The sequence below is a fragment of the Ursus maritimus genome, unplaced genomic scaffold, assembly GCF_017311325.1.
Source record: "Ursus maritimus isolate PB19 unplaced genomic scaffold, ASM1731132v1 scaffold_28, whole genome shotgun sequence".
In the NCBI taxonomy this organism is placed as follows: domain Eukaryota; kingdom Metazoa; phylum Chordata; class Mammalia; order Carnivora; family Ursidae; genus Ursus; species Ursus maritimus.
The window spans coordinates 5573880-5701849 of record NW_024425341.1 but is presented as its reverse complement, the minus strand read 5'-3'; the positions used below and the strand labels follow the sequence as shown (position 1 = coordinate 5701849).

At 43.9% G+C, this 127970-nt stretch overlaps 1 protein-coding gene across 7 annotated transcripts; it reads left to right on the top strand.

Moving 5' to 3' along the window:
• The first annotated feature begins 8435 nt into the window (after window positions 1-8435).
• Window positions 8436-94312, top strand: TACC1 (transforming acidic coiled-coil containing protein 1). Of its 7 annotated transcripts, none has more exons than XM_040643238.1 (14): window positions 8436-8604; window positions 39657-39772; window positions 64576-65674; window positions 69250-69310; window positions 71624-71744; window positions 74290-74342; window positions 79480-79605; window positions 81176-81252; window positions 82877-82920; window positions 84483-84643; window positions 85596-85702; window positions 88346-88466; window positions 89549-89865; window positions 93586-94312. In XM_040643238.1, the coding sequence occupies exons 1-13, from the start codon at window positions 8528-8530 to the stop codon at window positions 89615-89617; spliced, it is 2232 nt and encodes a 743-aa protein (XP_040499172.1). In that variant the 5' UTR covers window positions 8436-8527; the 3' UTR covers window positions 89618-89865; window positions 93586-94312. The 7 variants fall into 7 exon arrangements, with proteins under 7 accessions (XP_040499172.1, XP_040499171.1, XP_040499174.1 ...); XM_040643237.1 differs by having other exon boundaries at window positions 8439-8604; window positions 71624-71831; XM_008686615.2 differs by lacking the exon at window positions 8436-8604 and adding an exon at window positions 38156-38696.
• Window positions 94313-127970: the final 33658 nt, after the last annotated feature.

Here is a 127970-nt window from a genome sequence, read left to right as displayed (position 1 = left end):
TAAAATAAAATAAAATAAAATAAAATAAAATAAAATAATAGTACTCAATCCAACCATATCAATAATTACATTAAATGTTAATAACCTAAACACTCCAATCAAAAGACTAAAATTGATGATGATGATTATTATTTTTTAAAAATATTTTATTTATTTATTCGACAGAGACAGAGACAGCCAGCGAGAGAGGGAACACAAGCAGGGGGAGTGGGAGAGGAAGAAGCAGGCTCATAGCGGAGGAGCCTGATGTGGGGCTCGATCCCAGAACACCGGGATCACACCCTGAGCCGAAAGCAGATGCTTAACCACCGTGCCACCCAGGCGCCCCGCGCTGATGATTATTTTTAAATGGATTAGAAAAGCCGAATATAACACTTCAGTGAAAAAGTTATATAGATGGCAAATACACATATGAAAGCTGTGCCACATCATATGTCATCAGGAGTCTACAAATTAAAACAAGGAGATACCGCTGCACACCTAGTGGGATGGCAAAGATTTAGAACACTGGTGACGCTAAATACTGGTGAGGATGTGGATCAGCGGGAACTCTCATCCATTGCTGGTAGGAGTGCAAAATGGTATAGTCCCTTTGGAAGATAGTTTGGTGGTTTCTTACAAATAAACCATATGATCCAGCAATTATATTCCTTGGTATTTACCCAAATTAGTTAAAAGCTTTTGTGCAAGCAAAAATCTTCCCATGATGTTTACAGCAGCTTTATTCATAATTGCCAAAAATACCCCAAGTAACCAAGATGTCCTTTAGTAGGGGAAGGGATAAACTGTGGTACATCCAGACAAGGAATATTATTCAAGGCTGAAAAGAATTGAGTTATCAAGCCACCAAAAAGACATGGAAGAACCTTAAATGCATATTACTAAATGAGACAAGCCAGTCTGAAAGGCTATATACTATTGATTCTATTATGACATTCTGGAAAAGGCAAAACTACAAAAACAGTAAAAATATCTGATTGCCAGGGAATTGGGGCCGGGGGAGGATGAGTAGGCAGAACACAGCAGGTTTTTAGAGGAGTGAAACTATTCTGTATGCTAGTGCAATGGTGGATACATGTTATTATATGTTTGTTAAAACTCACAGAATCTACAATACCAAGTGTGAATCCAGTGTAAACTATGGACTTTGGGTGACGGTGATGTCAGTGTTGGTTGTAACATATGCACCACTCTGGTGTGGGATGTTGATATTGGGGAGGGTGTGTGTGTTTGGGGGCGGGGGGTACGTGGGAACTCTCTATACTTTCTGCTCAGTGTAACTGTGGACCTAAAACTGCTCTAAAAAATAAAGTCTGTTTAAAAAAACCAATAGACATACTTTAAATATAAAGACAGAGATAGATCAAAAATGGATGGTTAGAAAATGATATATCGGGGCGCCTGGGTGGGACAGCGGTTAAGCGTCTGCCTTCGGCTCAGGGCGTGATCCTGGCATTCTGGGATCGAGCCCCACATCAGGCTCCTCCGCTATGAGCCTGCTTCTTCCTCTCCCACTCCCCCTGCTTATGTTCCCTCTCTCGCTGGCTGTCTCTCTCTCTGTCAAATAAATAAATAAAATCTTTAAAAAAAAAAAAAGAAAATGATATATCATGTAAATAGTAAGCACAAGAAGGCTGGAGTGGCTATATTAGTATCAAACAAAATAGATTTCTAAACAAAATGTATTATCAAAGATAAAGAAGGGCACTTCAGAATAATAAAAGTTTTAATTAGTCAAGGTGACATAAAAGCTCAATAACAGCTTCAAAATATATGATGCAAAAATTGACAGAATTAAAGGAAGAAATATGTAATCATAACTAGAGATTATAATCTCTCCCAGAAATTGATAGAGTAAACAAACAAAAATCAGCAAAGAAAGAAAATGTTAACAATACTATCAACCACCTTGACCTAATTGATATTTATAGAACACCTCACCCAACGACAGCAAAATGCACATTCTTTTCAAGTGTACAATATGTTTACCAGGATAGACCATATTCTAGACCATAAACTAGTCTCAGTAGATTTTGAATTTGTTCTCTGACCACAATGAAATTAAATTAGAAACTAAGAACAGTAAGATAACTAGGAAAATCATAACTATTTGGAAACTAAACACTTTATTCAGTAGGTTGAAGAAGAAATTACAAGAGATTAGAAAATATTTTGTACTGAATGATAATAAAAATGCAACATATCAAAATTTGTGGGATATGCTAATTAGCACCTAGAGGGAAATAAGTTATAGCTTTGAATGCCTAGAAGACAAAAGAAGAAAGCTCTCAAATCAATTTTTCACCTTTCCACCTAAATTTCCACCTTTAAAAACTAGAAAAAGGAACAAATTAAACCCAAAGCAATCAGAAGGAAGGAAATAATAAAGATAAGACAGAAGTCAATGAAATAGAGAACAGAAAAAAAATTAAAAAAGCAAAAATTAATAAAACCCAAAGCTGGTCATTTGAAAAAACTAATAAAATTGATAAATCTCAATCCCAACTGATCAAGGAAAAAAGGAAAGAAAGAAATTGCCATATCAGTAATGAAAGAGAGGACTCCATTACAGATCCTTCAGACATTAAAAGAACACCCCATTATTATTTTAAAAAATTTTTTAAAGATTTATTTATTTATTTATTTATTTGAGAGAGCAGAAGAGTGGGGGGAGGGGCAAAGGGAGAGAATCTTCACACAGACTCCCTGCTGAGCTTGGAGTCTGACTCTGGGTTGGATCTTACCACTCATGAGATCATGACCTGAGCCAAAACCTGATGCCCAACCAATTGAGGTGACACCCAGGTGCCCCAAATACTCCATTATTATTAGGATGAGCATCTTTATGCCATTAAAGGTGATCATTGAGGTGAAATGGACACATTCTGGGAAAGACAAACTACAAAGCTGACTCAAGAAGAAACAGAATGCTTGAACAAACTTATGACAAAGAAATGAAATTTGGAATTTATAAACATTCTAACAAAGAAAACTTCTGGCTCAGATGGCTTCACTGGTGAAGTCTATCAAACATTTAAAGAAGAAATAATACCAATCCTACAAAAATTCTTCCAGAAAATAAAGGAGTAGGAAACACTTTTCAACTCATTTTATTATGCCAGTATTATCCTGATACCAAAACCAGATGAAAACATCATAAGAAGGAAAACTACAGATCAATATCCCTCATGAATATAGATACAAAAATCCTCAACAACATATTATCGAATCAAATCTAGCAGCATATAAAAAGATTATATGCCATAATCAAGGGGCAATGCAAGTCTGGCTTGACATCTGAAAATCAATCAATGTAATTCAACAAATTAATGAATATAAGAGGAAAGTAATATGATCATTTTAATAAGTACAGAAATAGCATTTTTGAAATTCAATACCCTTTTATCATTTTAAAAAAAACCTCAGCGAATTATGAATAAAAGCAAACTTCCCAACTTAAGGCAATCTACAAAAGATGACAGCTAATGTCATGCTACAACATGAAGGATTCAATGCTTGCCACCTAAGATCAGGGAAAAGGCTAAGATGTTAGCTCTAACCACTTTCATTTAATATTGTAGTGCCTAGACAATGGAATACCTGTGCTAGGCACTGGTATACAGAGTATAAAGGAAGAAGTAAAATTGTCTTTATTTGCAAGTGACATACAGAAAACCTTAAGGAATCCACAAAAAAAACTATTAGAAGTAATAATAAACTTAGTAAGTTTGCAGGATACAACATACAATAATCAATTTTATTTCTTTATCTAAAATAGCATAAAGGGGCTCCTGGGTGGCTCAGTTAAGCATCTGCCTTCAGCTCAGGTCATGATCCCAGGGTTCTGGAATCAAGCCCCAAATGGGGCTCCCTGCTCAGCAGGGATTTTGTTTCTTCCTCTCCCTCTGCTCCTCCCCACCACTCGTGCTCTCTCTTTATCTCAAATGAATAAATAGAATCTGTAAAAAATATTTTAAAATAGCATAAAAACATTTAGGAATAAATTTAGCAAAAGATGTGCAAGACCTATAGGCTGAAGACTATAAAACCTTATGGGAAATTCAAGACTTCCATAAATAGAGCTATACCATGTTCATAGATCAGAAGTCTCAATGTTGTTAAACTAGCAGTCCTCCTTAAGTTAGTCAGTAGATTCAGTGTAATCCCCGTGGAAATCCAGAAAAGGTTTTTTTTTTTAAAGAAATTTACAAATTTATTTTAAACTTTATATGAGAAGACAAGAACCAAGAATAGCTAAAACTATTTAGAAAAAGGAGAACAATGTTGGAGCACTTATACTACCTAATTTCAAGAAAAACATGTGGCTCTTGCAGTAACAATATGTGGCCCTTACTAACAATATGTGGTAAACCTAATTTTATTCTTTTGGCTTTTAAATTGGCATTTCAGTAACTTCCAAAAAAGGAAAGGTGGTGCAGCTCTGAGATAAGCATGTAATTTCCCAAGATGGCTACTATGATGGGTAATGCTCATTTGGCATGATTGCTGGGGAGAAAAATCCATGCTGAACATAAGCTTTGTGATCAAGACAGAACTGGGTTTAAATACTGGATACACCACTTACCTCTCTAAACCTCATTTTCTGGGCACCTGGGTGGCTCAGTCAATTAAGCGTCTGCCTTCAGCTCAGGTCATGATCCCGGCGTCCTGGGATCGAGCCCTGCATCAGGCTCCCTGTTCAGCAGGGAGTCTGCTTGTCCCTCTTCCCCTGCCCCTTCCCCCCTGCTCGCATTTTCTCTCGCTCATGCTGTCTCTCTCCCTCTCTCAAATAAATACATAAAATCTTTAAAAAAAAAGTAAACCTTAGTTTCTTCATCTTAAAATGGGGTGCACAGTGTAAAAATTAAGGAAATACAGCACAGAGTTTTAACACATGGCTGTGTTATAACTCTGGCGCTAACCTGGATTCTATTCCTATCTCTGCCATTTTGTAGCTGTGTGGGCTTGGGAATGTTGAGCCTTTCCATGCTTCACTTTACTCATTTGTAAATCGAGGATACTAAAGTGCCTATAAACATTGTAATGGACATTAAATGAATTAATAAATCTAAAGCACTTAGAACAGTCTGGCATATAAAAAGTCCTCAAAAAACTGTTACTTCCTGTTATCATTTCCTTGTGTTATAAGGAAGAAATGTGGTTACTTTCATCAACCACCAGTATCCACTAAATGCTAGCTCCCATCCTTCTGCGGGGCCTAAGTAGCATTCTAGGGGTAGGGTTTGACACTGACGAGCGTATTTTGTGATATAGGGGGCAATGATAAATTTCCATTTCGTAAATTTTCTTTCTTGACTATTCCTTCAGTGTTTAAAAAATGCCTACTGACAGAATTGTAACACAAAATGGAAACCTTAACACCGGATATCGAATACCACCCCTCCAAGACTCCATCACAGGCCATATATCTGCTTTGATCCCAGCTGGCCGTCATGGTAAGCAGCCCGTTGCCCAGGGACTGCAAAATGCCGGCTGCCTCCCTCCTCCCCTCTTCCCTTTCTTCTCCTTTGGTCGCTTTAGGCAGAAGCTACAGGACACCATAAAACAGCCAGAAGGTTCTGTTCTCCCTTTATTCCGTATCAAATGCAATAGCAAGCGGTGTCCAGCTGTTACCCTTCTGCCCTCCCCTTGAAGGACAACTCCTCGGCTGCGTGAATAGTTCTGAGCCCCAGAACTGGCATTCCTTGCTCGGTCAATGGGTCAGATGACAGCAGGGTCATCCACACCTTAGAGCTGGCCTTTGAGCGCACAACCTCAGAACCACACTGAGGGAGAGGAAGTGCTTCCATTTCTTTAATAATTTTCCTCAGAGAAGGACTCATGATTGCATGGTAACAACTCTGTATTTTCATTAGGGTTGCTGAGCTTTTAAGTGTTGCGTTCTCATTGAAATATAAAAAGCCAGAAGGATTTTAAACCAAGAGACATTAAGCAGAGGATTTGTAGATATCTCAGAGCCTATCCCTTTGTTGGAGATCTGCAGCCCGTCTCTGAGATGGGGAAACAGAACTTGGCTCTGCTTCTAGGTGAAGGGCCAATCATTACATGTTGCGGGGAAGAGGGCTGTTTGGGTCTCTCAGGTCTATCCTGGGCATTTTCCCTGAAAAGCCCTCAAACGTTTACTTCCCAAAGACAAGACTTCCCTTTCACTGTCTTCACTCCCCTGGGTCTGCAGCCCCAGCTGCCCAAGTCTCTGTACCAGCGAAGGCAGCAAAACCAGTAAAAACAAGCATCTGTGCAGAGATGCTCTTTGGCCCCCTATAGCCAAACTTTCTCACTATTTTGCAGACTCTTCTTCTCCTCATTGGTTTCTCTGCATCACAATGGGGTGAGGGCTTCACTCTTTTCCTTTTGTTTCAAACAATGTTAGTGATGTTACTCTGTGCCTTTCTCCACTAATAATAATAAAACTTTCCCCAACAGCCCATCTTGTCTACCCAGTAGAAAGAAAACTTTCCCCTCCTTCCCCTCCTCTCCTGTTGTTTCCCCTCCCATTTTTCCCTTGGAGTGATCCACTGGGAATAAAGACCTTTCTCGCTAGGAGAGGCTGAGTGTTCCTCTGAAAGGGACCGCAGCTCTGACAGGGTTATGTTTGCGTTATCAATGGCACTTCAATCACATTGCCGAAGTATTCCAGACAGAATGTGTGAAGAATGTGAGCTTTTTAAAAAATCATCGGCCAAGAGTCAACTTTTCTTCAGCTGTTTGAAATCCTTCCCACACAATATCAATTCCCAGTCTCACTACACTTGTACTAATTAATATTTATTTTCCCATGCCCAAATACTCCGCCTGTCTATGCCTACAATGTGGAAGCATCCTGAACCCTAGGAACTCTCTGGCTAGGGTACAGAGAAGATAATGTATAAACAGGAAGTCAAAATTTGACATAAAAAAAGATCTGTTGTAAATACAAGTCTCCATTATGAGTTTTCCCTCCCTTTCTGGAAACATTAAAATGTAGGCACGTATATCTTTATTGCCTAAAGCTTCGAGTCAGGAACGAAGTTAATGCTGAACACCATTCTGTGTGCTTTGCCACAGTCTCATTCATTCATTCATTCATTCAGCAAATACTTATGATATATAAGGCAGGATACAGGCACTGTGCCAGGAACCAAGCTTGCATACACAGGTAACAAAGCATTCTTTTCATTATAGAACTCATATTCTAGTGGAAAGACAGACAAGTAAAGAAATGGTTACAAAATAAGATCGTAAGTGCTGTGTTAGAGGAATTAACACATGGTGTAGGAACACTGGGGAGGGAAACGATAACATGCATGTATCGACCATTATGTGTCCACTATGCACCAGGCAGTGTTGGGGGACCAGGGAAAACAAAACAATTCCCTGTCTTCGCCGAGTTTACACTCCAATGAAAGAGACAGGCAATAACAAAAAAGATGTACCACCAGGACGCAGAATAGTGTTACAAAAGGGAGGTCTGAGTTGGTCTGGAAGGACAAATAGGTGATAGCAGAAAAGGGCATTCCAATCTTTGTTTAAAAACAAAACAAAACAGGGGGATGGAGAAGAGATGGCTGGAGAGGAGGGATGTAGGAGATGGGAATGGGTGAGAAAGGGCATACCTGTTCTAAAAAAGGGAGTTCTTAGGTGTATCATTACGTGGATCACAGGTGCAATGGGAGGGATAGGGTGCATTTTTCCCTAAGACAGAGTTTGGAAGAGAACTCATTCCAAACTGAATATCAGAACCAGAAGGGACATTAGAGGTAAAAATGAACATACTCCCTCATTTTACAGACGAAGAAAACAAGACTCGCAGAGGGTGACGTAATTTGTCCCAAGTCGGGGGCAGAACCGGGATACACGCGTTGTTCTCCACAGCTCAGCCCTGGCCTCGCTTTCAGGCGAAGCTATGGTGGGGAGGCCGTTAGGAAATGCAGCCTCGGTCTTGGGATACACACACACACACACACACACACACACACACACACACACACACACATACACACACACACACGCCCCCTTCCGGTGCTTCCCTGCAGAGCCGCTCCCCTTCTAGCCTGCAGCAGGGACTCCCCAGGCGCCGCCGACCGCCCCGGGCCGGGCGGGCAGACGGCGACGGCTCCCCGTCCGCGGGGCCCCCGGGGTGCGTCCAGGCCTCCCGCCCACTCCACCTGTTTTCGTTCGCGGCCAAGGGACTTCCCGGCTGGGAGTGCGGCCCCCGCGGCCCGGTCCCCCCGGCAGTGTCGCGGGGCCCCGGCGGGAGCCGAGCGCTCAGCATCTCCCGGGGCGGGAGCCCCGGCCGCGGCGCAGGCCGAGCCCTGCAATTGGCGGCGAAGTTGGCGGCGTCTCGAGCAACGCCCTTCAGCCGGCTTTCCCGGCGGCCGGGACCCTGAGGCAGGGCTCCCCTCCATCGCCCGCCCCTCCGCCCCACCCTTCCTCCCCCGCCCCGCCGCCTCCTCCCCGCCCAGGGTCCGGGTCGAGCCGGCGCGCCGCGGAGCACGGGCGGGCGCAGCGAGGCGCCAAGCTCCGAGCCATGGGAGGCTCGCACTCTCTGAGCCCGCGGGGCCGGGAGCCGGCCGGGGACAGGCCCCCGACAGCCCGAGAGAGCGCGTGAGTCCCGAGCCCTCCCCGGGGCCGCCGTTCGGGGGTTTGCGTGCCAGCCCGGGATGCGAGCGCACGGCGCCGGTCCCGCAGGGGCTGGGAAGGTGGGGCTCCCGCCCGCGCCCGCGGGGGGCCGGGGGCTCCGGGGTGGGCCTGGTGGGACGTCCCGCCCCGAGCTTGATCCCGCGGGGTCCTGGGGCGCCCGGCCACGACCCCCCCGCGACAGAGTCGCGCCCAGGAGGGGCCGCTGCCCTGCGCCTGTCCACGCTGCGCGGGTGGAAGGGGACCCCGAGTTTTCCCGAACTCGTCCAAGCAGGAAAACACACGTGTCCTAAAGGGCTCTGAAGTATTCGCGAGACAGCTATATGCAGGGAGGTGTAGATCGTAGAAAGGAGCTCGAGTCTCCGGTAATTTGGCTCGTGTTGGCCTTCGGAGTGCAGGAATTTGGATGCAGTGCTTGTTGCGCCTAAGAACTCCCTCTCTTGTTTGCTCCGAGGGCTTCATGATGATCTCAGAAAAAGGGCTGTATTGTAGCAGCAGCAATTGGGCTTTTGTTCTGGGACAACAACAATTGGGGACACCAAGTAACTGAAATGCAAGCTGCGAAGGAACATTTTTAGAGAACGCGATTTAGAGCAAGTTAGTTGCACGGTCCTCACCAGAGAGGATGCGTTGATAACTACTTGAGAACCCAAACAATCGTTAAGCTTTTAATTTAAAATAATTTGAGAGCGTGTGTGTATCTTGGAGGTGAGGTCATGTTGAGGAATCCACACTGTATTTTAATTCAGCCCATGATAAACTTATTTGAGAAAGATACACTTAGGCTTCACATATAGCGGCTTGGGCCCTTCGAGGGCTTTTTGGTCGTCTTTTCGAGGCACAGTAGCTCGAAATTTCCAAATGATAGACGTGTTAGTTACGCCTCCTGCTGCTTATGATCACTAAACTTAGTTCAGGAAGCTTATTAATCATAGGGATAGCTGAGAATTATCCAGCATCTAAAATGTGCAACACACTTAAATACTCTGTCATTTAATCCCCGAGAACATGGAGTTAGTTTCTATCATTGTCCTCATTTTACTGATGAGACAACTGAAGGACAGAGAGATTAAGTGACTTGTCCAAGGTCACACAGCTAGAACGGGATGGACTCAGGTTCTCTGACTCCAGAACTCTTGAAGCTACCTCCCACTGGAGAGTTGGGGCTATCTTAGGAAGCCAACTTTTGCCTGGGCTGGCAGAATACATCTCGCTTTTTTTTCTCTAATTCTTCCTGAATAAGGGAGAAATCTGAATTAGCAATGCTTAGTACCTACTCAGAGGAAATTGCCGAAAGTCAATTTAACCTTTTAAAAAGCAAACACAAGCGGCAGTGTAACATTGAGATGAAGTTAAGAGTTTTGGAAGCACAGTGCCCTTGGTTTGATTCCAGGCTCTGCTCCTTAACAGCTGGAGCTCTTTTATCTGTTCCTTAACCTCTCTGTGTCTATTTCCTTATTTGTAAAATGGGAGTGAAAACAATGTCCACTTCACAGGCTGTTCTGAAGAGGACATAAGATCATGTATATATGAAAAGCAAGTTATAGTTTTATCTCTGAGCAAGATTTTGTTTTCGCAAAGGATAAAAGTTGACTGTTTAATCTTTCTGAACATGTGGCAGGGTTTACCGTGTAATTTGAAAGTAAATATTGGACTCATTCACTGGGAGCATGCTGAACTCAGCGTGCTGAACCTGTAAGGTTCGGTGGTTAGGGTGAGGAATTTGAGTCCCCATTGTTAGATCATTCAATGCCTTGGCAATAGAGAGAGGATCTGTCTTTCAGTGAGGTTCTTACATGTACCTTCGATATTTAGCAAGCTGGCCTAAATATGATCACATAAAAGCCCATCTTTGATCTTCACCTGGGATGTGGGAATGCAGCCCAGAGATGCCCTTCTGCACTCCGTTGCATGCATGAAGAAGCACGTAAACTCAGGTAGGCAGTGATAGGATTATTTGGTCTCAGAGCGTGCAGACTCTGCTTAAGGAGTGAACCCTACAAAGCACTTGGCGTGCACCAGGTCAAAGACGAGAAATATGAGATTCCGTGCCTGTAGTATAAAAAGCTAAAAGTATGCCCTTTATCCAAGCCCTGCCTTATTTAGATGTAGAAACCACAAGTCTCTCCAGGGTCTAAGAAAGTGGGGGATTCATTGTTAATGTCACGTGGCCGCAGATTTCCTGCCGGACGTATGGCTGTTGTGGATAACGCTGACCTCAAGGAAGTTCTCCTACTCAAGCCTTTTCAGTTGCATTTTCAAAATCTATTGTTCCTTTAAAAAAAATAAACAAATACATGAGAATCTCACGAGGAAAGCATTACTACTGGCATTTGTCTTTTGAGGGAGAAATTATGTTTCAGGATGTTCACAATTTATATTTCAGAATAATGTAATCAAGTGCTAAAATTAACCAGATAAATCTCTCATAGCAGAGCTCTATTGTGAAATATAAAGGAATATGGATGTACATGAAAAGAAATGTCTGGGGGGTTTTTTGGTTGTTTTTTTTTTTTTTTTTTTTTTTTTTTTTTTCGCAGTCTCTGTGCACAGTCTGGGTGAAGAAATGTCCGATTTTAAGATAATGCTCATTATTATTAAAAATTGTAGCTGTCTACCTCCCCCAAACCCAAGGATACAAAATTGCTAGCTTTGGTAGAAAGTAGGGGAAATTTCACTCATTTATTCAGGGAAGCTGCACAATATGGTGATTAGGAACAGAAGCTGCAGAGCGAGGCCGACCTGGGTTAGAACTCCAGCTAGATAGCTTACTAGCTTGGTTCGGGAAGCTGTGGAAAATAGTCACTTAATTCTTCTGTTGGGCAAAATTTCTACGTCTTTAAAATGGCAATAATTGTGAGGTACCTGGGTGACTCAGTCGGTGGAGCGGCCACTCTTGATTTTGGCTCAGGTGGTGATCTCAGGGTTGTGAGATCAAGCCCAGAGTCCGCTTGAGATTCCCTCCCTCTGCAACAGCACACCCCCCTCCCCCACTTTGGAGCACGCATGCGTGCTCAAATAAATCTTTAAAAAATAAATAAAATGACAGTAGTCATAACTACTTTTTGAAGTGGTTTGTATGTTAGTGTAGGGCCTTGCACTTGCTGACAGCACAATACCTGAGTTATTGTAATGCTTGTATGTAAATGAACCCATAAACCAGATACTGTGCTGGGTTCCTTGGGATGTATATTTTTGAAGAAGGCAGGGTCTTTTCTGAAGGGAAGGTCGACTTGTGCCCTAATTCAGCAAGGCCTCTTAGAGACGAAGCAAGGCAATAACTTTTTTGAGTTAATTTTTTCCCCTCAGTTAATTTACATTTTCCAGAAAGATGCACGATCAAGAGGATGGGCGTGTGTTTGGGAATACGCAGTTTGGTGAAATGTTTGACATCGCTGGTTCCTTAAGTGGTTAGTTTTGGCAGTGTGGCCAGGGTGGGTTTTCTAAGAGCAATAAATAATTTGGGGAGAGATTTGAAGAATGACATAAACAGAGCCTATTATTCATTAGGGAAGATGGTGTGTAACTAATTCATCCGCAACTTGTTGAGCTTGTCTGCCTGGAATGCAAGATACGCACCTGCCGTCATTCTTACTAAGTTTTTAGACCAATCTTTGGATTCAGAGTACATCATAATGGAACAGGACGGTGGCAGCGTCAGGAGGATTTTCTGAAGTCTGGAGTGGTTTTGCCGTGCACCTTTTTTTTTTTCTTTTTAAGATTTTATGTATTTATTCAACAGATAGAGACAGCCAGCGAGAGAGGGAACACAAGCAGGGGGAGTGGGAGAGGAAGAAGCAGGCCCATAGTGGAAGAGCCTGATGCGGGGCTCGATCCCATAACGCTGGGATCACGCCCTGAGCCGAAGGCAGACGCTTAACCGCTGTGCCACCCAGGCGTCCCATGCCGTGCACCTTTCTATCATGTGAATTAGATGCAGCTTCTACAAGGTTCTAGTGAACTGCAAAATCAGCAACAATTAAACTCAAGGGCTTCTTGACGGGCAAGTCACTGTGGGACAGATGTCCCTGACCTGAAAAGGAAGCGCTGGCTTTGAGGTTTTAGATACAGGACAACATGACTCAAAATAAGTAAATTTGGGGAATAATATTTCTGGAACCCATTGCAATTTTTATTGTCATTAAAAACATTTAAGTTCCCAATTGCTATAGAAATTTTTAAAATACCCGTGTTTAAATGGCTCCATCTTCGGTGAAGCCAGCACAAAAGGAAATGGTGCGAACTGGAAGACAAGGGGGTTATTGGTGTGTATATGATGAGTATAGTGGTCACAACTTCTAGACCGTTAGGGTAGTTCAGACGGTAAAAAGGTTAACAAGGGAAGAAAAGTCCCTCTCTGAAAATCATGAAAAGGTAAAGCAGTTGCTCTACCAAGGATTGAAACTCTAAGGAAGTTCAGGTATGGTTTTGTTCCATGATTTCTTCCCTCTTTTCGACTCAGTGCCCCACCCCCACTTCTACTCTATAGCTTCTCCCAGCTGGTACATGTTTCAGTATTAAAAATCAAGAAGAGAAGGGGCGCCTGGGTGGCTCAGTTGGTTAGGTGTCCAACTCTTGCTTTTGGCTCAGCTTGTGATCTTGGGGATTCAGCCCTGAGTTGGGCTCTGAGCTCAGCCTGGAGTTTGTTTGAAGATTCTCTCCCTCTGCCCCTCCTCCCTCGCCCATGCACTCTCTCGCATTTGCGCTCTGTCTCTCTAAAATAAAATAAATAAATCTTTAAAAATCAAGAAGAGAAAAGGAAAAAAGGCAGAGCATGGCTGCTGGTGTCCTGAGCTAGCAAAGTCGATTATGTAATATTTGAGTTGGTTTGTATGCAGAGAGGGCTAAAAGGTGCATGAATTTGCTAACCCAAGATCAGGAAGTGAACTGGTCACATCCCAACGGCCACGGAACGTGGAGGCCCATCTTCTGAGGATGCTCGCTCAGGCTACTGTGGGATGTTTTTTCTTTTTGTCTTGTGGGAAAATACACATAACATAAAATTCACCACTTAAATCATTTTTAAGTGTGCACTTAAAATGAAGTGGCATTAAGAACATTCACAGTGTTGTGTGACCATCACAGATACCCATTTCCAGGACTTTGTTGGCATCCCAAACAGAAACTCTGAGCTCGTGAAGCAGTAACTCCTCATCCTCCCCCCGCCCCCCCAGCCGCCAGTAACCTTTATTCTGCTTTCCGTCTCTGCCTGTTCTGGGTCGCTCCTGTAAGTGGAAGCATACAGTACTTGTTCTTTGGTGTCTGGCTTACTTTATTCAGCATCATGTCCCCCAGGTCCACCGCTGTTTTAGCATGTGTCGGAATTTCATTCCTCTCTACGGCTGGGTATTACTGCAGCGTACGTATACACCCCATTCTGTTTATCCATTCGGCTGTTGATGCACACTTGGGGTGCCTCCGCCTTTTGGCCATTGTGAGTAATTCTGCTGTGCAGGTTGGTGTCTGTTCAAGTCTCTACTTTCAGTTCTTTGGGGTATACGCCCAGGAGCGGAATTGCTGGGTCATATGGTAACTCTGTGTTTAACTTTTTGAGGAACCACCAAATGGTTTTCCCTAGGACTTCATTTTACATTCTCACCAGCAATGCATGAGGGTTCCAGTTTCTCCATATCCTTCTAACACATTTTTTTTTTTTGCTTCTTTTTAAACTAATATCTAGCCTAATGGGTGTGAAGTGGCATCTCGTTTTGTTTTGATTTGCATTTCCCTGGTGATTAGTGATGTTGATTGTCCTTTCATGTGCTTATCGACCATTTGTATATCTCCTTTGGAGAAGCGTCTATTCAAGTCCTTTGCCCAGTTTTGAATTAGGTTGTTTGTTTTGTTGTTAAGTTATAGGTGTTCTTCAGATATCCTGGATATTTTTTTTTTTTAAAGAATATATCCCCTGGAATTTGATGGTCTTTTTTTTTTTTTTAAGATTTTATTTATTTATTCGACAGAGATAGAGACAGCCAGCGAGAGAGGGAACACAGGCAGGGGGAGTGGGAGAGGAAGAAGCAGGCTCATAACAGAAGAGCCTGATGTGGGGCTCGATCCCATAATGCCGGGATCACGCCCTGAGCCGAAGGCAGACGCTTAACCGCTGTGCCACCCAGGCGCCCCGAGATATCCTGGATATTAATCCCTTATCAGATTTGTGGTTTCAAATATTTTCTCCCGTTCTGTGGGTTGCCTTTTCACTATGTTGATGGCATCCTTTGATGCACAAAAGTTCTTAATTTTGATGAAGTCCAGTTTATCTACTCTGTTGTGTTGCCTGTGGTTTTAGTGTCATAGCCAAGAAATTACTGCAAGACCCAATGAAGATTTTGCCCTATGTCTTATTCTAGGAGTTTTCTAGTTTTAGCTCTTAAGTTTCGGTCTTGTATCCATTTTGAGAGTAAGTTTTGCATCTGGCATAAGGTAAGGGCTCCCTCATTCTTTTGCATGTGGGTTCAGTTTTTCTGGCACCATTTGTTGAAAAGATTATCCTTTCCCCACTGAATGGTTTTGGTACCCTTGTTGAAAATCAACTGACCATATATGTGAGGTTTTATTTCTGGGCTCTCTATTCTGTTTGATTCATCTTTATGTCTCTTCTTATGGTAGTACCACACTGTTGAGATTACTGTAACTTTGCTGTAAGTTTGAAATTAGGAAGTATGAATCCTTCAGATTTTTTTTTTTTTTGTGTTAATCTTTCTCTGTCTCTCTGTGTGTGTGTCTCTCTGTTGCTTTTTCTTCTTGACTGGTGACAGTCAGCCAGCCTTGCATGAGAGAATGCTAGACTGCCTTCAAGTGGCAGTATGCCCCAGAAATTCTCCTCTGCCCTCCCTGCTTCCCCACCTGCAACCAGGCTTTACACCCCAAGATATCTGCTGGGAACCTGCCCTGGCCAGACACTCAGGTACCGAGTATCCAGAGAGGACCTAGATGTGGACAAGAGCCCCTGAGATGCAGGCAGGAGAGTGGAACCACTGTGAGGGTCCGAGGTCCTGAGAGATGAGCATCAGGAAGTCCACCTGTTCCCAGAGAAGAAACTGAGTCTGGAAGGAGTCCTGAAGGAGGAGTGAGTTGCCAGGTGAGGGGGTCAGGGAAGGGCAGTCCAGATGAAAGGAAAGCCTGTGTGAAGCATGGCCCCGTGGTGTCAGGGGCTTGCCTTATCTGCGGAGTGGTGAGGGTTTGGGAGTAAGGTGGATGCGGAATGGACTGGTGGGATTGAGAAGCAGTGACTTTGGAGAAATGGATAAAGTCTGGGTGATGAGGTCTTTGTGGCTGTGTGGCTATGAGGTCTTTGTGGCTATGTGGCTTCGGACTTAATTTCAGGAACCATAGATGGAAATTTTCAGCTGAGGGGTTGGCCAAACCACCATGGTAGCCCTGGACAAAACTGGGGAGAAGTATTCTTGCAGAGTAGCTCAACCAAATGGTGGGGGGTCCAGTAAACCATAGCTTCCTATGATTCTCCCCAGCACCTCACCTCCTACCCCGGGAAGCACATCCAGGGGGACTAGAGTTTCCTTTTTCAGTGTCCCTTACCTTGTCTTCATTTCTGTTTATTAGCTATTCAGTAGCATATATAAACATTTCCATTTTTCTGATTATCCAGATTTTCTTTTTTTATTAAAATTCAATTAGCCAACATATAGTATATCATTAGTTTTTGATATAATGTTCAATGATTCATTAATTGTGTATAACACTCAGAGCTCATCATATCACGTGCCCTCCTTAATACCCATCACCCCGTTACCCCATCACCCCCACCCCTGATTTTCCAAATTTTCTATGAGAAGCATATATTCCTTTTACAATCATGAAGTATATAAAAAATTTGAAAATTTAGAAAACCCAGAAAACTATAAAGAAAAAATAGATTTATTTTTATAAATTTTATAAAATTTTATAAATTTTATTTTCATCATCTCATTACCCAGCAATGACTATTAATATCTTGGTACATTTTTTTGCTATCTCTTTTTTTCCAGTAAATATATTTTTCTTTTTTTAATTTTCCTTTTTATTATGATATGTTGGTCACCATACGGTACATCGTTAGTTTTTGATGTAGGGTTCCATGATTCATTGTTTGCGTATAACACCCAGTGCTCCATGCAATACAAAAGTGGGGTTATACTATGTTGTACATTCTGATTTTTTGACTTAATGTTATTAACATTTCTCTGAATCATTATACTGATTATACATTATCTACACGTACCGTAGGTTATTCAGTTTTTTCCTACATGGTTGACATTTAGGTTGGTAACTGTTCTTGCTCCTGTAAATAACACAGTTAATAAATATCCTTATAATTCTTTGTACATCTCTGCTTAATAACTTAGGATACTTTCCTAGAAGTTTAATTACAGGATCAAAGAATGTGAACATTCTGAATGTTTTGTTATATATTATATATTATATATTATATATTATATATTATATATTATATATAATATATTATATATTATATATTATATATTATATATTATATATTATATATTATATATTATATATTATATATTATATATTATATATTATATATTATATATTATATATTATATATTATATATTATATATTATATATTATATATTATATATTATATATTATGCCAGTTTGGTAAGAAAAAAATATATAATCTTGATTTAATTTTTGTGTCTATCATCGGTGAGAGTAAACTTTTTTCCATATGTTATTAGCCAACTGTAATTTTTAATATATTTCTGCTGGCCGATTTATAGTGAAATACTAATTTTTTCATATTTGTTTGTGAGGGTTCTTTATATGATGAGGTCAGCTAACATCCACTGAGCACTTGCTATGTGCTAGGAAAATGTTAACGTCTTACATACATTAACGTACATGATTCTCAAAGATAGCCCTAGAAAGTAGGTACGATTTTAAATTCCTATTTTATACATGAGGAAACGGGCATAGAGAGATGGAACAACTTGCCCAAGGTCTCACAGCTAATGAGTGACAAAATTGAGATTTAAGCCTAGACAGCCTGAATCCAGAGACCTAAATGCCTCGCTGTTGTGTCGTACAAATCTAATAACCCTTGTCCACTATTTTTTTGTTGTTTTGACAGGGGGGTATTTTTTAAAGATTTGTTTATTTATTTGAGAGAGAGCGAGAGAGCATGCTCTTGCCCGTGGGGGTGAGGGAGGGGCAGAGAGAGAAACAGAATCTCAAGCAGACTCCCTGCTGAGCCCAGAGCCCAATGCAGGCCTGGTTCTCAGGACCCTGAGATCATGACCTGGGCCGAAACCAAGAGTCTAATGCTCAACGAACTGAGCCACCCAGGCACCCCAAGGGGGAGGTATTTTCTAAATTTTTATCTTAGAACAGTTTTAGATTTACAGAAAAATTCAGCAGACTTGCAGAGTTCCTGCAGATGCCACACACAGTCTCCCTATTATCACCATCTCATATTAGTATAGTGCATTTCTTGTGTTTTTTTTTAAAGATTTTATTTACTCATTTGCCAGAGAGAGAGAAAGCACAATCAGGGGGAGCAGCAGGCAGAGAGAGAGAGGGAGAAGCAGGCTCCCGCTGAGCATGGAGCCCAGATGAGGGACTCAATCCCAGGACCCCGGGATCATGACCTGAGCCAAAGGCAGGTGCTTAACTGACCGATCCATGCAGGCGTCCCAGTATAGTACATTTTTTACAATTCATGAAACCATCACTGATATATTAACTAAAGGCTGTACTTTATTCAGATTTATGTAGTTTTTATCTGATATCCTTTTTCTTTTTTTATATAAATTATTTTTATTGTGTGAAAATGTCATAATTCATGATGATTAAGAATAAAAATGCAGCATATAACAAAATAGGCATCTACTTACTAAAAGCAACCTTGGGGTCGACTGGGTGGCTCAGTCGGTTAAGCGTCTGCCTTCAGCTCAGGTCATGATCCCAGGGTCCTGGGATTGAGTCCTGTGTCAGGCTCCTTGCTCAGCGGGGAGCCTGCTTCTCCCTTTGCCTGCCATTCCCCCTGCTTGTGTGCTCTCTCTCTCTCTGACAAATAAATAAAATCTTTTAAATAAATAAATAAAGCAACCTGGACTTATGCCTTTTTCTGTTACAGAATCCTATCCAGAATACCACATTGCATTTAGTAGTCCTGTTACTTTTTAATATAAATAAACCTATCATGTTTTCCTCTAGGGTTTCTTCCTCTGCTTTTATGCTTAGTGAGTTCTTCCCTATCCCAAGACGAGATAACTTTTTTCTTCTAGTTGTTTTATGACTTCCTTTTATGATAAACCACCTACTGTATCTGAAATGTCTAGAAACAGTAGTGTAAGATAAGGCACTAACTTTTTTTTTTTCTTCCAAAAAAGCTAGCCAAGTTACCCCAATACTAGTCTTAAGTACAGACAGTCCCTGATTTACTAGGGTTTGATTTAGGATTTTTCAGCTTGGGGATGGTGTGAAAGCCACACACATCCAGTAGAAACCATACTTCGAGTTTTGGGTTTGGTCCTTTCGTGGGCTAGCCGGAGGCAGGACGATGCTCTCTGGCGATGCTGGGTGGTGGCAGGGAGCCGCAGGCCTCGGTCAGCCACGCGATCTCGGAGTTACACTGACAGCCGTTCTGTTTCTGTCAGTACAGTGTTCCATCAGTCACAGGAGACATTCGACGCTTTATTATGAAATAGGCTTTGCGTTCGGTGATTTTGCCCAACTGCAGGCTAGTGTAAGTGTGCTGTGCACGTCTAAGGTCGGCAAGGCTAGGCTATGGTGTTTGGTAGTTAGGCGTATTAATGCATTTTTGACTTATGATATTTTCAACTTATAGTGGGTTTATCAGGACGTAACCCCACTGTAAATTGAGGCAAACCTGCATTAAATAATCCCCGTCTTCCCACAGATTGTAATACCATTTTAAAAACTGAGTATTATAACCTCTCTTTCCTTCTGTTTAACACTTCTTGTTTTTTCTCTTTCCATTCAACAAATATTAACTGATTGCCTTCTTGTGTTCAGGCCCTGTGAATATTATTTATTATTTAGGTAGGAATTTACATGAGCAGAGAAAAGCATTTTTAAATGCTTTTAAATCTGAGTATTCATTTATAATTTGGGGGGGGGAGGCAAGACATTTGCCAGAGAGTCAGACAAGTGGAGGTGACTTTGGGAATGGAGGGGGATATGTGGAGCTTGGGAAAAAAGAATATTCATAATCAAGATTTTTTCATAGATTTTACACTGACATAGGTCAATCTGCGGTACCTTTGAAGGTTTCATTTTAAACAGTTTAACTTCCCCTATGGAAACAGTGGTGCCTTCAAACTCTTAGGTCATTTACATGCTCTGTCATGCTTACACTTTCCTTGGACAGTCTAGACTCTATTTTTCACGGTAATATGGTATAAAGTCGTTGCGGATTTCTCTAAGGAATGGCAAATGCTTAACCACTATTCTCTATCTTCCTTCATCTGCCAGCTCGTCTACCTGCAGAGACTCGGTAACTCTGGAGAGTAAGAGAGTTCCTCACGCTGACATGTCTTCATTTTCAGAATTCTCACTGTTAAGGACACTGTGGATGCAATTTTCTTTTTGCCTGTACATAGTACAATTTTGCCTTGACCAATCTTATGGTATGCCTGCTGCAAATGCTATTAATAACAATTGTAGGCAAAAAGAATTATATTTGGCTTGCTTAAATTTAGGGGTATTACATAGGAACTTTGGAGTCATATCTATTTTCTGAAAGCAGGCTAGTTCTGTTTCTAATATAACCCATACATTTGTCTCCGACCGCATGTCCCCATAAAAGCCTGACAGTGTGGTATGTCGCTGGGGAGGGTGAGAGCCCTAGGAATCTTACAAAGATGCTGTATTCTGGAGCACCAGCTCTCAAAACTCCTTTCGATCACAGATGCCTTGATAATATGATAAAATGTAATGTAAGTCTATGAAAAATGTAGACTTTTTCCGAATGAAAGTACACATATATTCAATATATAACATATAGGAGTGTCAGGGGTCCTGAAGCCAATGCATTATCTTGTTTAATCCTTTCCTAGACCCGGGGCGCCTGGGTGGCTCAGTCAGCTGAGTGTCTGACTCTTGGTTTCAGCTCAGGTCATGATCTCAGGGGCATGGGGTCATGATCTCAAGGTTGTGGGATCGACCCCCATGTCAGGCTGCACGCTCATGGGGAGTCTGCTTGAGATTCTCTCTCTCCCTCTGCCCTTCCCCCTGCTTTCATGTACTCTCTCTTTAAAATAAATAAATGTTTAAAAAAAATCCTTTCCTAGACCTTATGAAGTAGATATTATTATCTCTATTTTACAGATGAATAAACTGAGGCCTGGACAAAGTTAAGAGCTAGTAAATGGTAGAGATAGGATTCAGGTCTAACGCACTTGGCTGAAGCAGAAGAAACAATATTACCAGTCATTTCCAGAGTCGGTAGGCCACATAGGCAACTCATTAACGAGGCTTCTGTTTATCTGCTAGAAAATAAGCTTTTATGGCTCCTTCCCTAGTGATACGTGGCTTCAGCAAAGTCAATGTTTGAGAAACATCGTCCAGCCCATTCTGTAGGTAAATACCCATATGCTCTATTGCATTTACACAGAGCAGATAGAATGCTTTTCCTGGGTTTCTTTGCAGAATTATTTTTGTCTGTGAGTCTTGCTTTCCTAACAACTGCAAAATGTTATGTTTCTATGGCTACATCAAAATTGTTCTTAAATAGGGGTTTGAGAAAACAAAACTAGGAAGGCTTGGACATGAAGTAATGGTGGGAAGCTGACTGACATTTTACCTGCCAGACACCACCTTTGATGCTTTTCTCTGAGTCCAGTCCCTTCCCCCATTCCTTCCTTTGCCTTCGCAAACCTGTGCATGCGCTGGTTCCACGTGTGCGAAGCCACGGTTCCAGTACAAGTCCAGTGGCCCTTAGTGATGACATTTGGGAACACAAGTCAAGTTCTGAAGAACATGGGCCACCTTTACAGTGGATACCTGACGTGGTTGTTGGAAGGTTCCCTTGAGGACAAGATTAGAACTAAGAGATGTGTCCAAATTTCAAAAGTAGCTAAGGAGCGGGGAGGGAGAGAGAGAGGTAGGACGGTGTGGAGCGGGCCTCTTTCGCCCGCTTCCTGGCCGGTAGAAGGCGCTGTTCGCCAGTGCTCCCACCAGGGGGCGCCATCCGCCATCCGCTTAGCTCTTGGCGGGGCGTTGGCCTGAGGTGAGACTTCTTCCGCGGACTCCTTTGCTGGGTGGGGTAAAATGAGAGTCATCTGATACCAATTTATCGTACACGTCAGAGAAAGGAAAACAGGGAACGAGGGAGGACGAATTTGAATTTTTCGATACTTCTCTTTCCTTCTGCTGGCTGGGATCCTACCTCTCATGGGTGTGTTTTTCTTCACTCCAAATGACATGCCTGTGAGCGTATTTTTTGTGGCTCGGGAGAAGTTGGAAGGCTTCCGCCCCCTTCATGTGTTGTTCATTGGTGTGCAAGGGCTGAATTGCAGGAAAAACACCCTGTGTTGGATGCAGAGGGGACTCATGGTGACGTTTTGTATTTCTAGAAATACAAACCTTGAAGAAATTCTCTTTTAAAAGTATTTGTTGATTGAATGTGTGATAGAACTTTCTGGCGCCCTCTGGTGGCCGCTGTGTCTCCTGGCCGGCAACTCTGTACAGTAGGAGGTTTCTTTCGCAGAGAGAGGAGGGGGCCCGGTTGCTTCCCCCACCCAGCAGGATGCCAGTTCTTCTAACAAGAGTGGGTTAGCCCTGCTTTTGAGGCATCTTCTTCAGAGACCAAAACCCAAACCAAACTAAATCCAAACTTGACTGGCGCTTTCAACGGCTCTTTTTCTCAGTCTTTGTTTCCCTAGGCCTGCACTTTTTAATTTCTCCTTTGGCAGTCCTTTCCCAGTTTTGTGGTCTTTTTCTTTTAAGTGGGAGTCGTTTTTATACCCCTGATGATTGTCTCTCTTGTTTGATTCCATACCCCTGTATGAATGAATGGTCAGTGGGGCTGGGGCTCGTGTCGGGACTGAAGTGTTTGAGGGGTGTGTATGCCTGTGTGTGCGTGGGGGGGGCTGTGTGTGTCCGTGTGTATGCGTGTGTGTGTGTCTGTGTGTGCACCGTATGTGTGTGAGGTGTGTGTGGGTATGTGGGGGAGTGTGGTATGTGTGTGACGATGAGTGGGAGTGTGTGTGTGTGAGGTTCTGTTGTGTATGTCTGTGTGTGGTGTGCATGTGACTGTGTGTAGGGGTGTGTGGGTGTGCGTATGTGGGTCTCTGCGTGGGACTGTGTGTGTGCACACACGCATGAGTGTGAGGTGTGTACATGGTGTGTGTGTGTGCACAAACATGGGCCTGTGCTGCCGGCCCTGATTTTCCCACGCAGCCTTCCTCCCAGAGCTGTGCCGGTGGCAGACAGAGAGATGTCATGACTGTGGTTTCCCCTGCTGAGCCAAACTGCTGTATTTAGGGCTGTCTGTGCGTCTTGAATAGAGTATATATGAATACTCTAGCTGACAGTATCAAATCCCAGATTCCTCATGTTCTGTACAAAGCAGAGAGCTTTTTTGATGCTACATTATTTAGCAGCATGAAAATAGCTCCCCAGGAGCAGAATAATCTTGACGGGAGCATGGACTTGGGCTCACATTCCTCTTTTGCAATCAGTAACATCACCACGCTCGCTCGGGTTTCCCTCCCTGCCTCCCTCTTTTCTTCCTCCCCCCCGTACTACGTCTCCCCTTCGCGCATTTGAAAACCCTCTGTGGAAGCTGAACCATGTTGTTTCCTTTTTTGGTCATACTTGAGCTTCCCTCCACTGTCATCAGGCAGAGGCTCGGGGTGTGTGAGACCGATCAGTTCCTTGCATTGTGCTGTCCGTAATGGGCCTGTTGTGTGCGATTCCAGAGAGAATAAGGAGTTCCTTTGGCCTGCCTTGCCCATGCTGAGGCACTCAATAGTTGTTTTTGAATGAGCGAATTTAATTAAAGGGTAGGTACTAAAGATAAAACAATTCTGAATATCTTATTTGAGGGGGAAAAAAATCAACAACCCCGGGGTGAAAAGACAGATTCCAGCACGAGGACACTTTAATAAAATCTGAGAGGGAGTTTCTTTAAATGTGGCCCTTGGTGGTGCTGGCGAGGGAGAGGGAATTCTGGGAACAACTGAAGCCACTTTTTACCGAACAGATGTGTGAGGAGCCCTGGAATGAGGCTGGAGAATGTTACCACACAAACTCCTCATCTCCATTCCTGGCACCCACCAGCCTGGGAAATGTGTCCACCAGCTGTCATTACTTGAGGCTTACAGAGCTTCTTAAATAAAGGGATTATTGAACCAAGAGGCCAGTGACTAATGAAAACGCCCATCGTGTTGGCCTAATCCCAGTGCAGAGTCACATTTGCGCACCTACTGTCCACGGATATCGCCCTGGGATGCCTGCCGAATACACTGCAGTTACCATGGTGAAGGCCACTTCTCCTACAGGTGGCTCCTGTGGGTAGCTTTTAGCGTGTCTCCCTCCCTCGGGATGCTGGATTTCCTTCCGAATCCTGTCACAGGGCCCAGGTTTGATACAGGGCAGAGGAGAGGTAGTGGTGGCAAAGTTTAGAGAGGTTGTCAGGAGACGTAAGTTGGATGGGCTTGGGTCATGTGCCCTTTGCAGAACCAAGTGGGGGGGGGGTCAGGGGGGCCGGCTGTGGAATGTAGTGTTTAGTCAGGCCTGACTCACTCTCCCACCCCTGCATCGGGAGCCGGATACCCAAACCACAAGCCCTGAGAGTGGGAGGGGGTGGCTCCTCAAAGAAAATGTGATTTTTGCTCAGAGAACGGGTCAATGATGCCGGGCAGACAAGCACAGGGAATACTTCTTACAGGTATCCTGCGGTACCCTTGTGACGTGGGTACTGGTGGTGCAGTGGACTTCTGGGTCTTGGTGAGGTAATTCAGAGTATTTTGAATGAAAGGAAATAGTAAGTGAAATTCGGTCCACATTAGCATTTTGTGGAGGAAACATGGAACTTGCTGGTGATCCAAAAGCTTTTTGTCTCTAGTCTGGAGGTAGAGACACATGTCCTGTTTAGAGAGTGAGGGTCTGCAGTGCGGCTGCTTCGCACTGGCGGGCACACAGAGGCTGCCCCCCCCCCATCCAGTTTCTAATTGGGTCCGTTCCAGATGGGTCTTGAGAATTTGCATTGCTGATTCCCAGGCAGTGCGGACGCTACTGGTCCAGGAGCCACACGGAACTACTGAGTTAAGGCAAAGGACTTAAACACTCCATTTACCAAAGAAAGAAGGAAAGGAAGGGAGTCAGCCAGCGGTTCAACAAATACGTTAAAGGGTGTTCAGACTTCCTTTAGCAATCAAATGTGTTCAAATAAAACCAACAATGGTGTGTCGTGTCCACCTACTTGCCATAGTTTTAGATGAACTGAACTCAGTGTTGATTGAGGTTGAGGGAAGAGGCTATCTCAAACACTGTCATTTAAAAAGGTAAATTAGTATTGCCTTTCCGGAAGGCAGTTTTGCTATACGTTTCCAAATACTAAAATGTGTTTTGACACTATGATCCCATTTCTAGAGTTTTAACTCTTAAGAAACCGTTGTCTACATGTGAAAAGATGCACGTGTAGGGTTATTCACCATAGTTTCACTTATAATGAGGAACAGTGAACCCCATAAAGTTCCCTCCATGGGGAACAAATGATGTAAATCTTGTAGACAACGAAAGGCTTATTACTGCAACTAAGCGAGAGAGGGCAGAACATGTGGGCTCTACCAGGTCAGGAAGGGCACTGGTTTCATATCCTGGTCCCCACTTCCTCCCCTGGGGAGCAGAGCTCCAGCTTAAAACTGGAGAAGTGGGATTAAGTCCTCACCTCTAGCAGAGGGTGGTATGATTTTTAAAACTCATTTGTGTAAAAAGTATCTGTCTACCTTCCTGTCTATCCATATTTATAAGTACATGTGTATATATTTATATATATATTTATATATGTAATATATATTTATATATATATTTATATATATAAATATATTTATATATATATTTATATATATAATATATATTATATATATAATATATATATTTATATATATAATATATATTTATATATATAATATTATATATTATAAGAAGGGTATTTGGAAGTTTTTGTCTATTCAGTCATCAAATATTATCAGCAGACAGAGCAAAGTAGACAGGGTGCTTTGTGTTCATGGGGCCACTTGTAGTCGGGAAACACAGATAATAATTAGAAAAATAGCAATAATTTGATGCCAGATGTAAAAAGTGCTTTGAAAAAGATAAAAACAGGGTATATTGTTCACCCACGTTTTAACGGTGGCTGTTTATCAAAAGCACAATTATGGGTGAGTTTTCCTTTCGTCTTTGTTCTTTTCTGTGTCATCAAAAACTCACCTTTTCAAAGACCGTGGTCCCGTAGGTCCCCTGGCCACCTGTGCCTTTCCTACTCCACCAGCATTACCTGGACAATCCAGCCCCCGACTCACTTCGCTTTAGCTACGCTTGCTCTAAAGCAGAGGCTGCTGTTCCCTCTGCCAGGACGAGTTGCCCCAACACTTCCCACATCCATCGCTCAGGCCTCAGCCTGTCCCCTCCCTGATTATCTCCGTGAACCACCTCCTCCCTTGGCCTTTGCCATTGCCCCTGCGCTTTTCTGATAAACCACACTGCACAGTTTGTAAGTTACATATTTATTTCTTTGCTTCCTAAACTCAGGAATGCGCAAGTTCCGTGTGGACAAGAACTGGATTTGTTTTGTCATTTGTAAAATTTGTGGGACGATTGAATGAAAGAATGAACATATGTATTATTTTCCCTTAATGGTATTTAAAATACTTCTAAAACAAAGCACAATGTTATTTGTATAAAGAAGTTTTGCTTTATAAAACAGTTCAAGCTGCTTTTTAGGAGGAGGTGATGGGCTCCATGTTGGGCATGGAGCCTACTTAAAAAAAAAAGATAAAATAAAATGAGGGAAATATTGGGGGGGTGGAGTTTTATCTCTATTACATATACCAAGTGTGTATGTCCATTAGGGTCGGGGAGAAAGCCTGGAATTTATACTTCCCGCCAGAAAGGTGTGAGTCCTAGTTGTACAAACTTTGGTGCCTGACTGCCCCTGGGGCAATCCCGAATGTCTCAGGGACTCATGTGATCATCTGAAAACAAAGATATTCAGCCCAGTGATCTTTGGCAAAGGTCCTTTCCATCTAAAAATTCCTGTGGTTCTGTGAGATCTAGGGTGGGAGCTTAGGTTTGGAGTCACGGACTGACTTATCATTTGTTCAGAAAACGATTTGAAGCAAATACATTCTACTCAGTAGTTGTCTGTGCCTTGGCAAAAGGAAGTAGAAGCTCCCTGCGGTATTACCACATCTTACACGGTGAGGTACTGAGAAGCAGAGTAAGGATAACCTTACTGATGGCACTTCTGGAAGATAATACAACAAAATAACCGACTAACCACAAGTCCGTAGGAAATGTTTCTAAATAAATATTTTATGGGTGTGTACTGGAAATCCTTAACACCAGTTGGTGTAAAAGTCAACAACAATGACGAATTTCTTTATAGAATGTGGGTCAATTGTGATTTTAGCCTTTGAATTGGCAAATACACGTATTTATTATATAGTATTTCTCGATTTATAAAATCATATTTTCGAGAAATATTCAAGAAGAATTCAAGAAGAGAATATTCTCCCAAAGAAGATTATATCCTTCATACAACATCCAAAGGCATCCTGCCTGGAAGACTGAGTGTTGACTTCCTTTTCCCTCCAGCTTTCTCGTCCACACCTGTCATCTTTAACGACACTACTGCCTGATTTCCACAAAGGTGATATTTGAACTCAAGTCATTACAGTAGGGGAAGGTGGCCTCCCTCAGTCCTGTTTTCAGGATAGTTAGACCACCTCATCCATGTGGCAGGTTTGAGGCTCACGGCTGGGCAATTTTCTGGCTTTAAGAAAAAGACAGCACTGTGATATAAGATGCATTTTTGAAAGAACCAAAATGTCATCTTTCTCACGATGATATGGAATGACATTTAAGGCAGGCTCTTCCCATATTGCCATCTGAGGGAACTGAAGATGCTAAAACGCTCCAAAAGAGGTTGTATTGTGAAGGAGGAAGTGAGGCTGCTTGTCCCCAAGAGACTCAACAGTGCAGCAGCACAAGGATGGACTTTTTTTCTCTCTTACATAACAGCTGTCAGGTGTCTTGGTCCAGGGCCGCAGGCCGCTCTGCTCCAGAGGTTAGCCTGGCTTGGCTCCGTCCATCTCTTCTGCCAACTCCCAAGTGTGGTCCCCGTCCCCACAGTAGAAGCTGACTCAGCACCAGTCCACAACACGGGGCAAGGACAGCAGTTTTCTTTTTAAAGCCATCACCCCAAAGTCGTACCGGCCACCTGCCTCCCTTCCCACGGGCCAGAACTAGTCGCAAGACAATGCCTGCCTGCAGAAAGGGCAGGGAAATGTGGCCCTCTGGGTGGCCATGTGCCCAGGGGAAACTCAGGGAGCTCTTTTACCAGAAGAAATAAGGAAATAATGGCTGTGGCGGGGGGGTGGGGGTAGATTCTGCCCTGGTAGCTGCGGAAATCCAAAGGATAAGGGTGCAGAAGGCACACGATGCTAGAGAAGTGTTAGGGTGTTTATTTTTTATCGTAATTAAAATATGTGTGTGTGTGTGTGTGTGCATTTACACTTGTACAGAAACAATAGAACCATGAGGTATGTTTCACCTTTTGTACAGGAGATAACTTTTGACAGTTTTATCAAGCTTCCAACAGTTAAAATTTTTCAATGCCTTTTGGAAGATAGAGGAGGGCAATGTGACCCCTTCCTTCAATATATCAATATTTTCACCAAGTTGGGGCTCTGCCGGACACTCCAGAGACACAAGGATCTCTTTTGCTCTCTGAACAGAGTTGAGTTTACCACGAAGTGAATGCAGCTTAAATTTCAGGACCCCTCACTTGGGTAGGCTCGCTCCAGGGTCTCCAGAAGAGCCCTAGCATTGTATTCACAAGTTGCTTTTGTATTTTTCTTAAAGAGAGCTCCCCAGATCCTTAAGCTTCCTGCTGCACAGAACCAGGCCTTGGCTACGTGTCCTGTGCCTTGGTCCACCACCGAGCCCCACCACTGTTCCCGCTTTTTCCCAGATGGGAAGAGGCTCCCACCTAGTACAGTTGTTCCCCTTTACCCACCAGAGACAAACCCCCAGTGGATGCCTAAACCACAGGTAGTACCGAACCCAATATACACTATGTTTTTTCCTCTACATACCTATGATTTGGTTTAATTTATCTGTTAGGTACAGGAAGAGATTAACAACAATAATTAACCATAAAATAGAACTATTATAACACCATACTATAAGGAAAGTTATGTGAACGTGGTCCTTCTTTCAAAATGTCTTATTGTACCGCACTCACCCTTCTTGTGATGATGTGAGATGACAAAATGTCTACGTGATGAGAGGAAGCAAGGTGAATGGCGTCCACATTGGGACCCAGCGTTAGGCTGCTGTTGACCTTCTGACAGTGTGTGAGGAGAATCGTCCGCATCCAGACCCTGACTGATCACAGGTAACTGAAATTACAAAAAGGGACATGGTGGATAACGGGAGGGACTCCTGGAGTCCGGCATACCTCATCAACATGGTTTCCTGGAAGAAACCACTCTAAAAGGGAAGTACCCCAAAAGGAGAGCACCCCAAAGAGACACATGTTAAAAATGAGTCCCTTGCCCCTTCCACATAAAGCACACTTTTTTTTTAATGATTTTATTTATTTATTTGACAGAGAGACAGCGAGAGAGGGAACACAAGCAGGGGGAGTGGGAGAGGGAGAAGTAGGCTTCCCGCTGAGCAGGGAGCCCGATGCGGGGCTCGATCCCAGAGCACTGGGATCACGACCGAAGGCAGACGCTTAACGGCTGAGCCCCCCAGGGCCGCCCCCTTTGATACCCTGGCCCAATTTTGTGTGTCCTCGAGGATGCTCAGGTAGGTCAGTAGGAAGTCCCTGGGAAAATCTCCTTCAATGGCCCCTTGGCTCCACAGCAAATGCCTCCTTGGAAAGAGGGTGTCACTTAGATTAGACCCCCAGGGCGCCCACTAGTACCCGTGGCTTCATCACGCTGCGTGTCATCCGAGCTTTTGCCGCTTCTTGTATTAATCTCTGGCGGGTTTGGGTTCTCTGTGTAAGGGCCCTTTGGGTTAGAACTTCCCTGTAACTGTTAGAGGAAGAGAATCTTTTGGTTCTACTTTCAGATTCAGAAGTTAATCTTTAATCAGCCTAAAGCATTTTTTCTGGGTGGAACTTGAGGCTCTGTGGCGAAGAGGCAGGGAGAGACTGGTGCAAATACACAACACACATAATTTTGCATATAATTTCAGAGGTCACCCCTCTTGTTAAGCCCCTGAGCTAGAAGTTGCAAATGTAGTCAATTTGACCTGTTTTATTTTGTTTTTTAAAAGGCCATACTAATACCTTCCTCATAATAATACCCTTCAATACTGTGGGGCCAGAGGGTGGGGATTAGAGGAGAAAATTCAGGTAAAGAGCGCTTAGCGCAGTGTCTGACACATAGCAAGCAGTTAGAATTGCTCATTTCTGCTGGGGTTTCGATTATCCTCACGATTTGCATGAGTTCCTTAGGTAATAACAGTATTAGCTTTTGGTTGCTATTGTTTTCCCCAGCCTTTCGTTTGCCTTTTAATTTGAAGGCAAACATTTAGTAGCTTTACTCGTCTTATGTAGCCAAATCTGCAATCTTTATTTTGTGTGTGATTTCATTAATTACTTGAAAGATTGGACAGTCATGCTTCTGACAGAGCTTTGACAGATTCTGTTGCTTCTGGATTGTTTTCTCCCCATGGTTTGATTTTTAATAGTTAGCATTCTCCTCCATCTGGAATTTATCTTGGTATATGTACTGGGTGAGGGGTTTAACTTGATCTTTTTCTCCGTTGCCAAGCACTTTTTCCCCAACCACTTATTAAATAACCTTCCCCTCCCTACTGTATTATAACATCTTTATCATATAATACATTCCTGTATTTTGTAAGTGTCTTTTTCTTGGCTTTCCATCCTGTTTCACAGAACAAGGATATGCCTATTTTGGCATCAACGTGTCTTAATGTCTTGTAGACCTAATCCCCTTCTTGACTCTTTTTTTTTTTTAAAGAATCTAAAATATGCGCACTTGTTTATTTTTCTAAATAAACTTTTGGAAAATATTCACAAATCCCAAGGAAAAAAATCCTAGGAATTTTGATTGAAATTGCATTAGATTTATTGATTAATTGGGTAGTATTGCCATCTTTAAATATTTCGTTTTACCAACTTGAAACATTGTAGCGTCTTTCCGTTTGTTCAGCTGGTTGGTTAGTTTATATTTATTAGCGATGAAAATGAGCAATGTGTTAACATTTGGAGTTTTAAAACAATTTTAACATACTTAAAAAGGACAGGTTTCCCTTCTCCCCACTTCGTACTGTAACAGAGAAGTAAAAGGACATATTTTCCTTCAGTTTTCACACGCATGTGGTTTCAGAACCCAAATATGGCAGTTGAACTTTTGCTCTAAAAAGATAAAGGCTGGAAGTAACAGAAGGCTGCATATCCTGTCATGGAGTTTGCTACTTACTTTCCCACCTTTTCTCCTAGAAGCACAAGAAGATTATCAGTCACAAAGAATTACTGTCATGAAATCCCCACCACAAATGAGGATTTAGGTGGAGTGGGTGTCCCAATTATTTTGGAAAGCTTTTGGTGATTTTATTCTTTCTCTGGGTGGACACAACCCTCCCTCCTAACTGCTCCCCCCCATCTCTGCTGTCCTTTCCAGTTGTCATCCCAATCTGTTATCTTCCAACTCCCTAGTGACAATATTTTGTAAATTGAAAACGGGGACATGTGTTTACAAGGAGAGTGGGTAGGATATGTGCTCTCAGAATGATCTCAGAAAACCTGGGTCATGTGAGTGTTGCAGTAGTGTTCCGGGTGTATTATTTGGGAGATTTATTTTGGTGGTAGGATAGAGGAGAGGGAATAAAACGCCCACAGAAGAAGGAATATTATTCTACTTCAATTTGCTAAATTCCTTCATCCTCTTTAACTCAAGCCTTAGATTCCACCCGCTGCCTAACCACGGTAAATGAAGTAATGTAGATCTCTCAAATTTGGAGTAATATTCATTATTAGAAACTTAAATTCATAAACAACTTAGGGTTTCAGATGGTTTTCTTGTCTGAGGCTTAATATGTAAAGCTGCTTGATTCAGAGGGCCCACTTTTCTTAATGCCTAATCTGATGAAAAGGAATATAAATTCAACAGAAGAACACAAGTGTGCCTGCGTGGCTCAGTCAGTTAAGGTCTGCCTTTGGCTCATGTCATGATCCCAGTGTTCTGGAATCGAGTCCCACATTGGGCTCCCTGCTCAGCGGGGAGTCTGCTTCTCCCTCTCCCTCTGCCCCTCTGCCTGCTTGTGCTCTCTCTCTCAAATAAATAAATAAAATCTTTAAAAAAATAGAACACAAAATGTGCTAAATCAATAACAATAATTTTACAAAATAGTCTACCCGTTTAACAGGCTCTGTAATTGCAATAATGCTGCATAGCTAGAAAAACCACTTATATCTTCTGAAATGGAAGATATTTCTAAATTTAAAGATCGTTCACTGCTTTAATTGGATCTTTTGTGTTTATTTTAGGCTTGTTTTCAATTTTGGATTTGTGGTCGTTGGTGGGAAGAATTAGGAATAGTATTGGGGTTATTTTTCTCACTTAGAATGAACAGACTGACCTATTTCTGTTTGTGTCCTTTGTACTCAACAACAGTTTCTTTAATACTCCTACATCCCAGGGTAGAGCTAAAGTGAACTTTCTCATAAAGTCAATAAACATACAGTCATGCTGTCCGATGGGGACGGGAGAGGACCTCATAGAACTGGCCCTTAAATGACACTGGTTCAGTGTAAACATCATAAAATAGATTTATTTTTTTCCCCGCTTCCCACTGAAAGCTGACACAGCTCAACTCTGCTATGTGGCAGTTCTGCTATAAGTCTGATCGTGACCTAGGCTGAATGTCATACTTTCTGGGAAAGTCAGACTTTACTTTTGTGATACAGAGCAAAATAGATCGGAGGGCTGACCTGACAAGAATCATTCAGCAGAGCAAAGCCTGAACAAGGGTCCCTGAGCCGGCCCTCGGTGGGGAGGTTGGCCAAGTCTCTAAAGGATGCAATCTAGATCCCCTTTAATCTTTCTGGAGCGCTGAAAGAGTGTTAACCATGGACATAAATCTGGCTCCTCTCTTAAAAAATTAGAAAGGAGGTTCTCTTTATGATATAATTTTCAGTGCAAAGGCATCGTACAGATTCTGATGTGGGTGTGCTTGGGTAGTGGAGGGAAGATTGTAATTCTACAGGTGATTGTAGCCTATAGGTAAGAATAACATCTGACCTCACAAGGTTAAGACTGTAATGTTAACATATTTGAATGTGTCAGATGCCCTTATTGGCCATGTTGTCTTGTGCAGACATCAGCACGTTGTTGCCTGGTTAGACTGAGGTCGGCCAGGACAGCAGGCCTCCTGCTGGCATTGGGGGTGGGGAGCTAGGTATTCTTAGCTTCGGCTTTCATGCTAGGTAAGCAGGAAGCGGGAACTGCAGCAGCAGTATTTTGAGAGGAGTGTGTAGCTGACGGAATGGCAACTACCCAGTGGTTTCGAGGACATTCTGCTTTCTTCCAATGTGGCATAGCGCCAAAGGAGACCAGCGTTCCAGATTCAGTGCTGGCGCCAGTTAGCTGTGTGACTTCAGGCAGGTGGCTGCCCTTTCTGCTTTAGCCAACTCACCTTCCAGCTGAGAATGAGAAGACCTGCCCCGCTACCGGGGGGAATGATTATAAGGCGCAGATGAAATGTGATTGACATAAGGTCCTGTTAAGTCATTATGTCTCAGGGAGCTCCCGAGGACATTTAGCTTGGTGAGTAAGGAGAGAACATTCAGGGATCAGGTTGATGGCATCACCACGTGCGACGAATTTCCCACCGCGTCTCGGAAACCTCATCCAGTGAACAGATGGCTCTCAAAAAGCAGGGCTGGGGAGTGGGAGACGTCTGCGGAGGTTCCACTGAGGCACGTCAACCGAGTTGCTGCTTTCTGGGCCAATGCATTTCCTACACGCTTCAGAGCCGCCCGGCCGCGTCGGTGACATCATCCATCTGGCGTCTAATCTCAGTTGAATTCGATGTATCTCTTGCTCACCAGATTCCTAAATTGTGAGAGAATACGGATACAATTGATGGGTTTGTCTGCCTGCCTGCCTGACCTTTCGGTTTTCTCTGTGTCTCCTTCAGCCCCGATTCCCTTGTGCCATCCTGGCCCTACCCTCCTGCCTTGACTCTCTCTACTCCCTCACATCATCTCAGAGCAGGTGCTTTCTTATTGTACTGGCTGCAAGAAGCTCGGTTTCCTGTCGTTCCCCTGTAAAGGTGTTCCCATCACGCTTGGATTGCTTACTTCCCAAAGAAGTGGAGTGAAAGCTAAGAACACAAATGTCAGTTCTGCTTCTTTACCCTCGGAGGCAGAGGCTGTCTGTTTTCTCTAGGTAGTTTGGGGCAGGGAAATGCGGTTCTCTGGGTCCCCCAGTCTTGCCTCCTTCCCTCCCATCCCCCAGATTGTTACCAGAATGGTCTTTCTAAATGGAAATGTGACTTACTTGCTCAAAGCCTGATGACTCCCCTTTGCCCATCCAGGCTCCCTGGGCCACCAGGCACCCAGATGGCTTTGTTTTGGTCCAGCACCATGTTGGCCTCCACAAGGTTTAAAACAATTTAAGTCAGTAAGAACATTAAAGATTGGAAGAGGTCTTGTAAAATCCACAATTTGAGTTTCTCTTGGAAGGCTGTTAGATGGCAACGCTGGGCACCAGGAACTGGGTAGGGCTGCCCCTTAGCCACAGCGGGCTTCTCCAGATGGCACGGCTACTGCTATGCCTTGTCACTCCCTTACGTTATCTAGGGAGGTTCTTCTGTTTGTTTCCCCCACTACAGGATCAAGTTCAACTTGCGTTAAGATCTACTTATGGGATCCATACCAATGATCCCATACCAATTAGGCCCCAGCTACATCTGCCCCAACTCCTGCCCCGTCCCTACAGGCTTTTCTAGAATAGCTGTGCTATGAAATGGTTAGTTGTTTGCCTGTTTGAGTTTGCTTACCCTTTCATTTTGTTTTATTTTGTTATTTTTTTTAACTGAAGAGACCCATCTTGCAGATCCCTCTGGAGCATCCATTACAGGCAAGGGGTGTGCCTGGCTTGGCCACACCACAATTATGGAGTGTTTCAAGGGAGTTACATTTCAGATTTTCATGCTGTATTGATCCAAAGCTTCTGTGAAGGGCAAGAAGCAGAGGAGGGAAGAGAACAGATGGGGCCCTTTCTGCGCTTTCGGTCATTTCCAAAACAAATACGTTTCATTTGGTTATGTGGTCATGTCTTTCCAGACATTTTGCTCTGTGGTTCTGAGGACATAGCAGCAAAACGGTTTACCTTGGTTAGGATATCTGTTTTCAAACTTTGCCCATTCTTTCCCAGAATTACAGGAAAATTGGTATATCAGCCTCATTACCTGAACTTCTAGACAATAAAATAAATTCAAGCTAGTGAGTCATTACTTCCTTTATTGTTGTTCACATTAGCCCAGGAGCTTGCTGGGGAGTGATGTTCAGAAACCTGAGTATTTGCTTCTCCAGTTTCAAGAAATTGCTCTGTAAGTTGGGCTTTGTCTTACTGGGACCATTACTTGCTCCAAGTTCCATTCTGCGCTGATTCCAAAACTTGATTTCCCCAGGAAGAGTCAGGCTTTAGGAATTTATGTCATCCCGCCAAATTCATAAAATCTATTACTAACCTAGAATATTCCCTCTCTGTTCATTTACTGCACACCTACTAAGTGTGTGGCCTTGTCCTAATGTCTGGAGAAATAAAAATAAATCACAAATATGATGTCACTGCCATTTAGAAGCTTATGGTGTAGAAGTGGGACAGATATGTAAACAAATTCATTATATGTCGTGTGCTAAGTGTAGGGTGACCTTACATCTTGGGGACATCCTGGTTTATGCCTGCTGTGTGGTGTAAGTATTCATAGTGCCCCCTTTCAAAACCATCTAAGGGCCACAATAAAGGTTTCTATTAACGTTTGCAGTATAGAGATAGCAGATTGGGGGGGGGGGGAGAAATCAGCCTGTTTTTCCCGAGTAGACACTTGAGCTGGGTGATGAAAGAAGTTTGGGCAGTCAAGGTCTGGGAGCTCAAGGTGGGGGGTAAGGGGGAGGGGAATGTGCAAAACTTTTTTTTTTTAGATTTTATTTATTTGTTTGACAGAGAGAGCATAAGCAGGGGGAGCAGGAGAGGAAGAAGTAGGATCCCCGCTGAGCAGGGAGCCTGATGCGGGGCTCTATCCCAGGGCCCTGGGATCATGACCTGAGCCGAAGGCACACGCTTAACTGACTGAGCCACCCAGGCTCCCTGAAACGTGCAAAACTCAGCAGGCAAGAGGGAAATTGTTCCGGAAGCAGCGATTAGTCAGTCCAAGCTAGTCATTGTTTCCCAAATTTATCCTGTGAAAAAAATTCCCCAAGATACTTGGTAAAAAAATACAGATTTCCAGGTCCTGCTGGTAATCTGGATTAGCATTTTTAAAGAAGCACGCAGATGATTCTGGGACATATTGAAATTTCAGAACCAATTCTCCACTGATTATGGCAAGGAATACAAAGGGCTGGGAGTAAAGAGGAACAGGAACAGTAAGCCTAGAGCACAAGTCACATATCAGTCAGGTGGGGTGACCCCAGGTGCGAAAACCCTCAGAAGTAGAACTAGTTGGAAGACATTTACAGTAGACCTATGAAAAATGGACAGCGTGGGAACTATACGGCAGTTACAATGGGGATGCAGAGGAGTGAAAAGATTAGAGAACTACTCAGGAGGAAGAATGAACAGAACCGGAGCTAGGATATGCCAGCTACTAATTTACATGGGGTAATATTATTTCCGGGCAACAAAACACTTGTGTGAAATCCAGGAACCCAGGGGACCTTACAACCTGAAGGTGTAAGTGGTGAGCCATAAACCTAAAAATACAAAGAATTGGATAACGTTGTGATGTATTTCATGTGGACGTAAAAAAAAAAAAAATGACTCCTACTTATTTCCCATCGTTGTAGTCTCCAGAACAGTCATGACAGTTGTGTTTGTCTCTGGGAAGGAGCTGGATGAATTCTAAAGCATCCTGACACCCCCAACCCTTTGATCTAGACTTCAGGCAAACCTTTGCCCTTCTGTTATGGTAAGACCACTTCCCATGGCTTATCTTGCCTGATTTTTGCTTGTTTTTGTTATCGAATGTGCGAGACAGTCACGACTCCTCAACAGTGCCATCATCCCCTTTCAGGGGAGATGGTCTGCGTCGTGCAGCTTCAGCAAGACTTTGTTCCTAAATTCGGGAGCTGCTCTCTGTGTGAGAACCTGAAGTCACCTCACAGATTCACCACAACTCTGGGAAATTAACAATAGCCCAAGAAACGCCCTATCCAGGCAAGGAGATCGTGAAGCCTGGTGTTTGTGGTTTGCGGCAGCCGGCGTCCTTGGTGCGTTGGAAATTCTGAGGAGAGCAATCTCTATATGGAAAATGAAGAAAATCCGAGGAGAGCTCTGCTATTTTCTTCTGCCTTCCAACATAAAGAGGGTTTTTATTTTGAAGGTTGCCTTACCAGGCCTGTTGGCATACTTCTGAAGCAGCAGACGAAGTCAGAAATCAGAGACTTAGAAGTTATGAAGAGAAAAGCCTCAGAAAAGGAGAATGGGAACCCGCTCAGGCTATAATTTCACAGGGTAATTTGGCACCCTTTGCCAGAGACCTGGCCCCAGAGCGTCCACGAGTGCGGTTTGGGGAGGGACGAGACATCTCCAGTTCCAGTGCTTGGCTACTCCCGCAGCGTTGCTGAGGAATTTCCAAATCCTGGGAGTGACAGGGTCGGAGGTGAACGGGCTGAAATCTTCCACGCTGTCAATGTCAGGGAGGGGGAGAAACATCAGGCAACAGCGGCCTCAAAGTTGTTTTTTTTTTTAACAAGGGGCTTCACTTCTGTGCGGTCCAATGTCACAACGCCATTAAGTCACAGTAGCAAGATGAAAAAATAAGAAGGGAAGGAGGAAAAGGCCAGCGTGCACGGACGCAGAAAATGGATCTGCCCTGCTCCTGCCGCTGACGGAGCTGTTGGGGGCGCCTGGGTGCCCAGCCCGCCGGAGTCGCAGCGGGGTAGCCCCCTTCCCGCAGTCCGGGCGCGACCAGAGCGGCGCCGCGGCGGGGGGATCGGGCGGGCGCGCCGAGGACTTCAAAGGCCCAGCGCCGCCGCCGCCGCCGCCGCCCCCGCCCGCGCGCACGAATAGTACGGTCCAAGGGGGCGGCTCCTGGGGCGCGGCTCCCGCGGCAGCTGATGCGCGCCCCGCCGGCCCGGAGGCGGGAGCCAGAGACCCCGAGACCCGAGCCGCCCGGCGCTGCGGGCCGGGGCCCTGAGGAGGCCCTAGGAGAGGCATCTTCTCGGCGGGAGTCGCCGGCGCGGGGGTGGCCGCGGCCGCACCGTTCGGGAAGGAGGACGAGGAGGAAGCGGCGCTGCTGCTGCCGAGAGGAAGCGCTCCACCCGGGCCCCCGACGGCGTTCGTTTAACCACATCCGCGCCTCCGCTGGAAACGCTTACAGGCGCCTGTCACCCGTTCCCTCCATTTTGAAAGGGAAAAAAGGCTCTCCCCCTTCCCCTACTCTTAGGAGCTGGAGCCGGAGGAGCCGCGCTCATGGCGTTCAGCCCTTGGCAGATCCTGTCCCCAGTGCAGTGGGCGAAATGGACCTGGTCCGCGGTGCGCGGCGGGGGCGCCGGAGAGGACGAGGCCGGAGGGCCAGAGGGCGACCCCGAGGAGGAGGACTCGCAAGCCGAGACCAAATCCTTGAGTTTCAGGCAAGTACACGCATCCCTGCCGAGATGCAGACGTGCTGCCATCCATCCATCTGCGGCTCATTCTGTGTGCGTGTGTGTGGTCGCTCACCCGCGTAACCATTATCATCGCAATGCTGCGTCCCTACCCGTAACCGGGTCCCCGCTGTGCATTCGAAAGTTCAGGATGTTCTGTCCGGCATTACCTTTCCCCCCGTTTCAGTGTGAGCTTTCAGAACCTAACCCAGAATCTGCAGTCTTTCCGCATCCCGGTCTGCTTCAGTCACTTTCTCTTAAGCTTCGAGCCCCCAGCCCCCGCCCCTGCACACACAGAGTGTCATTGATCACACCCGGTAGAACTTGGGGCCCTCCCTGTGGGGAAGAAGTCGCTCCCAGGCCCTCCTGGTGTTCCTCTGTGTCCCGAAAATGCAGCCTTGGTAAAGAAGGTCGCGTGATGACAGGCCCCTGGCAGCTGGTGAGAAATGGTGGTCTTTGCTGAGCTGTCACGGAGTGATTGAGGAAGGCAGGTGACGGTATTCTCAGCTTCGGGCCGAGTGAGTTCCAAACAGGTAGAGGCCTGCCTAAGAAAAAGGCATCATGGCGAGAGCTGACTTAATTTTTAGGAGGAGGGGGCAATCTTAATTTTGAAGCCTATGAGAAAAGGTTCTTGTTAGAAAAGGAGTCTGTTGAAAAGCGCTTTTGGGGGGATATCAGAAGAAAGGATGACCTCAAAAATAAATGGTGATGGAGAAAAGCTCCGGAGGATGGAGGGATAGCAGGGAGACAGGTTGGCAGGCAGAAGGCCGAGGAGGGCCCGGCGACAAAACCTTGTGGTGAGCTCCCGCAGGCCAGTCCCTGCTGAGGACGAGTGGGTTGTAAAGTTAGGCAAAAATGCTGGACTTCAGCCTTTGTCAACATGTAGACTGTAAAGGGTGTCGGAAATACCGTTGAAAGTGGTAATTCCTCATTTTTCCCCCTTGGCAGCTCGGATTCTGAAGGTAATTTTGAGACCCCTGAAGCCGAAACACCAATCAGATCGCCTCTCAAGGAATCCTGTGATTCATCCCTAGGATTGGCAGGACGGGGGGCCAAAACCCAAGGTAAAGAAAGACTTTCATTTTCTGCCTCTTTTGTTTTAAAGTTTTGAAAATGTAAATGGGGGAAGGAAGAGTGTTAATTTAGGGCCATTTAAAAAGCTTTGGATTGAGTACTTACTAGGAAAGAGCTGTTTTAAAGCTCCTGGCTTATTTGAAATGTTTTTGTTTGTTTTTTAGGAATGTGGTGGTCAGAGGCTTTCTTCCTAAGTAGTTTGTACATTTGCAGGATGAGATTACCATTATCAAACATTCCTGCTGGGCCCCTCCCCTCAGCCCCCCAAAACCAAAAATGCATATAGTAATGCAGAGGTGGAGGGAGGTATGTTTAAATTTGGCTTTGGGTATTTCTCAAGCTAAGTTACTTTCTCCAGGGGTGTGTGTGGCCGGAGACAAAAATTATAGGTGGAAGTTGATTTTTTTTAGATAAGAAGGAATCTTAAGAAGCTGTTTTAAAATTGTTTACCTCTCCCCTCACCTACATAGGGATGGTGGGGAGCTTCTCAGTCTACCTAAGAAAACCTGGCACAGAGATTGTCTCCTAGCCCCCTCAGAGCTCAACCTTGAGCCTGCCCTTCATCTACAAAAGCTTCTGTTGTTCCATTTAATTAGTAGAAACCTTTTTTGTCACACAGCCAGTTTTGAGTAAAATTTCACCTGTCCTGATAGAATCTGTTTATCCACTCAAAAGAGTGCGCTGTGATTCAGCAGTGAAAAAGTCTTGCTCTACTGAGCTAATATTACGGAGGGAGATGGATCTCTTAAAGGTTAAGCAAGATATATATGTCATCTTGTCTTAAGTATTACGGAGAAAAATACAGCACTGGAAGGAGGAATAGGGTGTGTGGGGTGGGGATAAGAGATGCTGAAGGGTACTTAGGCGGAGCCTTGCCTATAAGGGAACTTGAGCAGAGCCCTGAGGGAAGATTGAGGGAACAGCCTTGCAGATTCTTGGGGAGGGAACCCTTTCAGCAGAGTGAATGGTATTCTCAAAGGCCTGAAGCAGGACCAGCCTGGGATGGGGTGAGGCCCGGTGGTGGGAAGGTTCTGAGGACAATGAAGAGGCCAGGGTACCTTGAGTGGAGTGACTAGGGCGGGAACTGTAGGAGCTGTTAGCTAGATAAAGGGAAGTCTGGAACATTTTGTAATGGCGTAAAATGACAGAAATGTATTCTCTCACAGATTTGGAGGCTGGAAGTCCAAAGTCAAGGTGTCATCAGAGCCACAGAGACATGTTCCCTCCAAAGGTTCTAGGGAAGAATCCTTTCTTGTCTCCTCTAGCTTCTGGTGGTTGCTAGTAATTCTTGGTGTTCCTTGGCTTGTGGCAGCATAACTTCGGTCTCTGCCTCCTTCATTACATGACAGGCTTCTCCCTATATGTCTCTGTGCCTTCACACGACATACTTTTAAGGACACCAGTTAGTGGATATAGGGACCCTCCTAATCCGGTATGACCTCATCTTAATTTGATTACATCTGCAAAGGTACTATTTCCAAGTAAGGTCACATTCGCAGGTATGGGGAGTTAGGAATTCAACGTATCTTTTTTTTTTTTTTTTTTTTTTTTAAAGAGAAAGAGAGAGTGCTTGAAGGGGGAAGAGGGAGAGGGAGAGAGAGAATCTTAAGCAGGCTACACGCCCAGCACAGAACCCCACACATAGCTCGATCTCACGACCCTGAGATTATGACCTGAGCGAAATTAAGAGTTGGACACTTAACCAACTGAGCTACCCAGGTGCTCCTCAGCATAGCTTTTTGAGGGACACAGTTTAACCCACAACAGAGGGCTTGGAGCAGAGACATCATGCTTTGACATCCTTTTTAATAGGCTACTTAGCTGCTGTCTGGAGAAGGGACTCTCTAGCATGGATGTCCTTTTTCAGTGCTTTCCTTTTCCAGTGTCTGTCACTGTCACCCTATGAGGGCAGATAGAACCAGCTTTCAGTTATCCTGTTAACTAATTCCTGACCCAATGATGACTTTTTTTCTCCGAACAGTTACCATATTTTATGGCTTCATGATTTCCTCATAGGTTGCTTAGGGAAGGTAGGTGCTCTGTGATAGACTTCATGATGGAGCTGGAATTATTGGTGAAATGATGCCAGCTTTTTCTGATTTGATTTTGCTTTGAATCGAGAGCGGAGAATTCAGCCATATTCTCAACTCACCCTGGGTTGCTTTTCACCATTGTTTTCGGAAGAGACCACATGGGAACAGGCAAGTTTATGTATTGGAGCACTCGTGTGGGGCACTTAGCTTTACAGCATGGAAGATGCATTTGTTCTTCATAACTTCCCTTTTCCTCTCTGAAGATTGGCAGATCAGAAAGGAGATTTGAAAGCTGGAAAGAACTATTCTGAAGCTTTCCCATCAAATTTAAATAATGCTCACCAGACATGTTAAGTAGCTACTTGAAAGTCTCTTTGAATTGCCCTCAGCTTGGGCGGCCCCTTCCTCACCGTTCTGTCAGCTGGTAGTCTGATTCATCTTGACAAATTCTTTGCTAATTGCATAGAGGCCTGTATGGCTCAGGCCCCCAGAGCCATAGAGACCCAATTGTTTAGTCCTTCCTGTGCCACTGGCTCTTTTTTACATGTTTTGGTAACTTGTAGCTCAGACTCTTTCTCACCATCTCTAAAAGGTTTCTTTTTAGAGAGTCATGGACCAGGGAAACTCTGTGGAGTAGATCATGATTAAAGGCCATGTATTGGTAGGGGATGGGGGAGGGTGTACAGTCTGGGAAATTACCACTCCATATTAAGAGATCTTTCAATTTAGGGTCTTTAAATAATAGGATGATTGCATATCAACGTGGTAGTATCTTGCCTTTTAGAACTCCTTCAGCCCAGCATGTAGAATGAGACTTTGTTAGTCCAGAGTCTTGTTGATGGCCTTGTTATACATACACAGTAAATACAAAAATACTACCAAAGCACAGGTCTGACCAGGAAAGGTATCAGTGGACAAAAATTCCCAGAGACTCATTTCAGGTTGAAGTCTTAATTTCTGGGCTTGGATGGTCCTCTTTCTCCTGAAATTGTTGATCATTTGGCTCCCAATAAAGTTAGTCTTTCATATTTCTGTGGATTCAGGACATGGTGGGGCAGCAGGTAGAGATTATATAAGACTGTATCTTCTGGAGGGATGATTTATGAGTTGTTAGTCAGGGGTTGGAGGTAACATATGTAAAAGATCCTAGCTTCCTAGTATATAACGGCCCTCCAGTGTATGGGCTGCATCCCATATCCCATACCCTTGGCCCCCTCCCCAAACTCCATCTAATTCTTTGAACACAGGGAAACATTTGAAGTTAATTTTCTACATCTATTTGAAGTTAATTTTCTTTTTATTGGAAGTTTTTTGGGGGGAACTTAACGGTATCTGAACTCTGTAATAATGCTTCTTGAGACAAAGCTATATGCCATTCTAGGAATTAAACGGTGGATGAGGTTGTGGGGATTTTTTTAAGCCACAGATAGAAGCTGTTTCAGACTAACTGCTAAAATAAAACTTGAGCTAAAGAGCTTCCTTGAAAATACCAGAGTAGTGGCTGTACTATTTGGGCTGGTAATTCTGTGTTTTCTGTCTGCCTCCCCCAGCAAAGAGTGTTTAAGCTGCTGCTGTTACTGTTCTTTCTCTTTGCTGTGGGATAGATCAGTGAAGAGACATACCTATGAGAGGACTTTTGCAGAAGTTTCAATCTCAAGTTTATCCTTTTTTTTTTGGGTGGACTGTGGTTTTGTCCATTGTTTTAGACTTTAAATTGAATGTCCTCTGCTACTAGAAACCTCCTTACCACACACACATACCTTCATTTATAGTTTGTTACCTTTGTTTGAGATAGAAAATCATAATTCATACTGAAGCTCTCATATGCCCTTGAAACAACTCGGTACATCTACTGTTTGATGTGTTAATTAGATGCCTCAGTATTTCAAAGTCATAGGATAGTCCTCCAGAATAGAAGGAAAGATAAACAGGGTCACTCCACTGATATTTACTGCTGGAGGCCTGGGGGGAATGCAGAGTTGTTTGTTGACACGCTTTGGGTAGTCTAGATCAGGAATCACACTGTGGCTCACAGACCAAATGTGGCCTGCTGCCTGCTGAGGCCGATTATTGTTCTGCCTGGGAGCTAAGAATTATTTTTACATTTTGAAATGGTTGGGAAAAATTGTGCTGTGCGAAAATTATATGAAATTCAAATTTTAGGGCCCATAAATAAAGTTTTGTGAGAGTGTAGCCACACTTGTTCACTTCAGTGTTGTCTAATATGGCTGCTTTCACACTAAATTAGCGAGGTTTTTCTGTTTGTTTGTTTGTTTGTTTGTTTGTTTGTAAGTAGGCTCGACACCCACTGTGGGGCTTGAACTCACAACCCTGAGATTCAGAGTCATATGCTCTATCTACTGAGCCAGCCAGGCGCCCCTGAAATAGCAATAGCAATAGCAATAGCAATAGCAATAGCAATAGCAATAGTTGAGTACTTGGAACAGAGACTGGCCGGCAAAAGCCTAAAATATTTATTATTTGGCTCTTGACAAAAATGTTTGCCGACCTAGATCCACACTTATGACAGTTTTGATAAAAATCTGAAGCTTAAGTAATTTGGGATAACTTTAAAGAAAGCGCCAAGGCCATCCATGATTAATTAACAGTGAAGTGTGGCGCCAGGTGCCATTGGCGTAGGCCTGTATGGTCAGGTAAGTCTTTAGGGTAAGACTAGTTTGGGCTGGCTTTGTCTCCCTTGCAAAACACAAATGTCATTGGTCTGTCGGTGTACCTGATTTTCAATGAACTAAAAGATCCAAGGAGTTATGAAAAAAGGAAATAAGGGAAGAATTAAGAGAGTTCGAGAATCATTTAATATAAGTGCACATATATAGACTTTAAACTTTTGCCCATTAAGTGTTTTTTAATGGTTTTAATTTAATGGTTTTAATTTCATTTAATGGTTTTAATTGGGTGTTTCAGAATTTATTCGATGGTTGATGTAGTATATTGTTGGTATATGTTGTAGGGCTGAAATGGTATATTTATTGGATTGTTTCAGACTGTACATATTATAAGACCTAGAATGCAAATCTTGTTAAAATGTAAGCCTTAGGTTTTTGATTCTAAGGCTTTGGGTTACATATATAAGAAAATAGTAGGCAGACATTTTTCAGTATTTATTGAAGTGTTCCAGTCAAATCCATGAGTATCCCCAGGTGGCTCAGTCGGTTAAGCAGCTGCCTTTGGCTCAGGTCATGATCCCAGGGTCCTGGGATCGAACCCTGAGTCGGGCTCCTTGCTCAGCAGGGAGCCTGCTTCTCCCTCTCCCCCTGATCGTGCGCTCTCTCTCTCTCTGTCAAATAAATAAATAAATAAAATCTTAAAAAAAAAAAAAAAAGAATTTAGTTTCACATCCTCTGCCTGCCCCTACCACAGGGATTGCTTTATTACAATTTCCTAGAAATAATGGGACTAGTAATGACCCTTAATGTTACCTAGTCCAATAGTTCAGCCCCTATGGCTCCTTCAACAATATCTGAAGCCATCCCAATCCCTTTTATTTTTTATTTTTTGATGTAATTGGCTCTTTCACAGTTAAATTTAAATTTTTATATTATATCATTGTAGGATATTTAAGGCTTGAAAACCACAGCAGCATGGTACAATTCTTCCCCCCCCCCCCCCAGATAACGTTTTTAGCTCTCAACTTTGGAGATTCCTTCTAGTTAGTAAACGGGATCGGAGCCATGTTTCTTTGTTGCTTTATTTATACCAGTGTAAATGAGCCATGTAGAGCTTCTATATGGTGTTCCGCCCAAAGAGAAAGTTTTCTTGGGGAAAAAGTATAGTTTTTCCAGCAGACACCTCAGAAAGTGCGGAGCCACAATGTTTGAATCAAAAACTTAGAGGCAGGGGAAAAGTCTGCCTGCTGAAAGTAGACATTTTAATAACTATAAAGCAGTATTTTTCTTTCAAAATGAATTGTAAATTCAGGATCTTCTTGAGAGATGTTGGAAGGAATGCTGTATGGATTCCACTCATTTGACTTGTACTGTGCAGTTTGGGGCTTACCTGAGCCTCTAAACAAAGCGAGATAGCTTACTTGGACAATTTCTGGTGGTTGAAGGCGTCAGTTGTGTGTGTTGTGCTGGGGTCAACCCTTCCAAAATGATGTTGCTGCCATTTAATGTTCCACTTAAAAAAATGGATATGGTCTGAAGCCATTTAAACATTTAGGTAAAAGAGTACTTGTAGTGACTTTTTCAAGTGGGCAGTAACACTCTTCATAGGAAGTCCTGGCAGCCTAAACCATTTCGTCACAATCTCCTAACCTCAGGTCAGTGATGGGAAAATCCTGGCTTATCTCCCCAAACCAAAACAGCCGTCTTGGTGGGGATGTGATAAATGAGGGTTGCTGAACTGCCTGAAAACTGTTCGCATTGGGCCTAGAAAGGGATTGCTGCTTCTAAGTTCAGGATCTCACCCTCACCTTTACTTGTACATGAACCTAATTTTATGAGTTTCCACAAACATGATTGGATCTCCAGGGGTTAGATTGCTAATGGCAGAATGGATATTTCATTATTTAACAAATGAAAAAAACATAATCTGGCAGTTCTGTTTGGCAGATACAGACATTTTCCTAGCCAATCCAGGTACCCTCTTTCCCATATCATTGCTGGAAATATAACAACAAATTATTGATCTCCAGCTTCCCCTGTAAGACTCCCCCCCACCGCCCCCGCAGCAGACCATCTTGCTTTCTGTGTCAGTTGAGTTTATTGAATGTATTGGAAGCAAGTAGCCTTTTTTTTTTTTTCCTTTTCAGCATCTTACTTGATTTTTAGAACAGTGATGTTATGAGGTAGGACGCATGTGATCTCCATTCCAAAGATTGGGAAATCAAGGCCAGTGTCCTTACTGCTAGTAGTAGAGTGGGGTCTTAATTCAGCTTTTAAGATCGCACATCCAGAGCTTTATGGGACATATTATACAACTTCTCTCCCCAGGGAATCCGTGATTCTCTCTCTTCAGTGATGGAAGAGAAGACTTATCAGAAGAAATAAAGGTTCTTAAAATGTTGCCAGGACAGAGTGTATGATGTGGGGAGAGCCTCCTTTGAAGTATCCTGTTAAGTGATAGTAATAATAAAAAAAAAAGTTCAGTTGGGGATATATATTCTGCATTTATTAACTTGGCATGTGTAATATGTGAAGTATAAAATGTACTTCAGGAATTTTGAATATCAGAAGTTTGTGCAAAATTTGGACACAGAGCCAGAAGCAGGAAAGAAAAAAAAGCATTACCGGGTAAGCAGCTCTGTTGAAAACATTTTGCGCCCTTGATGCTTAGCTTCAGCTCTTCACTGAGAAGTTAAGAGGGAGGGGACATATTCAGTAGTAGCTTTTGCTTTCTCTCTCCACCTGTGAGTCACACGTGGGTGAGAAGAGGCACATGCATGCAGATGTGTGTGGCCTCCTGGGACTCTTCACCTCTTTCAGGATAGAAAGAGGAGTTTCTAAGAGGCCTGTATTAGTTATCTATTGCTGCATAACAAATTACTCCAAAACTTATTAGCAGCTTAGAACAATAAATATTATTTCACATAGCTTTCAGAGGCCTGGAATTTGGGGAGCAGCTTACCTGGGTGGTCTGGCTTAGGATTACTTGTGAGAATGCAGTCACGGTGTTGGCGGGGACTGTATTAATCTGAGAGCTTGACTGGGGCTGGAAGAACTTCTCCTCAGGTAGCTCACTCCTGCCTGGCAAGTTCTTTACCATGTGGATGGACCTCTCTGCCTATGAGGTTGCTTGAGTGTTCTTCCAGCATGGCAGCTGACTGGCCAGAGTGATCCAAGAGAAAGATGGGAATTGTAATGTCTTTTATGACTTAGCCTCAGAAGTCACACTGTTATTTCCACAGTATCTTTGGTTACATGGGTCAGTCCAGCAGCATGATTGCCAGGAGATGGGATTCATCTCACCTGGTAAATGGCACCTTCACTGGGGGCCATCTTGGAGGTTGACTAGCATAAGACTCTTTTCTACTTTTTAAAAAAACTTATACCAAAGGGTATAATTTCAGAGACTTCCAACTTTTTTATTACTCTCTTCCTCTGGGGCCTCTTTCCTGCCTTCCTTTTGCCCTTTTTCTTTCTTTCTCTTTCTTTCTTTCTTTCTTTCTTTCTTTCTTTCTTTCTTTCTTTCTTTCTCTCTTAAGATTTTATTTATTTGACAGAGAGAGACACAACGAGAGAGGGAACACAAGCAGGGGGAGTGGGAGAGGGAGAAGCAGGCTTTCCGCTGAACAGGGAGCCCGATGCGGGGCTCGATCCCAGGACCCTGGGATCATGACCTGAGCCAAAGGCAGATGCTTAATGACTGAGCCACCCAGGCACCCTGCTTCCTTTTGCCCCTTTTCTTAGAGTGCAGGAGCAGAAGAGACAGAAATAACATGGTCTTCAGCCCGGGTCCCTGTCCTGTTGTGGAGGCATCTAATGTGCCTGGTGAATCGGCTGCTGTTGCTCTGTCTGGAGGCTCCTCTCTCTTTTCCTTTATCCTGCATCAGCCCCCAGGTCCTGTGTGGGCGGTTGCTACTTTGTGAGAGAGGCAGTTGGTATTTTGAATTCTCCAGTAATTATTTCTGAAGAGATGCACATTATGGTTGTTTGGCAGCAATGGGGTGAAGTTACACAATTTCACATCTCTGCAGAGGAGTCCCATCTGTTAGCACGTGCTCTTTCTCTGTGCTCCTCCTGCTGCAGGCATTGGGGATGGAGGAAAAGTCCTACAGGGGGGGCCTTCTACAATTTCTGTCTGTAGTGGGGGATTTCTAATGTATTTGAAATGTAACCTCAAACAAATCCAGATGGTTCTGAAACTCTGGGGCATCTAGGAGTGAGAAGAGAAGACATATTCATCGTTGGATGGGTTTCTTTCTTTCTTTCTTTTTTTAAAGATTTTAGTTATTTGAGCGCAAGCGAGCATAAGCAGGGGTTAGGGTCCGAGAAAGAGGGAGAAGCAGATTCCCGCTGAGCAGGGTGCCCAGTGCAGGGCTCCATTGCAGGACCCTGAGATCATGACCCAAGCTGAAGGCAGCCGCTTAACTGAGCCACCCAGACCTGCCATGTTGGGTGGGTTTCTGTGGAGGTTTGGCTGCCTGGTGGGCAGACACTCATGATTGGTGGGCCCCTCCCTCTTACTGTATTGTGATCTTGGCTTTCAGAGGACAAGTAAAATGGCATAACTTGCTGGTTTGGAGATTTGAAATATTTTCTTCATCCTTAGTATAAGCTTTTTCAGCTTATCAGGTGGCTTTCCAGATTATTCTTTACCTGTGGAGTCTTATGTTTTGCAGTGTGCCTCCGTCAGGAGTTAGAAGCTTATCTCTGGAGAAATGGCATCTGGTGCCTTGTCTCTCACAAAAAGCGACTAAACTTGCCCCTGCCCCCTTCCCTGTCCCTCCCAGCTCCTGAGTAGTGCTTTATTTGGAGGGTTTTGTTTTGTTTTGCTTTTATGGGCGGGGAGGAGGAAGTTTGGACAGTTTGTTTGTTGCTGTCTGGGTTTGGTCAGGGGTGGGTGTGGGGGGGGCGTTGGGTGTTGGATGTTTTTCTGCTTTCAGTAGTGACATCTGAAAATTATGGCATACCTAAGAGGATGTTCTGTATTTTCCTGCCTTGACTCACCCACTTGGAACCCCCTCCTTATTCTCATGCTCCTGGGTCACCCGGGGCCCCAGTGGTTGTCAGGGGAATGTGAGCTGTGCGGCCCATACCCTGAGGTTCTACCCGGCGTTCCTGGGAAAGGCCTGCTTGCACTATTGTCCCTCCCTTGGGCAATACATTGTGTCCACTTCTACTCCATTTTAAGGCTCGTGCCCTTGACTAAGTGGCTGAGAATGTACATATATAAAATATATTTCAGCTTTGGGGTAATCAGAGGGACTGGGAATTCAGACATGAAACGGAAAAAAAAAAAAACCCTCGAATTTTGGACTCTTGCCTGAATGCTAATATGTACCTTATTAACAGTCTCCTCAGGTCAGATCACTTTAGCAGATCACAAGTGCCAGAATCACACTTATTTCCGTCCCGAAGCCCTGATTCAAACACAGGAGAGGAGGGAGTGGGAGGGCAAGACCAAGCCATACATTTGAGGGAGGAGAGCTCTTCAAAGGGAAAGGGTCATATGAAGAACAAATGTTAATCCTTTACAGCTGTTGGTTTAAAGCTGCACGGCTTCACCACTACTTATATGTACTTTTTCTGTATATGAAAGATAACCAGTTGAGAGGGAAGTCCTTTCTGTGTCAGACACTGGCCCAGCAGTGGGCGAGCACTGATTGCATATCAGCTCTGCTTTGGGTGCTCTGGTTCTGCTTGGGGGGTGACTAGGGCATAAGGCCCCCACAGAGCGCAGTCTGGAGGAAGCTAGCCCGCTTCTATTTCCCAGGCTTCTTGGCCTCCTAGACTTCTCCAGAAGTTTTAGCAGCAAAGAGATAGTTTTAACAAGGGAATGTGTGAGGGAGGTCTTGGAAGAAGTCAGATGTTAAAACTTAGCGTTGAAAAAAACAACTTCCCCTCCCCAAACAAGAACAAAGCCAAAAGGGTTTTTTTGGAGCTTGCTAATTGTCCTGTCTCTAGGATGATTCCTGTATGCGCTGTGTCTGTTGTAGGAGAGAGGAGTGATGTCATTTTTTCACCTTTTTCTGCAAATAGACTATCTAGCATGTTGTAGGCTTCCTTAAGAGAAATTTAAAATCCCAAATTGATATGATGGTGAGACCAACACCTCTCTGAAATTTGTGTCCCTACAAGTGATATGTATAAGAGACTATTTAAAGCATTTTCTGAAATGTAAGTCTTTGGTGTAGTAGAACATTTTATTAGGAATTGCAGGACACTGCTCCTGCTCTGAGCCTTTGAGCCATGTCCTTTTTTCTTTCTTTATTGAGATCTAAATCACATGCCATACAGTTCACCCATTTTAAGGGTCTACATTTCAATGGTGTTTAATATATTAACAGAGTTGTACAACAATTGCCTCCCTCCAATTTTTAGAACATTTTATCACCCCCAAAGAAACTCTGTACCCGTTAGCATTCCTTTGCCATTCCACCCCCTAGTCCTAGGCAACTGAGAATCTACTTTGTGTTTCAATAGATTTGCTTACTCTGGACATTTTATATAAATACAACTATACAATCTATAGTCTTTTGTGACTGCCTCTGTTCACATCCATCTTGTAGCATGTATCAATACTTCATTTTTATTTTCAATTAATATTCCTACATGGATATGCCATATTTTGCTCAGTTGATGGACATTAGGATTATTTCCACTTTGGGGCTATTATGATTCATGCTGCCACGAACACTTCCTCTTCAGGTTTTTGTGTGGACACATGTTTTCATATCTCTTGGGTATATATCTAGTAGTGGAATCACTGGGTCATAAGATAACTCTGACACTGAGGAACTGTCAAACTGTTTTCCAAAGTGGCTGCACCATTTTACATTCCTACCAAGAATGTGTGCAGGTTTCAATTTCTCCACATCCTCACCAACACTTGTTATCTGTCTGTCTGACTTTAGCCATCTAAGTAGCAGGTATGATAAGTGGCGTCTCCTGGTTTTGGTTTGCATTTCCCTAACATCTAACAGTATTCAGGTACTCGTCTAACAGTATTCAGGTACTCGTCTAACAGTATTCAGGTCCTCGTTGGCTGTTTGTGTATCTTCTTGAGCAAAATCTTTGCCTACTTTTTAACTGGGTTATTTATCTTTTTTTATTGAGTTGTAAGAGTACTTTATGTATTCTAGATACAAGTCCCCTGTTAGATACGTGACTGTAAATAGTTCTTTCCATTCTGGGGGTTATCTTTTCACTTTTTTGGGGGGGGAGGGGCAAAGGGAGAGGGAGAGAGAGAATCTTAAGCAGGCTCCATGCCCAACACCGAGTAATCTCACCACCCGAAGTCAGAGTTGTACGTAGCCTAACTGACTGAGCCACCCAGGAGCCCCTCTTTTCACTTTTTTGATGGCATCATTTGATGTGTAAAAGTTTTTAATTTTGATGAAGTTGTTTTCTACTTTTTCTTTTGTCCCTTGTGTCATACCCAAGAAGGCTTTGCTTTTTAACCCACAGTCACAAAGATTTACTCCTGTGTTTTCTTCTAAGAGTTTTACAGTTTTACTCTTACATTTAGATCTATGATTGATTTTGAGTTAGTTTTTATATATGTTGTGGGGAAATGGTGCAGATTCTTTCTTTTGCATGTAGATGTCCAGTTAATTGTCCCAGCATCATTTGTTGAAAAGACTGAATTAATTTTGTACCTTCGTACAAACCTTGTCAAAAGTCAATTGATCATAGATGTAAGGGTTGGTTCCTGAACTTTTAATTGTTTTATTGATCTATATACCTTTCCTTATGTTTATCCTACAATGTCTTGATTATGGTAGCTTTGTAGTAAGTTTTGAAATCAGGAAATATGACTCCTCCAACTTTGTTTTTTTGATTGTTTTAGTTTTTCTGGGTTCTTTGCGTGTTGAATTTTTGGATCATCTTATTAATTTTTGCAAAGAAGCCAGCTGGGGTTTTCATACAGATTGTATTCAGTCTGTAGATAAATTTGGGGAGTACTGTAATGTTAACAATATCAAATTTTCCAGTCCATGAATATAGGATGTTTTTCCATTATTAAGGTTTTTAATTTCTTCAAATGATGTTTTATAGTTTTTAGAGTACAAGTCTTGCCCTTCTTTTGTTATTTTTAAGCATTTTATTCTTTTTGATACTATGATAAATAAAATTGTCTTCTTAATATCTTTTTTGGATTTTTCATTGCATGTGTATAGAAATACAGTTGATTTTTGCACGTTGATCTTTATTCTGCAAATTTGCTCAATTCATTTATTAGTTATAATAGTTGAACATTTCATCTGCAAATAGAGATAGTTTTTACTTTTTCCTTTCCAATCTAGATGCCTGTTTTTTCTTTTCCTTGCCTAATTGACCTGGTTAGGACTTCTAGTACAATTTTGAATAGAAATAGGAAAAGCTGATATTCGTATCTTGTTCTTGATCATAAATGGAAAGCATCAATCTTTTACCATTAAGTATGACATTAGCTGTAGGTTTTCATAGCTGCTCTTTATCAAGTTGAGGAAGTTCCCTTCTGTGTATAGTTTGTTGGGTAGTTTTGGTCATGAAAGGATTGTTGGGTTTTGTCAGACTCTTTTTCTGCATATATTGAGATGATCATGTGGGTTTTGTCTTCCATTCTATTGCTGTGATATATTACCCTGAATGATTTGCAGATGTTAAACCAGCCTTGCATTCCTCACATAAATCCCGCTATTCATGATGTATAATCTGTCTTATGTGTTGGTGGATTCAGTTTGATAGTATTTTGTTGAGAATTTTTGCTTCTATTTTCAATAGGAGATACTGGTCTGTAGTTTTTTTTCTCTCTTGTGATAGCTTTGGGTTTGGTATCAGGGCCTGATGGAATGAATTGGGAAGTCTTTTCCCCATAATATTTTTTGTTAAGAGTTTGTGAAGAATTGTTATTAATTCTTTGTTTTTTTTTAAGATTTTATTTATTTGAGAGAGAGAGAGAGCATGAGCAGGGGAGAGGGGCAGAGGGAGAAGCAGGGAGCCGGATACAGGGCTCGATTCTGGGACCCTGGGATCACGACCTGAGCCGAAGGCAGATGCTTAACCGACTGAGCCACCCAGGCACCCGATATTAATTCTTCTTTACATATTTGGTAGAATTCACCAATCTGATTCAAGTCTTTGTGCGTGTGTGTGTGTGTGTGTGTGTGTGTGTGTGTGTGTTGGGGGGAGTTTTTAAATTACCAATTCAGTCTCTATCCCTGCTTTAGATCTATTCAGATTTTCCATTTCCTCTTGAGTCAGATTCAGTAGTTTGTGTCTTTCTAGGAATTTGTCTACCTTCTCTCTAAGTTACCTAACTTGTTAACATACAGTGTCTCATTTTTAAATTGGAATTAATAAGCCCTGCTGTGCCTTTTTCACAGGGTTGATTTGAGGATCAAGTTAGGTAATGTTTTGAGGATCAAATAAATGTGAAGTATTTTATTTGTTCTAAATTCTTAGTTCTAGGAAAGCATAACCATGTTTTACCACTGTCTGCAATTCAGCATTTGTACTATGTTCCTCCATTGTCAGTTGCATTTCAGGGGAATGATTGCTGCCTTACCAAACAAAGGAATATGAACTAAGTTTGGGTTCGAGGGGGAATTGAAGTGATTTTGGGGCCTATTTCTACCTGTTTCCTGAGGAGTAGTAGAACAAATAGATCCTACACTGTCAAGGTCAGAGGGCATCAGTGCCCCTTTGGGAAATTGACTGTGGGCTCTGACCTATTCTGCTCTCAGCCAGCACTGAGAACAGCTGTTTACTTTCCTCTCTGAGGAAATGCTGAGCTTGGTCTAGTCACTGATTTCCTAAGCTCTCCTGTAATCCATACCTTAGACGCACTGTATTCCCTTCATCCCACCTCCTCCCAGCTCGCGTCTAAGTAGGTAATGAACGTTCTCTTAGGGGCGCCTGGCTGGCTCAGTCAGTTAAGTGTTCACCTCTTGATTTTGGCTCAGGTCATGATCTCAGGGCTGTGATCTTGATTTCAGCTCAGGTCATGATCTCAGGGTTGTGAGATTAGGCCCCGTGTCGGCCTCATGTACTGGGCGTGGAGCCTGCTGAAGTTTCTCTCTCTCCCTCTGCCCCCACCCCCCCGCAAAAGGGTTCTCTTAAAATATGACCTAGTCAGCTTTTAAAAATAAAGAGTTATTTCATATAATGCTCTAGAAAGTTCTCTTCTTTTGCTGAATATGAAGGCAAATTCAAAGAAGGAATCATTCCTTTAGAAAGAGAAGAGAAGTTGGTGATACAAGAAACTGACTCCCTAAAGTCAGAAGTCCACCGGCGCTGGTGTTTTCTGCATAACAACACGTGAGGTGGCAATCATATGGGAAGGTGGTAGTTTTTGCCCCTCACTGTTCAGCACTTGATTGTTCTCTGAAGGGGCTTTGAGTGTGACTCTTGTTTCCTTAACTGGATTGTAAGCCCCACGCACACACTCTGTGGTCTCTTTACGCCTAGGATAGTGTATGCTGCAGGTCATAAGGGCCTGTGCTTGGTTGGTTAGATGATTATCTTAGAAAATATTTTGTGATTTGATTTTAGGGCCTTAAGTCATGATGAAGCAAATGGTTTAAATTAATTAGGGAGTGGTGACATTGAACATCTGGTTTGGATCTTTATGTAGAATATTGTAGTACTGTGGCTTATAGTCAATTGCTGTTGTACATTTATAAAACTTCACTGTCATTGCTGGGCCTTCCAAGTTTGTGTTATTCTCTGCATATCTTTTATGTGGCTCTGAATAGCAAAGACCCACATTTTGGGCTTGAATTCAGAAATCCAGGCCAAGGTCTTGGTAACCAGGGGTCCTACTCTATAGTTGTATAAATCAAAGTTTCCCAATTATGAGATCTGTTACCACATGGGAAATTGTACAACTGTGGGATTATCTCCACCAATGAAGATAGACTAGAGCAGTAGGTAGGAATAGTTCCATGTATTTGAGATGTGTGTCCTAACATGGTCATGTGAATTCTCCGTCTCACTTCTAAGCACTCAGAAGCATAGCACTGGTGCTTTGTTCCCAGAGACTGTCCCTCTGCTCCCTGACTCTCAGTTGCCCACACCTCCGTGGATTTGACAACATAATCAATATATTTGTGTTGCACCGTAGCATCGAACCCCCACTCTGGACCCTTTCTTCCTTGGCTTATGATCCCACTTGGGGTTTCCCATGAATGAAGAGAAATTAGATAATGAAGATAGCTCTGGAATTAATTGGGGGGCTGTCTAGCATGGTTGAGCCATGGCTTGCCTGTGCCCCAAACTAGAATCCAACTGCCTTCCCCTCTCCCCACCTTCCTTTGTATGAGCAGGTGTGTGCGTGCATTTGTGGTAACCGTTCTGAGCCGTGATTTCTTCATCTGTGAGATGGGATTAAAAAAATAGGTCACAGGGTTTTTGTGAGAATTAAATAAAGTAATATATCTAGAGTGTCAAGCAGTTACAACAATATTGTAATTAAGAAAAAATTTTCAGAAAGGAGGCACTTCAAAAATAGCCTTTTACAATGAGTTCCACCCCTCTGTCTTGGGAGGAGAGGGAGCGGCGGGGTGGGGGGGGTTGGTGGGGTTGGAAATAGGAATCCTGCAGTGAAATGGAGACAAAAGAGAAATGGATAAAAGGGGATTAAGTTTGGGTAAGAAGAGATTTTTGTGCTTAATAAGGGTTTGGGCCTCAGAATATAAGTTTTATATCTTTATATGTTTAAATTGAATAACCATGTAACTGTCTCTTCAAACACTGCTCTTCCCCTTCCTTTTTCCATGTGAACGTGTGTTGGAGATCCTATCCTGTTAGCACATACAGATCTACTTTATGGTTTAACACCCAATAGTATTCCAGTGTAACGTTGCATGTTTAGTGAACTTTCAGCCCTCCGTGATACTTTGTAATTGCCCAGAATCAGTGTGTAGGAACCAACACTTCAATGAACATCTTCATCCTTATACATGTGTGTATGGCCCTCTTTGTGGGCATAATTAAATTCCTAGCAGTGGCATTGATGAATTCAAGAATCTATTCATTTTGGATTCTGATAGGTATTGCTAAATATTCGGAACGATCCCACAGTAGACTGACCCACAAAATGTATGAGAGTGCCTAACTGGCCTCCTTATTTAGCAGCTGTTACTGGGTATCATCAGTAGTTTAATCCTGCTTATTAATTATGTGAAAGTGAGCATATTTTTCAAAAACGTTTTGGTCATTCAAAAAAATTGCTTGCTTGCTTGTAGCCTTTATCATATAGAACTTATTCTTAATTTCAGTGGAAAGCACCAGGGATTTTTTTTTTTTTTAATGGGAAATTGGGAGGAGGATTTATGGTCTGGTTGCTCACTAAAACTGCTTGCTGCCTCCGATTCGGAGATTCCTTAAGACAGGAGATTCTGTGTGTTCTCTTTAATCCTCCTTTTGATTGTGAGTTTTTGTTTGTAAAATGCTCAGTCACCGTGGCTGACACTGTAGTCAGTGCTGCTTCCTCCTTTTTCTTCCCTCTCATTGTTCTCTCGCATGACACCAGGCCTTGTGGGTGGCTGCTTCTCTGCTGTCTATCAGGCCTTCAGAACACCTGACCTCCGAACGTGGCCAGCGCAAGGCCAAGGTCACCGGGCAGGCCAGCAGTGTGCATCGCCCTTCAAATCAATGTTCTCTAAATATCCAGCATTTATTAGAGAAGAGCTCCACGTAAGTCTGCGGACTTAGGCCATATTTTGGGCGTCTTTTGACATTTATGCTGCTCTCTGTACAACAAAACCTGAACCACCGTCCAGAGAAGGAAAATATTTACTCAAGTTTGTTCCTGGGGTTTGATTCTCTTTCCTGGGGTAGTCCGTCCAGTCTCCCTTCCTGCCACACCCCGGTACTGGAGAGACCATTTCCCACACCCATTCCCACGCGATGTTTAGTGTTCCTTCAGTCCAGTGTTGATGTCAGCATGAATGAAGTAAGGGGGGTGCATTGGGTTTAAACAAAACCTATTTGAATTTATGTTTTAGTGAATGTTCCCTTTCAGAGATTTAGTCCACACTTAAAAGTGCTTAAAACGGCACTTGTAACGCATCCCTTTTGACTGTTCTCAGAGGTGACAAGCTTTATTCTTAGATGTTAAAATTTTTTCCCCCGAGGTAGCTGAAAAGTTTTTAAACCTCAGTGTAGTGATTGAAGGGATATTAAAGTAATAAAGTAATAACTTTATTAAAGTAATAACTTTAATAAAGTAAAGTAATAAATAAAGTAACTCATAAAGTAATGAGAGGAGCCCTTTCGAGGACCCTAAAAGTGGTCCAGAAATAACAGTCTTCAAGAGCAGCGATTCCTAAGTACCAGGCTATGACGAAGGCTTTGGATTTTCTCCACTGGAGAATGCTCTGACATAATTTTTCTTTGAGTTTCAGGGGCTTTGTGGACCCCCTGAAAATTTATCTGCAAATCCTTCCTGAATTTCTATAAAGGTCGTTCATTTTCATGTATTCGTTCTCAGATTTTGTTTTAAGGCCTTAGACTCAGACCTTGTATCTTCAGCTTAGATGTGAGAGACTGGATTTTGAGGTTAGAAAGAGGCCAGTATGTATGTCCGTGTGATGCAGGAGGCCTGTTCAGATTTTGCCAGCTTTCGCACTTCACACGTCAGGTATTTAGGAACGCATAAAAGGGACGTTCTGCAGGAAGGAACTGATGGACAGATCTAAAGAAGCTTCCAGACAATGTTTCACCAAAAAATTAAAATCTGAGAGGAAAAAGGCAAGCATATTTGAGAATACTGCCAAATCCAGAAGTGTTAATATGCATTGTTTTCCAAATGATACTGTTCTGTCTCCTCTTAAATGAGATTATACACATGAAAGCAGCTAGCCGGGTAGGTTCTCCGTGTCTGTTAGTGAGTACGCTTCCCAGATTCAAAAATACTTCGTGTTAATAGCATTTGCCCCCTTCTGAAGCTTTCAGAGCTTTTTCACAAACTTGACTTCTAACTCAGTATATCTTCAACATACTGGAGTGCAAACCACAGTGTCGGAAGACTGTTACCACAGTCTTCAAAATTTTGGTATTCTGTGCTTTTTCTTTTGAAAATGCTGTAAAATGAAGGGAAAATCTTTTACATTAGAATAGTCCATATCCTGAATAAGCATGAAAAGCATCTCTGTTTTAAAGCACCCCTGGGCGATTCACACAGCCTTTTCGATGTAAGGGAGGCTGATAATTGAAAGGAAGGGTTGTGTTAACAGCAACAAATGTGGCAGAAGTGGAAATGTGGGTCTATTTTTGGATTTCCTCTGTGTTTGCTTTGAATTCATCTACTGATCTAATCTCTAACCGTCTGTGTTCTGGAAGCCGCCAGGCAATGCTGTGCTTGTCAGAATCGTTGAACTCATCAGACTCATTTCAGGGAGACAGCATTCCAGCACCCCGGAGGAAGATTTTTAAGGAATACAGGATTTTTGTAAAAATAGAAGGAAGAATAGAGGTAGGGCGGTTACATAACAGTGTTTGCAGATGAAAAGCAAGCCCTGACAGCTGTGGCTGGAACTCTAGACTGATGGAAGATTGAGAACCAGAGCCTGCTAAGAAGGGCATTGTACTCTTTGCTCTGTCGTCCTTGAAGTGTAGGTTGTGTTTGGGGGCAGCACTTGGTATGTAGGCTCAGCTGGTACTGGGATACTTGGCAGATTTAGATTCAGTAAGATTCAAATCTTACTCAGACATATCTTTTTGAGTTCTGTGGTTTGTTTTCTTGTTTTATGTTCTCACGACTCCCCAAACTGGCTTTAAGTCAATGAGCAATCCTCTCCCACCTGCTCTGCCCCACCCGGAAGTACTTTCTAGTGGGGACTGAGGATCCTGGACCGAGGTGGGGTCCTCAGTGACTGGGTGCATGGCGGGGCATGTTAGTTGGCCTGGCGCCTGGGTGGTGTCTCCTTGGCAGCGCTCCTCCACCTGTCTGCTCAGGCTGAATTCAGATGAGGGGCGTTTGCTTTCCTTCCCCGCTCCACCATGGGTGGCAAGCATTATGATGCAGCCCACAAAGCTCCTGAATCCTTAGAGCTGTAGGGATGGGACTGGGGCTGGGCCGAGGGCAGCGCTAGAACTCTGTCTTAACACTGAGATCCTGCTCCTTTGCCGTTCCTCCCCCTCCAGCTTTCAGGCTGCCTGTCCTGTCCCCTCACACTGTGAAGTACTCTCCCTCTGAGTTTCAGGTTCTCAGCTTGGCACACGCAGCCCGTGGAGATGGGGACAAAGGGGAGAGAATCTAAAAGGAGTGCACAGATGTGGGGGAAGGTGGGAAGGCTCTGCCCTTTTCTAATAGAGAAGAGTAGGGCAGAAACCAAAAGCTAGGAGAGAGGTAAGTGAAAGGTGACTCTTTCCCCTTGGTCTTTGGGAGGCGTGGGGTTGAAGGTGAGGTTCTAAGAAGTGGGTAGGTGTGGGTCACGCTACTCTCCTGTATGTAGCCTCGCCCTCCCCTCACGTTCTCTCAAGCCTGTAGGAAAGGACAGAGGACTGGGGGTGTGGGGACCCAGGGATCCCATGAGGGAGACTGATGGTGAATGTTTACAAGTCAATGGCAAGGAGAAGACACTGGAAGAGAAAAGAAACAAATTTTGTTGTGATTGGTTCCCAACATCACACAGAAAAGTAGAACTTCCATATTCCCACTGCTGAGATGAAACAATTATCAAGATTTTCTCGGGCTTGCTTCCAACATTCCCTTTTTCTTTTGTTTTGTTGCTTAAATATTTTTAAAGCAAATTCCAGGTATCATGTCCTATGTGCATTCAATATGCATCCCTAAAATATTTGGACAATTTTATATATAACTATGATGCCATTATTAATAATGTTACTCTTAATTTACACAGATGGTTAAAATTCAGGGTTTTTTATTGAGATATAATTGACATTAATTTCAGGTGTATAACATAGTGATTCAATATTTGAATATTTTGCAAAATGATCACCACAGTAAGTCCAGTTAACATCTGTCACCATACATAGCTTCAAGTTTATTTTCTTATGATGAGAACTTTTAAGTTCTCTCTTAGCAACTTTCAAATATGCAGTACTGTGTTACTAACCGTAGTCACCATGCCATACATTTCAACCCTATGACTTACGTATTTTATAACTGGAAGTTTGTGCCTTTTGACCCATGTCACTCACCCTCCACCTGGCAACCACCAATCTGCTCTCTGTATCTCTGAGCTTGATTTTTTCTTGAAGTTTAATTTTAAATTGAATTAATCACTTTTAGATACACCTTTTTTTTTCTTTCTTTTTTTTTTTTTTAAGATTTTTATTTATTTATTTGATAGAGATAGAGACAGCCAGCGAGAGAGGGAACACAAGCAGGGGGAGTGGGAGAGGAAGAAGCAGGCTCATAGCAGAGGAGCCTGATGTGGGGCTCGATCCCATAACGCCGGGATCACGCCCTGAGCCGAAGGCAGACTCTTAACTGCTGTGCCACCCAGGCGCCCCACCTTTTTTTTTTCCTTAATAAAAGATACCAACTTAAAAAAATTCAAGTTTGGGGCACCTTGGTGGCTCAGTCATTTAAGCATCTGCCTTCAGCTCAGGTCGTGATCCCAGGGTCCTGGGACTGAGCCCTGTGTCAGTTCCCTGTTCAGCGGGGAGCCTGCTTCTCGCTCTGCTCTCCCCCATCCCCTCCCACGCCCCGTGCTCTGTGTCTCCCTCTCTCTCTTTCAAATAAATAAATAAAAATCTTAGAAAATAAAAATAAAATAAATTAAAAATTCAGATTTAAAATATGCTGAGGCTCAACGATGAAAGTGTTAAATGGAGATAACTTATAATTATGTCGTATTCCATGTGGCTTTTAAGGGACTCACATCTACCCCCATGGTTTCAGTTATGTCAAGTATTATTCGCAACCCAGATCTCTCTGAGCTTACTACCTACTCAACATCTCTACTTAAAAGACCCAAACAGCTCTCAGCGTGTCCAAGCCAAACTCCTGGCCCCGCTCTCACAGCCCCCAGACTCTTTTGCTAGTATTTCCAGAATGTCATTGAATGGTAATACATCTTGTCTTCCCATAAGTTAAAAACTTACGAATCATCTTTGATACCTCCGTCGACTTCAGTCCTATGGCCAGCCAAGGACTGAGCCTTATCAATTTTACCTCATTTTCTTTCTTAAATATTCCATATTTCTCTTCCTATTCATTACCCTCGCCGAAGCCCCTAGAATTTCGACCCTCTTGCAGTTCTTCTCCATATTGCATTTGCTCTGTGCTCAGTTATGCCACAGTGGGTTACACTGAGATGAGATCATCTCATTATTATTTGTATCACTTGAATAATATAAATAGAGCTATTCATTAAAGGACTACATAGATCATGGGAAGTGATATATATTATAGTTGTAAAGATTCAAAACATCAGTTTTTAAAATAAGGGGATTTATGAAATTGAAAAATGCAAAATAACGAAATTGGAATCTAAATCGGTATATTTGAGTTGTGTTTGGGTTATATGTTATTGAGAAAACCTTGATTTATACAAGCTAGTAGTGACCAATGAGGATTTGAAACACTTAGTACCTGAAAATATACTTTAGCTCAACTGTCCTGGAAGCCTGAAAGAGGAGCAGAAGGAAATTTGTGTTTCAAAGTTGAGTTACTAAGAGTGTCTAACAATTTTGCAGATGTAAAATTTAGAAAAAGTATATGAAGTGGTTCCTCATGAGTTTCAGTCTTTTTGGTGGAAAAATATAGTATTGCAGTGTTTAACAGCATCATTTTAAAAACTCCCAGGGGCCTTTGTGGCTATCTCTGTTGAATATTCACTGTTTCAAGACAAATTTCTTGTTTTGTATGTTCTCGGATTCTCTGACCCCAACCTGGCATCAGTAGTTCAGTGAATTCTGACACTAATTATCCATGGTTTCCATTGGCCCCACATTAGGTGCTCCTTCCCACAAGACTGTGTGTCCCCCCCCCCCACTTCATTCAGATGCCAGTTACAAATAGTTTCAGTACTTCCGACCAACTGGCTTTAAGTTTGGGGGTTCCCACAGCCCTCCTCTTAGGTTTGGTGATTTGTTTAGATGACTCACAGAACTCAGGCTGCGAAGAGCAAAGTGAGGTGAAGGTGCAGAGCGTCCGTGCCCTCTCCTCTCTGAGTGCACCCCCTCTCCAGCACTTTGAGGAGGTCATCAGCCTGTAAGCTCCCCAGACCCTGTTGTTCAGGGGTTTTTATGTAGGTTTTATTATATAGGCACGTTTGATTAAATCATTGGCTGTTGGTGATGCGGCTTCACTTCCGGCTTCTATCCTCCCCTGAGGTGAGGGTGGGGTGGGGCTGACCGTTCCAACCCCATCATCCTGGCTTGGCCTTTCCGGTGACCAGCCCTCATCCTGAAGCTACCTAGGAGCAGAGAGAGTTGGGGAGAGAAAATCCTAAGCAGGCTGCATGCCCAGTGCAGAGCCCGACAACCCTGAGCCAAAGTCAAGAGTTGGGCACTTAACCGACTGAGCCACCCAGGCGCCCCTTTACTTTCTATTTTTAAAAAGAAATTCTTTTGAAGTATTTTTAAAGCAAATCCCAGACACCATGTATTGAGAGCTTCTTAAAAAGTACAGTATTAATAGTAGTTAAATGTATATTTGAAAACAAAACTGACATTGGACATTGTGGGATATCTGAAGCGACTGTGCAGAGCGGTTTGTAAGTCACTGCACACCTAATTCTAGTCAGAAAGGAGTCGAGAAAGCATATCTGAGTGCTTTAAAAAACTCTTCCCGTGGGGCTCAGTGTTTTCGATCCTGGATTAGGATTAGGGTTAGGAAGTAGGATTAGAGAGTCATCTCAGAGTTCCCCTTAAAATCATGAGGTACCATGATCGTACCAATTTATTCGGTTTTCGCTGCTGCTCTTCTGTTGTTACTTCAGGTATCTCAGTCAGGAAAGCACTATCTTAGTTTGTGCTTTAAAGAAATACCCTCATGTACACCTTCCTAATTGCAGCATTTCTTCTCATAAAACCCAAGTCAAAGACGATCTTTATTCTTCACAAGTGCTTTGAGAGGGTACCTGGCCCAGCTTAGTGACAGAGCTTCTAAAGAAAAAATAACTTTATTATTGTACGATTTTTGTCTTAGTAAAATAAGGACTATTTGTTGTTGTTGTTTTTAAATAACATCAATTTTTTTTAAGTTTTATTAAATCCAGTTGATTTTTCTTTTTTGAGTAAGCTCTATGCCTAGCGTGGGCTTGAACTCACAACCCTTGGGATCAAGAGTTGCATGTATGCTCTATCGACTAAGCCAGCCAGGTGCCCCAGGACTATTTGTTTCATTTCTGTATCTGATTTTTCAAATTATTATTTTTTTTTATTTCAAGGTTTTTTTTTTTTTTTCCTAAACTCACACACACACACACATACGCACACACATTTTTATTATTTACTTGAGAGATAGCATGAGTGGCGGGGAGAAGGAAAGGGAAAAGCAGACTCCCCACTGAGCAGGGAGCCTGATGCGGGGCTCGATCCCAGGACCCTGGGATCACAACCCAAGCTGAAGGCAGACGCCCAATTCACTGGCCACCCAGGTGCCGCTGGTTCTTTTAGTTTTTTAAGTCTACAGAGAAGTTCCTCTGAGCAGGCCATGGCAGGTAGGCCATGGTGGGTTTTTCATTTAATTTTGAAACAGCTCAATAATTTAAACAATATTCTGGGGAGGAGGTAACACTTGTTTTTGACATCCAAAGATGAAAATCTGCTTCCTGCATAACATTCGGACCCTGAAGCTGTCAGGGGCCAGATCTGACCCCCCTACCTAAGCTGGCAGTATCTAACGTTCTTTCCAGTCCAGTTATTTTAGCCTATGGAATAGCCTCTCCGTCTATTTAGCTCTTTCTTCAGTAGCTCTGTTTGGTATAATTATTGTTTATATAACTGCGCTAAAACACATATACAATTTGGGATAGGAAAAGTGATTTTAGAGTGTAGCATCGGCTGTTCCCTTTCAGGCTGCTCTGCTGACCTTGCTGAATCTTAGAGATGCTTAATAAAAACAAAGAGGGAGGAACTTGCTGCTTGTCTCTGTGGGTTCAGCTAGTAGAGAATATTTACCCGTGCCAAAAAGATAAGTCTTTAATAGATGGCTTTTGTGTTTTGTTTCAGAATCACAAGAAGCTGATGAACAGCTGGTAGCAGAAGTGGTTAAACAATGTTCATCTGAGACTTGTCCTAGAACCTCAGGAAATGAGGTAGCCTGGCAGGCTGTTGATTCTTACACGGTCAAGGATTTCAAAGAAGAACCTGAACATGAGAGTAGCAAAATTTCAGTAGTGAGGCCATTTTCAATAGAAACCAAGAATCCCCCAGATATCCCGGCAGCTCTAGGAACAAAGGCCGCTTATGGCTGTGTAACTGTGGTCTCGGGTGAGGCTTTGCCCTCCAACACACCAGAAGCCACCCCGGACAAGGCAATGACAGAAGGCACCATGGGGGTTACACTGGAGGCTTCCACAGAAGCTGACCTCAAGGCCGGCGGCTCCTGTCCAGAGCCTGTTCCCAGCAGAAGCAAACTAAGAAAACCCAAGCCCGTCTCTCTGAGGAAGAAGACCATTGGCGAATTCTTTGAAACTGATACTGCCCTGGAGGGCACGCTTCTCCCCCAGGCGTCCTATCAGTTCTGTCCTGATGAGATGGAGAACACACATCCTTTGCTAGGAGGTGCCAGGATCCAGAAATCTCCCCCTGATATTAAGGAAACATCAAGCACTCCCAGCAGTGACACCAACGATTCAGGAGTTGAGCTGCTGGAGGAGTCAAGGAACTCACCTCTGAAACTAGAGTTTGATTTCACAGAAGATGTGGAAAATGTAGAGTCCAGGAAAGGCCTTCCAAGGAAGCTTGGCAGGAAACTGGGTAGCAGGCTGCCTCCCAAGGTACAGAAAGATAGCGTTAGTAAGCCGGTAGGCGCCAAAGGTGCGGACCAGCCTGCAGACCCCGCTGCAGACAGTGCTCCTCCGTCCCAGGCACCTGCTAAGCTGGATCCCAGCCAGTGGGATCACCACAACTTCAGTCCCTTTGGGGGCCACTCCACTCTGCAGAACTCCCCCCCTCTCTCCTCTAAGGGCTCCTACCACTTTGACGAATCCATGGATCCCTTTAAACCAACTACAACGTTAGCAAGCAGTGACTTTTGTTCTCCCGCCGGTAATCCTATTAATGAAATCTTAGAATCACCCAAGAAGGCAAAGTCGCGTTTAATAACGTGAGTGACGGCGGGTGTGGGTGTTGTGTTCTGTGTACTCTGAGTTTGGCAGCCGGCTGCTCTTGTTTTGGGCTACTGAAGTTACCTTTGAGGTGCATCAGGGCAGACACGGCTCGTAGCTTTCTGCGGCAGTCCTCACTGTTCTGCTTGACTCTGGTGTACAGTCAGCAATACCAGAGGCTTCCTTTTCAGGCGTCTGCCTTGTTTCGGAATCCTCAGCTTATTGAGCTCCACACCTTGGGTACTTTTCTCTTATTTAAAAAAAAAAAGAATAGTGTACGATAGGTAGAGATTTGATGGTTTTCCGAAACCCTATCTGGGCTGTCAGGAATTACTTTATATAGAGAATTCAAGTGTCAGTGCTAGCTAGCCAGATTCTCCTTCAGATTCTCCTGTGGATGAAACAAAATTCCAAGCCTCCAGATTACCTGTCTAGTATCAGTAACATGTGCAAAATGGTCCCGAAAGGTCCTGAAAGGTCTTAAAACGGGAAGCCGTGATTTTTGTTGGAAACAAACCTACCGCTAAAAGTTGGTTAGAATTCTTATGTCTCCGTGTTTAGCTTCTGGCTCCATCAGTAAGGCAGGAAATGTCCAATGAGAATCAAGAACATTTTAAACGTTCGTGTAACTCTGACTAAATGAGTCTTTTGTCGTGTGTTGTCTCCCTACCCTGCCCCGCTTTCTGGGGCCTCGGTAACCACTTTTCCAAGGTCCTTGGAGTTCTCAGAGTGATCAAGCTTATTCGTGTAAAGTTTCAGTTTAAATTTGTTACAGAGTTACCTTTTCACAGAACTTGAGTTGATGACAATATATCCCTTTGTGTCCCTGTGACATTTTACTAAAAATGAGATACAGAGAAGGACCAATGACATGGAGGATGAAATGTGAAAAGGGAGAATGAGAAGTATCATCATTTCCAGCTGTCACCATAGACGAGTCAGGGAAGTAATGGTCAGCATTACTGTGACCTGACGGAACATACTAGATGGCATGATGAATCATGTTGGAAAGTTTAAAGAGCAGAAAGCATCAGGACCAAGAAGCTTGAGCCATGAGAAATCAGTTCCTCGGCAACCCCAGAATGTCTAAGGTGAATGAAATGTCAGTAGTAGTTCTTGATCTGTTCTTTGATGTATATGAGCAGTTAAATGGTTGCTGGAAAATATTGAGTGGGCATCCGTAGGGTGCTCTTCTGTGACCGAGGTTAGTTACCTCTCTAGTCAGTGCTTCGGGTACGTGCTGGCCCCGTCACTGCCTTGGTGCTTGGAAACGTGGGATGTCCGAAATACGGGGTGCTTCTGGCTAGCAAGGTTGGTAAGGAGTCATCGGGGGCCTCCCTTCTAGTTGCATATCGAAGCTGTGTAGCCAGTGCATTCGTGTTAGATCGGATTAAATCTGGACCAAAGAGGGACGGAGTTTATCCTACACCTAATTCGCAGGAGCGAGAAGTACCCTCTCGAGTCCTGCCACCCTCACCCAGTGGCGTTTTCCTCCTGTTTTGTTCTTGGGGAGTGAACTTCTTGATTTAATATACCTTATAGATTTTTTTTAAAACTCTTATGCAATCAGAACTCTTGTCTCCTTGTTCTTTCTGTAAGAGAGGGTGCTCCACCTCTTCTGTAACTCTGGGGTTTTTAGAAAATCACTTCGTCGGTAGGAAAGGCTGGAGGTGTGCCTGTGGAAGTAGGATCGAGTGGAAAGTCAGAAGTTCTGTTAGCAGGTTACTTGTGGGGCTTTTTAAAAGATGCATGCAATTGGCATCTCAGCTTCTTCTGTAAAGTGGAGACATTGTACCATCTATGATTGGTATATTAAAGGCTCAAATAAGATAAATTATGTAAAATCACTGCAAGCTTCTTAGTGATACACACTTACGGTAGTTCGAAGCAGATCCATTGTCAACTATCGTACTCACACATTGCCTTTAATCTGGATGACGAGACATCTAAGAGTAAATGTTCTCAGTAGTGAAATGTTGGTTTTATATATTGACAAGTATTTGGAAGTTCACTTTTCATCTATAAATTTGAATACGAGGCATTTCTGAGTGTTTCTACTACTCTTAGTCTGTTAGAGAGAGGTTCCTGATAATCATTCGCTCACCAGTGATAACATTCATGAGTATGACATTTTTATTTGTATCCCACCTCATAGAAAGAATTTTGCAGCCTTTACATCTGCCAGACTACAGATAAATATTCCAGGCTTTACATGATTTTTTTCTCCATCTGTCTGTCTCTTTTCTGTCTCTGATTTATTGGTGCATCAGGACTACTGAACAAGTGAAATTTCTCTGTTTTCTGTTGTAAGTACTCCTGCCGTTTCTGTTTGTCCCTGGGACCGTTGGCAGTTCCTTTCCCCAGACCATCTCTCCATAGCATGTTGGCTTGTTTCTGAGTTTGACCTTCTAATGATTTTTTGCATTTCATTTGCCACTTCATGAGTCAGCTTAGCCCTGCAATTTGTACCTAAAGGAGTGGAGATGCGCCTTCCACCTCAGGTGCAAGAGCTTGTGTCCTCTGGCTTGGCACGCCTCACGTGGCACTTTGATAATGAGCGCTGGCTTGGCCCCGAGATCATCCCGCCAGTGGTCTGAGGGACTGCTCTGCTGTTGTTGGAAATAATTGACTTTTTTGATAGGATAAGGTTGCTGGCTTGGGGCAGGGGATACATGTTAGAGGCAACTCCAGTTTGGTGGTTCAGTGGCAGGGGGTGGCATTTAGTAAGAGCATTAGGAACAAAACCCCGGAAACTAGATAGTGATCGTGCACATTCTGGTAACTTTATATGCACCTCCCCTCCCCGCAGAAGAAGAAGAAAAAGGTGTATATTTATTTATTTATTTTGTCAGAGTGGCTTTTTTACTGGGAATTTTACGTTCGTTAGAACAGAATCTGAACTAGTCTTCGGGTCATAAATTCTATGCTAGTTAAAAAATAACAGGTGCTTGGAGTTTTCCCCACTTCCAACCTTTGCACAAATACATGACATTCGTTTTCCATCTTACTGCTTAATAGGAATGGTAACCATTGACACAAATATTTTTATTTTTGTACTTTCCGTTGACCATAGTTCTTCTCTGTTAGCACACAGGTCTGGAACTGTCTTATCAGACTTATGTGGTTTTTAGTGCAATAAAGAACTTTTTTAAAGACTCTGGTCCAGTGTGGTAATTTTTCTAATGAATGTTACAGCCAAGGGAGTAAGGATCAGATGAACTAACTGAATGTCTCTAGGTGCTAAGGGTACCTCTGAAGGGCTTGGTGATGTGTAAGCAGAAGCCATAGGGGTCAGAGTACTGGTGTTAAACGTCCCGCAGAAGCACGTGAGGAGGTCTTTTCAGAGAATGAGCTGAGCTATAGTCCCTTGCTTGCCCTGTCTCCTGGGAGAGACTCCGAGACGGGAAAGGTGTTGCCCTCTCTAACGTGTAGGTGTAGAACGTGTGATGCTGTATGCTTTGGCTTCTCTCTGCACACATTGCTTTCTCTGCTCCATCCCATAGCTTGGAAGTTGTCAATGTGATTCCAAAGTGGCTTGTTTTTGTTTTTTGTTTTTGTTTTTTTTCCTTTCCAGGAGTGGCTGTAAGGTGAAGAAATATGAAACACAGTCTCTTACTTTGGATGGCTGTTCTCAGGTGAGTCTGTGCCCATCACCAGAATGTCTCTTAGACCAGGGGTCCCCCAAACTGGAGTTTGTATCCTCCTGGTGGGGCGTGGGGAGCTGGGGGATTAATGAAGAGTTTCCAACTGTCTGAGTATCCGGCTTTGAGGAAACCAATTTCCAGACCCTTAACTTCCTAAAGTGACCTGAGAAGGTTCCTGAGAACAGGGGAGCCCCCTCACATTAACCCTTTTCCCACTTCTTTGGGGTAAAGTTTCCTGTCACTCTAAATCTTACTAAGGTGCATTTTCACTGGGTATGAAATGTCTGGGCACCAAACAAAGGGCAGATTTGAAATATTGGTGCATGTTTTTAGAAAGTGGTTGACTCTGATAATTGGATAATAATTTTTTTTAAGTCAGTCGGTTTTCCACTTCATTGCTTTCAACAAAGTGGGAGAACCTGAGTTGTCACCTGATAGATCATTAAAAATTATCTTTGACACAATGTTGTATGTCAATTATATCTCAGTAAAAATATGATTTTTTTTTTAAATAAAAGATTTTATTTATTTGAGAGAGAGAGAATGACCCAGAGTAGGGACAGAGGGACAAACAGACTGCCACTGAGCAGGGATCCCAGAAGCAAGGCTCTATCCCAGGACCATGAGACCTTGACCTTGGCCAAAATCAGGTGCTTAACTGGCTGAGCCACCCAGAGGCGCCCCCAAAATAATTTTTGATGATAGAATTTTTGGTACGTAACTTGGAAAGGGGTTCCAAGAATTGAGAGACATTTCTATCACAAAACGTTTTTCTCTTTCATCTATTTGTATAAATAGGCTTAACTATCTAAGGCTTCTTATTTATAATTATAAAATGAAATTTATAATTTTATAATTATAAAATGAAATTTTTATAATTTATATTTATAATTATAAAAATGAAAAACAGGATTAAAATTCATATGGACTGTTGTCTCCTTGTAGCAATAAATATTTGTCCATTATTGTATGAATTGGGAAACACAAAAGAAACAAAACTCCGGACCCATTTGATTGTGATGAGACCCCTTTTTAAAACTTTATTTTAGCATAACTGTGATTACAGAAATACATTCATTGGTTAATAAAATGCATTTGAAATTTAACTTATTTTACACAGTTTGGACCAACAACTTGGTACATGGCTGAAGATTAAAAAAAAAAAAGATTTGCCCTCTCATTTATTTTTTCATCTATTACAAATGTGTGAAGTATCCACTTTCCAATACTGCTAAAGCAGGCAACAAGAACCATGAGAAATTTACCTTTGATTTGATTCAGAAAAATAACATGTATCACACTGCAAAAGTTTTAAATAATTGGTACAGCAAAACGTAATCGATACTTGTTTTTAGTAAAAACTTTTGTATTTGGGGCGCCTGGGTGGCACAGCGGTTGGGCGTCTGCCTTCAGCTCAGGGCGTGATCCCGGCGTTACGGGATCGAGTCCCACATCGGGCTCCTCCGCTATGAGCCTGCTTCTTCCTCTCCACGCTCCCTGCTTGTGTTCCCTCTCTCACTGGCTGTCTCTATCTCTATCGAATAAATAAATAAAAATCTTTAAATTGTACATTAGTTAATTATAATGATATCTCTCCAGAAGAAAAAAATGTTAGTACTTAGAGACTTACGGTCATAGAAGTTTTTTTTAGTTTTTAACTTTCTTAACTGAGAAAAATGATAGGGAGAACTTCAAAAGACTTTCAAGCATACAAATGCTTTTTTTAAGGATGATATCTTGGTGGAAGTAGAAGGGAAATAAAAATTCAGAGAGGAAAAACAATGATGCAAATGTCTGACTATTAAAACTATTAAAGAGTGTCTGTTCATGTTTGATTTTAAGTAGATGATAGGGCATCATCAAATCACTGGAGTAACTAGATTGAATTAAGCAAAGCCCATTTTTAAAGTATACCAGATACTATGTCCTTTGCAATTTTTTATATTTATGCTGAAAAGTTTTTGGATGTCACCTGAAAATGCGATGGGGGTACATCGATATTCCAAAACAATTCAGGGGGGTATATGAGCAAAATATTTGAAAACCACTGTGGACCACTTAAAATTCTTGCTTATAAATCTAGGCTGGAAAAGGTTAATTTTGCAGACCTCATGTGTGAATAACAGAAGCTAGGTTCTGGAAGGCATAGTAGTCTATGATGGAGAGACCCCAGCTTCCTCCCTGATTGGTACCGAAGTCTATGGTGAAGTCTTACTGGGTATCTATGTGGAATGGTGGCTGAGACGTGGCCTTCCCACTGCTGGTCCTCCTAAACGGTAGCATCTGGTCTGTTGCGTTTCCCAGGATGAAGGAGCAGTGATCTCCCAGATTTCAGACATTTCTAATAGGGATGGCCACGCTACTGACGAGGAGAAACTGGCGTCCACTTCATCTGGTCAGAAATCAGCTGGGGCCGAGGTGAAAGGTGAGCCAGAGGAAGACCTGGAGTACTTTGAATGTTCCAATGTTCCCGTGTCTACCATAAATCATGCGTTTTCATCCTCAGAAGCAGGTATGGAAGTATATGTTCATCTTTCTAATGTACAAAAGCCTAGAAATGCCTGAGAGCCTAATGCAGGAGGCGCTTTAAAGAGATTAGAGAATTGGGTCACTTGGAGGATACATAGAGGTGGCCGATCTATTTTGCTGCTTTACCTAGAAAAGAGGCACAGGAGGGTGTCTTATCGAAGTACCAGAGACATAGGGATGAGCGTGGCAGAATGCACAGGAGACACTGATGTATGAGACTACTTGAATAATGATGTTACGGGACCAGGACCACATCATGGCCTGTAGCCATGTTGTGATTGTTGTTCAACTTAGAGAAATAACAGTAACACGTGTAGTGCCTTGCCACATGCGGCCACAGTCCTAAGTGCTTTACGTCTATTAATTGATTACTCCTTGGTCAGTAGTATTTTTTCCCCCATTTTTCAGAGAAGGAAGGTGAGACACAGAAGTTAAGTCAGCCAGCCAAGGTCGCTTGACTAGCAAATGGTAGAACTAGGATTTGAACCTCAAGAGTCTGGTTTCACGGTCTTTTAACCACGATGCTAACATGGAAGAGATTGCTTTCATAACTAGAATATACATTTTCCCACTCACCGATGTGGTAGCTTGAAATCGACCAATATCCTGAAAAATCCTTAATGTTCTCATAAGAACTAACTAGACTAACCTATGCTGAAGCTTCTCACTGTTGAACTTATAAGAACATTCTAGAACTGAGGCCCTTGTCCAGGTGGCAAGTGACATCTGTGGCCTTAAACTTGACTTGTGTAATGTTTAGAACCATGTTCCTGACTACCGTAAACATTATTAAAAACTCAGATTTGCAGCAATGTAATTTGATCTGGGGACTTTTATACTTAGAATTTCAAAAATCACAACATGTCATCAAACCAGGGAAGCAGGTGAAAGTCCAGACTTTTCGAGAGTTCTCCCTTCAGCCTCTCCCCACTGCCCACGTCTCCGTCTCCCATCTGTAGAGTAAACGTGCCAGGCACTGTTCCACGTTTCTTCCCAGGCCGGTTTCTGCTCTGACATCATCCCAGGGATGGTGCTGAGTACCCTTGTACCTGCATTATTTCTTGTATTTGAAATACCTTTCCTTGCCATCTCCTATAAAAGTTCTGTCCGTTCTTTCAGGTTTCTGTCGTATACTTTATGTTCCCACCGCATTTCTTCTTACCGCTCCTGTTCCCCGTATTTATTATAACATGTGTCTTTGATAAACTTCTTGAGGTTAAGGACTATGAGTGATTCATCTTTGAATTTCCTCTGGTATAGGAGCATGTAGATATTTGATGGGATTATATTCTCCCTCACTAGGAGGACATTCCTCCAACGGAAATTTCTAGAGCTGGGGTTAGCCATGGTGCTGTCCTCAGAGTTCGTGACTAGCTAGTGCTCCAGTGCATGTGGCTGAGGAGCCGTGTCCTGGGAGCAAGCAGAGGCTGCGGTCATGCGGAGTGGTAGGCGCTGTGGAGGTGGGAGAGGAGTTCTGGCTCCGTCAGGAGCATAGACTCTTGTTTCCTGGGGAGTCTGCCTTTGCACCAGGTCTTGATAGATGCATACATAGATGTGCCCCCAGGGAACGAGAATCTCTCTGGGGTGGGAAGGAACCTGCCATGTTGGGAAATGCTCAGCAGTTCTCTGTGAATTCAGGACAAGTGGGAAAACGAGGTCTTACTGAAGAATCTCGACTTGATCCTGTAGCTAAAGGGGAGCCACTGAAGGTCTGGAAGCAGAGTGGTGATGGTCACATTTGTGTTTTAAATAATTCACTGTTGATAGTACACTGAAATAGTTCGTTGTTGCTACATGGAGGCTCATAGCTTTAAAATTGTGTGCTTTTTCATTTTAAAATTTCTTCAATGAGTACCTGTTCCTTTAATTAGAAAAAGCATGGTATTATTATTTTTTTTAAATGTTGCCTTTGGTGGTAGAGTGGAAGGTAGACTGGAGACGAGTTTGAAAGCGTATGGGGACAATGAATTTAGTTTTTAGGGCATTGAAATTTAGAGCTTATTGTTTTATCTGCTACATTGATTAGTCTGAGGGTACCCTTCTGGGCTGGAATTTAAATTCATTCAGACCCGGTAATAAAAAATAACATTCATGTTGTAGTTCCCTCTTTCTGATGTTGTCCCTTGGTTATAGTAACAATTTATTTACAAAACTTTTCGGACACAAGGGGGCAGCCTTGCTGTTCTTTCCACCTGAAGATGGTGATTCTGCCTGTGGCCGGCTGACGGCACACTCCCCTTTCTTCTGAATATTTTGGACTTTTAACACAGACAATGCATCCATCAACAAAGTGCCAGTGCTCCTTTGAAAATCTGGAAATGCTGTTCATGGGTTCATAGACGTCACTCTGGACCTGCACTGGGGTCTCCAGAGTCTTTTCACCAGGAAAGACGGGAACTGACTTCTTGGGATAACTGTAAAAATGACTCTCTGTGTTGTAGGCATAGAGAAAGAGACGTGCCAGAAGATGGAAAAAGATGGATCCGCCATGACCGTAAGTTCTACACTTGTGGGGGGCCGGGGAGGTATGGGGCTCAGGGTTGGGTTTTTTTTTTTCAGTATTTAAAGCCCACATTAATTCATTAAATAAATTCTAGTCATCGTTTGGTGATGGGCTGAAATATAAATAAAAGTTTCTTCACTTGAGGAGCTCGTAGTCTATCCTGAGAGCTGTCCAGTAGCCACCAGCCTCATGTGGCCACTGAGCACCTGACCTGTCGCTAGTCTGAATAGAGATGTCTTGTACGTATAAAATATAACTAGTCTTGAAGACTTAGGACAAAAAAAAAAAAAGGAAAATAAAATGTCTCGAACTCTTAAACTTTTATATTGATTGCATGTTGAGATGATATTTTAGATATATTAGGTAAACTGAGCTGTATTATTAAAATTAATTTCACTTGTGTATCTCTTTACTTTCTGAATGGCTACCGAAACATTTTAAATTACCCGTGGCTTGCATTGTATTTCTTTTGAACACCCTGGTAGTAGATACAAAATGGAAACTGACGATACCGTGTGAATGTGCATGTTGTAATCGTATGTGTTCCAGGGGCTGGGGGAGCCAGGGCCGACCACCTGCACGGCAGGTGTTGGGGAGGCTGAATTTAAGCTCATTAAAAGCAAAATTATGTTATACTTTTTAGACTTACAAAGTAGTGCAAAGAATTCCTGTAAATCTTTACCCATATTCCTTGAATGTTAACATTTTATATAATCACAGTACAGTTATCAAAATCGATGAACACCGGTACAGTATTATTATCTAAGCTGTAAGCCGTATTTGAATTGTGTCGGGTGTCCCAGTAATGTCCTCTTTCTGGTGTAGGATCCAGCTCAGGATCCCATGTTGCTTTTAGTTCTCGGGTTCTCAGTCTCTTGTAGTCTGTGATAGTTCTCCAGTCTTTCTTTGTCTTTCCTGACCTTGACGCTTTTGAAGAATATAGGTCAGTGTTTTATAGAATATCTTTCATTTTGGGTTCGTCCAGTGTTTCCTCATAATTAAATTCGGTTTATGCATTTTGGGCACAAAGCCATCAGAAGTCCGTTGTGGATCCCAGGGTGTCCCGTTATCGGTGGAATTAATTTTGATCACGTGGTTAAGGTGGTGTCGTCTTAGGTTTCTCCATTTGAACTTAGTTGTAAAGAGAGAACGAGGTTTGCAAGATGAAGCAGTGACGGGTGTTCGGGACAGCAGAGTTGGCCTGCACAAAGGCAGGGAGTGAAGAGCGTGGGCTTTATGAGGAAGCGGAGGTGTTAGTCATTTCGTGTGATCGGAGGGTGGTCTACATACAGTAGCTGAGGGCCAGATCATCAGGGGCCATTGACATGGTGCCAGGAGGTTTGAAATTCATGGTAGGAGCAGTAGGGAGCTATTGTGGGGTTTTAAGTAAGGAGCATCATGATAGGTAAGAGTTCAAAGGATGGGGTGGAGGCTGAGAGATTTATCAGGTAGAACCATCACTGTTTGGTGACTTGGGAGACGCACATGGTGGCTGGAGTGCAGTGGTGGTGAAGGAAAGTTGGTGAAAGTCACCCAGGGTTTCTTCCTTGGATGTCTGAGTGGTCAGTGTTACTAATAACCCACCCTGCAAACCTGGGGACCCCTGGGGCTTCTCCCGCCCCCTTATTCCCACAAGCAAAATCTGTGGTTTCAATGTCCAGAAACCATAACCCACGGACTTTTCTCCAGTCTGTGGCCACCACCAGTCTTTTTAAATATGGTGGTAGTTTCCTAACCAGTCTCCCTGTTTCCAGGCTGTTCTCTCATCCTTTTACATAAGCCAAGGTAATGTTTTAAACACAAAACTGATCTTGCTACTCTTTGCTTAAACGTCTTGGTTGGCTTCCCTTGTCTTTCGAAGAAGTTCAGACTCCTGCGGTGGCCCATGTGGCTTTCTGCGCTGGGACTCTGCCTTTCTCCCCAGCCTCCCCTGTCTCTTCTCTCCCTCACACATCTGACTCTTACCATATGGAATTCCTTTCAGTTCTGTGAACCTACCCATTGAATAAAGACATGTGGTTCATCTAGCTTTCATTTGTTTAAGGCTCTCTGCATTTCTTGGAAGTGCATTCCTGTTACAGTCTCCTGGCCCGCAGTCGGTGGCGGCCAGGGCAAGGTGGCTAAGGCCAGAGCACAGTCAGTGGTGGGCAATAAGTCTCATCTTGCTTATCAGCTATTGGTCTGCAGCGTTTTTTCAGTTAGGAGTCAATTTATTTTTTTAGGAAGGCTTAAACTTCTTAAAAATTGAGTTTATTTGATTTTTCCAAGGATGTCTGTGTTAGAGCAAAGTGGCTGGGGTGGTACTGCTCCAGTGGGTTCAAGGACAAAAGATGGGATGAACTCAGCTTGCTGTGAGAGACCAGTGGTGCTCATTTTCCCACTGCAAGGATGTGAGCAGAGAGATTTCCTTGGTGGCATCCATGCTCACAGCCAGTCTGCAACCAGGACTGCACTGAGTTCCACTGTCTAGAGACAGGTCTTTCTCGGCCCTCAGTTGTGAATGCTTTGGGAACAGGGAAAAGGATTAGGGGACATGAAATAGGACCCTTTAGGAAGGCTGGGACTGATTGATTGGGTTAGCATCTGTATTAAACATAATAGATTGCCCAGCCCAGGATGAGATTGTTGGGTCAATTCTTTGTGATGGTAGCCTCTGTAGGCTTTCCATGCTGTTCGATAAGCAACATAAAGGATTAAGAAGGTGAAAAGCTAAATCCTAGGGTTCTTGAAAAAAGATGGCTAAAATAGGCCATTGCCATAAATTCCTTGTAAGAGCTGTTGCATTTTGAGCCATGACCGGAGAGCACGTGGCCAGGCGGAAGGGAGTGACCAGGGGAGGGCTGCACGCTGCCGAGCCCTCTCATCTGGATATATCTTCCCCATCTGAGGTCTGATCACCTGCCTCCGACTTGGCGTGTTGCCTCTTCCAGGCACATTAAGCTGTTGAGCAAGTGGGAGACAGCTCATTTATCCCCTCAACAAAGAATGAAATGGCAATCTCTAGAATAGACGTTGATATTTTCCTTACTAAGAAAACTCTTTTGGCTTATTTCCCGAAATCTTGGGAGGCACAGGAGGGCAGTTTCCTAGAATTGATTTGACTTGGGGATTCTGGCTTCAACCAATAAAAACACAAAAGAGTGATTTTAAAATGTATTAACTTAGAATCAGAAATTTAACAACAAAGTGAACCAAATGTGTCCGCTTGACCTAGGGTGTTACCTCCGTGTAGGTAATTTACATGGGAAGCAAGAGTATGAGCACGTTTCTTGAGGAGAAGCAGGGCACAGGAAGTTAATGGGCTGACTCAAATGTCCAGAGGTTATTCATTATCCATAAGAAACATTTCTGATGTCTTCCTTTCTGGCTCTGGAATCCTGGCACAGTTCTGCTGGGTGCCTCTGACCTTACATAGGCTGCAGTCAAGGTGTTGACCAGAGCTGCGGTCACCTCCAGACTCAATTTGGGGCGGACCCACTTCCAAGCTCAATCACGTGGCTGTCGGCATGTCTCAGGTCCTCGCTACCTGTTGGCAGAGACATCAATTCCTTGCCATGTGGGCCTCTCCCTAGAGAGTTCTTCACAATGTGGAAGCTGGACCGGTCTTTTTGTAAACTAATCTCAAAAGTGACATCCCATGGCTTTTACCATAGTCTCTTTAGAAGTGAGTCCCCAGGTCCAGCCTAGACTCAAGGGAAGATTACATGAGAGAAGAGTACCAGCACGGTGGGGGTCATCGGGCGCCATGTTTGAGACTGCCCACCACAAGTGGCTTCTGGCTGTAGTGAAAGATCTACCCCAGGATAGTGTTTCTGGCGGAACCGTGGACTCCTGTCGGCAGGGTAGGCTGCTTCCTCCAGATGCTGCTTGAAACAGGCGCTGTCAGCTTGTGGCTTTCTCATTCCCCATTTTTGTGGCCTAAGCCGGCGTTTTCTGTATCAGGCGCGTCTCCATGAAGCTAAATGCAAAAATTATGCGTGAATTTTTGAGCATTTTCTAGAGAAACAGTGAGTTGTAATGACCATGAAAAGTTTAAAAGCCACTGGTCTAAGTTGACTTTGGGCTTTCTGTTCAGTCTTCGTTCAAACAGGACACCAGAGAACTGATTAATTATAACCAATCACTAACTGATTCGTTTATACAGACTCTTATGAGTGTTGAGATTATTGCCAGGTCACTTGGGCTGGTATTTTGGATGTTACTAGATCAGCTTTTTTCTTATTTACACAAAAATGTTTGCTTACACAGGTGGGAGGAAATAGCTGCCAAAAATGCCCGTTAGGAAAGAGCAGGGAATGAAGTCCACGTTCATGTGAAAAAATATTAACCACCGTGGCTTTCTGGAACCTGAGTGTATGATAAAAGCAAGCTGCTGCATCAGAAGGGAACTGAAAACTTAACAGCAAGGAAGAATCCAAAAAGTGAAAGTACAGGCACAGACCTGGACTTCACCTGTGGCCACTTTGTACAGGGACCATTCGTGCTGTCCACCTGACAGCATCGCTGGGCAGGGCGGGACGTCACTACAGAGCAACTGAAGTTCCTGGTGGCCCTGAATCATTCCGGGGGTGGGGGTAGGGGAGTCAGCATTCGGATGTGCTTGCCATTTCTGCTTCCTGAGGCCTGAAAGTTACTAGTCCATTTTAGAAACATTTCCATCCAAAGTGACTAAGGAGGTACATGAAATTATCAATATGTTTAAAAGTTGATACTTCAGTATGTTTAAAAGTTGATACTTTTTTTTGGAAAAGTTACGTGGAATGCATCATCCCCAGAAACCCCCTGAAAAATGAGACATTTTTCCTTTTCATGCATGTGATTCTTTGGTGACCGGTCACTGTGACAATCACACTTTCTCCTTTTTGGATAAGAAGAAAACTTCACTAGGCTCTCTGTTAAATGGAAGTTAACTCGCTCTCCCAACCCCCATGTTCATTAGCGTACTTTTTCCTTTAGATAGTACTGTAACTAGATTTTTTTTTTTTTTAAGTTTCCCCTGCTGTGTTTTTGTCTTCAAACATGTTTTTTAACATTGTAACCGATTGAGTAATGAGGAAGTTATTGAAGGATGCTTGGGGTTAGGAAGCTGAAGGCTGAAGGTATTAAGTTTAACTTCTTGCCCCCGCAGGGACTGTTGGAGTCCTCTGTGGAGAAGGCCCCCGTGTCTGTGGCCTGTGGAGGGGAGAGCCCCCTGGATGGCATCTGCCTCAGTGAATCAGATAAGACAGCCGTGCTCACCCTCATAAGAGAGGAGGTAAAGGCCCTCGTGTTCTGTCCACTTATCACTCCCTGTCTTTGTGAAGCCCGTGCGCCGGCAGGGAGATCCCATCTCTGTTGGGCTTGTGTTTTCCCCGCTGGAAGTTCTGATTTCCTGCAGCTTGTGTAGCTCATAGAAAGGGTTCCCTGTAAAACTCTCATTGGTGCTGGAGTCCCGGGGAAAAGCTGATGCCGCTTCTTTATCTTTGAGCCTTGAAGTTTTTTAAGTATCAAATTCTGCCAACTCTTCCCACATATGTAACTAAATCAGTGCCTTCGTTTAACAGACTTGCAATAATATAAAATTGCTTCCCGCTTTGAGCCATTCTTTAATTAAACATATCAACGCTTCCTTTCCTGTGTCTCTTGAACAGCCTCTGTTCAAAATAGATTACTGCTGGGCCTCTTCTGGGTGATCAGAGAAATATGGAAGATGCAGTCGTGTGCTCTTAGTCAGTTACCACCCTCTCCCGTTATATTTCTGTGCTGTATTTTATGTGTTTGGTTTGTGTGTTTCTTGATGATTCCACCTTTTTTTTTTAAGAAGGGAATTCCCTTGGTGTAGCAATGTGATTTTTATAATACAGTGAGAGTAGTTAAGAACCTCATATAAAAGTCTTTTAAAGCTTTAAAAAATAGCATTAGATTCTTAATGAGGGATGTCAGCTGATCCCCTTGTCAGAACTTGGGAGCAGTGGTGAGGCCTACCAGAATCTTATCAATGAAAAGACGACCTCACCTCCCTCCCGAGAGTGCAGTGATGAGATGACCGCCTAATGGAGCAGAGCAAGGATGTGCCTCGTCCCCTGAAGCAGACGGGCTGGCTGTTAGGTTCTTGAGATTCTGGTTAAAGGCACCAAAAGAAAGACTGTATCAATTAGAGAGAAGCATGGAGAAGTATAATAAAGGGAGAACAGCGATGCCCGTCTAAGCTCTGTTCAGGCACGTGGAGTTTGAGGTGATGATTTAGCAAGGGCATCCCAAACAGGGATACGGGTGCTGGTCCAACGAGCAAGAGCCTGCCGGCGATGAGCTACAGGTGCGTCTGGCTGGAGGCTTTGAGTGTCTGAGCCCCTAGTTATGACTCCGTTCTTATCAAGCAGTCAGAAATCTCTGTAGAAAGAGGATGTGCTAGTCATGCTAATGGTCTGATGCTGTCGTAGTTCTGTTTCTTATGCTAAGTACGATTATACTTTGACTAAGGTGAGCCTCTGCCAGGCCAATGGCTCTTCCTCTGGGGCCCTGTCCCAGTCATGGTTCTGGGCCTGCAGAGCCAGACCTGGACCTGCGTAAAGTTCGCAGAGATTGTGATTATCACTTGGAACTTCCCTGGGAGATGTTCCGTTCACCTCTACTCTGGGGGCTGCATCTCCATCATCCCGTGTGGCAGAAAGGACATTTTCCCAAATGCTTGTGAGCATTACCCACAGATGTTGGGGCTTTATATTCCCAACGTAGCTGGAATGTCTGGGGATGGACCTGGCTGTGTGTTTCCAGTTTCCAGTCTTAAAGTCAAACTGTAATGGATTCAGGAGGTAAAACCAAGCTTTATCTCTATTATAATTTAGATAATCACTAAGGAAATTGAAGCAAATGAATGGAAGAAAAAATACGAAGAAACCCGACAAGAAGTCTTGGAGATGAGGTTAGATTAGAGGTTTGGGGGAGGGGTTGGGTACCTTTATGCATTATTAGATTTAGTAGTAATCTAAGTATTTGCTTACCCCAGAACCAGCTGTTGAGAACTAGATGCATTGATATTTGCATCTTAATTTGTGATTGACAGTGTTTTTTAATGAGTGCTGCTCACCAGTTATTCAAATAGTGTAGCTTCCTGTGGGTTGTTGAGAACATTACAAGTAAGCAGAATCCACAAAATTCTCATCTTATGAAGAGACATCAATTTATGTGAAAAAATCCACTTACACTACAGGATAATAAGATTTATTGACATATTCAGTTATGGAGGCATTGTAATTCATACTACTTTTCTAAAATCAGTGATTCATGATGGCTTCAAATTTCATAACCACAAAATAGATTAGAAAAGCATGTTAACAGGAAACAAAATCGATTGACCTTAAATTGAAATCTTTTTATTTTTGCTGCTCATTCCCTAGAAAGGAGAATTAGAAGCTGTGAAATAATTAAACAGCATCAAAGAAGAAGAAAAAAGCATAATTTATACACTGGTACAGTCAGCACTTGAATGATAAAGAAGCATTTTATTTTATTTATTTATTTTTTTATTTTTTAAGATTTTATTTATTTATTTGACAGAGAGACAGCCAGCGAGAGAGGGAACACAAGCAGGGGGAGTGGGAGAGGAAGAAGCAGGCTCATAGCAGAAGAGCCCGATGTGGGGCTCGATCCCATAACGCCGGGATCACGCCCTGAGCCGAAGGCAGACGCTCAACCGCTGTGCCACCCAGGCGCCCCGATGAAGAAGCATTTTAATTATGCCCACTCGAATTGTAGCTCTTATGTTATTCGCTTTGTGAGCATTTACTGGGCGTGAGGTCCCGTGCTGGGTGTGGCGGAGAGGAGGGGACAGCCCCTGCCCTTAGCTTACAATGGCCGTCGGAAGAAACACAGACCAAAGTGAGGGGCACCACCAGTGAGGGGCGGGGGAGCTGTCATTTCTCACCGAGGGGTCACGGGGAAGAGCACTCATCTCTCTGGACAGGGTCAGGGAAACTTCACTGCACTTCGCCAGAAAGAAAGGTTAACACGACAGGGTGATCTTTAAAGTCTTTGAATAACTGAAATGCTTTTGGAACTAGGACAGTAAAACGGACTGGATCAGAGAGCACAGACTGCCCAAAAGGGTGGATGGGGGCCAGAAAAGCCTGAACTCAGATCAGACTCCTTAGGAAAAACACCAAGAATGTCACTTATTTTGTAAAAGATTGATTTGTCCAGGCAAAATTAATGTATTGCCTTGAGGTCATTTACAGGAGGTGCAAAGAGAAAGTGAAGGCAGTTTCTATAAATAGAATAAAATAAATCGAATGGAAGCCTTGTTAAACATAAAATCTTCGGAAAAACCTTTTTGAACATCAACAAATCTTACAGTAATATATAGATATAAAAAGCTCCAAAGCAGATAACTGGGTTATATAAATTTGTTCATTTGAACATCATTCACATATTCGTTGAACATCATATGCGATGTTCAAATGTTCATTTGTTAATGTGTTTAATTGTTTAGGGCAGCATTTCTCCAACTTCCATTGAAAATTCTCTTCTGATAATCCTTTTTTTTAAAGGAAAATTGTGGCTGAATATGAAAAGACCATTGCCCAAATGATTGGTAAGGACATTTTTTTTTTTTTAAGGTTTTATTTGTTTATTTGAGACAGAGAGCACGTACGGGCGTGAGCGGGGGAGGGGCAGAGGAAGAAGGAGAGAGAGATTCTCAAGCAGACTCCCACTGAGCGGGGAGCCAGACTTGGGGCTCAGTCTCCCAACCCTGAGATCATGACCTGAGCCGAAACCAAGAGGTGGATGCTTAGCCCACTGAGCCACCCAGGAGCTCCTGGACTTTTTTTTCTGTGGTGTGACCCATAGGTTCCCTAGGTGATTCCGAATACAAGCTCCCATTTGTCCCTCGTTTAGATTCAGCTGATGCTCACTGTTTGCAGTGGTTCCGTTCTACAGAGTTGCCACAAACACTGAATTAGCAAATACCAAGCCATTGCTTTAGGGGAAGTACAGAGCGAGGTTCCTGCGGGGCCCCGACAGCTTTGTCAATACGTAGCCTTGTCTTCTGTATTCCTGTTTAAAGACATCTGGTTTAATGTCGGTTCATTAACATTGAACTCATGGCCCGCAGTGCTGTAGTTGGTGCCCGAATGAAGGTGATCTCACGAAGGCATTTTCTCCCTAAGGCACATCGCAGCCTTCTTGCTCTTCGAAGCCCTCGATAGCACTTCCGCGTGGCACTCAGGGACCAGTTTAGACGGCAAAATCACCCACAGAAAGCACAAAGACGCAAAAATCATGATACTAAATAGACTAAAAAGGACACTTGTTTACAGTGTGAAACAAGGAGGCAGCGTGTCGCCCGGTGCAGCCTCAGCCAAGAATGTGACGTCAAGTGACATTTTTTGTCACTCTGCGCGTGACCGGGAATGCACCACAAGTACTGATCTGGGGTTTACAAATAAACATTAGCAAGGAGATGAACTTGCAAATAATGAGCATCAGCCGTAGTTAGGTTCATTTGAGAGGCTAGCAAACGCTTGAATTCTGTGAAAAACCCGCCACCTGGCACCCAGAGTGTTGATGACCTACCCGCATCATCAGTAACTCCTGGGTGGGCTCTTCGTCGGCGTGCAGTGTCCTTACTCTGGTGCAGTTTGTACTTTTTCCCTGTACGCGACGCACTGGGACCTTTTATAAAACGACAGTGGTTGGTGCTCCTGCATTGAATTTAGAAACGACTCTGCAGCCAGTATCGTCAGGACTGACTGCCTGTCTTTCTCTGCTTAAGCGCTGATGTCATACTTTCTACGGTCCACATCACCTCATGCCTTCCCAGCGTAGGGCCTCTGCCACAGCTATTCTGATGCTGGAATATTCTCCTGCCGGGTAGCTGCATGGCTCCCACCCTCAGCTCCTTTGTGTCCCCGTTCAGAACTTTCCTCTGAGAGAGGCCACTCTATTTGAAAAAGGAACCCCACTCCTCTTGTTCCGCTTTGGTTTTCCCCCATCACTTGTCACCATCCGAATCCCCCTCTAACGTAAGTCCTTGAGAGGAACTTTGTTATGTCCGCTGCTGGGTCCCCTACCAAGGATATGGCTTAGTCACAGAGGACAGCTGATAACCATCTGTTGTATGAATCTGCCCTTACTTTTGATTGTGGTTCACAGAAGATGAACAGAGGACAAATATGACCTCTCAGAAAAGCTTCCAGCAACTGACCATGGAGAAGGAGCAGGCCCTGGCCGACCTCAACTCTGTGGAAAGGTCCCTTTCTGATCTCTTCAGGAGATATGAGAACCTGAAGGGTGTTCTGGAAGGGTTCAAGAAGGTAGCATGTCCTTTTCTTTTTGTCTCCTTAGTAGTGTATTTTCTACGTAATGGATCTTTAAACATATATGCCAGCAGTGTGGGTAGCCTTCTAAACAGGGGCTTGGGGCCCATACATCACCCGCCTTGTATCGTCTGTTCCAGTGAAGCTAGAGATTTTCTTTCCCCCTTTCTCTCTCTCTCTGGTGGTTTAGGCATCTGACCCACCAGGTGGCACATCTTGGTCGTCCCCCTTCTGGGTCAGGCCACAGCCAGAGTGTGGCAAGGAGTGTAAGAGTGTGGAACCCCTAGGAGAATTCTAGAAATTGTTTTGATAATTCACCAATTTAATTTAATATTAGTAAAGGGAAAATTTAGCACTGAAAAATTCAGGCTACATATTCCAGAAGAAAATAAGTATAATGTTTCAAATTTACATGTAAGTGGGCATATTTACCCACCTTAGTTGCATACCATCAATAGGACACATGGCAGGGAACATTCTTTTTTTTTTATAGTAAAATAAAAATGAGAATGGCCAATTTACCTAAAATGAGGCTAAGGTCGCCATTTGCTTTTGAGCTCTTTTTTTTTTTTTTTTTTTTAATTTATTTTTTAAGTAATCTCTACACCCAATGTGGGTCTTGAACTCACAACCCCAAGTCATGGACACCAGTGACTCAGCCAGCCAGGCACCTCTGCTATTCGCTTTTGAATGACGGCCTCCCTAAACTGGGTGTATTGGTATAACTGAACCTTACTGTGTTTTGAAAATTTATACATGTAGAAATTATCTAGAATTTCTTCCGTAAGAATTATTTGTGCCTGTTTTGAATTATCAGGGAGTGTAACCTAAAGGCATCTGAATTAATTAGGTTTTCGCAAATGAAAACTCTGGTACATCAGGTTTGTCACTAGTAGAAGAAAAATAAAATGACCAGTTTCTTTTATTTTAAATTGTCACTTTGGAACAGAATGAAGAAGCCTTGAAAAAATGTGCTCAGGATTACTTAGCCAGAGTTAAACAAGAGGAACAGCGTTACCAGGCTCTGAAGATCCACGCAGAAGAAAAACTAGACAAGTGAGAGCTCGCGATAAAATCTGTTTCACGGTTCATGGTGTGGTGGGAAAGTTGAAAAAGGCCAAAAACACCCTCAAGCCTGCTGGGCAACTCCAGGTTGCATTGGCGTGTGTGCACACACGTGCGTTTTATTATTTAATTTTTCGAATAGGTAGATCCTTCACATGGTTCAAACATTAGAAAGAATAAAAAGATACACAGTATCTCTCTCCCACCCCGTCCCACTTCCTCCTCCCCCCCCCACTTCCTCACCCAGGGTATTTGGTCATTAGTTCCTCCAGTCCTTGCAGATCTACTTTTCCTCCTCTCCGTCTCCCCCAGTTTTAAGGAGATAAAGTTAACATAAATCATTGTGCAAGTTTAAGGTGTACAACCTGTTCATTTCCTCTATTTATATATCACACGACAGTAGCCTTAACTGTCACCTCCAGCACACCATGAGATCACCATTTTTTTTTTTTACTGTGGTGAGAGTCTCCCTTTGTTATGCAGATGACAGCATACTTTATTTTTTCTTCAGTTAGCGGTGTAGTTTGGAAATCTTTCCATAGCAATCCATGAAGAGCTTCCATATTTTTCTTAACAGCCATGTAATGTTCCAGTGTGAAATGTGTCATTTGTTTAACCCGACCCCTCTCCTGTGGGACACTCAGGTTATTTACCATCCACTACAAACAGGGCTGCAGTAAGGAACCTTGGATTATTTTCATTGGGCATGCATTTGGTGAGCTGGTTGTATGTTGGAAAAGGAATTGCTGGGCCAAAGAATCTATGAATTTGTAATTATGATAAATGTTGTCAAATTGCCCTCATTCAACTTTCATCAGTTTGTCCCTACATGAAGTATGAGAGCTTCTCTTCTCCCTACAGCTTGGCCAACACACCAGATTTTTGGTTTTCTGCAGGTCCAGTAGATAAAGGTGGCATTTCAGTTTATTTGGGGTGTGGTTTTTTTTTTTTTTTGATAAAAAAATAGAGCATTTATTTTATTCAGTGTAGTTTTGATTGTGTTTATCTTACAAGTAAAATTGAATATATTTTAGCAACTGTCTATATGCTGTCTATAAACTGTCTATAAAATGAATATATTTTACCTTGAATGATTCTATTCTTTGCCCAGTTTTCTATTACCAGTTTATATATTGTATATATAAATATATTATTATATTTATGCACTAAGGATGCCATCCCTTTGTGATATGAGTTGTGAACGGTTTTTCTAATTTGTCTTTTGTCTGCTAGTATTTTTGATATGCGGGAATTTATTTTCATGTAGTGAAATTTGTCAGTCATTTCTTTTATTCAGGATTTTCTGTCGTGGTAACAAAGATCTTCTCTGGGCTGGATATAAATATTCTCCCGTGTTTTCCTTCTAATACTCTTATGGCTTTTTTTTTTTTTTAACCCTTAAATCTGGCACATTTGGAATTTATCCTGGGGAACAGTCTGAAGAATGCTTCCAACTTCTTTTTAACTAAAAAGCAATACCTACTTGTACTTTTGCTATCTGTCATCTTCATATTTGTAAAACATTTCAAGTTCCCCTCTCTCATTCTTGCTCCCAGACGTACTGCTTTCAAAGGTTTATTGTGTATCCTTCCAGTTTTTTCTTTGTGCCTTTACAAATATTACCCAAAATGGCTTTAGACTTTTTTTTTTATAATATCGGAGTCCTAAAATACAAATTTCCTTTTTTACTTAATAATATGTCATAGCCATTTTCCATGTCAAAACATATAGTTCTGTCTAGCTATTTTACTAGATTGTAGGATTATTCCATTCCTTTATTGATGGGCATTTAGATAGTTTCAGGCTTTTTCTGTCGTAAACCATGCTGCAGTGAACATCCTTGTTGCACACAGTTGTGCAAAGTGGGAGTCTTGCTGCGGATACGTTACTTCAAGGGAATCCCTGGGTCAGAAGATGTGTGCATTTTAAATCATAATAGTTGCAACCATATCACCGTCCACAAAGACAGCGCCAGTTTTCATTACCCCCATCAGCTGGTGAGCCTGTCCGTTTCCTTGTATCTTGGCCATCATAGAATAAGATCATCCTGCTTAATATTTGCCAGTCTGATAACTTTTAAAATTTTATCATTTAAATTTGCGTGCCTCTGACTACTACTGAGTTCTTAGCATCCTTTCATCAATTAATTGTCTATTTATCAATTGACATTTATGGCTTTTAAAATTTCTTCTGTATCTCATTAGTAAAGTCACTTTAAGTTCTAGTGTCGGATGTCAGTGGTTAGTGTCCTCACTCTCTAGCTGTGACAATCCTGCAGATGACCCTGCCTGCTATTATCCTAAGTTAAAAAAAAAAATCCAAGATTGCTGTAGAAACTGTCACATGATTCCCTTTTCTAGTGACATATAAATTTTGAACTCACTGTGGCCTGTGAGATTAATTCTACCACTGGTTTGCACCTTGGAAATTTCCTTAGCAGTTGTGTGTCAGTTGAATATTTATAAATTTAAATGGAATGATTTAGGTCACCGACGTTTCCCTTACTGTGTTGTCATTTCTTTTAGTCTGTGTCTCACAGACGTCCGCGGTTAGTATCTTGGTTCCTTACCTATGACTGATGACTAACCAGGTGCTTCTTGTCCCTTTATCCTGCAAACAAAACACCACAAACAGAGCCAATGAAGAGATCGCTCAGGTTCGAACGAAAGCAAAGGCCGAGAGCGCAGCTCTCCATGCCGGACTCCGGAAGGAGCAGATGAAGGTGGAGTCCCTCGAAAGAGCCCTCCAGCAGAAGGTACACAGAGGGTGTGGTGTGACGACCGGAGAGCCACTTGGTTTTCCCTCTTGGCAGTGGCTAGCTTGTAGTGGATTTGGATGAAAGAGAAGCCTTGTCTTTTTGCCCAGACACTTTGATCCAGCTCCTCTGGGAACGGATTCAGGTGGACACAAACAAGGCAGACCATTAATTCCCAGGCACATGAGTAGGAAACGTCCCCAGGCAGGATGCAGAGAGGAAATTGCATTCACTAAAGTTTAGGGGACCAGACGCTTCTTAGGCTGTGAGGCTATCTCTTCTTCTTTCTTCTTGTTTTTTTATGTAATACACGAAGCCATCTTGCCCCCGCATTGCAACTTTACCCTCCCGGGGACATGGGCAACGTCTGGAGGTGTATTTAGTTGTCACAACTGGCATCTCATTCGTGGAGGCCAGAAATGCTACTGAACATCGAACAACGCACAGGACAGTCCCTACAACAGACTGGTCCGGCCCAAAACGTCAGTGGAGCTGTGGTTGAGAAATTCTGCTCTATGTAGATAAAAATCAGGTCCCTCTTTCTCAGTATTCGGTGATTCTTGGACTTCATTTTTTTGGTGTGCTTCTGGTGTTTTTCCTACTGTGTCTCCAATTCTGGACTCATGCCTGTGGCATCCCTTCAGCTGGGGGCAAGGGTTTCTACCATGGGGTTTGCTAACCCGTAGCCCGTGTTCCCTGGGATACTCAGACTCCAGAATCCCAGGTCCCTGGAGGTGCTTATGGGCCGAGTGAGGTCCCAGATGCCTGTGTTTGTAACAAGTATTGTGGGTAATTCCTGTGATAACAAGAAAATTTGAGAACTAAGAGGTTCATGGACGAGCTGCAGAGGGCCGGTGGTTACCCTCATCCCCTCCTCAAATGGAGCATGACTTTGTGAACTCAGGAACATTTTTCAGGGGAGAAGTGTCCCTTTCTTTAAAGGGTCTCTGATGTAGAAAAGTTACGAAGCACTGAGCTAGGATGTCAAGGCAGAGCATAGCCAGTCTTCGGACTATTTGGTTGTAATTGTCTTGATCTCAGAATACGAAGTGGCCTACATAACCATGTCGTTTGTCTTTCAGAACCAAGAAATCGAGGAACTAACGAAAATCTGCGACGAGCTGATTGCGAAGCTGGGGAAGACTGACTGAGGTTCCCCCCGTTAGCTCAGCAGATCTGCATTTGGCTGCTTTTCTCTTAACCACAGTTATCTTGCCTTATCCAGGAATAATTGTCCCTTCGCAGAGTTAAAAAAAAAAAAAAAAAAAACAAGAACTTTAGAAAAGCACATGCCTACTGCTGCCTGTCCCGCTTTGCTGCCGACAAACAGCCCCGGAAGGAACCCTAGAGCACCGCATAGTCCCGGGAGGAGTGGCGTCCGAGCGCTGTCCGCCGACAGGTTTGGTCAGGCTGCTAAGTTTGGGGTCGTGATTTCTCTGTCTTTTGTCCGTTTGCTTTTCTGAGCACGTTGAATTTGGGATTTTGTGGCTCCTGTTTGGGTCATCTGCTGTCCACCACCTGTCTGAATTTTTTGGTGACTTATTTATCTCATCTTTTAAATGTAGTGTTCAACATCAGTGGTTTTATTGGAGGGAGGAAATAATCTGGCCTATTGTTACTTGTAGTTTATAAACAAGAAGGGACTCTGAGTACCCGTTTCTACACACACACACACACACACACACACACACACACACATGTATGTTTATATATGTGCTGCTGTTTTGTTGTCTGAAGCAGAGTCAGATAAGAGCTTCTCCACACAAGAGTGTATTTCCATAAATGTAAAACCCTGTTTTGAAATAGAGTCGTGGCCCAGAATGCCAACCTCAGAATTCGGGGCATTGAAGGTGCGAAGACCCCAGACTCAGGTTTTACGTCTGGGGGAGACATTTTGCCACAGTGTTTCTTTGCACACTGTTCAGCCCTGACCACGGTGGCCCCTTTGGGGTCAGTCCCCAGACTGCACGAAGGGCAGCGCTGGCAGGACTCCCTCCAAGCCGAGGTTTGGCAAGTCTGTCCCAGAGCCGTTCCGTCTCCTCTGCTTCTATTTGTTGCTATAGAATCAGCATTGACCCTTCATCATCTTTCTATTTCAAAAATGCAAACAAAGTCTACTTGTAAAATTAGGCGATCTCATTGAGTTAAAACGTAACTGTAATCCTGCCAGCAATTGTAAGGTGAAGAAACAGTTGGTTTTTTACGAGTGTGGTGCATTGTTATTTGGATTTTTTTTTTTTTAAGGCAAAAAATCCTTTCAAACTTAGTAGAATGTTTAACAAAACGGGCTATAAAAATCATGTGACCCACTCCAACAATCAGCACATTTTAAATATTGTTAAACAAAGGGCATTTGGATCCCGGAGGAGAGGAGTGCAGGGAGCAGAGCCCCGCTCACTAAACCAAATTCCTCAAGCTCTTCCTGGATGTGGGTCAGAGTGATGGGGCCATTAACCCCGAGGCGGAGATTTTCCATGTAACGCCAGTGAACCCCCTTCCATCTGGTAGACAGAACCAAACCCATGCGGCGTCTGAAAGCACTCTTGTCTTAATCTTACACCCTGAAAGTCTTCATGGTGATATGCACTATATTCAGTACATGTAAGTTTTCGTACCTTTCTTGTAAAAACTCTTGCATGATCCAACTTCAGCAATGATTGTGCCTAGTGGAGAACCTCTGTAGATCTTTAAAAATGCATTTTTCTTTAGCAGTGTACTATTCACATGGGTGCAGTCTTTAGCCCCAGGGAGGTCCCTAATGTCCTTTAAAGCTAGAAGTCACGTCTTACCAATATGCATTTATCGTAATTGGTGCTTAGGCTGTATTTTAAAGCCTACTGTCTTAATATTTTGTATAAAAAAGAACAACAGAAATGATCTGTGGTCGGAGAAGTGACTTGACAATCATGTGGGCTCTGAAAGCAGTCGCTGTGGTTCAGTGTGAGGGCGACACTACCGTCACAGTACTGATGACGTGCAAGTGTCTCCAGCTGGTGGAACTGATCTCTCTCAGTCCTCCGCTACTAGGGAAGTTAACTTTGCGTTTTGCAGAAAGAAGCGTTGCTAAACCTTTTTGCTGCTGTGTTTTGGTGAGATATCCATGTTTATTTGTTTTATATTGATCTGTTTGAGGCATGAAAGGCTTATAGCGGTCTCCATCCTAAATCCACAGTCCTCCGTTTAGGCTTCTTATGTATATAAAAAAAGTAGCTGTGTGTTAAAACCAAGGTGACGACAATCCTTCCGTAGCACGCTGGTGGAAGAGACCCCCTAAAAAGACCCCAGTGAATGAGGTTGCCGCGCAAGGACCATGAAAAGGCCCTGGTTAAGCAGTGTCCGCCGCTGGCTTCTCAGCCATGGCCGGTACAGGGAATGTTCTTCCTCCTCACTTAATAGATGTTCTCCAACAAGAATAAAAATGTAGCTTGTTCAGGTGGCAAATCAAGAGAATATCCTGGGCAGAAGTGTGTTTGTTTTTCTTTAAAAATAAGCAAAAGAAAAAAAAACTTTCAAAGTTCTAAAGAGTAAGAATATAGCCTAGAGTTTTGTTTCAAAGCGTACGAGGGTCATGACTTGTTAGGTTGGCAGTAATAAACCCCGTTGACAAGAGCGGGAAGGGGAGGTGAAAGGAAGCTGCTGTCCCAGCTGGGTGTGAGGGTATTAGGTGATCAGTCTTGTTGAGGCTCTGAACCCAGAGCTATTTCTTAAGGTTTTGACTTTGCCAAAGTGTAGATAGATAGTCTTTATCTAAAAGTATTTTAATGGGAAGATTTAGCGTGAGACAGACTGAACAGTTGGTCACTTGGTTGGCTGGTCAGTTACAGTCAGACCTCCTGAGGTTTACTTAATTTGGAGAAGCTCCTGGAAGCCAGTGACCTGCCCAAACCTTTTGTTCTGTAAAACTGTTCTGGAAATATTGAGAAGCCCGGTTTTCTCACGTGGTTTCTGGCTTCTTCAGACCCAGCCCAAATTAGGAAGTGCAGGAGCACATGACGGTGAAAAACTCTGAGGATCTGGCAGCCTTCCAGAATGATATGGAATCTAAGGGGAGATTTACGTTTCATTTTGGAGGCTAGCTCAAGCTGAGCTTTCTTTCCAGCCAGTTACCCTTCCTTCCTGTCCCACACTTTGCGCCACCCTCCCACAAACACTTAGATATTCATGAGACAGCCCTGACTGAGTGCTGTTTATATACGGGCAGCACCAGGTGCCCCGAACGTCCCTGGGCTGACTAAGCAGCCAGGGTGAAGCACTCATTTTCCATCAAGCCAGGTAACAAGAGGGCCCAGCGGTGGCTCTGCGGCTCAGAATAGAATTACAAAGAGCAGGCCTTGGGAAGTCTGGTGTGCCGTGGTCGGAGATGATTCAGCACACCCTTTTTTGGTGGGGCAGAAGCTCTAACACTCCCTGTTTATTTCCTTTGGTTCTTCACTACCAGCGGTCGCCGGCTCCAGAGTCGTCCACGACCGTCGTCCCTCTGTAGTCCGTGACCGTGTGAGCTTGCTCTCGGATGACGTGGGTTTCTTACTTTATCCTCTTGTTGGCAAGAGAGAAACTAGGTGTTGAAAGATTAAATGATTTAGGCAAAGGATTTTAAAGTAAAGATGTATATATTCTAAAGAATTTAAAAGATAACAGATTATTATTTGCTTATAAAAGTATCAAATATAGTCTGGGAATCCCAGAATGCCAAGCCAAAGGTCTAAGAAGTCATCTTCAAAGATTTTTAGGAAGTAGCATTTTGAGGAGACTTCTGTCCAAAAAGGTTTGACTGGCCTCCAGATTCCAGTGGCTTTAGGAAAGCAATGGATCACTCAAACCTCGGGTCTCCCACAGTAAAGGTAAAGGAACTGATACTCTAGACACTTCTCTCGAAGGGTCTCCTCTGGAAGATGATGTCAAGGGCAGCATTTCCAGGGAAGACCCACGCCCTCGTGCCCAGAGCCAGCATTCTGGAGACTAAAGATTGCACTTTTCGTAGTTCTTTGTCCAAATGCGACCCCATTTCTGTGCCTCTTAGCATGCAGGTAGATTTGGACAAACAAGATTCCTAAGGAATGACTGTATTAACTATAATATGGTTACAGCTATTACATATATATATATATTCTGGTTATAGTTCTAATATGGAGATGTCGCGTGTGACGCTGGCCTGTGGCAGCCCGAAAAACGCTTCCAGCTCATTGGAGGAGGCCAGGCACAGAGCTGAGGTGTGGCTCGAACCTTCCCTGTGTCCCCTCTTCACTGTAGAGCTGTGAAGGTATCACTTTGTCCCCCTCTGCCTTTCAGTGGCATCTGAAATATACACAGTGTGTCCTCGTCACGTGGTTAACCCGTGCTCTGTGAATAATTTCCACGTGGACACGGACAGATTTGAACTCGGACACCACGCCCAGTCCCGACACAGGGCCGCCTGCGGGTTACCGGCCCCACACGCAGCCTCCACGCCGTCCTTGTCACCCAGGGGGACGGGATCCAGGCATTCCTTTCAGACTTCAGAGGGAGGAGCAAACCTTTGAGTGTTGCTGTTAGCAAGTGTGTGTTTGCCAGTAGATGCCCATGTGTGCTCACGTGCCAACATCTGCTTCCGCTGCGTGCCCGCGGGCGCCGAGCCACGTGTGAGGAGCCTCTCGTCTGCAGGAGCGAGCGCTGCATCGACTACTGCTATCAGGATTGTGTTGTGTGGAAAAATCATCTACATAAATTTTATATGCACAGTACTTTCCCTTTTATATGTCAGGTAAATATTTGTAAAAGTTATACTCACACAAATGAAATTATTATAATGATTACTAATATATTTTTTCCATGTTTCATTGCCTGAATAAAAACTGTTTACCACTGTTGGATCTGGGTGTGGGAGTGTTTTTCCCCCTGGTTAGAAGTCATCTTATCCCCAAGTGTGAACATTTATGACAGCCCTGCTTTTCAGAGCTCCATATTTCAATCTAAAAATAGAACAGATGACATTTTCACGGAACTCATTTTGTGAAATTTCATGCCTTCGGTTGGGTATGTAATTAAAACAAACAAACTTTGGAATTCAGACCTTGCCGTATAAATGTCCATGCCTTCGCATCTGTGCAAACAAAGTTTTTAATTGCGTGCTTCTTGGTTTTGCTTAGAGACGGCTTGTCTGCCCTGGCATTTTTCAAGCCCTGAGAACCTAGGTCCCCTCCAGCTCTCAGACTCATTGACAGACGCAGGAGAAGCCAGGACTGTGCAAACATTGCAGAACAGCCCACAGAAAATTGTTCACGTTTTGTGTTTCTTCTAGGTTAAGCCCAGGAAAACCATTTTCAGTACCGGCCTGGCCACCTCTGTGCTTAAAGGGAGAGGGGCCTGGGCAGGAGACCTCGTAAGTTTTATTGCAGGGAAAGATCAATTAAAAGGCTAGTTACGCCCCACGTCTCAACTTGGTGGGAGACCCACTGAGGAGAGCCCGAGCCTGTTGGCCGCATCGTAAGACGTTGCAGCCCCTAAATTTCCTAAAAAGAATGTTTCTCCCTCTGTGCTCCTGAACCGGCAGGAGGGATCCCAGCAGGAGGGATCCTGCGTTTCGCTCCGTGCTCACAGCGGTGGAAATGTCATCATTTTCTAAGCATTATTGGGAAGAAGGAGATGGAAATTACCTTCCTACTCTTACAGAGTTTTGTTCTTAGATAGCATGAGACCAAAAGCGATTTTCACACGTTTGCAAACGGGATCATTTTAGTAAGTGGCGAGCTGTATTTTCTAAGAGAAACCATGACAGGAGGTAAAGTACTGCAGAAGTTAAGGATAAGTCGTGTTTCACGAAATCTGTTGCAGGTAGACGGGTGTATGTGCTAGGTCATGACGAAGAATTAATTTCTTACTATGGCCGGTGGTCAAAGTATGAGAAAAACAGTCTACCAACTTAAGTCCTTTTGCAACAATAGAAACCGAGGCCCAGAGAGAAATGTGGCCAAGACTGCATAGCTTGCATGTTAGCAAACATTGTTGCCCTCACTCAAAAGGGGCAGCAAAATTGTCACTTCGTCCTTCGTCCTTCGTCCTTCTCAAGATCTTAAAATCCAAGTCCTCCCAGACTTGGATAATTCCGGAGGCATTTTCCAAGTTTGTGGGCGTTTAAGGACCAGTCAAAACCAAATACCTTTCTCCTGCATGCATGTGTTCGCTTACCAGATACTTCCGCCTCCAGTCGAAAGTGAAACGTGCGAAGTTTCTGAGGCTTAGTCAGCGAGAGAGATTGTTTTCAAGTTTGACTGAAACGTCACTGAAATATAAATGATATGCTAATTAAAACTTCTTTGCCAGCAGAAAGCCATTCCTAATCTACAAGTCTTTGCCCAGTTGTGATTTACAGGTTATTTTATCTGAGTTATGTGCTAGAGGATGGGGACCCAGTGGTGCTTACAGTTTAGTCACGACATAAATCTAACCCCCACGCAGGTCCAGTTGGCGTGGAACCGTCAGTGCTGTGGCAGGCGCTGAGCGCTGGAGGGGTCCGGGAGGAGGGACAGTGACACACAAATCCAGCCCAGCACCAGGCTGCGTAGACCAGCATTCGGCTCAGGCTGGCTTCAGATCCAGCTTCTCTGTCATTTCGCCTGCCTGAGCTTCAGTTTCCAAGCTCGGGGTAACAGTTCCCGCCTCACGAGGGGGTGTCCAAGGGCTCCGTGGGAATGCATGCATCGTGCCGGGCCCTTGGGTCCTTGCAGGAGAGCGATTATCATCACCTAAAACCTGGAGTTTATCAAAGTTTCAGATGGAGGCTCCCTCTTAGAGTCAAATGATTTTGCTGTTAGTTTTATTAGACATCTCAAAATAACAAAGCTTTGGCAACGTAAGAGTTACCTAACTTTGTTCTTTGATTGGAGATAAATAGGAAGTAGAAATGTAGAGGATTAGCTGAAGACAGATCCCAAAGTTAGGGTGACTGAGCAATTAAATGGGGATGGATGTCCCTGTTCGTGTGCTCCAGACCGTTCCAAGACCCCCCAGACCTGTGCCAGCCGCGAGATCCTAGGTATCCATGATCTCGAGTTTTCCTTTGCCAGAAAATGTCTTCTTGGGCATATACATGCAGAAATGGACCAGATATAATCCAGTTAACAGAACTTCACTTTTTAGCTAATTTAAAGGAAATGGTAAACGACATTTGAGTCCTCTCTGTGCCAAGTACCTATACAAATAGGTCATGTGAACCATTCCATGTGGGTGGCTTTTTTTTTTTTTTAATTTAAACCGATGGGGGGAAATGAGGCTAAGAAACACTCAACATGAATCGGTTAACAGGAAGGTGGAGCTGGCATGTGAACCCAGTTCTCTGATCTCCTCCCATCCTCCTTAAGGCCACTCCGTGTTGACTTAAGGCCACTCCATGTTGACAGAGGATGACTTTATTCACCAAATGAATTGTCTTGCTCTTTCCTCACCTCAAGTGGGTAGCAGAGAGGACATTGCATGGTGTCTCCCCAGTTCAAGAATGTGAGAGCGTGAAACCTAACCAGGGATGCATAATTGGTTACTGTACTGGAAAAGCACTGTAAAGGGAAAACAGAACTCCATTCTGCCTCTCAGGCATCCTGGCTTTGCAGAAAGAGCTCAGCATGGGAGGCTGAGCCATGGGTTCTAGGCCTAGTTTTTGTCAACTCCATTTGGTCAGGCCCCAACTCCCTTCTTTGGACAGTTCCCTTCCTCTGATTTGTGATTTTACAGGTCTGTCCAAAGTGCTGACGCTAAGGCAAAATGTCCCCCGGTTTCCCTTTCAAAGTCATTCTTGAAAGGCCTATCTTGATATGTCTTGACAGGAGTGGACTTGCCACGAGATGGTGAGTCCATGGGGCTGCAGCGTTCAGAGAGGCGAACGCCAGCCCATATTGCACAGGAAGGGGAAAGGCCTGGGTCCAAGCCCCAAGCCAACAGCCAGGTTTGTGCTCATTTTCTCCAGCCAACCGCTCCAAACTAGGCCTCAGTTTTGTCCACGGGATGAAGTCAGGTTTTATCCTCTAAGCCTCTCCCGAGGGTGTCATGACAGCCACTGTCCCCAACACTCCCATGACTCAAGCTGACACACGCTCAAGGGTTTCAAGACAAGATGCCCGCAGACTCAGGCTTTTGGTTGCACACCCTGTGGAGGTGGCCAGCCTGTACTGTCCGCCTTTCTGAGAATAAATTCCTTTGACAAGACGTGTTGAGTTCTTAAGATGTGCAAACTCATAATCGCAAATATTCAGCATTCCATAAGACATTCTGTAGACTTACGCCTTTTTTGTTCTAGACATCAAAAATGACAGCGCCGATAGCGAGCGTGGTGCGTTCAGGCATAATCACCATAGTTTACTAAAATCTTCGAAGTGTCCAGCCAGACCCGTTCAGACCTCGAGGTGCCGTGCAATAAAGCACGTACACCTCAGATCCCCCCCGAAAGGGTGGCACTTGCTGTCATGTGCCTTTTATGAGGTCCTGATTTTTCCAGCCGCATTTTTAAAATTTCTCCCTTTCAGTTGATTCTTGTAACATCATCCGTTTTCGGCAGAAATGTTTCCTGCAGCAGCTTCCCATGCAGATGTGTGTGATGGCCACTGGGGGGCGCCAGTCAAACCGCCGGTCAACACCCACAGGGAGGCTCTGATACCGAAGAGAGCAGACGTGCTGGCGGTGAGAATTAAGCAGTGGAGGGAAGCCCCGAGCCGTGGAACTTTTATCTCGCACGTACGTGTGTGCCCTGGGGCGCAATTTTAAATGTCTTAGGTTGAGGGTCTGAAAGGTTAAAAAAAAAAAAAACACACAAAAGTTTGAAAGCCACTGACTGCAGGTCCTGGGGCAGGGGGATGTGGAATCAGCTGCAGCGTCTCACGGGAGTGAAAAGGGACTTTCGGTTGCAATGCCCATCTCTTGGAAGTAAGCTACAGAGTTAGAACGCTTAGTACCCAACAACCACAGTTCACAGTAAGGAAGAAATCGACACTTTAGAACAGGAACAAGACGCTGCGTTCAGAAAACAGGACATAATAAAAATTCCTTCCTAATGGTCAGTTGAGAGGGAAAGNGAAAAGAGGAAGTTAGGGGAGAGCGTATAAAGAATAAAAGCCCGTGAGCCCAAAAGTGCTCAAAAAAATAAATTTCTGTTTTATAAGAGAAAAAGCAAGATTCTTTCCTTCCCGGTCCCCACCGCACTGAATGCTCCCGCCTCCCTGTGGCCGCGGAGGGCGGGCTGCTTAGGTTCAAAGCCCTGCTCCGGCTGAAAGCCAACCTGACTCCCGTTGGAAAAAATGAAACGTCCTCTGTTAGAAGCAAGACTCTTCCCTGATTACAGGTTCGTATCCTAAACTCCTTTTGCGCAGTTCCATTCTGAATTATAAACGTGTGTATACGCAGTAAATTACTGCAAATCTTCCCTGGAGTCGGGTGAGTTTCTGGTACCACAAACGCCATTCTTCAGCAGAGTAACCTCAAGCAGTTAGGGTACTTGTGTTGAGTGAGAAAGTGACGAAGTCATGAGGTTACCACGCGTTTTTAGAAGTGTGATAAAATGTGAAGCTGAAAATGAAAGTTTGGGCCGATGACATAAACCTAAGGGAAAAAAGAAGGTTTCACCACCGTGTCACCCAGGTGGAAATCAGAGAACTCTGGGGTCTGGTGAAATAATTGGTCAACTGGAATATCTGTTGAAATAACCCACCAGCTTCTCTAAACATTTTAAACACATTTTAGAATAATTTTAGATTTACAGGCCAGTTGCAAGGATTCTCCAGATTTCTTCCCTCTTTTGTGGTCAGCTCTCCACGTCTGCCCTTCCCTATTTGGTATCTCACTGTTACCAGTGTTCCTTGGGAGGTCTGAGTATTCACTGAGCACTTACTATGTGCCGAGTCCTGGCGAGGTGCTGGTGGAGGAACTTTAGCTATCTCCTTGTCCCTTTTCTTCCCCAGTGTTTTCCCCTCCTTTTTCAAGCCTTATTCTACTTTTGTGGTATGTTCCATAAAGGGGCAAGGAAGGACTACGAGCTCTTCATTCACCCCATCTTAGAAATAAGCGTTACTGTGGTTATAGCTGAGTGGCGGTATCATGGGCAATGTCTTTTCCAATAAGATATGTTAACTTAATAAATTTTTTTAAGACTTATTCATTTAAAAGAGAGAGCAGGGGGAGGGGCAGAGGGAGAGAAGAGAATCTCTAGAAGACTCCCCGATGAGCATGGGCCCTGAGATCATGACCTGAGCCAAAATCAAGAGTCGGACGCTTAACTGACTGAGCCACCCAGGCACCCCAACAATTATTTTTAAAGCTACGTATGATAATTCTCCACAGATGAAAGGCCCCTTTTCTTTTCCTCCCTGCATCGTCTTTGCAAAGCACGTGAGTTGGGCTGAAAAGAGAGCTGGGTGCCAGGTCTGGCCTCCACGCTGGGGCTCTGGACAGCCACTGTAATACCAGGGACCTCCTTCCTCAGCTATAAAATACCAGGAGTTTGGACTCACTCGGTGACTCCACGTTCTTTTCAAAACCGCGTATGTGTGCAGGTATAGTGCCATTTCAATGTGTCATTCAAACTTGAGCTCTTTTCCAATATCTGTTCAGGTTCCCTTCCTATTCCAGATATGTTCTCCTGACACAGCTGCTCTCCTAATTCTTTTGGTTTTGGTTCTGCACTGAAAAATGCTTTTTATGGAATTCTTGTTTGAGAGTCCCCCATCCAGATTAACGCTTGCCGGGTCCCTAAATGAGATCAAATCACAAACACAAGCACAGCTGTACCTATGTGTGGCCCACTTTAGTACCCCACGTCCACAGATCCGTGATCTTCAGGGAGGACAGGGTTCACTTGGCTGGAGGCAAGTGCTTTTGTTCTGTCTGGGTGACAAGATGAGTGAGGGGGAGGGAGGCGTGTGCGCCAGGAGGCAAAGCAGGCGGCATCTGTAGTTTCCAGCTGGGTCCACTTCAGTTCTGTAGGAGGATCAAATTCTGGGCCTATCTGTGCTTTTGGATACCGATCTGCCATTTTCCTAATTCTGGAAAATTCCTAATGCTGGTCTATGAAATTGACCAATGCCAGTACAGTACAAGACAATCGGACAGTTTTTCTAGCTTGTCTGGAGAAGGCATCCTGTAATGTGACTCTGGTCACATTTCTTGATCAGTAGATATTATTTAGACTTATTTGTACTTCCATTTTGTTCTAAAAAAGGATTTAAGGCAGTTTGCAGGCAGGGTGTAAAACCATTGGCATCACTTAAGATTTCAGTGAAGACTGATTATGATAAAGGACTTGGTTGATGCAGTTGGGACCAGTCACCACCACCCCACCCACATGACAGGCTCGGCCAAGCCAGCCATCAGCCTGTCATCACTACAGATTGGATCTTTCTGAAACGATTTAGCAAGTTACTCTTCTAAAATGTCTCCTTTTTGCCTTTAACCATTTGCTACTTAATTCAATATCTCTCGAACGTCTATTGCATGAGAAGGACCAGGTTAAAGGTTATATGAAGAAGGCATAATTCTGGCCTTTAATTTACCTGTTATCTAAGTGAGGGGTCAGCAAATGATGGCCGGGGGCCCGATCTGCCCTACTGCCTGTTTTCATATGACCCTCCAAGCTAAGGATGGTTTTTATATTTTTAAGTTGTCAAAAAAATTAAAGAATACTCCATGTCAAGTGAAAATTATATTAATTTCAAATTTCAGTGTCTGTAGATAAAGTTTTATTGTAACAGGGGCCACACACATTTTCTTATGTAACCTCTGTGACACTTCCACATCACAACAGCAGAGCGGAGTCAGTGTGACAGAGACTGACCTGCAAAGTCTATGGTATTACCTATCTGGTCCTTTCCAAAACAAAATTGCACCCCTGTTATATTCTACGTATCTTTTGACTGTCCACTGTGTTCTGTCTTGGAGCTTAGTTCTACTGTTCTCCATGCCGGCATTACAGAGGTCCTGTCCTAAGAGGTGGAGTCTAATGCAGGAGAGAGACCTTTACAGTGACATCACAGACCTTAACAGTGACAACAGCGCGTATTATAGATAGTAACCGTCCTCATTTACACTTAGTGAGGGAGCCTATAAAATGTTTTAAGTGGCTCAAAAGGGAACCCAAAGAGCTTAAGCATACAGAGAGAATAAGGAATTCTGAAATAAATTTATAAGTAGATACAAAAAGGGATGTATCCTCAAGGCAATAATCAATCACATTTTATCTGACACCGTCATTTGCATTTCTGTGGACAAAAATCCTTTTCACTGGTGTCAGTTTCCTATGATTTACAGAGCTGAAAAGAAGCTCAAAGATGAAAGAGGGAGATAACACAGACGAGCGAGCTAATCACTGAGCTTTTCTTTGCCTATTTCAAAGTAGCAGTTTTTTTCTGACAGTATTCAGTACTACAGGGCCCATAAAACATATTTTCTATAGATCGAAGATGTCCTTGATGACACTATGTATATTTCCTCTGCTTCCAGACTTCATGGACACCTTCCATTATTATCCCCATTTTATAGATGAGGAATCTACAGCAAGTAAGCCCGTCCGATGTCCAAGCTAGCATGTGGCAGGGTCAGAGTTAAAATTCAGATGGGTCGGCTCGGCATGTCTATGCCCTACACGTGTCATGAGTGACCCTCATCTGCTCCATGTACCCTTGGGCAGGACACCTAGAATCCACACTGTCCCCACTGGGCACTCCCTTCTCTTACATTAAAGAGAGCATTGACTGGGATGACTTTATGAATGACTTAGTTATTCCCTAGGAATCTCCTCGATGGGATAGGCAGGATTGACTGATGATATAGGGAAGATTGACTTGGCTCTCCATCCCCTGCCTTATGGAAAGTCCAATGCCCTCCCACAAGTTACTGAGAATTCTAGAGGCTTACCTTCTGATGCTGAACTTGGACCTAGCTTCCTTCCTCCAGGGAGTTCTTGTTCTTCATCCTGAATCTAATGGCTATTTCTAGATCTCTGTACTTGCACTGACTAAAAAATATAACTTAGCATCTTTTTAAATCTTCATCAAAGTAATAACAACAACAAGAATAATTAAGAAATCTTGTGGTTGGGGGGCACCCGGGTGGCTCAGTTGGTGAAGCCTTTCTGCCTTCGGCTCAGGTTCATGATCCTGGGGTCCTGGGATCGAGTCCCAGATGGGGCTCCCTGCTCAGTGGAGAGTCTGCTTCTCTCTCTCCCCCTAGCATTCCCCCCTCCCCTCCCTCGTGCTCTCCCTCCCTCACTCACACTCTCTCTCAAATAAATAAATAGAATCTTAAAAAAAAAAAAAGGCATCTTGTGGCTGTAGAACGACTGCAGGACAGGAATGCAACAACTTAAATTTGAATATGAGACATTCCCAGTACTATCTAGTACTGACTGAGTGCTTCTTATGGTTATTATTCACACGGGAAACCCCTGCATAAGAAATATTTGGGGCCCCAATTTTTCAATCCCCAAAAGGCAGGATTGCATTACCGTGAGGCTAATGGTAGGACTGGGATGAGCTTTGCCAGTTGCTGGCTGGCATTCCAGAGGTCCAGCTGTGCTATCTGATTCCGTCCTATAGTCTGGCACCAACCACCTAGTGACGACTGACCACTCTGGATTAAATATCAAGGGGGTCGATCTCTGGTCCCGAAGTCAGCTGGACTTCCAGGATGGTGCTGGCAATTTCAGGAATCTCCTGGTTAGATGGTGCCAGGGAGATGGGCTGGGAGAACACCAGGGATGCCAAACATTCCTTCTGTCTCTTGAGGCTGTGTCTCCCTTCCCTCACACTCTCCCCTCCCCCAGAGAGAATAAGAACCTTATCAGTCGGTTAAGTGTCTGCTTTGGGCTCAGGTCATGCTCCCAGGGTCCTGGGATCAAGTCCCGCATGGAACTCCCTGCTCGGCGGGGAGTCTGCTTCTCCCCCCTCCCTCTCTCTCTGTCCTTCCCCCCACACATGTGCACTCACACACACTCTCTCCCTCTCTCAAATAAATAAATAAAATCTTAAAAAATGGTAAATTTTATGTTATGTGTATTTTACCGCAATTAAAAAGAACGTTAGCCCAACCCTGGTTGAGAACGGGAGATGGGCAGAGGATGGAAGCCGCTTCTCTTCTATCTAAACTTGCTTTTTTGCAAGGTGCACCATGGTGGATTTTATAGATGTGAGCCTAAGTGACCTAACTCCGGAGTCCCCACTTTCAGTCACATTGTCAGGACCACGGTACCATTCCACCTCTCGGTTTACCTATTTTCAAGAATGACAACAGCAAATGGGGGGCGGATTCCATCTTCTTTATTATGCATTATTATGCAAAGCAATTCAGTAATTCCTCCATTGGATGCGTCTGTCCAGGCTCTGCTCTTCATCCCATCTTTTAAAATCTTAATGTCCCTACGAGGTATTTTCCTAAACAGAAATAATTCTCTCCTTCAAAGAGAACTAGCAACCCTACAGAGGCCTTGTTTTTAAAGTTCAGTATTGAAAGATGACCTCGAATAGACTCTAATTTATATTTTCAAAACAATCACTTTCAAATTTTAGTGGTCTAAGTATTAATAGTGAGTTACTTGCAATGTGGCCCAAATGAGAAGCGCTGCTCTAATTTTCCGATTTTTCACAATGTTCGATTACAAATTGACTTCGGGTTTCAGGAGTACTGCTCCCGCTGTCGTCTCCTCACAACCAGAGCTCCTGGCAAAGCCTTGTTGGATGCAGCCACCTGAAAAGAGCCTTCCCCCCCAACCGCCTTTCCGGGACTTGGTATCGCAGAACGACCCTACGACTGGCGGAGCAAGTGTTTCTCCGCTGTTCTCCACAGCACCGGTGTATGACCTTTGCCAGAAAGTGTTGGCCAAGTTGTGATTTGATAGGAAACAAAACCCAGGAGGCGCTGTGATTCAGCCCCCGCAGGGAGAAACTTAGAATGGAATGCTCTGTTTCCTAAACTTCTGAAGTTATCTGGTCAACCTTCTTGCCGCCTGTGTTTTGTTTTGATTTCTTTGCCAAAGTGAGACCCTGAAGGGCCACAGCTGCTGTGTGACCCCAAGTGACCACCTCAGTGAATTCCTCAAATTAGTGCCTCTGGTCTTAACGGTGCAGAAAAGATGCAAGCTCAGAAAATCGAGGAAGAGAATTGGCACAGCGAGCCCACATTCGCCGGACTTCAGAATCCTCAGCCAGCGACTTGGAATGCCAGAGAGGCAACAAAGGAAAATGATTAATCGAAAGCTCCCCGTCATGTAACTTCTTGATGAAAACGATGTCACTTTGTGCAGATCAGAAGAGATTATTGCCTCAGGGCAAGACCCCAGAGATGATCTCGTCCCCCCTTGTTTTACAGATGAGAGATGTGGAGGGTACCGTGACCCGTCCAAGGCCACACAGTAACGCGGTGGCAGAGGTAGTACGACCACTGAGGTATTCCTTCCACGAAACCACTTTCCCTTTCTTAATGAAGAGAGAAAAAATTAAAGATGTCTCTAGGTTAAGTGGCTTGTGCTTTTGAAAATTATATTTTAGTCTCTGTGAATGGTGTTCCCTGGCGTTGGGACCAGCCCATGTGGCTGTGCATAATAGCCCTGATAAGGGGACATGTTTTATAACTGAGAGAGGAAGAGCGGGTACATGGAAATTAGACAAAACTTTCCATGGCAATGTTAGAAGAAAAGGCGTGAGGAGAAGTTACTCTTGTGGGCCTGTTACAAGAGTTGGGTTCTTAGCAGAAGGGGAGGTAATTTGCCTGCTTTTCTGTCTGTGACTTCCAGGCTGCTGTAAGGGTCACAATTAGACAGCTGTCCTCCTCCCCCACCCCGTTTGCTCCATCTTGGCTCTAGTGTTCTGCCTTCCCCCTAAGCCTGTCTTGTTGGTCCCGAGTCACCTTCTCAGGGCCGCTCTGGCCTCCTGCTGACCGCGTCTGGATGGAACAATGATGGCTCGCCCTTCCTGACCCGTGCTGCCTTCATTCATCTCAGTGGGCCTCGCTTTGGCTGCAGCCCAGGGGAGATAACCTTGAGAAATGGAAATTCCAGAAAGTTGGGGAAATATTTTAGTGAACAGCAGAATTAGTTTGAATTTGAGTTGTTGAGAAATGGGGAAGTTGGTGAGTGAGAGAGTTGAGTTGAGGGTAGTGAAGGGAACAGAGTAGGAATCAGTCTGACTGGACACTTGAAAGAAGTCGCCTTACAATGTGAAAATAATTTGCAGAGGAATGTTTACACAATAACGAATCTAAAGAAAAAACAACTTACACACCGGAATCTAAATGTCACTTGGTTCCCAGAGGGAATGAGCTCAGAAGCTAAAAGGAGAGGGAGCCTCTCCAACTATCAAATGTATTTTTTAAAGTCTCTGTTGGGTTTAAATTGGTTCCAGGAAGAACACAGGCTCTTACCCCAGGGGAGGTGTCTGTGCAGATGCTAATAGAAGGGCTGAGAAGCTCAGCGTTCAGACTGGGGGTGGCTGGGGCAGAGGGCAGGAAGGTCAGCCAGAAATATTCTGTCAATGGTGTTTTCAGCCGATAAATTCAGCCAGAGTTTGAGATCAAACATTTGGAACTTGAGAAACTCCCTCTGGGGTCACTTTTGTTTATCCTACTTTCCTGGCCATTGGAGTTCACAAAGAGTAATATCATTGCAAGAACTTAGAAAACGGGGCCAAGTCTTCTAAGGCGCAATCTCAGGAATGGAAAACAGCGATGTGGTCAGCTTGAGAGGGTCATAAATAAACCCGAGGGGGCGGTGTGATCAAGCACCGCCCAGCAGGGGAGGAAGGGGGAAATACGACTGGAGGAGAAAGAGGAACCAGGTTTCCTGATTCCCAGTCCACTTCTTTTATTATAAACTCGATCCTGTGGTATCGAAGTCAACCTCGTAAGTGTAAAAATAGCTTCAGAAATGAAGTTCATTGATAGACTAAAGGCCCAAAGAGGAGCTTGATGCGGCGTCACACGGAATCCAGGCCTCGGAGCCACTTGTCACCGTCTAAGGCTATCACGTTTAAAGGGAAGGAGAGCAGGGGGGAGTCGGGGAGGTAAGGGCCGGCGGTAGGCCTCTCTTACCCACGCTATACTTTCAGGAGGCTCCTAGTTCCCCTTCTGCGAAACCTCCGACTCCCCCCCCACCCCCAGTGCAACCGCAAAAGCTTCCTTTGTTCGCTGAACGCACCTTTGTCACTGCGCTTTGGGAAAACAAAGCCTGGAGGAGTGCATTTTCCAGTGCATGACTTAAGGGCTCCCACCCCTCTCTCCATTCCCTCTCCTCATCTTTACCTGCAACACCTCCCCCTCCAACCCTGGCCCCCACATCGTATCAAAAAGAGCCCAAGGTAAAAGTGATTACTGGTCCGGTGTATGGTCTGTTACCGCTGAGTCCTTGGCCAATTCCATTCATTCCACAAACCTTCTCCAAGCTCCTTCTACCATCCAGGGCAGTATGCTCAATGTTAGGGATTCAAAGGCCAGTCAGTCCATGGGCCTTCCGTAGCCCGGCGGGACCAGTCAGAGAGCAAAGCTCCAGGACAACAGCGCTGGGGAGGGGTGTCTACGCAGGAGGCAGGAGGGGAGAGCAAGGGGAGCTTGCTTTCCTTGGAGGCGGAGCAGGGGAGAGCCCTGTGGGGAGGATGCAGTGGGGAGGGGACAGGGAAAAGCTTGGGCAGAGGAACGGGGTGAGAGAGGTCATCTCTGGGAACCAGGGTCGGGGAGTGGCAGGACACCCAGTTGAAGAGAGAGGCAGGGATCAAACCATGAGGGTTTTGCCAACCAGGCTAGGGCATCCCGGAGTTTGGACCTCATGCTGGAGGAATTAAGGGACCATGGAAGGCTTTCAAGCAGGAGACTGAGATGATCAGATTTCTGATTTAGAAAAATCACTGGGGCTGGAGTGAGGAGAACAGATTGGTGGAGAGGTGAGCCTGGAGGCAAATTTGGTTGGAATCCCCAAATGGTTTCTTGTCAACCTTTGTCCCACTTTGGCTGTTTCTAAATTCTAGAAGGTGGACCCTGGGCAGAGAGGGGGCAGTGATCCCTCTGAGAAACCTACAGAAGGCTCTCTGCTGCTCTCACCACAGTCCTAGGACTGTTCTTGAATCCTTGAGTTCCAGGTAAGAGAAACTGAGACATTTCCAACACACCCTGATGGAAGTGGTTCTCAAAGTGGGGTCCCCCCATTACAGGAGAGCTGCAGAATGGGCCCTCTTGAGCCCTACCCAACAGCCACTGAATCAGAGACCCTGGGACCCAGCTTCCAGGTCTGCACGAGCTGTCCAGGCGGCTCCGCGGCAAGGCTAATGCGGGAGAACCGCACCCCGTGGAGTCCAGGGGCTCCACGGGAGACCTGACCGCCAGGCTCAGCAAATTCTCTTCTTGTTTTTTTTTTTTTTTTTTTTTTTTTTACAGATTTTATTTATTTATTTGACAGAGAGAGATGGCCAGTGAGAGAGGGAACACAAGCAGGGGGAGTGGGAGAGGAAGAGGCAGGCTCCCAGCAGAGGAGCCCGATGTGGGGCTCGATCCCAGAACGCCAGGATCACGCCCTGAGCCGAAGGCAGACGCTTAACCGCTGTGCCACCCAGGCGCCCCTCTTCTTGGTTTTTTAAGAGCGAGAAAAGCTCCCCGCCCAGTTCACATCGTCACCAGGCAGGTTAGAAAGTTCTAGGTGGTAGACACGGAGCTACGATGATCATCATTTATTGAATAAAAACTCAGCAAATGGTTTTGCAAACCTACTATGTGTGTTGTACTCTCTGGGCAGAGGGAAGAATGACTAGAAAAGGCGAGTTTTCCTGCCCACAGTAGGATTCTGCCGTCCTCCTCCTCGTCATCTTCAAAAAACTTTTCCTAACGCTAGTCAGCGTCACTTGCAAGAATCCTTGTGTGAGATCCCCCGAGGCTTACTGAGCACGAGTTTTGCGCCCAGCTCTGCGCCCTACGGTCCCTGCCCTCGGATGACTTACGGTCACCCACGGTTGCATACAATCGTGTGCTAAACTGGGGTGAGGCTAGGCTGGCCTTGTCCGTGTATTCAGGTGGCCGTCATTCTCACTCTTTTCCCAGAGTCCTGGTTTTCTTCTTTCTCTTTAATCTAGACGGGAGTGATTCCATCCTACAAGACGTACCAAGTCAGTCCCCTTTTGTCCTTCTTCCCTCTTACTCCAACAGCAGCTTCCCGGACTGCTCCTCAAAGACCCCAAAGGGATTGCCAGGCCTACCAGCCCTCAAACAGCACCAGAATGAGGCTAGAGTTTCCCAGGAATTTTGACTCACACTTCCCGAGGCTGCTGAGTCAGGTGGCCCAGCAAGAGTATCTGGCCGCACCTCTGGGGCTGAGCGGAAGTTAATGCTCAGGGGTCAACCATTCCTATGAACTCGGGCCTCCTTGGGTTTGTCTGATGGAGGCGGCAGGGAGCAACCCTTTGGCACTGACTCTAAGAACTCTGGTCTTGACCTCGGCAGCACAGGGCCCCCATCACCTATCTCCCGGAGGGAGTTTTTGAGGATATGGCAACTGCTGGATTAGCAGAGACCTCAAGGTGGGAAAGGAAAAGGCCTGTTCTATAAATAAACCCCACTCCTGGATGATGCACTGTCCTCCTCCCCACTCCCACCCCCAATCATCCTTGTGACCGTCAGAGCAGAGCAGCCTCAAGCCAGAGGATTAGTGCAATCACAAGGTCACAGTAGATACCCTGGTCCAGAAATACTCCTGGAGAGCTTTAGTCATTGAATAGGGGCCAGGAGGGGAACGAAAGAAGAGGGAGGAGGGAGAGCTGGAAGCCTGCTAGGCTAGCTTGAAAATCTACAGTTAAAAAAAAAACAAACCTGGCTTTCCTCCAGAGTGTGAGAATCTATAGGGAGAGTGGAGCAAGGAGGGGGAAAGGGCAATTCCCACAAGTACTCTTAGCTTTAGGGTGGTTAGCCTGAGCCCCAGAACACAGATCTGTCCCCCAAACACTGGAAAAAGAACCCCCAGAGCTGGAACTACCACAAGTTTCAGATTCTCTATTAATATCGTCGGCATCAGAATTACTGAAAGTTCAAAGACGATGAATTTTTGGCATCTTTGCAATGGAGAATCTCCGAGAAGCAGAAAGCTAGAGCGAGACTCCTACACCGGTAGAGCTGGGAAATAGGAGCGTCGAGTCTCCTTGGATATGCAGCCATCGGGCAAGATCATCTGTCAGAGGGCTGAGGGTCCTGGGGACCCTGAGGGGTCTTTGGGTCCTGACCCTCTTCGAGGGCTCGCGCCCGTCTGGGCGGCACAAGGCAGATGGGATCCATGGGGAAGCGCAATCGAGAGATGGAAAGCTCCGTGTGGGAGCCAGTTGCCTCAGCCCATCGCACCTAAATTAAGAAGCCCCCCTGCGCTGGTAGCAGGGGCACAGATGATACTCTGCGTGCTCCCCAGCTAGAGGGGAGGGCAGAGGGTGGATCAGCTTTCCTGTCACCAGCAGAGACGACTTCCAGAGCAGCTTGCATGAATCATCTGGTGCACATGCACGCTCAGAACTGTTAAATATGGACGGTGGGGGTGGGGAGCTGCTAACTAACAAAAGCCGAATCGGGTGGTACGTGATTTTTACACCAGGTGTGTCTAATTCTGTCTTCGGTGAATGAGTCTTTGGGTCCCTTTTAAGGGAACCTTTTGAGCGACTTCCCTAAAGACAGCCTAGGGCTAAACTTCGGACAGAAGGCAGAGACCCAAGTTACACAGGGCGATGTGGTTAATATAAGCAGCTAATCAAAAAACAAATGAGCTCATCGGGACGTGGTCACACATTTTATTAACATCGAATGCTGTTAACATTTTTGCTTTACTTTTTAAAACCAAGCTTTAGGTTCTTCTTTCCAGAGTGAGTGTGTTTACAGCTGATGCTCAGAGGACAGATTTGGAACACTGCGTGCCCTTGCCCACACTTCCCTTGGAACCTGCTTGGAGACAGGGTGCTGCATTGGGCGCACGATAGGTTTGACACATTGCGCCAGTTCTTACCCACAGAGGAGAGAGAGAGAGAGAGACTTCAATCCCCTCCCACCCCCCGCCAGGACGCAAGTTCTACCTCGGCGGAAAATAAAAATTAAAGAAGATTGTGATCAAGCAAATGGGAGTACAAAAAACTCCGTCTTAAGAGGTTCAGAGGTTAAAAGCTAGCTACCAGTAGCTATAAAGGGCTTCTAGTGTGCAATGGAGCTCTGTGAATACGGACTCAATGGTAGGTGATATTTAATCAATACGAAGGCATGTCTTGCTGTGATCTAAAAAGCTAAAACTCGGTATGCCAGTCAAGCAATAGATATTTACATCAGCTTTTTAGATGCAATGAACTGCACGGGCCCTTGCTCTGCAGACACCATATGTATCAAATTCGACTGATGCGTCAAGAAGTAAATATATGGAAGGCTAAAAAAAAAAAAAAAATTAAAAGTCAACAGAAACTTTGTACCATTAAGCGAGGAGATACATTGACTTTCAGCTTCACCAAGAAGCTGCATGTGGCAGGCTGCTTACAGTGAAGTCACCACAATTAGGATTTATGGAAGGGTGAGCCGTCATAATTTGTAGTTGAAGCTTTCAAATCTTTCTTCAGAAATTGGTAATGATCACATCTCATCTGAGCCCCAGCCAGCTGCTCTCTCCTAAGGACGGCCACTTGTGATCCTGGCTCAGGCAACCATGTCTTCTTGGCACAGCCGCTCCTGCAGCTGGAGCTGTCTGCGGAGCAGGCGAATTTGCTACTATCGGTCTTCTTCACCAGGAGCACATTTGCCTTTGGTGTCCAATTATGACTTTTTCCACTGAGAACTCATAAAAAAGTAATTGGCGACCACAGTTCTTTGGACCCTGGACGGCAGCGGGCTCAGACCACAATCGTCCCATAGAATTTTCCGGGGCTCGGCAAACCTGCCAGCCCTTCACTCCCCCAGGTCAGTTTTGAACCACCTTCTTCTGAGATGCAGAGGCAGGGCAGGCACTCGTTCCAAATGTGTTCCTTAGTACCCGGCAGGCGCTTGGAATAAGCAGCAGAGAAGCTCCTCGGAGCGCTTGGCAGAGGTAGTTCTGGATTCTCTTTACGTTCCTCTGCATGTGGCCCAGCCCATGAGAAGCAGACAAGCTGGTAGAAGCCGCCCATTGGCCTTCAACATCAAGGTCAAGAGATCGTGGAAAAAATCCACAGTGGGGACCACCTGTAACACGTCACCCAGCTCTTGATGGTACAGTCCTCTATTTTTTTCTAGTTACATCTCATGTATTAATGCACCACTTGACAAATATCAATTAATATCTTCCACAGATATAATCATGCTCTCCCCTCCCCGAATATAGACAAGTTGTTTGCTTCTTTATTCTCCCCAGCCTGCACTCCACAGCGCTGACCATGTAGCAGGGAGATATAAAGCAAAGAGCTCAGTCTCCAACGGCCCTGCACCCACCAGCTAATGGGTCCCTCGTGCCACCTGTTACTGAGCGAGCACGACAGACGTGTCTGATGATGTGGCCACGGCAGTATGCCGAGAGGTGTCTGACAAGGAAACAGGTTTCAAAACAGCCCACACCCCCTAGGTATTTGCACCTGCTCAAACAAACTCTTCCCCAGTTCCATTTGGTTCCATCACCAGTCAACGTGGCGATGCAGCTGATGGGGGGGACACGAATAGCTGAAAGCCAGGTAGACCCCTGTAAGTCTCATCTGACATTTCCATTAACATTCAGTAAGAATGTTCCATGCATCTGGTCTCTTACTACTTTGGCAGAACTATCATGTGTAATCTAAATATGCAGGGGAACTCATTCTCTTTATGCAATGAAGTATTCCAAGATCTATGCTAAGTGGTAGGAAATAAATACGAGTAAAAGAGGCTTGCGCGTAAACAGGGAAAGATGCAGACAAACTAGGAAGTGCCCTGAAGTGATAAAGGGCTTATGCTAGAAGTTTGTCCAGGGCACACTGAGGACGCACAGGACGGAATGGTCCATTCTGTCTGGAGGCGGTGATCAGAAAAGATTACACGGATGAGGTGACATTCGATCTTTGTCTTAAATGATGAGTAGATGCTGGGGCAAGGAACACCGTGCTCAGAAGAGATGAATCACGAGTGAAGACACGGTGGTGAAACAGCAACCCTTTCAGGGGATCCCGAAGTCACTTTGCGTGGCCGAAGCAAAGGGGATAAGGAGGCACAGGGAGAAATAAGAATGGGAGAAATGTGGGCAAGATCATGAAAGGCCTTGTGGGCCAGGCTAAGGAGTCTGGGCATTTTCTGTAGGCAAATGAGAGCCATTGAAAGACTTAAAACCACAGAGACACATAATTAGAGTTTTGTTATAGAAAGATCACCTTGGAAGCCATACTGAAGAAGGATTAGAGGCGTAGACCCAGAAAGACGTCTCACTCTCCTGCTTAAACTTTTCTAAGAGATTAAAATAAAATAAAATAAAATAAAATAAAATAAAAACTCCTCATTTCCCAGAATGGCTGTCCACTTCTCCATGCCTTCTTGAACCACTTCCTTCTCAAGGGGAAGGGGCCTTTGTCAGCCTCTCACAGGTGGCGACCTTTCTCTACCTCAGGACCTTTGCATTGATTAGCTGTTTCTCTTGCCTACAGTGCTTGTCCTTGGGCTCAACCCATGACTCTCCTTTCTCAAACATGAAGTCTCAGTTTTAATCTCACCTTCTTTTATTTTAGTATTTACTTCTGGTTTTTTAATTATTGTCTTCCGCCCTCTCAAATAGCTTTCATCAGGGAAGGCGTCATCCTTGTCTTCTTCCCCAACATGTCCTAGCTGCTGAATGAATGAATGATGTGCCAAACAAGAGACAGTAAGGACCTGAGCTCAAGTGAGGACTCAGGAGGGGAAGTGAAATACAGAGATGAAAGGCAGCGAGAATTGACAATAGCTTGATGACTAAATGGATGCGGGTGGAGGGAGAGAGGAGTAGGCATGGTATTGAGGTCTCTGGCTTGTGTGAAAAGTGGTTGGGTATCCTTGATGGAGACAAGGAATGTAGGAGAGAAATATATGAGGCAATCTGTAAGCTCAGTTTTAGGGATATTAACTTTGGGACGTTCAGGGGTAGAAGACTGGGAAGCACCCAGACACAGGAATCTGGAGTTAGGAGAAAGGTCCAAAGCAGACCTACATATTTAAGAGTTGTCAACACATAGGGTACTTGAAGTCAAAGGAAAGATATCAGTTAAACTGGGGAAGGAAACTGGCTGAGAAGGGGAGAAACAGGAGGGGGGCCCTGGCTCTTTTTGAGAATAGGTCTCCTCTGTGGACGTCTGGGCAGGCCTTCCTCGAGCCTCTGTGGGACAGTTGTTCCCACTGCTGGCGCGGCAAGTCCCATGATGTCAGGACTCCAGCAAGCATTTCCAGGGGCCTCACGAGAGGCACCTTTCTGGCCTGGTCTCCCTAAGAGCAAAGGCTTCAGCCACCCAGCGGGCCAGCGGAGGAATGAAGAATGGAGGAATGGTGTTTGAGCTGCTGCTTTGAATGCTTGAGCAGGAATTTTATCAACACGGTATGTGCACTTGAGACAAAGAACCGAATCCCCAGGCTAAACACATACTTTCCTTTCTGGAGTCTTCTCTGTGGGGTTACATTCTGTAAGACAGTCTAGGCCCATTATGCCATTCCCTATTTTACCTGTTTCTTTGAATAAGGTCTATTTCAAATAACCATACTTGAAACTCATTGACAAAGAAAGGAGAATATAAATTATAATCTTCTAAAAGTAACACCACAATTGAATTTTCTTTCTTCTAGCTTTTTTTTCCTCCATAAGCTTTACAGAGCTTAGTTCAAATATATGTATTTATCATATTTATGTGTGTGAGTATGTATGTATTCACTTCCTTCCTTCAGACAGAGATACGTATGTGTGTGTGTGTATATAATTTATCTTGTTTTTTCTTTTCTTTTCTTTTAAAGATTTTTTTATTTGAGAGAGAGAGACACAGCAAGAGAGAGCACAATCGGGAGGGAGAAGCAGACTCCCCAGTGAGCAGGGAGCCTGATGTGGGGCTTGATCCCAGGACCCTGAGATCATGACCTGAGCCAAAGGCAGACACTTAACCGACGGAGCCACCCAGGAGTCCCTATTTTGCTTTTTCTTTAAACATTATCTTTTAAGCATTTTTTTCCATACAGCTTCAGCATTTTGATGACTGTACAATAGTCTTTCCTTATTACTGATAATGATAAAAAGAAAAAAACTGTTGTATATTAGCTTGCTTGGGCTGCTGTAATGAAGTCCCACAGACTGGGTAGCTTAAACGGCAGAATTTGTTTTGTTTCTTTTTTTAAAAAATATTTTATTCATTTATTTGTCAGAGAGAGAGAGCTCAAGCAGGGGGAGCACCAGGCAGAGGGAGAAGGAGAAGCAGGCTCCCCGATGAGCGAGGAGCCTGATGCGGGACTCAATTCCAGGACCCTGGGATCATGACCTGCGCTGAAGGCAGATGCTTAACAGACTGAGCCACCCAGGCCTCCCCAGAATTTGTTTTCTCACAGCCCTGGATGCTGGAAGTCCGAGATCAAGGTGTTGGCAGTTTGGGTTTCTTCAGAGGCCCCTCTCCCTGCCTTGCGCATGGCCACCTCCTCCCTGTGTCCTCATGTGGTTTTCCCTACGTATGTGCACATCCCTGGTATTTCTGTGTGTGTCCTAATCTCCTCTTCTTCTATGGACACCAGTCAGATCAGGTCAGGGCTTCCCCTAATGGCCTCATTTTAACTTAATTACCTGTTTAAAAACCCATTCTGCAAGTATGGTCTCATTCTGAGACCGTTAGGACTTCACCGTATGAATTTGGGTTGGGATGGTGGTGACGGACACAGTTCAGATCATACTACCTCGTGTATAATTTTTTCTCACCTACGTTTCAGAATATTTTCTTTGGATAGAATTCTAGAATACGAATCACTGGGTCAAAAAGCAAAAATAGTTGAAGGCTTTTGAAAATCGCTTTCCCGAAAGAATGTAACCACTGGTACTACAACAATGCACTTGAAAAAAATCATTTTAAAATAAATTGAACTCAGGGTTCTGTTCAGCTGTATCTAACAGAAACTCATCTCCAATGACTTACCTCAATAGGGGTTTCTTTTGTGACTGAAAGTGAAGCCCAGAGGCTGTCTAGGATTTGTGCCACAGCTCCACGATGCCACCCATGTCCCAGGCACCTTCTCTATTTCCGCTGTCCCATCCTCTCTGCCTTTGCCGTGCAGCTCTCATGTCTGTGGTCTCCGCTCTTGCTATCCCGTCTGCTTCTTACCCCAGATCGCCCAGGCGGGCTCCTTCACCCACTTCAGATTCTTATTCCAGTATCACCTTCTCAACCAGATGTTGGCTGGCCACTCTGATCTAAACTTCCCTCTACTTCCCTGCTCTCTTTCCTGCTTTACTTTTCCTTAAGCACTTACAGGTATTCAATATATTACATATTTTAATTAATTATGTTCGTCTTCTTTCTCATCCGCTAGAATGTAGACTCCCTGAGGGCATGGGGTTTGTCTCTTTTTTCTTTACTGTATACACACGTGTGCACACACAGACACACACAGACACACAGACACACATGCAGACACACACTTCTATTCCCAGGAAAGACTTAGCCCCAACCGACCCCCCTTCCTTCCTTCTTTCTTTCCACTCACTCTCCCTCCTTCCCTTCCTTCTTGCAGCTTCTGAAGTGGCCTCCCCAAGGCCACACAGGAAGTTAATGATGGAGCCGCAAGAAACCGAACCCTGGTTTCTTGGGTTTTCTGCCCTTTCCATCATTCCTCAACAAGAATGTCATCCACTCTGAAGAATCAGACTGATAGGTTTAGACAGAATAGTTTGCTGGTTGAGTTTAGATTTCACAAAGCTTTCGAAACAGAACGCTGACCGGGCCATACTTTAAAGTCAGTAGTACAGTATTTCTAAATCCTCTAGTGTATCTCCTGACATTTCTGGGGAGGTAGAAGAGAGAGACTACGGTGTGTGTTCGTTCCGCCATCTTTATTCAATTCCTGACTAATCCTGAGCCAACTTTCCCCCAAATTCCTTATAAGGTAAAGCATGATCTGCATAGGATGTTAACATTGGTGTACATGGGAGGCTTAAAAAAAGGTATTAGAATGTTCTTATAGATGCACAGCATATCCCTGGAAGGATACACAGGACGCTGTCAAGGGTGATTGTGGAGAGGGGAAGTAAGAGGCTGGGGGTGGAGGTGGGGAAAAGGTCTAGTCACCATGTGACCCAATTATACTTTTGAAAATGATTGCAAAAAGATAAAATAAACAGAAGAGACAAATTCTTCATGTTAGCCCATTGTCCCAAGTATAAACTACTCACTGTTTCAGCTGTGCAGTGCTACCAGTCATATATCCTACCACATCCTCATATGATCTTTTGGACCTTATCTCCTGAACGTTTCCCCTGTACATTCTGCTCCAGCAACCAAGGCCTTCTTGCTAGTCCTTGAACAAGCAGAACTCAGTGCTACACAGGGCCTCTGACTTGTGTTCCCTTTACCTGGAAGCCTCCTCCCCCACATCTCTCGTGGCTCACTCCTCAACCTCACTCAGGTCTCTGCTCAAATGTCACCTCCTCTATTTTAAATGTACCTCAGATCTTTCTTACTTTCTGCTCCTTTCATTCCATTTTACTCATAGTGCTTGCCACACTTACACTACTTGTTTCCTTGTTCACATAAGCTCCACAAAAACAGTCCCTGGTTTCTTCACCACCGTGTCCTCAGCACCTAGAAAAGGCACTTAGTGAATATTTTCTGAGTGAATTGGTAAGTGCATGAATGAATTCCATTGAGGAGCTTAATGCAAACTAGTACTGAAACTTTCTAGTTCAGGGAGGGCAAGTACGCTTCATTCTTTACCACTTCTGGTCAACCCGTGGAGATGCTTGGAAAGCTGTCCTGAGATGCCTTGGAGATTCCAGTTTAGGTGATGAGAGCCCTGTGGTCCATTCACAGTGTCCACCATGGGCTCAGGAGGGAAATAATGGCACAAAGTTCACAAAATAGCAACCCGGGTTATCTGGTAGGCTTGGCTAAAGATATGGCCGAGCCATATCAAAAGCATTTAGAGTCAAATGTTCATTTTGAAGAATGAAGTATTTCAAACAAACAGCAAGACAATGGCCTTGTTTCACATGTCATATGTTTGCCCAACTGCATTAATTTATTGCTGGAATGTTCACTGTTGAAGAGTCTAGATCAAATTTTTGGAAAAGTCGAACATAATTAATATTTTTAAAAATTTTATTTATTTATTTGAGAGAGATAGAGATATAGAGAGAGTGAACATGAGCATGGGGAGGGAAGAGGGAGAGGCAGACTCCCCGCCCAGCAGGGAGCCCGACGTGGGGCTCGATCCCAGGACCCTGGGACTATGACCTGAGCCAAAGGTGGACACAACCAACTGAGCCATAGGTGCCCCAATATTAATTTATTTTTAAGCAAAATTATTTGATTGGCTCCAAAATTTGGTAGAAATTGTATTTCAAATCATGAATTTTTACTAATTCTAGGAACTTTTTCAAAATTAAAAACTGTCGTAGTCCAGTACATGAGAAAGTCTGGATTTTTAAATAGTCCATTAGATTTGGAACATTAGGTGGGACTCTTGGTTCCAAGCAACAGGAACAACTCAACATAGCTTAAGGGAAAGGGAGAACTCCACAAGAGACTCCAGGAACCTCAAATGAGGGTTTTACTTTCTCAGATGTTAGCTACCCTCAGGCTATAGGGAACCAATTGCTCAGGAGCTCCTAGAACTCTTACTATTCTGTTTTTTCCTTCCTGGGAGTTTCATTCTCTCAGAGCAATTTTCTCCACCAGCCGTTGGCTGGCTCACACCGAGGTTTGACACACACAAGAGGATCTGCCCTTTTTTCATCTAGTCATAATTTGAAATATTCCAATTAAATTGACTAATTGGCCAGACTTGGGTCACAGATTTATCAACTGAGCCAGGTGGGTGAGACGCTGTGATGGGTTCAAATGAGAGTAAGTATCCATTGGCGACCAACTGACCACACCTGGGAGGCAGAGCTGCAGAAGAACATGGAGATTCCCGGCTGAAACCAGAGCTGGGGAGGAGGGAGAAGGAGGATTTCTCAGGAGAGCTGTGGTGTGGGGAGGGGCCTTCTCCAACGGTGAGGTGTGTACCGGTGCGCTGGGCAGACTCTGCACTCTCACCAGTTCTCCATAACTTGTGCTTACACAACTGCCTCAAGCCCTCCCAACCTCACACCAAATGCTCACTGGATTTTTTTCCCCACATAGTTACCGGTGAGCCTCTTCAAAATCAGTGACTTTGATGGAAATAATATCATTACTATTTTCTGGAATTCCTGAGCTTCGCGGTGGGCACAGACTGTGCAGGCCAAAGGCGCCTTCTTCCCAGAGTCACCTGAAGGGAAGTGGGTGGGGAGCTCTTTTCTTCATGAATTATTCCACCTGCAATTTGCTTGCACGTTATTTTACTTCCCTTTTCACATCTGTCGCCTGGCTCAGCCCTCTGCCACCTGGTGCTGTCTATTATTCCTCCTTTCCTCCATATTTAACAACGCCGTTGCCATTGAGGCCATTCTCCTTCCGCGGGGCAGTCCCAACCACGCATCTCCTTACTCGTCATGATTCCTACAATGTTAGCACCGGGAGGGCCTGCAGCATCCGGTCCAACCCTTTTATCCTACATGGGAAGAAATGAGGCCAAATGACCACATCTGACTTTCTCAAAATCACCCAGTATATTAGTGGCAAAGCATAGCTAAGGTCTTGGTGTTTTCTAGTTCCTAAACCAGTGATGCATCCAAGAACTGGACAAAGCAACCAGCAAAAAATAGAAACAGGGGTGGTACAGAAAACTACTCAAGCAGCGTCTCAGGCTCTTTGACCAAAATCCCCCAGCATCATCCCGCTGTTTTTATTCTCTTTTAAAATAAATATGTCCCTTTTACAGTCCCATGCACTGCAGGACCTCTCACCAAGACAGGGCAGGCCTCCCCCAGCGTGCTCAGCAGATAGTTATCAAACCGCTATAGCACTCAGTGTGGAATGCAAAAACGAAAATCAGAAAACAAACACCAACCAACCAACCAACCAACCAACCAACCAAAAAACCCATTAATTATGGTCCCTACCATCTGAAAGTTTTCGACTGATTTGGGGAGAAAGGCCACAAATATTTGATCAGGTTTGGGATACAAGGACTGTCAGAGAGCAGGACATGACGCCATCAAACAAAAGAGACCAGGCTTCTAAATACTGCCCTTACTCTTTGCATCTGATGATCATTTTACATAAAAGAAAGTGTAATAAAAACTTCCCCCAAGCTGCATAAAGATGCCCCTGAATCTCCAGTTCACAGGGTGAGAAAATATAATTATTGTGGAAAAGGGATGGACATCAAATGCCAGGATTTCAGAGAATAAGAGTGTTTGGGGAGACTCAACTGACTGGGCTCTGATTTCTGCCCCATTTTTAGAAAGGAGACAGACATCATCAACCCCTCATTTGACATACAAGAAACTGAGATCCCATAGCCTGGGAGGGAACTAGAATCAGAACTAAGAATGCCTGTTCTGTCAACTTTCAGATTATCATTCTGGAAACAAAGGATGCCACCGTTTAAAAAATCAAATAGTAAGTACTACAAGGCTTATAACAAAAAATAGTTTCTTGCTTCACTTGCTGCTGTCACCTGAGAGGCAATCACTCGGACTTTTAGCCTAAAACTTTCTTATGCTCTTTACCATCTTAGTTTCATATATCATGCTTATGTAGCTAGTTCTCAATTTTTCCTTCGATGGACATCTTACTTTGGAATATGAAATTTTAGCTCTCTTACTCCTTTCTAGTTACATAACAATTTTTATCAAATCAATATTAACGTTTACGTTAGTATTTATGTAAACTTTGTTCAGAGAAGAACCATGTAGTACATTGTGATTACTTTCTCTTTCCTGTGTAACTTTTGGTTTTTCCTGGAATTAATAATTGCCTTTTCATTGTTGTTATTGTTGTTTAATTGGTTTTCTATGTATCTGTCACTAATTCACCTCCCAGCTTTCTGACAGAATTATAAAATTCTTTGTAATACATTCAAACACATCAGGGGATCTCCCAGTTTCTTTCTTTTTTTAACTTGGATGTTTCCATATCCAGCAGTCTTGCATTTCTCTGTCTGCCAGCTCTGATATGGACTGCTTGTTCCTTAAGATTGATGTACAACTATTATTCTGAAACTGTCCTTCATCTTCATCCTGGGAATTCCCTCTACCTCCCTCATGTGTTAGGCCTACATTTTTTCAGGAATCTGGTTTGTATTTTCTAGAGAATGGGTGAATGGGAAGTGAATTTTTGAGACAATGCATGCCTGAAAAATACCTTTATTCTATCCTCATGATTAGTTTATACTTTGGTTGAAAAAAGGGTCACAATTGTAAATCATTTTTCCTTTTTCAAGGACTTTTGAAGGCTTTGATGTCTTTGTCCCCTTACTGTGTAGGACTGCTGTTCAGAAGTCTGGTGCCATTCTGATTCCTTGACTTTTCTGAGTATGACCTGTTTCTTTCTCTCTGAAAGCTTTTGTGATCTTCTCTTTATCCCTGAAGTTCTGAAATTTCACTGTGATGTTTTCATTCACTCTGTTGAGTACCCATTGGCCCTTTTAATTTGGAAACAAATGTACTTCAATTCTAGGATTCTATCATGAATTCATTTCTCTGTTTTTTTTCTTTTGCAACTCTTATTAAGAAGATATTAAGCCTTCTGGATTTGTATCTCATTGTTTTCATCTTTCCTACTTCCTAATTTTTTTGTCTTTCTGTTTTACTTTTTGGTAGATTTCCTCAATTTATTTTTCAACTCTCCCATTGAATTTTTTTTTCTGTCTTATTTGTAATCTCCATGAGTCTTTCTTTTTCTTTGAATGCTCTCTCTCTTTCTTTAAAAAGCATCAGAGAACACAGTATCTCTTTTTACTTCAATATGAAAGTTTTGTTTTGTTTTTTTCCTTTCCTGGGATTTTCTCTGTTTCTTCCAAGTTTCCCTCCATTTTTCCTCATTTGTTTGTTTTGGTCTGTCTTTGGTTTATCTTTGATGTTGGAGGATTCCCTCAAATATTTGATGGTCCTTGATGGTTGGTTCACAGTTATAAGTGAGGCACTAAAAATCTATTTGTAAGTGTTGAGCATATGTGGGAGGTTTGAGGACAGGTGGGCTGTACCGAAGCCATTGCACTGTGAGAAAAATAACAGATTCTGTAGATTTTTTCTCTTGAGCTGGACAGTTTCCCAATGAGATTACTCCTCCACACTCCTGCCTGGTGGTGGGAGGGTGGGAACTGGGGAGGTGTAAGCCTTTTCCAGCATTCTTCCAGCCAAGTTGGATAAGGGAGATGGGGCACAAGTTGTAGAATTACCGTTCAATATCCAAGCTTTCAAAGAATCTGCCCCTCGTTAGTAAATTGTCTTATTTCTGTCCTTGGGGGATCCTAGCTCCTAAGACTTGAGTCTATTGTGTTTAACCTCTCAGTCTTCTTCCTCCTCACACAAGCTTTCAACCAATCTTCCTGTTTTTCTGCCCCACCCAAACCAACACCTGCCCTGCCACCCCTTTCAGAGGTTCCTGGTCATCTAGTCCCTCAGCCTGTCTAGGGCTTGGAGATGCCAAAGATCTGGTTTCTTGTTGGCTTCCGATTCTTGCAAGTCTAGGTTTTTCTGGTATGGTAGCTTAGTTTCCACTTATCACAGCTTTTGTGTTTCTTAAAGTTTTAAAATTTACAGTTGGTTTTTGATGCTTTCACATTCTCTTGAAACTTTATGATCCTTTCCTCCGTTTATTGTCATTTTAGTGAAGGTTTAATAAAATTGTGTTCAGTAGACCATGCTTAACTCTGATTTCCATGTGCCTGCTTTGAGATCCACTCTTCTAGCTTTCTTCCTATTCTCCCTGTCCTATTTTCTCTTTCTTCCTTCCCTCCCTCCTTCTCTCCCTCCTCTCTTCTTTCCCTTCCCCTCCCTTTCTCTTTCTCTTTCCCCTTCCTTCTTTCCTTCCTTCTTTCCTTCCTTCCATCCATCCTTCCTTCCTTCTTTCCCTCCTCCTTTCCTCCCTCCCTTTCTTCCTTCCTCTCTTTATTTCTTTTAGAATGCTATTCTTCCCTCCTTGAAGGACCTTGGGGAGTCTGCTGTTTTCTGTTCTTTGAAATACTTTGAATATAAATAGCACCCTGGACTCTGGCTTTAATTTGAACACATCACATTTCTGCAGTGGACTTAGAAATAATAACATCCCACAGAATTTGTGCTTCCTAATCTCTTCCCTTCATTGTGGTTGCTGAGAAAACTCCCTTTGGTATTTCCAGGAAATGGACTATTATCATTTCATCCATTTCAAGTCTGGCAATTTTTTGTTCATAGCTTGGGTTCCAGAACCTTATGTAGGGAACATAGGAGAGGGCCAAGAATATACTCTTGCCCAGCAAGAAAAATGGGGCCAGGGTGAGGGTGGGAACAGGTGTTAATTACTTGATGAATTAATTAAAAGTTATGTATTGAGTGTCTACTATATTACAGGTACTGTCATAGGTACAGGGGATGTGAAAGTGAGTAAGACATTCAGAGTTTAGTGGTATGACCAGTAAGTGAGTGCATAGCCTGTACTGTGAGGAGAGTACTTCAGGCTCAACAAACATTAATTCTGTGTCTACCATATATCAGGTACTGTACTAGGCACTTTCATTTTATTAAGTCCTCAAAATATCATTATGTGTTAGGCATTATTATACCTATTTTACTATAAGGAAACTGCCAAAATAGAAGAATATACAAATAACGACAAAAACAGAGACGCGAGGCCTCTCTTCGGGGCCTCTTGGCCAGGCAACCAGGGGTACACCCTCCCGGAGGCTCTGGTGAGCACCAAAGATCCGCCTGCAACTGGGTCTTCGGTCCTGGGCAGCACCCATTCTGCTCCTCCCTTCCACCTCCAACTCCAAGGAGGGTGTCCCATGTAGGACTTGAGGGAGAAAACAAATTCTGCAGGTCGTCAGCAGGATTTCTGAGCATGGTCGTCAGCACGACAGAAGTGAAGGAAAAATAAATCCTGAAAGCCTTGAACTAAAACTGTCCCAAACCACAGGAAATTCTTAGATGTGAAGTCCTTTTTCTTTCTCTCATTTTTTTTTTCCCTTTTCTTTTTTTGCCAGTAACAAACATTCACCAGAGTATTGAGACACTAGTTTAGGAATGGCCCGCATGACAGCTGATGGGGAAGGTGGGGCGGGGGGGGGCGGGGCGGGGGGAGGTGAGGTCCAGAGAGATTTTTTAGAAAAGCAGCTCAGCTGTCCCCCAGAGGAAAATCAAGGGGGTCACGTGGGTGAATTGGGGAGAGGGACACACACACACACACACACACAGACACACACACACAGGCACACACACGAAACTCTCTTAACTTAATCAGTTTTTCAAACTCTGTCTTTGAAACAGGAACTTGCCTTGGGCCTCCTCAACCGAATCTTGTCTTCCTCCTGGAAGTCACCTTGTCCTTTGGAGCCCTCGGCCTGCAGGAGGTGGCTTCCTCCGGCTGGTGAGAAGCTGGCGCCTTTGTGCAGAGAGCGCTCGGTCTTCCAAAACCAGGGGTGGGGAAAGTGGAGGCTGCAGACCTACGGGGCCTCGCCGGGGGGGCGGGGGGGGGGCTCCTCTCAGTTTGGTTACCCAAGGATTAGATCGAGGAGGCTCTTTGTGGGGTGGGGGACACCCGGACTCCCATGTATCAAGAAAAGGAAGTGGGGGCGGGGTGCAGACAGAGATTTTGCCAAATTACAGATGGAGCCGACTAGATCCAGAACAATTCCCAAAGGAGGTCCTCCCACACCCACAGGAAGGCCAAGAAAAAAAAAAGCTTGAAATTCAAATTATTTTTGGTGCTTGGGAGATGAGAGGGGAGGGAGGGAAGGCAGTGGTAGTAAATAGGAACAGAAGGGGGAAGAAAAAAACGGGAAGGCTTGCTGGTATCTTTCCTAAGGAACAGCTCAGGAGAGCACCAAACAGTGCAGGAAATGTAGCTGGCCTCGATTAATATTTTCTATTATGTGTCCACGGGCAAGACTGGAAAGGAGAATCGTCACAAATTTTATATATGTGGTTTCTGCCCTGAAAGCAGAGGTTGCTCCCCCTTCCCTCCTGTTTTTAGCTTTTGCTTTTGAGAGGACAGGACAAGAGATGTTTTGCCCACACTGTACCCACACGCTGTCTGCTCCTCTCAAATGCATTTCACTGGCCTGGTTTCCTCCAAAAGCTTTCCTGCTTTCGTGATTGTTGTCATTGCTGTTGTCGTTTCTGGTGACGTTTTTGCTTTGGGCTCTAAGGATGGAAACAAAGTTGGGGGGAGAGAAGATGGACGCCATGATGAGAGTTGAGAAAACAGTAACTATATCTGAGAATTAGGTGGAGGGAGGAATAAAAGACCCTGCTCCCTGGTTGAAGGCTTTATTTACTCTTGCCCGGTCTTCATGTTTGCCGTTTCTTGAAGAGAATGATTTGGATGAGATAAGGTTGCCAGAGAGATTGATACGGGACACCCACTTAAATTTGAATTTTGGATGAACAGCAAAACAATACCCCCCAAAGCTGACTTTATGGTGTATTTGAAGTAGTTCTTAAATCACCTTACTCCAGGGGTGTGTAATTGGTGAGTGCCTACAGGGTAGAGGGTGTGAAGGGCTTCAGTTTCTAGATCCGCCTGAGGTGAAGTGAGAGCCGGGTGTCACACTGGGTCTTCTCTACTCCCACCCTCCTGGCACACCAGCCCTTCCTCACTTCTAAAAAAGGAAAGAAAGGCATTGTCCTAGACTGTAAAAACCTCCAGGGCCAAGACAAGGAACAATTAGAAGTATTCGTGTTTGTGTTGAGAAAGCAAAAGGCTTTACGACTGAGATGCCAATCATTTCACGAATTAGGTGGTTTCCAGTTTATTGTTTTCCACAAAACCTGGAGGAAAACCCAATCGAGTTGACTACTGACAGATCATTAAAATAATTTAAGAAAAAATAGACTTCGTTTTTTTAGAGCGGTTTTTAGGTTCACAGCAAAATTGAGCAGAGAGTACAGACAGTCCCGCATGCTCCCTGCCCCACGCAGGCACAACCTCCCCCGTAGAGAAATTTTTGAAGGAAGGTCTCTAGGTGGTATCTGCCCTATAAGGTGAAGGAGTCCAGAGAGTCGAATGACATTGCCCAATTTGGCACTGCCGAAAAACAAATCTCAAGCTCCCCGGCAAAGGTGGACTGGCCACGAATCTTCATGAGGGTTGTATTCATAAGTGATTGAGTCATTCCAAGTGCACTTCTGAAGCCATAAGCCCAGAACTATGTCCCTAGTTTCCTTCCTTCTCGTCAGCCCTGGATGGACTTTGTCGTAAGAAAACTCCTCGCGGCCCCATCTGCTTATTAACGTGAACAAGGTTTCTCAGTGCTTACATTCATAAAAATGAGAAATAAGGATAATATTGATGCTAAACCTGTTCATTCTTGCAATAAGTAATAATAGTGGGTGGGTATTTGAACTAATTACATATGTATGTTAATATATACAAATACATGTATGTAAAAAGCCATCCTCCTCTATTAGAAGAGATAATTCTTTTTTTTTTTTAGAGGACATAATTCTCATTAGGAGGATAATTTCCAATATTTTACTCTTTTATGTTTAATGATCAATAAAATACATGTTTATTGTGTTACTAATAATTGTAATAATGACTTAGGAAATGTCTTAATGCCTTCTGGTCACAGCATATTTTTGAAATTGTAAAATCACTCTACACATGCATATTTGTGTCAAAACATATGATAAGGTAATCAGTAAAAAATGTCCAAATGATAGATGTTCAAATAATGAAAGATGTCATAAATATATATAATATTTGGAGACAAATCTTTAAGGGAAGTGGAATGAAAATATAGTAATGGAGGAGAGGGAAAGATCGAACATTTCTGTTAAAGAACTTCGTGTTCATTGTGAAGAAGGAACGTCGGTGTCAAATTACTATGGTACTTACATTCTATTGGATGCATTAAAAAGGTGATAAAACAGTTTTATTTTAAAACATTTGATGAAAACAATCTGCAGACTACATCCTCTGCAAGCACTCAAACCTACGATGAAAAGTTAGAGACGTCAGCTTAAAATGTGTGAAGGGATACATGGTCTTCAGCATTTTTTAGGGGTGTAAGTGAAGAAAAGTTTGAAGACCTCTGCGTTCTATCATTCTCTTACTAACATTTCTTTCTTTCTTTTTTTTTTTTTTTTAAAGATTTTATTTATTTAACAGAGAGGACAGCCAGCGAGAGAGGGAACACAAGCAGGGGGAGTGGGAGAGGAAGAAGCAGGCTCATAGCAGAGGAGCCTGATGTGGGGCTCGATCCCAGAACGCCGGGATCACGCCCTGAGCCAAAGGCAGACGCTTAACGACTGCGCCACCCAGGCACCCCCCTTACTAACATTTCTGTTCAAAATATAGTACTTAGATTTCCAGATCCTTTACAACTTTGCACAATACAAATTATAGGCATCATTCTACTTACAGTTTCCGAGGTGCCCTAGTCCAAAGCTCTGGGTCCCTCCCCGTGCTGCCCATCTATTCTCAGCTAGGTGGTAGTTACAGGGTCATGCACAAGGGCTTAAATTGGAGAAACCAGAAATAAATCAGCCCCTAGACCTCACAGCTGAACTATTTCGAGAATACGGAGTTCCATTTCAGTGGCCACGATTTGACTCATGGCGTACTCAGTAACGTGTAATTACAAGCTGCCTTCAACGGACTTCTGCTGTAATGCTTGCTTCTCACCTTCTGAATATAGGGGAGCCACAGCAGCGTTTTATGGTAACGAATTGAAACGATCTAACCACCCCTTATGTGCACCCTGTCATAGGAGAGTGACTCTCTTGAACGCCAGCCCGAGGTTCTGGAGTTTCTCCAAGTATCAAAAGCGTGCTTTTTAAGGAAGGCAGAGAAATGGATGGAAGCAACCATATGCCCCAGTGGCAGAGGAAATGCACATGGGGGAGGGGAAGCTCTGTCCTAGGGATTGTAGCCCTGGAGGCAGGAGAGCAATGAAGCGCCGCTTTTCATATCAGAACTAAAAACTAAATGTTAGTTCACCACAAGTTGAGTACTGCCAGCCACAATATGTGAAAGTGTGCTTAACCAGCGTGTGGGCTTCGCAAGTAGCGATGCCTTTGTGCAGCTGGGGTCAAGAGGGATATGCTGACTTTTAAAAATGTATCTATTTAAGCACAAAACTCTCATAATATTTTTTAGCTTAATATTTTTCTTCGTAGTTAAATGTTTTATTTTGAGATAATTGTAGATTCACACGCAGTTGTAAGGAATAGATCCCGTGTACGTGTAACCTTGGTCCGCTATCACAACCAGAATATTGACACTGATGCAGCCAAGAGTCGGATTTCTATCAGCACAAGACACCCCCCCCCCCCCCCCCCCCCCCCCCCCCCCCCCC

Excerpts from the sequence above, each read along its gene's own strand:
- TACC1 (XM_008686613.2), top strand. The coding sequence starts at position 38,536 with ATGGCGTTCAGCCCTTGGCAGATCCTGTCCCCAGTGCAGTGGGCGAAA. Across the intron at positions 82,921-84,482 it reads GACCATTGCCCAAATGATTG|AAGATGAACAGAGGACAAAT; the intron begins GTAAGGACATTT and ends TGTGGTTCACAG. Across the intron at positions 85,703-88,345 it reads GCAGAAGAAAAACTAGACAA|AGCCAATGAAGAGATCGCTC; the intron begins GTGAGAGCTCGC and ends CACCACAAACAG.